The following is a 144,179-nucleotide window of genomic DNA, read 5'->3' as shown; positions in this document are numbered from 1 at the left end:
ACACATGTATCTTAGAGTCTATCTTAGAATACTACCTCACACAATTTTCATCAATTCATTTTGCAAATTGTATACCTCAGTATTGGTAAGAATAATTGTAAATAACTTAGAAGAACAGATATTTTAAGTCCTTTTTGTCGATAATATATAGCAATTACCACGAATGATAAAGTTTGGTCAATCTTTTAAAAAGTTTTATAATATACCTAGATAAAGCCTAAGATTATTACCTAGATAAAGCTTGAGGTTATTATAAATAATCACAGTGATATTTCAATATATTGATGTAGAAATATAATTGACAAATATGTAATGCATGTTCTGGATAAAACCAAATTTATGCAATCTTGAATGCAAGGGATTAGCTACATATTTCCAATATTTCTATGATTTGAGAGATTCTGTGATACTTATGATCACTTTTAAATATAAGATCTTAAACATAAATATCAACTGTATTACTACATATATATAAGCAGTCACTACATGGTATTATTTGGTTGTAAGTATGGGCTTCCCAGGTGGCTCACTGGGTAAAGAATCAGCTTGCAATGCAGGAGACGCAGGAGATGCAGGTACAGCTCCTTGGTTGGGAAGATCCCCTGGAGGAGGGCACGACAACCCACTCCAGTATTCTTGCCTGGAGAATCCCATGGACAGAGGAGCCTGGTGGGCTATGTTCCATACGGTTGCTAGAAGCTGGACACAACTGAAGCCACTGAGCACCCATGAGTTTATCTACAGCAAATGGTCAATATGTACACAGTTTTAAATTCAAAGAGTAAGGACAGAACAAGAAGCTTTACTCAGAGGCTCGAGTCCGGAATCAAAGTGTGGTGCATACTGCATTAACACACACTCTTTTTCATGCGACTGCATGAGCCTTTGTTCTCTTATTTGCAAATGCTTGCAACTGACAAAAGAGCTAAACTGGTAATTTTTAGATCATACCAAGATATGAAAGAAGTGTTTTGCATTTCAGTCTTTTATGTTACTATTCAAATTGCACTTATCAAATTGAGCGATATTTTTAACTAATAAGCCTTATGGAATAAAATGGAATAATGTCCTTCCTACAACTTGCCAGTCTACTTTACTGTGGCAGAGCGATATATGAAATATAGGCTTCGTTATTGCATAGGACTAACCCACTCCAGTATTTTTGCCTGGAAAATCCCACGGACAGAGGAGCCTAGTGGGCTACAGTTCATGGGGTCGCAAAGAGTTGGACATGACTGAGCAACTTCACTTTCACTTTCACTTCTTAGGAAAGGCCAGAAGGAAGAAATGATTATTAACTAAATCTGTTCTTCAGAAAAAGAAAATGTAGCTAGTTTTCTGTTTTCAAATAAGCAAATAGCATTGTTTCAATAGGTTAGTAATGTTCTTGGGAATTCAAGCACATCAGAATAGTCCTGAACTGCCATGTAATTAATTGCTTTCAGAAGTGGGGAATGGTGGGTGTTTCTGTGAATATCTATACTTTATGGAACAATTGAAAACTCTACTCTGGTTTAAGAAGTTTTATGTAAAAGTTTGTTACTGTGGTTGCTGTTAAAATGCTACACAGTTACTCTAAATTAATGATGTTTAAACATTTCCCTGAATGAGTCACAAGCTGGAGTCAAGTTGTCAGGAGAAGCATCAACAATCTCAGGTATTCAGATACCACCCTAATGATGGAAAGTGAAGAGGAACTAAAGAGCCTCTTTATGAACATGAAAGAAGAGAGTGAAAAAGCTGGCTTAAAACTCAACATTCAAAATCTAAGTTATGGCATCTGGTCCCATCACAGAAAGCAGATGGGAAAAAGTGGAAACAGTGACAGATTTTTTTTTTTTTTGGCTCCAAAATCACTGTAGATGGTGATTGGAGCTATGAAATTAAATGACACTTACTCCATGGAAGAAAAGCTATGACAAACCTAGACAGTGTATTAAAAAGCAGAGACATCACTTTGCTGACAACAGTCTGTCAAAGCTATGGTTTTTCCAGTAGCCATGTATGGATGTGAAAATTGGACCATAAAGAAGGCCAAGAATTGAAGAACTGATTTTTTTGAACTGCGGTGCAGAAGACTGTAACAGTCGACTGTAACAGTCCCTTAGGCTGTAAGGAGATCAAACCAGTCATTCCAAAAGGAAGTCAACCCTGAATATTCATTGAAAGGACTGATGCTAAAGCTGAAGCTCCAATACTTTGGCCACCTGAGGCAAAAATCCAAATCATTGGAAAAGACCCTGATGCTGGGAAAGGTTGAGAACAGGAAGAGAAAGAGGAGACAGAGGATGAGGTGGTTGAATGACATCACTGATACAATGGACATGAGTTTGAACAAACTCTAGGAGACAGTGACAGACAGAGAACCCTGGCATGCTGCAGTCCATGAGGCCACAAAAAATCAGACATGACTTAATGACTAAACAACAAAACATTTCCCTCAGTAATTTTATTTCAAAATTGGAAAGAAGATACATTTTGGGGAGTATACTTTTTTACTCCTTTAAACTAAATGCTCCTTATAATACAAAACAGCACTCAGTAATCCATGCAGGCTTCCATTTATAATATTAATAGAAGACATGCTCCATGCTAATTCACCTCATTAATATTAAAGAAAGGACTCCAAGACTGGTGAGTACTTAATCATTTGCAATTAGCACCTAACTGTTAATTCTATGGAGGGCTCTTAGGGAGAGAAGCAGGAGAAGTAGTTCCCGTTTGCTAAATGTTAGTTGATTTAACTTAGAGTATTTAATTCTGGGAAAACTCAGTAATTAGAACAATTCATGTAGCTAGACAAGTTTAATTGATCAGTTAAAAATAAAAGAGTCCCCAACTGAGAACAAGCACAAAATATACATTTTGCAAATGTCCATGACAGAGCTATTTTGCTAATTTATTTTATTAGGTTCTATGTACTTCTAGGCCAACAGATTTGGCATCTGAGCAGAGGTTAATAAACTTCCAGCTCAGGCTACCTCAACACAGGTCCCCAAATCCAATTAGCAAAATGGGCAGGTTGTCTGATTTGGCTCCAGGTAGAGTAGCTTGCTTCCACGATGTCACCTCAACCTCTAAAAAAGTACACCTGTGAGGTTCTTAATTTAAGACTAAAAAGAGAATTGAGATGCTGAATAAGAGCTCCATGCCAATGACTTAGAGCAAAACCAAGCTTCCCACTGTGGTGTGGCCTCTCTGTTTTCCTTCTACATTTATCCTGCCATTTAATGGGCTCTCTCTCCTAGCTCTGAAATCTGCCTCTTTTATAGACACAGATCCTATTATCAATCATTGTTGAAAACTTCTTGGAAGAAGCAAAAGGCTTTGGCAGAATCTATTACAGAGCACCAAAGGAGACTTGACCCCAGGGAAGCCATGCTTTAAGAAAAGGAATGTGTTTGCATCATCTTATTGACCCAATTCTTCCTAAAACTACTTCCATCATCTTTAAAATAAACAAACAAACAAGCAAACAAAACACCCTGTAGTTGGCAGGATCCTTTAAAAGGGATGAGGTCCTTTAAATGGGATTCTATGAAATGAGCAGAGACAGCCTTGCCCATGTCTTTTGTTAGTGTCATTTACTCAATTAATGATGATGGACTGACCCCCAGGGCATACCACACTAAATGTTATCTGTGGCAACCTTTAGCACTAGTTGCACCACCAAGTCTAGCAAACTAACCATATTTAACTAAGCACAACCCGAGCAGTTTGTAAGTACTGTGACAATCGAGACATTTTTAATCTATCTTTTTATGTTTTATTATTGTAAGAATTTTCCAAAATTCTTACCCTGCTATCTTACATCTTCCCTATACGCCTTTCTCACTTTGTAATGTGTCATTGTCTGTCAGTTGCTATTCTTCCTTTCTGTGCATTTTTGTTACCATTGTGGCTGTCCTCTTCCTAGTCTCAAACTTGACTCTGCCTCTATTCAGTTTGATAACAAGGCCATCTGCTACCTTTGCCAAATGTTAGCCTCTTAGTTTACAGCATCCCTCCAGATGTGTGTGGGCACTACAGCTGCATAGCCATTTCAGATGGCATGGAGAAATCTGTCTTCAGCCTTCTACCTTACGATATACTCTAATCTTCACCAGCTGTATCAAAGCGTCTTAGCCTTTAAGGATTCGGATGAAAGAACATGGGTAAAGCAACAAAACTCATCACCATCAGATCCATACCTGCCATAAGGCTCCCTCATGGCACAGGATAAACTGGAAGCAGCACTCCAAATGAGTCCTGTTGAGAATTAAGAGCAGATGCAGAAGAGTAGTGTGTACATTGTAATGAAAAACAGATTCCATATACGGAAAAAGCAGGAACCAGTTGTTGAGGCCCCAGGCTTATCTGTAGATGCCCTGAAAAAGTCCATTTATTCTAAGGGCATACTTGGAGAATCCTTGTGAGATTTCATGATTAAAAACAATATATGCTGGCGGGTGTGAAGCACAGTCTAACAGATCAGAAATTTGATTTTGTCTCTGTTGCTTACTTGCAAGTTTCCTTGTTCAAGAGGCTTAATCTATTTGAGGCTGTTTCCTCATCAGTAAGAGGAGGATAATAATAATGTTTACATCCCAAGGTTCTATGAGGATTCTCTAATGCCCTGCACTTAGTACTGTGCCTGGAATATGATAAATGTTCACAAGTGACAATTATCAAAATTACTATTATGTTGGGCAAACACTTAGATAAGTGGCTTCTGGTATTTCTTCCCTGGAAGTATAGTAAGTCCAGATATCCTTTGGAAAACAGAGACAAGAAATATTTGTATTTCAAAAGGTTCTATTGTTGGTGCATGCAAAATAAAAGGAAAAATGATGTCGACCAAGTAAGGAAGGAAGGAAAGAGGCCATTAAGTTGGAAAGTAAGACTTGCCTTGAATTAGCCAGTATTGTGAGCTCCAGGAAGAAACCTCAGCATGTGTGTAATTGTAGAGGTTTTGATGTTTGCATCTGTCTCAGAAATTTCACTAGTCCTTTATTGAGTCAAGGGGTATAGGTAGTAAAATGAATACAATTAGGATGCCCTTTTTTGTCTCTAATGCTTTATACTCAACAAAGTAAAGCAGTAAGAATAGGCCATAGATGCTGGGGCTTAAATTCCAATTTGTTATTTGTTGTGGGATATGAAGCAAATTATAGAACTTCTTTAGGCCTTAGTTTCTGCATCTGCAAAATGGGGAAAATAACGCTTATTTTGCGATAGCTATTGAAAAGATAAATAATTCTTTTAAAATGCCTAGCTAGTTTTCTGGCACATAATAGCACTTACTAAAGGATAACTATATTACCACAATCAATCTTCGTAATAACTCTATTAGATTTCTATTGCTGTGTAACAAATTACCACAAACTTAGCAGCTTAAAATAACAGCCATTTATTAGCTCACAATTCTGTAGTTGAGAAGTCCAGGCATGGAGTAGCTGGGTTCTCTGTTCAGAGTCTTACAAAAATAAAATAAAGGTGCTAGAAGGACTGTACTCTCATTCAGAGTTGAAAGGTCTCGTTCCCACTCAAGTGACTATAGCAGAATTCCTCGCTACACGACTAAACTCTCTATCATCTTGTTGACCATCAGGCTGCGGCCACTCTTAGCTCATTCCTTGTTTTTCTTGACACCTGCTCCCCTCCATCTTCAAAGCCAGCAATGGGAAGTCTTCTGTACATTGACTCCCTCTCACACTGGAATCTCATTTGCCAAGAAGAGAAGCCCCAAGAAGAGCCCCACTCCATTTAAATGCTCACCTGATTAGATCAGGACCAGGGAACACAATTTCCTTTTATTGGTCAATTGATTTGGGACTTTAATTACATCTGAAAAATCCTTTAACATCAGCATATAGATCAGCTTTTGATTGGCTCTCTGGGAGAAAGTGTGTATATAATAGGTGGCATGAATCTTGAGGGCTTCCCAGGTGGCTCCATGCTAAACAATCTGCCTGCCAATGCAGGAGGGTTGGGTTTGATCCCTTGGTTGGGAAGATCCCCTGGAGACGGAAATGGCAACCCACTCCAGTATTCTTGCATGGGAAATCCCACGGACAGAGGACATTGGTGGGCTAGAATCCATGAGGTTGCAAAAGTATCAGGTACAACTTAGCAACTAAACAACAACAAAAGATCTTGAAGGATAATTTAAAATTCTACCTACCAAGTAATTTAGAGAGACAAATGTTATCCATGTTATTGCTTTCAAGGAAACTCAGATTCTAAAGGTTTAGATGACTTGCCTAAGGATATCCAGCTGAGAAGTATTTCTTAGTAGAATGTCTCTAGGGTATATTTAGCAATGTTTGGAGACATTTTTGATTGTCACAATTGGGAAGAATCTGGAAAATTTTTAGATGGCCTAGGTTAAAATTCTATTAATACACACACAAAAAGAGAACAGACACTGGGGACCTGTGGCAGTCTCTGCCAAAATTATGATCATTTATGCCAGGCAATTTATTGAAATGCAGCTGGAGTGTAATGGAAACAGCCCTCAGCCAGCTTCTACATTTTACAAATATATGTCAATAAGAAGCTTTTGGTTTGATGTTAGATTTATCAAGCTAAGCAATACTGACATGTTAGGCCAGATAATTTGTCATTACGAGGCTGTTCTGTTCATGTTAGGATGTTTAGCACCAGCCCGGGCATCTATCCACTAGATATCAATACTGCCTCCAGGACCTCCCCCTTGTCCACTGCCAAATCATGACAAACAGAAATCACCTTCAGCTGAGAACCACTGCTCTAGTGGGAAGAAGCAAGTCCCCCATCAACCCTTCTTCTCTTCCTTTGACTTGAAAGAAGACATGGTGCTTATAGCCAGAGCAGGATCATGGACCACACTCTAGAAGTCAAGCACTATGGATCCTGGAGCCAAGGCTGAGGGAGCCTGGTCCCTGATACCATAGCCTGGCCTGCCTACATTTAAATTTTTGAAAAAGATAGAGATAAATGTCTATCTTGTTTAAGCCACCATATTCCAGGTTTCTCTGTCACTGCAGCTATATTTTTTATCCTAACACAAACACTTCCTGAGAAAGTCACTTTTGCAGAGCCAGTAAGTGTTTCACATATTGCTTGTTACCTTAAAAATCTTGTAGCTCTGTTTCTTTTTTGTTATCCAGCACATTATCCTTACGATATAGCCTGTCCCCAAAGAGGCAATACTTAAGAGGCTGTACTCGATTCTTCAGTAAATACATACTTTGTTTGACAGCGTTCTAACAATCTGAATGGAGGTTTCCATTGTAAACATTTGTTTCACAAGCAAACACATCCAAATTGAAATGCTTCTTTTCATTGTTGCAGTGGAATATCCATTTGCTTTCAGGCCATTAGGGACTGCTGAGTGCTTTTGTAAATGTTTCCACAGGCTGCTGGCCACTCCAGGCCCATCTCTCTCCCACTGTTCAAGAATTTCCTAATGGTCAGGAACTCCTAAGAGACTCACCCAGGAGTTCAGTCACTGCCTGATGGAAAAGATGACCAATATGATCTTGCATTTGAGAAAGTGAAGACTGGATTTTTTCTTTATAAGGATAACTTGTCCCAACGAATACCTTATTCTCTTTGGGTATATTAAGCGTATGTAAGAAACTGCATTATTGCCTTTAAGCCATTCATCATTTCTGTGTGTGTGCTCATTCATGATCGACTCTTTGCAACCTCATGAACTGCAGCCTGCCAGGCTCCTCTGTCCATGGGATTTCCCAGGCAAGAATACTGAAGTGGGTAGCCATTTCTTTCTGCAGGGTATCTTCCTGACCCAGGGATTGAACCCGTATCTCCTGCATTTGCAGGTGGATTCTTTACCACTGAATCACCTGTCAAGCCTTACTGAGTATTTTTTTATATTTTTTTGTGTGTAACCCTAAGAAATTACCTTTATATTATATGTTGGGAATAGTTTTTCTGCTAAAGCAATCAAAGTTTTTAAATCTGTTTAAAGTAAAGATAAAATATAAGTGACAAAATGATTTTGGATATATTTTAAATCTGCTGAAGCTACATGTTGCCCGGGAATGTGTCCCCAGAACTTACCTGAATACCCTCTCCATACACATCTGTATAATCAAATGCTACCTGTGCTTCAAGATTTCATCTCACTTCCTCCTCTAAAAGCTACAAGCCTCCAAGCTCCTGCCAGTTGAACAGCTCCCTAACAAAGAAAGTGGCCCATGTATGTACCGGGTCATGTTACATTTCTTTTATACATACATATATATATATATATATATATATATATTCAGCAGAACTGAATCCTCTGCTCACTAGTAGATGGTGGAAAACTAGCCAAAGAGCACTACTTTTTGCAAAGAATAAATGCAATAAGGCAAACCTTCAAGCTCAGGTTATCATACTCTGTTAAGCTGGGGAGCAGCCCCTTCCTGATGGTATCGAGGCCCCTCCAAGTGAAGACATAACTGAGGGAACACATCCTCTGTTATCCAATGTCACAGTGCTATCTTAAAATAAAACTGCCCTAAAACTCCAGTTATCAAGGGAACAATTTTATTTTTTGAAAATGTTTGTGGATTAATATTTTGATATGCATTATTACTTTTATCATAATCTGTCTTCCAGCAAATTTAGATAAAATTAAAAGTTTAGAAAATTCAGAAATAACAGATAGGATTTGTTAGGACTGACTATATACCAGGTCTTACCTTAATTTTATCATTTACTCCTCACAGCTCAATGAAAGAAGGAATTATTATACTCATTTAGTTGCTGAAGAAACTTAGAAGTGCAAAGAGTACATCTGTGTTCCTGCATGTGATCTGTGTGATTTTCCAAAGATCACTTGACTAGTAGATGGCAGAGTGAAGTTTCAAACCCACGCTGTCTTAGACAAACAAATAGATCAATAAAATTTAAAATGTACTATGTAATAGAATAGGGTTTCTTGGATGGCATTAGTAGTAAAAAAACTCGCCTGCCAACACAGGAGATACAAGAGACACAGGTTCGATCCCTGGGTCAGGAAGATCCCCTGGAGGAGGCCATGGTGATCCACTCTAATATACTTACCTGGAGAATCCCCTTGGACAGAGGAACCTGGTGGGCTACAGTCCATGGGCTCACAAAGAGTTGGACACGACTGAAGTATCTTGGCACACATGTAATAAAATAATGCTAAACAGAATACAAGATTTATCAAATCCAGTGGATATAAAGGGAAACCATGAAAGCATGTAAACAAGTGAGCTGCAGACATAATCTTCTTGATGCAATGGCTCCTGGGACCTTGGCTTTGATTGTCTACTGGAGAACCTCAAAGGTCAAGACTGAAGGATGAAGAACATGGTCTCAGTTTTTGATGAGTTCAACATTTTCAGGCAGAGTCTCTGCACTGTACAAAGCCAGCATGACCAGCATTGTATGGGCTCAGATATCACGGACCTCTGCTCTTCCCTGGCTCACGCAGTCAGATTGGAGCTCACATACTCAGGTAACATACTCCCATCTCAGGGAGGTCCATTGGCCTGCACGGCATTTATCAACAGGCATACGTATTTCTGGACTTGGACCTTGGTTCTGTAACTTCTTAGCTGTAGAGACAAGGTCAAAGTTTTTAAACTTCATGCACCTTAGTCTAGGCAACATGCTATTGTTTAACTGAATAAAACAAATATTTAAGGCATTGGTCACATGATGGAGTTCACAGTGGTCATCTGTGTGCCCAGTGCTCAAGGTATCAGTCAAGTAATTTTTGCATTTGCACCACCGTGGTTAACTCTTGTAGCCCAGGAGCATTTGGCTAACATTTAAAAGCAGTTTATCACAGAGTTTAAGAAATTCTCCATTATCCTTGCTTTCTGTCATTGAATCTGAAGTTCTGAAATGCTATGCTATTTATGAATTTTTTCTATCTTAGATAAAAGTTCTATGGTAATGATATCCATTCTAGCAGGGTTTGACCTGCATGTTCCTTCCTTTGTCTTAATAAAATGCAGGAGGAAAAATAATTAGAAAAAAATGATGGCTGATAAGCAATGTGATTTGAATTCCTTGGTTGCTCTCATGCTATGATTCCCAACTTTAAATTTCTGAAATTGTTATTTTGTGATACGTTTGAACTGGTTTATTTTTGTTCTTTGGAAAAATGGGTGTGATTTCCATCCACATTTCCACAAAGAAGAATAAATTAATACACTCATACTTAGGGAAGATGTTCAATTATTTTGATTGTGTTTCCTGAATGAACACATTATTTCTTAATGGGGCTGATATTTCAAACAGATCAAAGAAGAAATGTAAATGCAGACAGCCAACACGCAGGTAATTCTACTCTGGCAGCACTGAGTGAAAGGTGATATAGTTTAAAATACTATGACTGTTAAAGCTCAGCTTTAAAAATCTAGGAAGAAGCAAGCTTTCTGTTCTGAAACTCACTCAGGCAATCACTGCTGGTGTCTTTCATACTAGCAGTGGATTTGTGGCAGGACACAGCTGAGGTTGTTCGGTTCAGTTTAGTCATTCAGTCATGTTGGACTCTTTCGCACCCATGGACTGCAGCACGACAGGCTTCCCTGTCTATCACCAATTCCTAGAGCTCATTCAAACTCATGTCCATTGAGTCAGTGATGCCATCCAACCATCTCATGCTTTTTCATCCCCTTCTCCTCCTGCATTCAGTCTTTCCTAGCATCAGAGTCTTTTTGAATGAGTCAGTTCTTTGCATCAGGTGGCCAAACTATTAGAATTTCAGCTTCAGCATCAGTCCTTCCAATGAATATTCAGGACTGATTTCCTTTAAGATGGATGGTTGGATCTCCTCACAGTCCAAGGGACTCTCAAGAGTCTTCTTCTCCAACAACACAGTTCAAAAACATCAATTCTTCAGCACTCAGCTTTCTTTATAGTCCAACCCTCACATCCATACAGGACTACTGGGAAAACCATAGCTTTGACTAGATGGAGTTTTTGGCAAAGTAATGTCTCTGCTTTTTAATATGCTGTCTAGGTTGGTCATAACTTTTCTTCCAAGGAGCAAGCATCTTTTAATTTCATGGCTGCAGTCATCATCTGCAGTGATTTTGGAGCCCCCCAAAATAAAGTCTGACACTGTTTCCATTGTTTCTCCATCTGTTCGCCATGAAGTGATTGGACCAGATGCCATGATCTTAGTTTTCTGAATGTTGAGCTTTAAGCCAACTTTTTCACTCTCCTCTTTCACTTTCATCAAGAGGCTCTTTAGTTCTTCACTTTCTGCCATAAGGGTGGTGTCATCTGCATATCTGAGGTTATTGATATTTCTCCCGGCAATCTTGATTCCAGCTTGTGCTTCATCCAGTCCAGCATTTCTCATGATGTACTCTGCATATAAGTTAAATAATCAGGGTGACAATATACAGCGTTGTTGTGCTCCTTTCCTGATTTGGAGGTTGTTAGGTCTCCTATACAAAGACTATGATATAAACCTAATATCTAATGAAGAAAGGCAAAGAAGAAGTACTGCAATAGACACTGGGCCAATTTAAAGCTATTTCCTTTCCAAACACCCTCTGTCATCTGCAGATTGGCATCATATCAACCTTATACTGATTAGATGTAAGCACCTACATTAACCCAGGGTTTAAGAGTGGATGCTCTGGGATAGAATCTGTGAATTTATATACCAGACTCCCACTTAATTGTTATTTGGCCTTTGAAGAGTTATTTGTATTCCTTATGCCTGACTTTTCTCACTTGTGAAATAGTGACAGTAATATGACCCACTTGTAGAGTTCATAGGAGGATAGAATAATTGTTAGAACATTACCTAGTATGTCATAAGCATTTAAGCCACACATATGTAAGCTAATAAAGATTAGCTGTTGTCACTCTCAATTTGATGATATTATGCAAACATTTTGACATTATTTGCTAGCTTGGAATGCCCACTGCTTTTACAATTCAGACTGTTGATTCTTTGAAGCATCAAAAGGAAGATGTGTAATTGCCAATTTTGAGAATGAGAGAATACAGGAGTAGAAAGAGGTGCAAATATACCTACAGATATATATATATAAATGAAGCAACTAAGTACTATGTTTATATCCAGGATCATCAAGGATGATGGCCCACTTTCTTTTTCCAAAAGTAAAATAATTAGGAATATATTTCTGCCTCTTTTGTATCAGCTCTAATGGTCTCACAATTGGGGAAAAAAAATCTAGTGACTCATTCATGCCTATCAACAAACTCTGTATTTGATGGCTGTTCTCTGTGCCTTCTAAGGCATCTGGGCTTTGCGTAAACTGCTTTTTTCTAGAAATGATATTAGGTTAAAAAAGTGAAATACAAGAGTAGAAAGAGCAGAAAGTAATTCACGTACAAATACTGAAATAGCATGAAATTAAAGCTAACCACTGCTTCTTTTAATTGGAGCTAAACAGTGAATCACTATGAGTTTTCATTCATAATGCAGGTTTTATTTCTACTGTATTTTTAGGTGCTTTGTGGAAGAATTTAAATAAGGTAGAATTTCCTTATAAAAAAGCATATGTAACTTTGGAGCATAGAAATACAAACATGTTTATTCATATATCACATACATGCACACACACACACATACATCTGAAAATGATACAGTAGTGAGTGCTGCTATATTCATTGTGTTACTGACATGTCTGATTGATGAATTAGTCATAGAATTTTTCTCACTAAAAGTAGATCAAGCTTTCTTACTTTGAGAAAAGACATATAACCAAACTTAAAGAATTTGCCTTTTCTTCACCTACTTTACTTTATAGGTTGTTTGAATTTACTCTTCCCCTGAAATGATCCATCACTTAATTCCTGGTTACTGCACATTAACCAGCCTGTCTTCTGCTCTTATTTTCCAGTACTTGATAATGGACCAGATTGTCTCATGATAATCTGAATGCTTCCTTTTGTTTTCCCTGTGTTTGGTAACATCTAAAATGGTGATAAAGCTTAACCAGGATGACTTGGTCAGTATTCATGCAAAACTCATCATTCTCATTTTCTTCTTTTCCTTGCACTCTGCCAGATACATCCTAAGGTTCAGGATGGAGTCTTATTCATATTTGTATGTTTGGTGCCAAGAAGCTTTGTATATAGCCAGTCCTGGAGATATTTTTGCTAGATTACTAAATTGAAATGAACCATTTCCTTAGTTTTCACACATGCATCTACTCTACCTTAGATATACTTGCATTCTGAGCTAAGTAGCCAGTTTACTTAAATAGCATTTATCTACTTTTAAGCTTGCATGAAGTGTGTTGGGGAAAAGCAGAGAATTATTTTGAAAACTTTCATGAAAAGGTATAGAAAGACAATGATTCCTTCTAAAGATTTTGAAAATCAAATTTCTTTATGAAAGTAAGACGGTTTTGTTTCCTTGATTATATTCATTAACAAAATAAAATTTCATGAGAAGATTTAGTGTGAAATGTCCATGCTATATGGAAAAGAAGAGTAACATTAGCCTGGTACCCTGCCCTCTTCCAAGACAGAGATAGAACCTGCACAATTTCAAAGTTATCTCTGTTAGTCCAAACCTAAAAGCTTTAGCTGAGTCTTCTGTAGTTTAAGTATTCTTAACAGGTACATAGCTTAACAGTGTCGTGTTTCTTATCCCCAGAAGGCTGCCCGGGCACACTTTGAAAGGTGAGGTATATATAAACAAAAGTGTCTGATACTGCTCTGCCTAACAATGTGAAATGGTCTCTCTAGTATTAGAGAGGTGACTTTGCACAGTATAAGAAACTGAGGATAACTTGTATCTTGCCTCCTTAAAGCAACAATGCTAAGACCATTTATATGGCACTCTCTGTATGTGAGATACTAAGTGTATTACACATATTAATTCATTTAATTCTGAAAATGTCCTGTGAGGAAAGTACAGTATTGACATTCTCATTTTGCTTCTTGCATTTTCACAGAGAAGTACTGTCTTCAGTTTAGGAAAACAAAATCAGAAGCTAGAAAGTGCCTAGGAATCAAAAAATGGGGTTAACTTCTTGAGTGTCTTCTTAAATTATGAGAAAGTAAACACTCTTTACAATTTCTTCTTTTCACTATTAATACCTTTAGTTACCTTAAGATAGCCAGATACATAGGCACAGACTTTAGCTGAACTATTACAAAAAGTAAACGAAGATATACCTTGCTTTACATATCTCTAACTCCCACCTTTTCAGGGTAGAAGCGATATTCTACAGGAAGACTGTGTCCCAGATTGCTATTGGAGAACAGCAGAAAACCAAGAGACAAATCTACAGCTAAGCTGAGAGTAGCAGGGGCTAGAGTATGGCTCTGAAAAACTACTTACACTAACTCAGCAAAAAGAAATCTCCTTCCTCACAGGTACATATTATAAATCTGAGGTGGTGATTTTTGCCAGAGGGTGGGTATAAGGGCTGGCACTAGGGTCACATGTTGTCAAGTGATAAAAGCAATTAAGAGAATAGTTTAATACTAAAAGGTAAGTTTATGTGCATATGTTAGCAATAATTGTGGGTAAAGAAACTATGAGGGGCTTTTACTTTTATTACTTTTTTATAATATTGTGCATTTTCTAAAATCATTATGATTTAAATATCATATTTTTATATCAGAAAACTGTTACTAAAAAGGACTTCCCTGGATGTCCAGTGGTTAAGACTTTGCCTTCCATTGCAGGGTTGGGGAGAGGGGGTGGTGCAGGTTTGATCCTCAGTTGGGGAGCTAAGATCCCACATAACTCTCAGCCAAAAGATGAAAATATAAAGCAGAAGCAACATTGTAACAACTTAAATAAAGACTTTAAAAATGGTCCTCATCCTAAAAAAAAAAAAAAAGATATACAATCATGGATGGTCAAGTAAGGCACTAATGCGTTAAAGATTATCTCTTTTAGAAAGCATATGCCATCTCTTAGAGACCAAAAACACTAGTGCCCAAAACCTGCTCTACCACTTAGCAGCTTTTGACTGATGTACAAGCTCTTCTTGCTTTTTTCTCTTTAGCTATAAAATGGGGACAATATCAGTTTCTCAGGTAGAGATTAAAAAATGAATTAAATGGAATAAAATATGTGAAACACTTAGACAAAGACTAAGCATACAATAAAGGTTAGCTAGTTGTTTTTTTTTTTTTAATTCTCGCAATCACCCTAAGGAGGATAATAAGGTAGAGAAGTTTTAGTCACCTATCTAAAGTCAGAAAGGCAGGAAAATGTATAACTGGCACTAAATTCAGAGTTCTGTCTAATGTTTTATTACTGTTATTGGTGAAATACTCAAAGACTCATGGCATGATTGAGTGAGTGATTCTTGGGCCATCTTTTTAACCTATCTGAATAGTCAAAACCATTTTCCCCTTCCTTCCTTTCTCTGTAGTTTTTTTTTTTTTTCTTTCCAATTCTCTATTTCAGAGTGATGGAAATATAAACACAGATGATAATAACATTGATATTGTATCAGATTAAGCTGTTGATTTTTTTTTTTAAAGTGAGAGAAAGTGAAAATGAAGTCACTCAGTTATGTCCGACTCTTTGCAACCTCATGGACTGTAGCCTACCAGGTTCTTCCGTCCATGAGATTTTCCAGGCAGGAATATTGGAGTGGGTTGCCATTTCCTTCTCCAGTTTTTTTTTTTAATCCCTCAAAGACAGTGCTAGGTGAAAAAAATTCTATTTCTCTTTCACATAATAAGCATGGCATGCCAGAGGTAAGCCATACAAGGTTGCTGGGCATTGCTACCATCTTTGATAGGTGGCTTCCAAAGTTGATTCTGGCATCATGATTTTGCAGCAAGTGGAGGGGCAGAAAAGGAAATCTCATGGAAAATATATTTAAAGAGATAATAAGAAGTTGTGCATATTACTTCTGCACACAGAAAGGCCAAAACCTTGATGAGAAAGGCAAACCTCAGTGTAAGAAAGAATGTTAAATGCCGTCTTCGGGTTCTGTTGCTAAATAATGAAGGGGAGCACTGATGTAGAGGGGGAAGTTTCTAGCTCACTCGCAGGAGTGAGCAAAACTACACAATTATTGATGTCTCAGAATTTCTTTTACAAAGTATACTTGAATCTAACGACTGATAGTAAAAAGTTTGATAGTCATTGAGGAAAGAATCCATCACGGATTTTACTATTGCTCAGTGCCATATTGATGAAACCAGCACTTTCTTCTCTTGTAGCGATTGGTGCTTTTGCTGTATACTTCAGTACTATCTGTGGGAACAGTGCCCTCGGAACTGTGCAGTGCAGTGACACTGGTAGAGTTGTTTGGACTGAATTGCCCTTTAGTGCTCACAAGCACACTGAGGGTGATTTACAAGAAACAGCTCTATGAAAATGTCAATATCTTTGTTTTTGCAGGGGAAGTTTATTGAGATGTAATTGACTCAATTATTCAGCATTCTATGAAGACCCCCAGGAGAAATTTCTCCTAAGCCTCATTGGTGTTGCTTTGTTGATAATTTTTTCCTCTACAGAAGAAAAAAAAAAAAAGTGTCATTTAATTATTGTTTTGTTTGCTAGGAAACAGTGTAACCCACAGTCTCCTTTCATAAATTTGTAGGCAGTCTCCTTTCATAAATTTGTAGGGCTGTTGTGTAAATTTTTTTTTTTTTTTACTTTTTATATGCTTTCATAATTCACCTATAGGAATGATGTACGTATACAAACAAGAAAAAAGCTGGAAATCCCATCATTCAGTGACATCCTGGAATTCTATTTTTTTGCTATATGATTTCTTATATAATTAGATGTGTCTGAAGATAGTAATTTTTACTTTAACTTAAAGCATTTTCAACTGTGAAATAGTAGGAAATTCATTAATAAGTTTGGTTACTCATAAGAAAACATAACTATAAACCTGAGTTGGTAAATTGAGAATTTACTTTTAGTTTGGAATAAGTACTATCAATTTAATTTGAGCTTAATTAGAAAAAGATATTGCTTACATATGATGCTATATCTTTCAGTAGATTTGCAAGCTAAAAAGGATTTTTGCTTATGATAGAAACCTAAAATGCCCACAGAGACTCTAACTTTTGTGTGTGTGAGGGTAAAAAGATGGATCACTTTGGGAGAAAAACTTGTGGTTAACAATGTAAGTTTTAACACCTTTTCTGTGATTACCTACACCTCTGGCAGAAAAATCCTTTCTGACCCAATGGGTCTTTGCCATGGTTTAAGCCAGCCGGGACTTTTCAGAATGGTAGATAATCAATTTAGCCTGATTAAATGCAGTTCCCATCTTAAATTATGCAAAATGTAAGGACCCATGGGTTGAAACTGAGGTAGAACTGAGACCCTTAGGCATTCTAGCAGCTAAGCCATGGAGGGCTGTGGAGACGGTGCTATGGGGGATGTGATTCTTAGTTGAATTGCTTTGAATAATTCTCCTTGCTTAGAAGCAAATGATGATGCATGCTGCTCAAGTCCAAAGAAGAAAAATAGTTTAATGATTTAGATTACGAACATCAGTATGAAAAAACCTGAAATGTAAAGCCCCTTCAGTCGATAACAGGACAGTTTTGTAAACCACTTAAGGCTGTGATAAAATCCTACTTGACTGGCCCACGAGCAGATGTGACAAGTTGAATTTATTTCCTCTCTTACCAGGAAGCTTTGCAGGAAACTCTTAACATATGGTGCTTTTCGCTTCCATCTAGAGCTATAAATGTTATTGGAAAAGGATGTTCCCAAGAGCAGTGAGTTTCTGACGTCTCTGCCAAATGGAGTCCAAATGATCCTTCTGTGGTTCTGAATTCCCCGAGTTCTTAGGAATTGGCAACCAAGGGTCTCTGATCTAAGCACAGCTCACTAATTTAATTATTTTATTATAGATTTGTGGAAGCTCTTTCAAACCAGTGACTTAGCATCTGTATTGTATCTAGCTATACAGGAAGCACAAGTTAGAAGGGTGTAAATATTTTGTTTCTTAGCTGCTTTCGTTTGAAAACTTGGAAATCATTTCACACAGAAACCAGGCACCAAAAACCAAATACAAAAGAAAGTGAAATTGAGATAAGTCAAATTTACAGAAACTTTTGTCATGTTTGGAGCTTTTCACGTCATATGTAGATGTGACTACTAGCTACATGGCGATGCAGTGGTAAATAATTGCAGTGATTAGCAATCGCACAAAAATGAGAGATTGCAAAGTAAAAATCACTGACTATCCTATGTATAGTTTATAAGACTCCACAGAATGTCGAATACACACCAGAGGGAACATCCTTATTTAATGCCTTTTGGAGCCTTTTGTTTGAATAAATAAGAAGGACGGCCCTGTTGCTTTGACCATTAAAAGTTTGCTGCCTGCTGAAGAAACACTAATGATTGCTAAATTAAAGCTAATGACACTGATTAGTTTATATTATCAATGCAAGGAGCTACATTGAGATGTCATTCAGTTTGAGACAGCAAATGCATTAAAGTAAAATATAGGAGAATTAACATTTTAAAAGTTGAGTTTTAAGTGAATATTACATAATTCTGAACTGATAAGTCGTATATGGAGAGAAGATGTACCTGAATATTTAACATTTTATTGTACTTTAATAATATTTAGTACTTACTAAAGTTAATTATTTTATGATCATGAATATTGGGTAATTTTAAGCATATTATAGTTTCACAGCACATAAAATATATGTGTGTATTTACATGTGTGTATATTCAGATGTATTTATATTTATTTATTTATTTATACATGATTGGCTATGTACAAATAAATGCCTCTCACATATGTGTATAATAAGTTTGAATACAATTTGTCAGAAAAAGTACATATATGCAAACTGGAACTCTTATGGTGTAAGAAAAATATTTGGAAAATTTAATCGTATTTATAATTTAACATCTGTCTGAAAATTTAAATCATCTTAATATATTAAAATACTTATGCTAAAAGGGGAAGAAAAATGATAATATACCAATTGTTATGCATTTAAAAGCTCTCAATTACATAATTAAACAAGTTATTAAATATAAACTAATAAGCAATGTAAATGTTTTAAAATTTAGTTTTAAAATCCTTAGTTTTGCTACCTGCTTAATATTTAAGAAACAATAAACATCCTAAAAATATTGATAATGTACTTCAGAGTACCCTTATTTAAACAAAAATTTTAATTCCATCTTTCCTTCAATATGATATACTCAAGCTCATTTTGTCACTCTGTTGTTAAGTGAATTTCTAAATTAAGACAAGGTTTCCCTGAAATTCTGAGAAAATATTATTCTTTTCAATTGACCTTCACTGTTTTCAGTAGACTATATTTAGTTACTGTGAGTGTTCAAATTATTTTGGAAAAATTAAGTTCCCTATAGGAATGCCAAAGAAAGAGAATACAATTCTAGATGCCATTTGATTTTCATCTTGTATATGACATTAAGCAGTTACCTAAATTAAAACTGACATTATTTGCATTTGCAGTATGTTTTATCATTAAGATAAATACACAACTATGCCATAGTTTACTTACTTTCCCAAATGTTTACTTTTCAAAATTGTTTTCTTTTAAATGAAAAAGGACACTTATAAGACACCTACCATAGGAGATATTATAACTTCCCTAAAATTTAATTTTTTTTCTTTGGTTTTGGTAGTTTAGTTGGCTCTAACATTAATTATGGGTTTTCAAATATCCAAGAAAAAATCACACTAAAACAAAAAAAAATTCAGTTGTTTGGTATCCATCATGCCATGATTAAATAATCAAAGACAATTCGATGGAAATCCAGACCTGATGTGAACAGGCTTGACAGCTGGGGATTCACTGAAGTCCTCTGTTGATTTCTGAGAAGAGATGAAAATTCTACAACTTAGCTGGGCTCCAGTCTTCTCCTGAGAGCCTGCTGCTTACAGGAAACTGTTTCCCTCTTCTTCCCGCTCTGCCCTGCAAGAGAGAGGTGAAGGTTGGTGGAAAGGCAAGAGCTTCTGTGACTGAATACAGGCACAAGTCACCCTCAATAAGAAATCAACACAAACCACCCAACCATCATTTCCCTCCAAGGGCAAAAATCAAAAGGAAGAAGTAATACAACCCTAAAGCCTGGGAAGACCTCAAGTCGAGCAAGTTGAAAAAAAGAAAAAATAAATAAATAAATAAAAAGATGAAGAAATACAGCACAAACGAAAGAGCAAGGTAGAAACTCACAAGACCAAAGAAATGAAGAGGAAGTAAGTAATCTCCCTGAAATAAAATTCGGAATAATGATAGTAAAGATGCTCCAAAGACTTGAAAATAGAATGGAGAAAATGCAAGAAGCATTTAACACAGTTAATACAATCACCAAGGACATAGAAGAAATAAAGAATAAACAAGCAGAGATTAATAACACAACTACTGAAGTTAAAAATACTCTAGAATGAACCAATAGCAGAATAACTGAGGGAGAGAAATGGATAAGTGAACTGGAGCACAGAATGTTGGAAATAACTGCTGAAGAGCAGAATAAAAGGAAAGGAATGAAAATAATTGAGGAAGGCCTCAGAGATCTTTGGGACAATATTAAACATGCCAACATCTTTAATTCTTACATGCATTCCCAAACATAAATTTTAAAGATTTTAAAATTTAAAAAATAAAAAACTAAAAAAAAAAAATAAATAAAAATAAATAAATAAACATGCCAACATTTGAGTTATAAGGGTTCCAGAGGAAAAAGGAAAAAAGAAAGGCACTGAGAAAATTTTTGAAGAAATTATAGTTGAAAACTTCTCCAACATGGGAAAGGAAATAGTCAATCAAATCTAAGAAGTGCAGAGAGTCCCCTACAGGTTAAACCCACGAAGAAACACATCGAGAGACATATTAATCAAGCTAACAAAGATTAAGCACAAAGAAAGAATATTAAAAGCAGCAAGGGAAAAGCAACAAGTAACATACAAGGGAAAACCCATAAGTTTAACAATGGATCTTTCCACAGAAACTCTACAGACCAGAAGGGAAAGGCAGAATATATTTAAAGTACTGAAAGAGAAAAACCTACAACCACAATTACTATACCCAGCAAAGATCTTCATTCAAAGTTGATGGAGAAATCAAAAGCTTTACAGACAAGCAGAAGTTAAGAGAATTCAGCATGACCAAACAAGCCATGCAACAAACATTAAAGGGACTCACATATCCAGTAAACACAAGAGAAAGGGAAGACCTAAAAAAACAAACCCCAAACAATCAAGAAAATGCCAATAGGAACATATGTTATCAATAATTACCTTAAATATAAATGGATTAAATGCACCAACCAAAAGATATAGACCAACTGAATGGAAACAAAAATAAGACCCATATATATGTTGCCTATGGAGGCCCACTTCAGACCTAGAGACACAAACAGACTGAAAGTAAAAGGATGGAAAAAGATATTTCATGCAAATGGAAACCAAAAGAAAGCTAGAGTAGCAACACTTATTTCAGACAAAGTAGATTTTAAAATAAACAATATCATAAGAGACAAACAAGGATACTACATAATGATCAAGGGGTCAATCCATGAGGAAGACACAGCAATTTTAAATCTCTATGCACCTCAATACATAAAGCAAACACAACAGGCATAAGAGGAAAAATTGACAGCAACACAATAATACTAAAGGACTTTAACACCCCACTTTCACCAATGGACAGATCATCAACACAGAGAATCACTAAGGAAACACAAACTTTAAATGAAACATTAGACCAAATGGACCTAATTAATATCTTCAGGACTTTTCATATAAGTGCAGAAGAATACGCTTTCTTCTCAAGTGCACATGTGACATTCTCCAGGATAGACTATTTCTTGGGCTACAAATGAACCTCAGTAAATTTAAGAAAATTGAAATTATATCAAACATCTTCTTTGACCAAAACTCTATGAGACTAGATATCAACTAAAGGAAAAAAACAGCAAAAAATGCAAACTCATGGAGGTTAAACAATACATTATTAAACAACAAAGAAGCTACTGAAGAAATAAGAAAAGAAATCAAAAGATTCCTAGAAACAAATGACAATGAAAACACAACAACCCAAAACCTATGGGACTGAGCAAAAGAAGTTCCAAGAGGCAGGTTTATAGCTATACAATTATATCTCAAGAAGCAAGAAAAGCATCAAATAGACAGCCTAACTCTACATCTAAAGCAGCTGTAAAATGAACAAAAAATCCCCAAAGTCAGCAGAAGAAGGCGTTGATAAAAATCAGAGCAGAAATAAGTGAAAAATAAATGAAGGAAACAATAGCAAAGATTAATAAAACTAAATTCTTTGAGAATACAAACAAAATTGACAAACTGCTAGCCAGACTCATCAAGAAAAAAAAAAAGGAGAAAAATAAAATCAACACATTATAAATGAAAAAGGAGTGGTTACAGCAGAACAACACAGAAATACAAAGGATCATAGGAGAATATTGTGAGCAACTATATGCTAATAAAATGGACAACCTGGAGGAAATAGACAGATACTTAGAAAAGGTCAGCCTCCCAAAACTGAACCAGGGAGAAATAGAAATTATAAACAACTCAATTACAAACACTGAAATTGAAACAGTGATCAAAAATCTCCCCCAAAACAAAAGCCCAGGGCCAGATGGCTTCACAGGGGAATTCTATCAAACATTTAGGGAAGAGCTAATGCCTATTTTTCTGAAACTCTTCCAAAAAACTGCAGGGGAAGGAACACTTCCAAACTTGTTCTACAAGGTCAAAATCACCCTGATACCAAAACCAGAAAAAGACAACACAAGAAAAGAAAATTACAGGCCGATATTACTGATCAATATAGATGCAAAAATCCTCAACAAAATTCTAGCAGAATCCAACAACAGAAACCAACAACACATTCAAAAGCTCATACACTGTGATCAAGTTGGGTTTATTCCAGGGATATAAGGATTTTTCAATATGCACAAATCAATCAACATGATACACCATATCAACAAATTGAATGATAAAAACCATATGGATGCAGAAAAAGCTTTCTACAAAATTCAGCATCCATTTACGATAACAATGCTTCAAAAAATGGGCATAGAAGAAATCTACCTCAACATAGTGAAGGTAATATATGAAAAGCCCACAGCAAACATTCTCAAAGGTTAAAAAAAACTAAAAGCTTTTCTTCTAAGATCAGGAACAAGACAAAGGTGTCCACTCTCGCTATTACTATTCAACATAGTTTTGGAAGTCCTAGTTATGGAAATTAGAGAAGAAAAAGAAATAGAAGGAATTCAGATTGGAAAAGAAGAAGTAAAATTCTCACTGTTTGCAGATAACATGATACTATATATAGAAAACCCAAAAGAAACTATCAGAAAATTACTAGAGCTAATCAGCAAATTCAGCAAAGTCAGGCTACAAGGTCAATACACAGAAATCACTTGCAATCCTATATACTAACAATGAAAAATCAGAAAGAGAAAGTAAGGAATCAATTCCATTCACCACTGCAACAACAACAAAAATAAGTATCTAGGAATAAACCCACCTGGCTCAGAGGTTAAAGTGTCTACTTACAATGTGGGAGACCTGGGTTTGATCCCTGGGTTGGGAAGATCCCGTGAAGAAGGAAATAGCAACCCACTCCAGTATACTTGCCTGGAGAATCCCATGGAGAAAGGAGCCTGGTAGGCTACCGTCCATGGGGTCACAAGAGTCAGACATAACTGAGTGACTTCACTTTCACTGCTCAAGGAAACAAAAGACTTGTATATAGAAAACTATAAGACACTGATGAAAGAAATCAAAGATGATATAAACAGATGGAGAGATACTCCATGTTCCTGGGTAAGAAGAATCAATATTGTAAAAATGACTATACTACCAAAGGCAATCTACAGATTCAATGTGATCCCTATAAAATTACCAATTACATTTTTCACAGAACTTGAACAAAAATTTCACCACTCATATGGAAACACAAAAGACCCTGAATAGCCAAGGCAATCTTGAGAAAGAAGAATGGAGCTGGAGGAATCAACCTTCCTGACTTCAGCCTATACTACAAAGCTACAGTCATCAAGACACTATGGTACTGGCACAAAAATAGACATAAAGACTAATAGAATGAGATAGAGAACCCAGAGATAAACCCACGCACCTATGGGTACCTTATTTTTGACAAAGGAGGCAAGAATATACAACGAGGCAAAGGCAGCCTCTTCAATAATTGGTGCTGGGAAGACTGGACAGCTATGTGCAAAAGAATGAAATTAAAACACTACCTAACGCCATATACAAAGATAAACTCAAAATGGATTGAAGGCCTAAATGTAACACCAGAAACTATTAAAGTCTTAGAGGAGAACAAAGGCAGAATACTCGATAACATGAATCAAAGCAAGATCTTCTATGACCTACCTCCTACAGTAACGGAAATAAAACCAAAAATAAACAAGTGGGACCTAATTAAACTTAAAGGCTTTTGCACAGCAAAGGAAACTACAAACAAGGTGAAAAGACAACCTTCAGAATGGGAGAAAATAATAGCAAGGGAAGCAACTGACAAAGAATTAATTTCCAAAATATACAAGCAGCTCATACAACTCAATACCAGGAAAGCAAACAACCCAATCAAACAGTGGGAAAGGGACCTGAAGAGACATTTCTCCAAAGAAGACCTGCAGATGGCCAACAAGCACATGAAAAGATGCTCAGCGTCACTCATTATTATAGAAATGCAAATCAAAACTACAATGAGATACCACCTCATACCAGTCAGAATGGCCATCATCAAAATGCCTACAAACAATAAATGCTGGAGAGGGTGTGGAGAAAAGGGATGCATTTTCTTGCATTGTTAGTGGGAATGTAAACTGATATAGCCACTATGGAAGAAGGCATGGAGACTCCTTAAAAAGCTAGGAATAAAACCACCATATGACCCAGAAATCCCACTCCTATGCATATACCCTGAGAAAATCAAAACTGAAAAAGATACATGTACCCCAGTGTTCACTGCAGCACTGTTTACAATAGCTAGAACATGGAAGCAATCTAGATATCCACTGACAGATGAATGAATAAAGAAGCTGTGGTACATATATACAGTGGAATACTACTCAGCCGTAGAAGGAATGCACCTGAATCTGTTCTAATGAGGTGGATGAAACTAGAGCCCATTATACAAAGTGAAGTAAGTCAGAAAGAGAAATACAAATATCATATACTGACACACATATATATATATATGGAATTTGAAGAGATGACACTGATGTATTTATTTTCAGGGCAGCAATGGAGAAACAGGCATAGAGAACAGACCTATGGTCAAGGTGGGAGGAGAGGAGGGAGAAGGGGAGATTTATGGAAAAAGTAACATAGAAATTTACAATACCATGTGTAAAATAGATAGCCAACAGGAATTTGCTCTATGACTCAGGGAACTCAAACAAGGCCTCTGTGACTGAAGAGTGGGGTGAGGAGGGAGATGTAGGAGGGAGGGGACGTGGGTGTACGTATGGCTGATTCTTGTTGATGTATGACAGAAAACCACAAAATTCTGTAAAACAATTATCCGTCAATTAAAAAATTTAAAACAGCAACAACAACAACAAAAAGTTATGATACTTTGTACCAGATAGATCATTTGATTTTCCAGCCATTTCCACCCTCTGATTACTCAGCAAAATTTCTAGCTCTAATACTTTGGCCACCTGATGTGAAGAACCAACTAATTTGAAAAGACCCTGATGCTGGGAAAGATAGAGGGCAGGAGGAGAAGTGGGCAACAGAGGATGAGATGGTTGGATGGCATCACCAACTCAATGGACGTGAGTTTGAGCAAACTTGGGGAGATGGTGAAAGATCGGGAAGCCTGGCATGCTGCAGTCCGTGGGGTCACAAAGAGCTGGACTTTAGCAACTGAACAACAGCCACAGCAGTTTGGCAGAGAAACTTGTCTTTGGATTTGAGCTTTTTCCAGATTAAAGCCTGACACACTAATCCACAGTTTTGTCAGGAGTTTGTCTGGCTTCCCCTCATCTAAACCAAGATTTTCATTTTACCAAAAATGTGTCTCTCCTGTCCTCTCCTTCTAACCCACCGTCAGCCATGGGTCTCGAGGATGGAAGTTTCCTCCATCTGTTCCCTTGTAAATACAGAAATGTCTCATTCCTGTGAGTTCAGTGTTTTTAGGTCCTACATTTCTTTGTGTTCACATCTCTTTAAAGAAGATATGCATATTTGGAGTAAAATGTTTACCTTTCATTAAAGTATATAATAAAAGTAAATGATTTCTACTTAAAAAACAATTTGATGTTTGACTGAAATTATTAAATTGCAAAAACCTAAATGTTAACCGATAAAAGTCTCTTATTTAAAGGGAAAATAATCTATAAAAATGAGTGTGGTTTAAACCAATTTTTAAAAAACAAAAAGCTGGTTTCTAGACCCATCAACATTTTAGAACTAGAAGAAGATTTAGATGTCATTTAACAAGAACCCTCAATTTTGTATATAAGGCAAACTAACCAGCAATTATAAGACATAGATTTGTGAGAGCTGCATTAAGATATAATGAAATGAATTTGAGTCATGGCACATCTGGTTGTTTCATCCATACAAATGCCTTGAATGGACCAAATTGTTAATGTCCAGAGGCCCTTGCATCTTGACTCCTAGCAAGTTGTTCCATTCACATTTTCACATAGGTTGAGTAAGGACAATTCAAATAAAATGTAATTGAGTTTTTATGTTGGAAGGGCAAAGATTAACAAGGGCAATGCTCTGTATCAATAATTGAGGCCCAGAGAAGTAACACCAATTCCCAATTAGATTTGATGTATTTTTAAATTATGTGTTCCAATTCAATGGGGTAATTTGCCCACTCCAGATTTTGTCACCCAGGCAAACATAGAAAGTCCAATGGAATATAAAAGTTAATTCAAGGAGGAAATTGGAACTTTACTGAAAAATAAATTTGCCACTCTTTACTTCCATAAGGATGAGTAAATAATAATTATATTTCTTTTAGTATATAAGGTTTCCCAAATTACTGATGCATAAGTGATATTTGATTTTCCATAAAATGTATCATAAAATAGTATCTGACTAATTAGAACTTTGGCTTTGTAGATTACATGCCAGTCACTTTTCACATATTATTTACCTCTGCTCAGTCTCATGCCTCACATTACTATTTTTTGCTTTCATGTTTTCTCTGGTTTTCCATAATGGTTCATTTATTTTAAACTCTCTAAGACATTTCCCTTTATTCTAATAAACGTTCTAGATAACAAAAGGGGTCAACAGTGAGAGTACAGTGCTAGGAACTTAAAGATCTTCCCTGGTGGCTCAGAAGGCAAAGTATCTGCCTACTATGCGGTAGACCTGGGTTCTATCCCTGGGTCGGGAAGATCTCCTAGAGAAGGGAATAGCTACCTACTGCCTGGGGAATTCCATGGACAGAGGAGCCTGGCAGGCTGCAGTCCAGTCTATGGAGTCTAAAAGAGTCAGATACAGCTCAGTGACTAACATTTTTTTCACTGAAAGTAAATAGTTATTTGACTTGTTCTCAATCTGCAATACTGACATATACGCAATAAAAAAAACAGACAGTAAAAAATGAGGTTCAGAGAAGAATTTTGTTTTCTACTTTCTAGCAGAGAGAAAGAAATATTAATTAGGAAGAGAAGAATAGGTAGAGCTAAGAGCTAAAATGAATATTCTGGTTATTACAGATAACTTGTCAGATCTCACATGACCCAGAGAAGTCTACTCATTTTCTACTTTTTACTCTGAATTTTTCTGTTTACCTAGATTGTAATGATAGAAAAGTTGCTTGCCGTAAGTAACTTTATTTTCAAATAGTGACTTGTTTGTGTCACATATCATAGCTCTGGCATCTGGCAATCACTGCCCAAAGACAGAAACCTTCTCCAGCTTCATAGTACTGACATATAAACCCAGTTTAGTGCAGTGTAAATGGAATACCCCTTTAAAACAGTCTTAAAAATCTGAGGATCTGAACCTCAGAACACAAAGGAAATATGTTTCTTAGCATGAGCCTATGGTGTCCATGGCTATTTCTGAATATACCCTTCATTTTTGAGACAGGGAACCCTGTTAGACAGGCCAAAAGAAAGCTCATATAGATACACAGACCTACTTCTGGCCATGCACCCTTCCCTTACTCTAAAATTAGAAAAGCAAGCAAGAGAGGTGTCTGTATCACGTCTGCTATACTAACTTAAGGGAAGTCCGCAACATCATACACAAATACTTTCTTATAACTTTTAATTTTTCTCCTTTCAGGTAGTTAAGATAAAGTTTATATATTCAAATAATCATATCTGAAAATTGATACTGCTTCTTCTTATCAAGTACAAATTGACAATTATATTTATAAAATATGAGAGTATGATTGACTACATATTCATTTTTTAACTAGGAATAAGTCAGCTATATCAATTAGCACATGTCCACAAGTTTGAAGCATTAAAGAAATACTGAAGCTTTGAAAATGCAAGGCAGTAACAAAATGCTAACTCTGACTCAGGACACCTAACTTAAAGAAACCATGGCCTTGGAATCAGATAGTTCCCTCTTCTGCCTTTTTTTCTCTTTGTGATGTCAAATAAATCACTAAACTGTCTGGCCTATAGTTTCATTATTGGAGAAGGAAATAGCAACCCACTCCAGTATTTTTGCCAGGATAATCCCATGGATAGAGGAGCCTGGCAGGCTACAATCTATGGGGTCACAAAGAGTTGGATATGACTAAGCACGCATGCATAGATTCATTATCATCAACAGGAAAGTATTGTATTAATTTCAAGTGTATGGCAAAGTGTTTCAGTTATACACACACACAAATATAAATATAATTATATATATATATATATATATATTCTTTTTAAAATTCTTTTCCATTATAGGCTATTACAAGATATTGAATATGGCTGTCTGTACGATGCAGAAAATCTTTGTTTACAAAGTTGGCTTTAAAACAGACAAACAAAAATACAACTACAACAATAACAAACTTTGGTTAAGACCAACCCACCCCAAGTCTTCAGGGTATTATCATACTCGTCCTTTAGTTCTTCTACTATCACCTGAATAGAAGCTATAATAAACTCCAGTCACAAACTCCTATCATGAGAAGTCTCTCACCTCCTCACTTCTAATGAAGCCTGTTCTTCAGTCTCATTATTACCCCTCCTCTCCCATCCCTTGATAGCTCACTATTGTCTCAGCTCATCAGTCCCTTTCCTGGCCTCATTTGCTTGCCTAACCAGCCTTGACACTAGGGTCAGCCACTTTATTAGATTTTCACACTCTCTTGCTCCAGAGCTGCCGTTCCAATCCCCAGGAATGGGTAAATGCCATCATTTGCCTTCTCAGCTCCCAGTCCCAGGCTGCCAAATATTGCCTAAGAAAATCACAAAGCCAGGTTGACTGGTTCCACTACAGTTCCGAGCTCTCAAAGTAAGTTGGGCCTGCACTGCTGCTTAACGGTACTGGTTCTCGTCAATGATTTACAGTCCTCTGTATTCCCTGTAGGGTCAATTCCAAGATTTCTTATGTAATTTCTTCTAGTTCTCTTGGTTTCTATAGAAATTCAAGGTCAAAGCTTGATTCCTCCTCTTTCCTTCTCTCCATCAAAAATCTGAACTTTTCATGCTGATCTCATAAGGAAGTACTCCCATCTCCCATGTTAACTTTTTCTCTAAGACTTTATCATATCATTCACCTACATATCCCCATAACAAGGGGCTTCCCTGGTGGCTCAGTGGTAAAGAATCCACCTGCAATGCAGGAGACATGGATTTGGTCCCTGGATCAGGAAGATCTCCTGGAGAAGGGAATGGCAACCCATGCCAGTATTCTTGCCTGGAGAATCCCATGGACAGAGGAGCCTGGTTGGCTACAGTCCGCAGGGTTTCTAAGTCAAACACAATTGAAGCAACTTTGTGTGCACACAGGCCCCGGAACAAGTTTTTTGCTGGCCTAGACATTTCCTTGATTTGTTATTTTCTTTCTTTTCTTGAAAGTTTTCTTGAAAGGAGAGGGTAGTTTACACTTCTTTGTTTCCACTTTTTTGCTACCTACTCACTCCTTGTGATCTGCTTTCTGTCCCAATAAGCAAATCCAATGATAACTTTTCCACTGTCACTCTTCTTGTTCTTGGTAAAGTAATTTACATTATTGGCACTGTACTATCTTGAAATTCTCCACTATGTTCTCTCCAAAACCATTCTCTTTCAGTTTCCATTTCATTCCAGTGCTTCCCTGTTGTCTTCTCAGATACCCAGAATTCAGACAGCAGAGCCAGGCTTGCCTCCTCACTCTTCTCTGCAGTTATGGCCAGTAGTTGACATATTCTACTGTTCCACACTTGCAATATTTCTCACAATTATACTCTATCCAAAATTACTTTTTCTAGAACCACTGAAATAGATGAATACCATTTTCTCCTAACCCCTTTTCTTTCAAGTTTTTTCCCTAACAACATGTTTGCATCCTGAGATTTTCAAATTATTCTTCAATCTGTCCCAAAATTTAGTTTTAGCTCTTCTTATTTTTAACTTATTAAAAGGAACTCCTTGATTGTCTCCTTATAAAACCTGGGAACGCATGTAAGAATTAAAGATATTAAAATTTAAAAAATAAAAACTAAAAAAAAATAAAATAAAATAAGAAAAAAAAAAAAAAAAAACCTGAGATGACTAGCCATTTGCCTCTATCCATGGTTGGGAAGTAGGGAGGAGGGAAGAGGGCCAGAATACATCATGCTAATATGGCTTTTGCCCCTCCAAACAAATAATGCTGATTCATAGGACATCAAGTTAAAAAGAATACAAAATGTCTGAGTGCATGGATGTTTTCAGATTCTAAAACTTCATCAAGCTGTACAGGTATAATATATACACTTTTTTATATATACTGCATTTTCTATATATATAATATACTATGATTTTTTTAAAGTATGTATAATATACTTTTATGAATTTAGAACATACTCCAATAAAAGTTTCTAAAAAAAAAAAAGCTGCAAGAACAGACTTAAATGAGCAAAGATGGAAACATATAGCCTGAGTAACCGTTTTCATAGGATTAAAAAACAAACAAGAAAAATTTGTGATTGAGATTCACTAATTTATTGCTTTAATGCTCTGACTTTCTGACTCGTTTCAAACATCATGTGCCCAAAGAGGCAATAGAATCTCTACAATATCGAGATTACCCAGGTTCATGGAGAAAATTTGCATGTGGCCCTTACTTTTGACTGCACTTTAGATAGGATGGTTAGGAGGGACATTTGCAATTACAAATATATCTGAATTGATAGCATCATATGTTTCCAGAAGCTCCAATATTTTAACCACATAATGAGAACAGCCAACTCATTGGCAAAGACCCTGATGCTGGGAAAAAAATGAAGGCAAAGGGCAAAGGGGTGGCAGTGGATTAAGTGGTTAGAGAGCATCACTGACTCAATGGACATAAATTTAAGCAGACTCTGGGAGAAAGTGAGGGACAGAGACACCTGGTGTGCTGCATTTCATGGGAGTGCAGAGTCATACACAACTTAGCAAGTGAACAATGTGCTTCTATAAACCTGAAAATGATTCAAGAAAGCCACCCATTGAATGGCAAAAGTTATATTGCTGATACATTCATTTTCTTCACTTAGGGAAGAGATATCAGTGCTGTTTTTAAATTTTTTAAAAAAGTCTCTTATCTAAGTAGCATACTTCAGTACTTAAGTGTGGGTTTGAAGGTCAAATCAAACAGAACTGAGTATTAATTCCAACTCAGCTACTTACTGGATATGTGACCTGGGAATACAGCCTGAACTCTACAAGTTTCAGTTACTTCATTTGTAAAATGAACACCAAAACTGCTTTGCAGAAATTAGTGAAGATAAAAAAGGGCACTTGTAATTTGAATAACACAACTTTGGAAGCAATGCAAACATTTAATGATCAGCTGTTGTCACCTCATATATGTAAAATATGGAACCTGAACTAGATAAACTTTAAAGTTTCCTCCCGTTCTTCCTAAACTTTCTATATTGGCATTATCAAGGTTTCCTTTTCCATAACAGCAGGCCTTCTTTACAAGTCCTGAGAAAGTAGTAAAATGTAAGACAATTGATCTGATTGATGGAATCTTAATAATGTCATAGTATCAGTGAATGTTTGGGGGAGCTAAAGTTTGAGATTAGCTCTTCTCAAAGAATAAACTACTCCCCATTTTAGTGTCCTCATAACAGATGTGAAATTATTTTTTGCTTCAATTTCAGAGATGTTTTCCAGAGGACATTTTTCCTAATTTCTGTTTTGTTTTCACTACATTTTATGATATCCTTACTGATAGATTAGATAATGAAAACATTCTTGAGGAATTGAAATTCAGGTTTTTCATATTGGCCCATTAATTTACAAGGAAATGAAAGTAAGAATATACAGAATGTTGATTATAATGGATGCTGTGATGTGTCACCCAAATCCTTTAGGAATGAGGCATTCATTCTCACAGATATCAGGAATGTCAACTGCTGACCCATCGTGGCTAAGTCCCTTTCTGGTTTCACAAAAGTTTACAGTTCCCTCCCCAGAGTCAACATATTAAAATGCTTAAGATTCAGTGGCCTGGCCCCCTTTCCTGAGTTCAAGACAACCCTAAAGGGCCATCCCAGCTGAAGAAACTCCCATGGAATTGCCTAAGATCACTTTCTCATAATATTCCCCACTTCCCAATCTAGCCTCCTTTGCCTTAAAAGGTTTTGCTCCCTAAAAGTGAAACATCTACGTGAAACTCTATCTCAGAGCCTACTTCCTGGGAAACCTGTTCTACCATATCTATTGCCATTATTTTCAAATATTGGAAAATAATCTGGAAAATACTTTCAACAGATAGCTTTAAAATCAGACACTCTGCCTAAATTTGAAGTCCAAAGTCAGTCTCCCAAACATTCTCATCCATATGATCAGATTTATGTTAACTCAGTCAACAGCTGCAGATAGAGGAAAAGAAGGAATGCGGAATCCAGGGCATCTGTGAAACAAGGATCTTATGTGGCTTATACACAGCACTTAATACAATCTAGAAGACCTAGACTGTATTAGGGAATTTGATCCTCTCCATTTGTAAAGTGGTTGACTGTTAAATGCTTATGGATGAAGTGTGGATCATATTGAGAATGCTACCTAACCTCACAAACTCCATGATGTCCTCACAGGAAAGTGATGTGTTCCTGGGAATCCCATAGAGGCCAAAAGAAAGTATAATGACCAAGTAGGTATCACTAGTAATTGAAGGATTTGATGAATGAGTTAGTGTTTATTCTCCCTTTTGGCCATTAGGAACCTAAACACACCTGATGAGATGACTTTGTTGTTGTTTAGTCGCTCAGTTGTGTCCGACTCTTCTGAGACCCCATAGACTGTAGCCCACCAAGCTCCTCTGTCTCTGGGATTTCCCGGGTAAGAGTACTGGAATGGATTGCCATTTCCTTTTCCAGGGGATCTTCCCAACCGAGGGATCGAACCCATGTCTCCTGCATTGGCAAATGGATGCTTTATCACTGAGCCACCTGGGAAGCCTGATGAGTTGACTACTTTTCTATTATCACATACCTACTCAGCCAGGCCCAGGGTGTAAACAGTTGCTGCTTATATCAGAAAGAGGCAAGTGTCAGCTAAAGAATGATCCAACCAGCTAACATACTCTTCGTACACCTATACATAATCACACGGGTGAGAACCTAGCTCAACAAGAACTACTTGAGAATAACTGTCTAATAATATAATACAGAGAAGCATGAGACATAAAGTAAATCTTTAGCTGTTAGCAAACTTTTGGGACTCTGGTACCTTTTATACTAACACATCACTGAGAAATCTAAAGAACTTTATATTATGTGATTTATCAATATTTATCATAAAAGGGATTAAACCTGAGAAATGTTTAAAATATTTACTTATTTTTTAACATAATAATGAACCCAAGACATAATATATATCACACTTTTGTTTGAACATTTTTTCTAAAACAAAAAAAAATAGTGAAAGAGGGCGATATCTACTTTTGTATTCAGTGTTTTGAAAAATGTTATTTAGAAGCACATGAAGACAATCTGGCCTCATGTAGATACAGAGTTGTAAAAAAAGGGAAGGGCTATTTTAATAGATAACTGTGGATATTCCTTGATATTATACCATAACTTGATATGATAGTTTGTTAAGGCAAGTTGCAATATGAAATCTGAAACTATCACAAACTCTTCATACTTGACTATATTAAAATTATTTGACTAACTTGCATTTTGGATGGATCTCTTATCCATACATGATTTTAGAATATCATACACTGGATGTTTGTAAAATATTAACTTATAGAGTAATACAAATTTTCTAAGTGTTGACACATTTCCTCATACAATTAAAAAAAAAAAATCACTCCTACTCATCTCATGAGAAAAATACTTAAGTATTGGGAAGCTATCCAAATTAAATGTTTTACCAAATTCTAACTCTTAAAATTAGAATTTTAAATTTTTTTTGACTCGAAAGCTCAGATCTTATCATTGACAACAAATGCTGCATTTTTTCCTTGAAGTGACAAGTTTACCTGGTTCATTTTCAGTGAGATGTCTGCCAGATACTTGGAGCGTGAATAACCAAGTTTGTCTGCCAATCGTTCTTTTAAGTAAAAATGATGTTCCATGGAACATGCAGGTAGTTCAACTCACAATGCAAACAGCCACGCAAGCACTTTTCTCTGAGACGAGAAACAAGCTTCAGTCTGTAGCAGAATTTCCTTTCACATCCTTCCCATTTTTTTCACACTAAATATTAAAAGGAGACAAAATAAAGAGCAAGATTTCATGAAATTAATAATTTTTACTGTAACATCAACAACACTTTTGAGGGGAAATTGGCATTGCTTTTTTGAGTACCTCTCAGTGAAGAAGACGATGATTCCTATCGTAGTTTGGTGTTCTGCTTTAGTTCCTGCTAGGGCACAAGCACTTTTATCTACCATTGCTTTTACATCATCAGTATAAAAGTTATTACAGTGGAAACAGCAAATAACACCTTAGTATTTATATAAAAACAGTTTTGACCTTGCAGAGTCCTGAGAATGTCTCAGCTACACCCAGCGGATCCTTGGATCACATTTTGAGAACTATTGCTTTAGATCAGACCTAGTTCAAGGGCAACCCCCACCACGCCCTGTGTGTTGGGTGAACATTTGGCATTTATTCACGTTTCATATCCTACCTGGGCAAATGGGAGAGTAGAAATTCAAATCCCAAATATCCTTTTCTGTTTTCTTTCCATCCAATCACAAATAGAAAAATAAGGTTGAAAGTAGAAATGTGTTTAATGGATGTCAACATTTTTTTTCCCCTTGTGGCAGCGGCCTTACAAAATACACCCATTCAGCCCCTTTCATTTATCCCTTCTGAAGATAAAAGTGACCTACCTACATGGCTGGCTCAGTCTTTTCAGCTGTAATGCCACGTAAATGTCCATTGCCTTGAAGAAACACTATTGCAACAAATCCTTTCACAGAGTGTTTCTGTATAAAACAACTTTTTTTTTCTTCCACAAACCGTTTTTTTCTAAGCCAATCTAAGGCTACAGTGTAAATGTCCCTCTTTCAACTTCTCATTAGGTCCATGTGAAGCAGCTAGTCAACACGTTCATTATAATAGCCAGACATATGTTTAAACTAATATTAAGTCACCCTGCAGTTTCCCTGCTCCTGCAGCCTAAACAATCCTAGTTATGAACCTTTCTTCTCAGGTTTTATTTTCCTATCCCTGTATTATTTGTGTCATTCTTCGCTGGACTCTCTCCAGTTTTGCTGCATTCTTCTTAAAGTGTTGAGAACAAACTTGGACACGATCCTTTAATCAGGTCTTCACCAGTGCCAATACAGAGGAAATATCACTTCCCAGACCTGGCTTGTCATACTCTTGCTAATGTATCACTGAGTTAGTCTTTTAAATAACAGCACTGTCTTGCAGACTTGTATTCACTCAGGTTTGCAATCACTCCAGACTTTCTGTTGTAGCTGCACTTAGGCAGACAGCCCCTATCTTTAATCTCTGCATTTTGTTTCTGGCTTCTGATTTTCACATCTTACCCTTACCCTATTTTACTTCCCTGAGTTTTTCCTGCCAATTTCTCTAATTTATCAAGCTCACACTGAACTATTCCTGGCTTCCAAGATGTAAGCAATACCAACCACTTAATGTCATTCACACATGCTCTCGATTCCATCATTTTAGACATTCATTTGAAAATGTCGAATTGAGTTTGGGCACATTAGTTTCAGTTATACAGGAGAGAAGTGCAGTAGCTAAAATGCACTCTCCAAAGTCACCTCCTTCCTATTTTTTAACTACTCAGAAAGTGCAAAGTTGCCTATATGACCAAAAATAGAAATAAGCAAATCTTAGTCTTATTATGCATTTGAAATCCTACCACTGGAAGGAATATTAAGGTAGGCTAAGCTGTTTTAAAAAGGGGCCAAAAAATATAATTGCTTATAAAAAATAGAAATTAATCTCATCATACACCTTGGGTAATGGGCAGGTTAGAAGTAAGAGTCTAAATGCTTTTCCATTCAGATATGTGGGTTTTTTTCATGCTGTTGCTCTGTCATCCCCTAGAATATTGTTCTCATCCACATAGTTCAAACTAAGTCATGTTCAGCTTGTCAGAAGAAGAAAATAGCACGAAGGGGAGCACGCAAGTGTCCCAAGACCCAAATCTAGTTCTGCCCAAGTTTCATGTGCCGGGACCTAGTTACCACCAAGGGAGAATGGGAAGCGAATTAGCATTGCTGGAAGATGAAAGAATGGATTGGTTTTTGGTGGAGAGTTGTAGCCTCTGACCCCAGAACTGTCTGGATTAATTTAAAAGGTATTGTCTATTTTGCTCAGTGTGGATCCTGCTGGAGGGTCATGAAAAATAACCCTTCTCTCTGGAATTGATTACAGCCTTGTTCTTAAGGCTGAACTTAAGGGTTCATTTAAAACAACTCCACTGTAAATGCTAAATCTTTTAACATGCTATTTCCACAGCATCTTAACCAACCTTGCACTCTCTTATCCAAATGAGTGTACCATAGTTGTACTTGCTTTAAAGTCCCTACAGATGAGTTAAGGCTCTGATTTGGACTCACTGCACTATGTCTACCACTGAAGAGCAAAGCCTAAAGAAATTGGCTTGTATTTATGTTCCATTCTTCTGGGTCTGAAGAGTACAACTTAATTTTTGCTGTTTCAGTTTCATCACCTGCAAAATAAGAATCACTTCACATTTTCTATGCCTTTGAGATGACTAAATATAGACAAAGCATTGAAAGTCATGGCAATGTGCTTGTATTACTTAAAAATGATCCCTTCCGATTAAGTAAAGATATCAAGACAATTTTAGATCAGTTATTCCCATTCTGTTTGCAATGTCCAGAGTCCTCCCCTGGAATTAACAAGAGGAATGATGTGGTTCTGGATGGGGTGCCAATAAAATGATGACTGGCTTTGATTACAAAAATGAGCATAGTCACCAGAAACAGAAGGACCACATAATAACATGAGAAACAGCCCCACAAGAGACCAGGTTGCTGACCACATACAGGAGCACTGTGGATCACATTCTGTGAACTACTACTCTAGAATTGCTAAAAATGAATTTTTTTTTTTAAATAAAGTTTGATACATTAAAAATGAATTTTAAAAAATCCCTTAGAAATGCATTTGGCCTATTGCTTGAGCCCTTTCCAAACAAAAGCTGTGCATGGTTCTTTTTGGCAGGCTAATTCAGCTGTTTTATTTTTTACCCCTGCTTTGGCCTTGCTTCTTAAAAGTATTACACACAATGCCCTAGTTACATTGGAAAATGGTGGTTTGGGCATACTCTGGTTCTTTCTCTTTCTATCTTCTTCCTGTCTGACTAGCTCATCTAATTACACACTAAGTCAGTGATTCTATGACACAGGGAGAAAAGTCTTCCCGAGTTAGTCAATTGATGCTTTTATTTTGCTCAGGGAAAATTTATCAAAGGAGACAAGGAACCCTAAATGCAGCAGATATTTGATGCTAGTGGTAAGCTTATATTGTTGCCGTAGCAACCTTGTCATTAAAGATGTTTCAGCATTTCCTATTAACCTCTATTTTCAGAGGTTTATAACTTCTTGGTAAAAATTCCCTCCAGGCTAAGATTTGGTATACACGATCTCAGACATGCCAGGTGTCAGCGAATATATACATATATAGTATCCATTTTCTCAAAGAGAGCTTAGTGAATTTCCAAATGAATTATATCATTTTTCATAGCATACAAATTCATTAAATTTAGTGTTAACTTGATTATTTTTAAAAGATTCTTATGGCAGCACAACTAAGAACTTATAAGATGTAACGTTTCCTAGAGCTTTTTTTCCTTTTGCCTCACTGGTTGGCACGGTTCCAATGATTTATCTCAAGTGTCACTAGAGAGACTGGCTCCAGATCAGTTTCAAATTTTCCCAAATGAACACAATTAGTGGTGGACATTCTGGAAATCTGGAGTTCATATTTTACATTTAGCAGAATATAGGGAATAAAAAAGAAATCCAGCTGGTTATGCAGGAGGAGTCACAGTGATGGGGAAGGCAAGGGCTAAAATATGAACCCATCTTCTCCTGCATAATGGGGACACATTTGCTTGTGATCCCAAGGAAGAACCTTGTAGTTTCCTAACAACTGGAAGCCTATTTCTCCTACCCCAGTTTGAGAATTGGGATAACACCCTAGTCTGGGCTTCCCTGGTGGCTCAATGGTAAAGAATTTGCCTGCCAGTGGAGGAGATGCAGGTTTGATTCCTGGGTCAGGAAGATCTCCTGGAGAAGGGAAATGCCAACCCACCCCAGAATTTTTGCTTGGGAAATCCCCTGGTGGGCTACAACCTATGGGGTCGCAAGAGAGTCATACACAACTTAGCTACTGAAAAATAGCAACAATACTCTAATCCAGGATTTGTTGTGTTCAAGAGATTTTGTTCTGTTTAGGTAATTTATTAATAAATTTTTCAATTTTAACTTTTTATTTTGAAGAATTTTAAACTCATAAAGAAGTTGTGAGAATAGTAAAATGAATATTTGCTTACCTCTTAACATTAACCGATTGTTAACATTTAAATAAACCTTTTGTGTGTTGTAAACATTATTATACTCCAAGCCGAAACAGTTCAGCATGCCCTAGGAATAAGGACAGCCTTCTATGTAGCCACAAAACCATGATCAAACTCAAGATACTTAGCATTAATGGGCTTCCTGGGTAGCTCAAACAGTAAAGAATCTGCGTGCAATGTGGGAGGCCTGGGTTTGATCTCTGGGTCAGAAGATCCCCTGGAGAAGGGCATGGCAACCCACTCCAGTATTCTTGCCTGGAAAATCCTATGGACAGAGCACCCTGGCAGGCTATAGTCCATGGGGTCACAAAGAATCAATACAACTTAGCAACTAAAAAAAACAACAACAAATGCTTATATTATGTGGAGTTGAATACACCTTCTCCCTCTTTAAAGTATCTATTCTGACTTGCTGGAGTTCAGCTGGTATTCGTTCTTAATTATTTTCTTTGTTTGGGGTACATGGGTAATATTTTTTTAAATTATTGCACATGCACAAACACAGTTTTTACTCTAATAGGTGAATACTCTGTCTGTTCATAGGACTATTGGATTAGATTCCTGGCCCTTAAAAATCTGTAAAATAGGTGTAAATAATGTTCTTTTTTGACTTGCAATGTTGCAGCTAAAAAGTCTCAGGGCAATTTGATTCTTTTGCCTTTGTCAAGGCTTCCTAGGTAGTGCTAGTAGCAAAGAACCTGCCTGCCAATGCAGAAGACGTAAAAGACGTGGGTTCCAACCCTGAGTCAGGAAGATCCCCTGCAGAGAGAAATGACAACCCATGCTGGTATTCTTGCCTGGACAGTCCTGTAGACAGCGGAGACTGGTGGGCTGTGGCCCACAGTGTCACAAAGAGTGGGACATGACTGAAGCAACTTAACACGCATTCACCTTTGTCAGAAATTTATCCTTTCTATCCAGAAATACGTAATTGTTTCCCATTATTTTTAGAATTAAAAAAAAAAATACCAGTGCATGTCTATCCATATGTATTTTTTAATCATTCCTTCTTGGAACACAATGAACCCCTTCAATATGGAAAAGGGTTTTTTCATCTTAGGGGATTTCTTTAATGACTTTTTAGTTATTGCCATTACCCATCTATAATCTTTTTTTGAATTTGGATTAATCTTAATTAATTAATCTCCAGGTCTCAAACCCCACCCCACCTCAATGCTTTTATTTTTCTCTCTCGCTTTTAATCCTCCTTTTATTGTTCTGACTGTTAAAATTAAAATATATTTTAATATTTTATTTATTTTTTCAAGTCACCAATTTACATCTCAGCCATGACCATACACTTCTTGCACAAATCATTCAAACTGGAAATTATGATTTTATGTCCAGCAACCCCATCCATATTGTGTGTGTGTATGCACATGTACATAGTCATGTTACATCTGCATCTTCTAACGTGTTCTTACTGTTCTTCTTTGCCGGTTCATGCCTGTCTCCACAGCAGTTCTGAACCAAAGGATTTAACTGAATCAGTGTAGCCTATATTATCTCAGATTGTTGAACACTGAGAGATAATATGATTGATTTTCTTTCTAGACTGGTAATTGGTCTGATTTTTATAATCCTAATTTGCAGCACATGCCAAACTGAAAGAAAAGAAGTGTAGTATGTATGTAAGCCAGTCATGTGACACCAAGCTTCATGCATAAGAATATACGTGTGTATGTATGCATTGGTGTACAAGGTCCACTCGTTCAGCTGCTTCTTGGCCTCTTGTAGGCAGGTACCTTGCACACTAACGTGAGACCAAGCTTGAAATTCTCCTAAGAGAGCTACAGTTCTCTGTGGCTAAGTCATTCTAACTATGCAATGCTGTGTAACTTTTTCTGTGGGATTGCCTGATTTGGGTCTCCAGGTTCGTACCAAACCCAAATGAATAAAAATCCATATAAACAGTCTCTGTTGTTATTACAGTGGATTCCAAGAAAAGCGAATAGATTAAAATCAATTTAGAAGGTGAAGTAAGGTTCACCTTCTATATAGGTTGCAAAATGCTGAATCCCTCTTATCTGATTTCTTCCAATATTTGTTTTAATTCTGCTAATGTTTACCTTAAATTTTTCAAGAACATGCTTAAATTTATATTTATCACTGGAGTGGGTTTTAAAAATTTTCACTTTCTTTCATAAATGTGAAGACTTTTAGATATCTCTAACTCTTCAAAACACTTTCTCAACAACACACATTTCTCATTTGAAATCCTAAACTCTATGACTTCTGTGTTTTTTTATTGTCAAATTTTAAAGAAAAATTAGTATCAATTTTTAATCAGATTCAAAATACTATTAAATTTTATCTGAATAGAGTTAACAGAATTTATTGCTCAATCTGTCAATTATTTTCAATCACAATGTTCTCATTATAATTTGATTCAAATTTTCCAGTTTGGAATAGATTTTCTGGCAGTGTAATAGTTTATCTTGAGAAGAACACAGTAAGTTTGACATAGAATTAAACCGCTGCACACCAAGAAGTTGCTTTTTCCTGTCTACATGGATGAATGACTAATTGACTGGATATATAATTCTTGGATATATAAAACATTTTCCTTCAGAACACTAGAATCATCGCCCCATTTCCTTCTGTCTTTCAGGGTTGCAAAAATGCAGAGGCATGCCTGGCTTTTCTTTTCTTACACAGAAGAAAAGGGCTTTTTTGCCCCCTTCATGCTTGCAGAATTTTATATCTTTGAAGTTTCTAATTTCACTAGGCCATTTTAAAGTGTGATTTTATTTTTTATATTTGTCTAGAACATGGTATGTACTCTTGGTTTTTAGAACAATCTCTAAATATGATTAAGAATATGTTTTTCCTCTTTTATTTGCATATGTTTCTTCTATTATGTTTTTTTTTCTTTCTAAAATATTTTATTACTTATAGTTTGGACTTTTTGAGTCTGACCTTTATGAAGTAATTCTTTTCCTCTTTTTTTTTTTTTTCTTACCTATTTATTTCCATTGTGTACTGATATTTCCTAAATTCTGCTTACTGCTTTTATTTTCTAGCATAGGCAATGTGCCAAAAAAAGTTTTGTTTGTCATCACAATATAGGTCTTCCTGATGGCTTTTCTTATCTCTTGGTCTTTAATTTCTTTATTGCACAGTTTCAGGCTACTGAAAAAAAGTTGGCCTTCAGATATATCTGAGAGTATGATGATGCATTGAATCTGAAGCCTGAGAATACCTACTTTTCCATTGTGCTGCTTGAAATCTTGACTGATGGCTGAAGCACCATGCTGGATCATGAAGTAATTTGGGAACTGGGTTTTAGGCAAGGTGAAGCAATCAGCTCTGAGGAATATAAGCCTCTGAGAATTTGGTAGAGTTACTTTGCTAGCTGTTAAGGGCGTATTTCTGATTGTTATGTAATTAGAAGAATTTTTTTTTTTTTTTGGTCTGTTTAGGCCACTGATCTTTTAGACTCTTTAAAAATGTTTCTATCTGTATTACAGAGGCAGGCTGCTCAAGTTTAACTTACAGCCTTATTTCTTAAATACATTGTGGACTTTAGGCAAGTTACTTAGGATCGCTTTGCCTCAGTTTACTCATCCATAGAAAGGGGATGCTAATAGTACCTATTTCTGGGATTGTTAGGATTAAATAAATGACTAAGTCAAATTCCTGGCAGGCAGTGATCACTGTATAAGTGTCTCTATTATTATCTTTAGCTTTAGCATAGAACTTACCTCTGTCTTACAGGTTGTGGATTATTAGAGAAAGCTGCTAGGATGGCTGTTACTTTGTTGTGCATGTTTGCAAAAGGCTCTTCTTATCACTGTGCACACTGACTTTCTGGAGTAGCCTGCCAGTTGAGGTCAGTCGCTCAGTCGTGTCCGACTCTTTGCGACCCTATGAATCACAGCACGCCAGGCCTCCCTGTCCATCACCATCTCCCAGAGTTCACTCAAACTCATGTCCATCGAGTCGGTGATGCCATCAAGCCATCTCATCCTCTGTCGTCCCCTTCTCCTCCTGCCCCCAATCCCACCCAGCATCAGAGTCTTTTCCAATGAATCAACTTTTCACATGAGGAGGCCAAAGTACTGGAGTTTCAGCTTTAGCATCAGTCCTTCCAAAGAACATGCAGGACTGATCTTCCTTAGAATGGACTGGTTGGATCTCCTTGCAGTCCAAGGGACACTCAAGAGTCTTCTCCAACACCACAGTTCGAAAGCATCAATTCTTTGGCACTCACCTCTCTTCACAGTCCAACTCTCGCATCCATACAAGACCACTGGAAAAACCAAAACCTTGACTAGGCGGACCTTTGTTGGCAAAGTAATGTCTCTGCTTTTGAATATGCTATCTAGGCTGGTCATAACTTTTCTTCCAAGGAGTAAACATCTTTTAATTTCATGGCTGCAGTCACCATCTGCAGTGATTTTGGAGCCCCCCAAAAAGTAAAGTCTGATACTGTTTCCACTGTTTCCCATCTATTTCCCATGAAGTGATGGGACCGGAATCATGATTTTCATTTTCTGAATGTTGAGCTCTAAGCTAACTTTTTCACTCTCCTCTTTCACTTTCATCAAGAGGCTTTTGAGTTCCTCTTCACTTTCTGCCATAAGGGTGGTATCATCTGCATATCTGAGGCTATTGATATCTCTCCCGGCAATCTTGATTCCAGCTTGTGCTTCATCCAGCCCAGCATTTCTCATGATGCACTCTGCATATAAGTTACATAAGCAGGGTGACAATATACAGCCTTGATGTACTCCTTTTCCTATTTGGAACCAGTCTGTTCTTCTATGTCAGGTGCTAACTGTTGCTTCCTGACCTGCATATAGTCTACATTGACCAAAAGTGTGGGTCATGTCTCTATTAAGGTCCAAAAGCTCAAAAGAGAATTTAACTGGTATGCTTCTGGCAAGCCTTTTATTTCCATCTCCTCTGTTTATGATATCAATATAACAAAGGATCTCTAGGGTCTTCTACTTATTGTCTGGTCTCCCTATGTCTTACTATCTCCCTTTGAAATGAAAGGAAAACCTCTTTCTACTTATACCATCAGTTCAGTTCAGTTGCTCAGCCGTGTCTGACTTTTTGCGACCCCATGAACTGCAGTAGGCCAGGCCTCCCTTGTCCATCACCAACTCCCGGAGTTCACTCAAACTTATGTCCATCGAGTCCGTGATGTCATCCAGCCATCTCATCCTCTGTCATCCCTTTCTCCTCCTGCCCCCAATCCCTCCCAGCATCAGAGTCTTTTCCAATGAGTCAACTTTTCGCATGAGGTGGCTAAAATATTGGAGTTTCAGCTTTAGCATTAGTCCTTCCAAAGAACACCCAGGACTGATCTTCTTTAGAATGGACTGATTGGATCTCCTTGCAGTTCAAGGGACTCTCAAGAATCTTCTCCAATACCACAGTTCAAAAGTATCAATTCTTCAGCTCTCAGCTTTCTTCACAGTCCAACTCTCACATCCATACATGACCACTGGAAAAACCATAGCCTTGACTAGACAGACCTTTGTTTGCAAAATAATGTCTCTGCTTTTGAATATGCCATCTAGGTTGGTCATATCTGACACCAAATACATGGATTTTCTATACTAAGCAATCTCTGCTAGGTTCCTACTGCTGCTGCTGCTAAGTCGCTTCAGTCTTGTCCAACTCTGTACGACCCCATAGACAGCAGCCCTCCAAGCTCCCCCATCCCTGGGATTCTCCAGGCAAGAACACTGGAGTGGGGTGCCATTGCCTTCTCCAGTTTCATTCAATTCTGATTCTAACTATCCCAAGCTAGAACAGACCCCAGAGTTTAAGGATTCAGTTCCATGAGACTTTTTTTATGTTTCAGATGCCAATCACAATTTGTGGGTTCCCTGTTCATCTACAGTTTTGTCCAACTTTGCTACAAATCAGGAATTCTCACAATGTTCTCACTAAGACATTGTATTATTGTAAGCGCTTATTATCTGTCTTCATGGAGAAGGAAATGGCAACCCACTCCAGTGTTCTTGCCTGGAGAATCCAGGGATGGTGGAGCCTGGTGGGCTGCCGTCTATGGGGTCACACAGAGTTGGACACGACTGAAGTGACTTAGCAGCAGCAGGAGCATTATCTGTCTTATATTTTTGTGTCAAACTGAGGTTTCCTAATCATGACTCAAAGTTACTTTCTCTGACTGTGTGTGTGTGCTTAGTTTATCAGTTGTGTCCAACTCTTTGCTACCCCATGGACTGTAGCTCGCCAGGCTCCTCTGTCCATGGGAATTCTCCAGGCAAGAATATAGGAGTGGATTGCCATCCCCTTCTCCAGGAGATCTTCCCAACCCAGGGATTGAACCCGCATCTCCCACATTGCAGGCAGATTCTATACCATCTATGCCACTGGGGGATTACTGGCACACAACTTACTTTAGGTTTTTCCCCAAATTTCTGGTAAATAGTTGATTGTATCTAAGATCAACATTACTTAATATTTAGTCTTATAACCTTAACCATGTGTCTCTGGAAACTGGCAATAGCTTTTAACTATTGAAACTAGATTAACTATCAAGCAACATTGTTATAAAATACCTATAGGCTTTCTAAAAATAAATCTTTAGAAATTGGATGTCCATTAATATTGAGATGATGGATAATTCAGTTTGCAACTCAAGGGTGAGGTGGACATTGAAAGATAGCCTTAAGTTAATCAAATCATATTACCAGATGAATTTAATTCTCTGGTTGATACATCTAGCCTAGAAAAACTTTCTCTCCTAATTACGAAAACCTGATCTCAGAATTTGGGAAATCAATGCCTTTCTGTTTCCTGGCTTTATTCTAATAATCATTGTCTGTTAGGCTGGCCCATCCTTACTTTTGTGGACCATTAATCTAAGAGTTGGGCAGCGATGATAAAGATAATTCTTGTCTTAGATATGGAGTAATAAGTTTAATCTGCGATACAGCTGAACACTGAATTCTAAGTCAAAGCCTCATACTACAACAAATGTACTAAAGGACTGACTTAAACATGTGTTAATCCTAGAGTGATGTCACATTTAAAGACTCATCGTCAAGCTATAAACATGGGTTTGATTCTTAAATCCTTTATGTCTAAGAACACTCTACTCATCCAGACCTCCTGCAACACTTTTTGTTTTTCTCCAACTCTCTTATATAGAATGTCTTATTTTGCCAAAATCCCCTATTAATCTCTGTGTTATGAATAGCAACCTCACCAGCTTTGCTAAAATCCATTCTTTTCTCTTACTCCCAAGCTCCCTCTTCCTGAGCCACTTCTCTAATTTTGCATTCCAAAGTCTAGGAGAATCTAAAATCTGGTCAGATATCTACCCTTCTCTCATTTTATGCAGATTCCGCATTGGATGAGAGGAGAGTAGAGACTGGGCTAATGAACACGAAGATTCTCTTTTTAAGCAACATATCCCAAGATCACTCTGTTAGAGCTGTGCATGTTTTGTGCTACATGACTCATCTGTGAGTTTTGTTTACAGGCTACATTCTGAACTTAATAAAGTTTGTTCCTACATAATAATAATAATAAGAAGAATTCCTGCATGCATGTTAGAATGTCACTGTTCCTCTATCCATGGGATTCTCCAGGCAAGAATACTGGAGTGGGTTATCATGTCCTCCTGCAGGGGATCTTCCTAACCCAGGGACTGAACCTGCAAATCCTGCATCTCCTGCATTGATGAGCAGATTCTTTATCACTAGCACCACCTGGGAAACACCACAACCATCCCCCTCCAAACAAACAAAAAGTAGTCATGAGGTTAGAAATGTGTCATTTATTGAATTCTATTCTGACTTCGAAATATATGCTTTTTATATCATGCTATTGGCTTTCCTAGTGGCTCAGATGGTAAATAATCCTCCTGCAATGCAGGAGACCCAGGTTTGCTCCTGAGTCAGGACGATCCCTGAAGAAAGAAATGACAATCCACTCCTTTTCTTAACTGGAGAATTCCAAGACAGAGAAGCCTGGCATGTTGCAGTCCATGGGGTCACAAATAGTCAGACACGACTGAGCAACTAACTCAGCACAAGACTGAGCCACTATGTATAGTTATGTTGCCTAGATCTTAATTTCCTCATTTAGGCATAAGTATGGGCTCAGGTGTTAAATAATCTACCTACAGTTTGGGAAACCTGTGTTTGGTCCCTGTGTTGGGAAGATCACCTGGAGAAGTGAACGGCTATTCTTGCCTGGAGAATTACATGAACAGAGGAGCCTGGCAGGCTATAGTCCATGGGGTCACAGTGTCAGACATGACTGAGTGACTTTCACACACTATACAGTATCTAATACTTAGTATGTATTCTAAAAAGAACAGTTTTTAGCTATATGGCTAGATTAAATACTAGGTGTGATCTATAATAAGACATTCAAATTCAGGAGACAGATAACTGATATTTGTCGAATAAGGATATTTTCCAAGAACTATACTAGATACGTTAAATAGTATTTTATTTAATTACTGCAATTAGCCTAAAGAGAAACACTGTTTTGCAATTTCAGCCAATGAGTTGAAGAATCAAAGCAGTGGTCAGCAAATAAATGGTTGTATCAGGATTAAACTCTAGGCCGGAACCCAAAGTTTGGGTAGTTTTCCCATAAACTAAAAGGAAATATAACCAAGCTCACCTCTTGTGATGGCTAATTTTATATACCAAGTTGACTGGCCACAGAGTGTCCGGATTAAAAAGTGTTTCTAAATGTGTCTATAAAGGTAACTCTGGATGAAATTAACATCTTAATCAGTGAACCTAGTAAAGAAATCTGCTCTCCCCAATATGGGAGTGTATCATGCAATTTGTTGAGAGTCTGAAAAGAAAAAGACGGAAGAAGAAACATTCACCCCTCCCTGCATGATTGCTTGAGTTGGAACATTGATCTCCTGTCCTTCGCACTCTTGGTTCTCAGGCCTTTGCTTTTCAGCCAATCTATACCACCAGCTCTCTTGGCTCTCTAGCTTGCAGATGGCAGATCATGGCGTTTCTCAGACTCCATAATTCCTTATAATAGATCTATCTATCGGTTTTGTTTCTGCAGAGAACCCTGACTAATAAACCACCCTTAAACATTTTACTAACAAAGGAATGCTTTAATAGTGAAAGTGATTTTGTACACATGTTGGTTTCCAAAATATCCTAGCTATAGTTGCTGGTGTTATGCTTTGGCATATAAGGTAATAGATATGAAACTCCTGGACTGTAAGTGCCACCTCAGATTTTTAAATCTGCCCTGTCTTTAGCCCTCAGTAAGAACAAATTACAGGTCATAGCTGGAAACTATGCAGGAATGCTAGGAATCTTGAAGGTTAGATATTCTAAAGACATGACCTGAGTTAGCAACCGTTATCTACTAATTAATAGACAATTATGTTAATAATTTAGTAATAATGTTTTCCATTTCTCTTGAGTATGATAGGCAATAAACATTCTTAAATAAGCCCAATGAAGTACTGATTTCCTGGATTCAAGACTTAGTTCTATCCAATTTAATTGCCAACTAATCTTGAGCAAGTTGTTTAATTTCTGACTCTCAGCTTTCTTATTTGTAAAATGAAGATAACATTTGCCTGAATGCAGTACACTAATTTACAGCATACAGTTCAGTTTAGTTCAGTCTTCCTGTCCATCACCAACTCCCGGAGCTCACTCAGACTCACGTCCATCGAGTCAGTAATGCCATCCAGCCATCTCATCCTCTGTGATCCCCTTCTCCTCCTGCCACCAATCCCTCCCAACATCAGAGTATTTTCCAATGTGTCAACTCTTCACATGAGGTGGCCAAAGTACTGGAGTTTCAGCTTTAGCATCAGTCCTTCCAATGAACACTCAGGACTGTTCTCCTTTAAAATGGACTGGTTGGATCTCCTTGGAGTTCAAGAGACTCTCAAGAGTCTTCTCCAACACGACAGTCCAAAAGCATCAATTCTTCAGTGCTCAGCTTTCTTCACAGTCCAACTCTCACATCCATACATGACTACTGGAAAAACAATAGCTTTAGATGGATCTTTGTTGGCAAAGTAATGTCTCTGCTTTTTAATGTGCTGTCTAGGTTGGTCATAACTTTTTTCCCAAGGAATAAGGGTGTTTTTATTTCATGATTGCAGTCACCATCTGCAGTTATTTTGGAGCCCCCAAGATATAAAGTCTGACACTGTTTCCACTGTTTCCCCATCTATTTCCCATGAAGTGAAGGGACCAGATGCCATGATCTTCATTTTCTGAATGTCGAGCTTTAAGTCAACTTTTTCACTCTCCTCTTTTACTTTCATCAAGAGGCTTTTGAGTTCCTCTTTACACTCTGCCATAAGGGTGGTGTCATCTGCATATCTGAGGTTATTGATATTTCTCCTGGCAATCTTGATTCCAGCTTGTGCTTCTTCCAGCCCAGCATTTCTCATCATGTACTCTGCATATAAATTAAGTAAGCAGGGGGACAATATACAGCCTTGACATACTCCTTTTCCTATTTGGAACCAGTCTGTTGTTCCATACCCAGTTCTAACTGTTGCTTCCTGCCCTGCATATAGGTTTCTCAAAAGGCAGGTCAGGTGGTCTGGTATTCCCATCTCTTTCAGAATTTTCCACAGTTTATTGTGATCCACACAGTCAAAGCCTTTGGCATAGTCAATAAAGCAGAAATAGATGTTTCTTTGGAACTCTCTTCCTTTTTCAATGATCCAGGGGATGTTGGCAATTTGATCTCTGGTTCCTCTGCCTTTTCTAAAACCAGCTTGAACATCAAGAAGTTAACGGTTCACCTACTGCTGAAGCCTGGCTTGGAGAATTTTGAGCATTACTTTACTAGCGTGTGAGATGAGTGCAATTGTGCTGTAGTTTGAGCATTCTTTGGCATTGCCTTTCTTTGGGATTGGAATGAAATTTACAGCATTACTGTGGAAGTAATCTTAATTTCTTTGAATCTATTCCTGATTCCTCTGTTGTTTCTACATCCATCCTCCCTTCTACAAAGAGTAATTTGTTTCCCTCCAAAAGATAGCAACTTCCTCCCTAGAAGTTATATAATCAACAACCTTAAGGTTTCCTTATTCAGCAGAAGAGAATGGGGAAGAGACTTTTGAAATGGTATAGCTTATGTTTTTCTTTAGTTTAAAATTACTAAATATGAAAATAGTCCTTTAATTTGCTTTATTATTTAGTGATTTATTTTAAATATCATTATGTGAACTTGTCTCTATTCTCAGCCTCATGGCAAGAATGTGTTGATTGAACTATGAGAAATAACTTATTGTATTATAATTGTGTCTTTTGTATATATACTTGTGGTATTATATCAGAATATTTTTCTATTTTCTAAGTATTCTTTTTCCCATCTATATTATTTTAAATATTTTTATAAAATTTTAAGACTGATTTTTTATTATACTTTCAAATCAGTTCTTGTTGCCACACACCTCAGACTGCATCCCCAAATATCTCATGAAAGATAAACTTGAAAAAAGAGTCCATATGTAGAAACTGTAAATAATAAACTTCTTTTAAGGAATATTTTTCATCTGTCCCAAACATATGTGAACCTAAGGTAAGGTTTGGACTAACAGGGATGAGGGATTCTTCTTGCTCTTTTTCTCCATAAATCATCTAAACCTGTTGGTAGTACTTCTTAAATATGTATGCAAACCCATCCCACTGAAACAATTTCAATTCTGCACACTATTGCCATTTATTTTATTAAAACGTTAAATTCTGAATTGGTTTTGACTTCAGTCACATCTCTCTTCAATCAGGACAATCTTTTTAAAACACAAAGAAAATTTTATTACCCTCTTTCAAAGGCTTCTCTTTAAACTCAGTTTTAAATATACCTTAGGCTGTGATCTAAATCTCTCTATAGACCTTGATTTGCTTTCCGTTTCCTTATGACCTCTTCCTCTCTTCCTCCTTTCAAAATCTATGCCCTGGCCAGAAATACTAAATACTTTCAGTTCTTATACCATAGTGTGATCTTTACTCCTATGGAAAATACCTCATGCTTATGTCTCTCATTGAGTGGTGTAATGCCTACTCCTTAAGATTTTACTTATTTTGGGTACATTTCTTGAGTGGCCTAGCTGATTAGTTTTCCATTCTCATGTACCATGAGCATACTCACTCTGCCATGTATGTTTATCCCTCTGTCCACCTGCAAACAATAAGCCCTCTGTCATACTCCTCATTGTGTCTCCAGGCTTGAGAATGATGCCTGGAGTGAAGTGAAAGTTACTTAGTCATGTCCAACATTTTGCGACCAAATGGAATATAGTCCATGGAATTCCCCTGGCCAGAATACTGGAGTGGGTAGCCATTCTCTTCTCTAGGGGAATCTCCCCAACCCAGGGATCAAACCAAGGTCTCTCACATTACTGGGGGATTCTTTACCAGATGAGCTACCAGGGATGCCATCAATAATGCTAGATATCCACTATTTGTCCTCCTGATCTCAACACTCTTAAAACCTTGCTGTATATTCTGTAGATTGATTGATATGGACTGTATCAGTGGCTCTCATACCATAGGTTTCAGGTGGCTTCTGCTAAAGAGAGACTGTGACATGAGATGAGAAAAGGTAAGGATGAAGTTTGGAGGTTCTTCCTACCTGGGCACATTGGCATCACTGATCTTTCCACTTAAGACCATAGCTCACCTCAGCTCTCTTTCCAGGATCTGGCAACCATTCCTTCTCATTTCTCCTTCACATCTAGAGATGGTAAACAATAAATATTACTTAATTAGTTGAAATAAAATAATTTCTTTTAATTTTTTTCATACCGGTGTATATGTTTCCTAAATAAAGAAAATGAATATTCTCAGGTCTGACTGTCTGTTAATTGACCACTAAATAGAACAATCCCAGAAAACTAACCAATCTAATCACATGAAACACAGCCTTGTCTAACTCAATGAAATTTTGAGCCACGCCATGTAGGGCTAACCAAGAAGGACGGGTCATGGTGGAGGGTTCTGAACAAACTGTGGCCCACTGGAGAAGGGAATGGCAAACCACTCCAGTATTCCTGCCTTGAGAACCCCATGAACAGTATGAAAAGGCAAAAAGATAGGACACTGAAAGATGAACTCCCCATGTCGGTAGGTGCTCAATATGCTACTGGAGATCAGTGGGAAAATAACTCCAGAAAGAATGAAGAGACAGGGCCAAAACAAAATCAACACCCAGTTGTGATTGTTACTGATAATGGGAACCAGGTCTGATGCTGTAAAGAGCAATATTGCATAGAAACCTGGAATGTTAGGTCCATGAATCATGGCAAATTGGAAGTGATCAAACAGGAGATGGCAAGAGTGAACATCAGCATTTTAGGAATCAGTGAACTAAAATGGACTGGGTGGATTTAACTTAGATGACCACTATATCTACTATGGTGGGCAAGAATCCCTTAGAAAAAATGGAGCAGCCATCATGGTCAACAAAAGAGTCCAAAATGCAGTACTTGGATGCAATCTAATAATCTCTTTTCATTTCCAAGGCAAACCATTCAATGTCATGATAATCCAAGTCTGTGCCCCGACCAGTAATACTGAAGAAGTTGAAGGTGAATGGTTCCATGAACACCTACAAGACCTTCTAGAATTAACATCCAAAAAAGATGTCCTTTTCATTATAGGGGACTAGAATGAAAAAGTAGGAAGTCAAGAAACACCTGGACTAACAGGCAAATTTGGCCTTGGAGTATAGAATGAAGCAGAGCAAAGGTTAATAGAGTTCTGCCAAGAGAATGCACTGGTCATAGCAAAAACCTTCTTCAAACAACACAACAGAAGACTCTACACATGGACATCACCAGATGGTCAACAGCAAAATCAGATTGGTTATATTCTTTGAAGCCAAAGATGGAAAAGTTCTCTACAGTCAGCAAAAACAAGACTAGGAGGTGACTATGGCTCAGATCATGAACTCCTTACTGCCAAATTCAGACTTAAATTTTAGAAAGTAGGGAAAACCATTAGACCATCCAGGTATGAGCTAAATCAAATCCCTTATGATCATACAGTGGAAGTGAGAAATAGATTTAAGGGAATAGATCTGATAGACACAATGCCTGATGAACTATGGACAGAGGTTAGTGACATTGTACAGGAGACAGGGAGCAAGACCATCCCCAAGAAAAAGAAGTGCAAAAAGGCTATCTGAGGAAGCCTTACAAATAGCTGTGAAAAGAAGAGAAGCCAAAAGCAAAGGAGAAAAGGAAAATATACCCATTTGAATGCAGATTTGGAAGGAATAGCAAGGAAAGATAAGAAAGTCTTCAGTGATCAGTGCAAAGAATAGAATGGGAAAGACTAGAGATCTCTTCAAGAAAATTAGAGATACCAAGGGAACATTTCATGCAAAGATGAGCTCAATAAAGGACAGAAATGGTATGGGCCTAACAGAAGCAGAAGATGCTAAGAAGAGGTGACAAAAATATACAGAAAAACTTTACAAAAAAGATCTTCATGACCCAGATAATCACGATGGTGTGATCACTCACCTAGAGGCAAACATCCTGGAATGTGAAGTAAAGTGGGCCTTAGGAAGCATCACTACGAACAAAGGTAGTGTAAGTGATGGAATTCCAGTTGAGCTATTTCAAATCCTAAAGGGTGATGCTGTGAAAGTGCTGCACTCAATATATCAGCAGAATTGGAAAACTCAGCAGTGGCCACAGAATTGGAAAAGGTCAGTTTTCATTCCAATTCCAAAGAAAGGCAATGCCAAAGAATGCTCAAACTACCCTACAATTGCACTCATCTCACACACTAGTAAAGTAATGCTCAAAATTCTCCAAGCCAGGCTTCAATAATACATGAACCGTGAACTTCCAGATGTTCAAGCTGGTTTTAGAAAAGGCAGAGGAACCAGAGTTCAAACTGCCAACATCCCCTGGATTATCAAAAAAGCAAGAGAGTTCCAGGAAAACATCTATTTCTGCTTTATTGACTATGCCAAAGGCTTTGACTGTGTGGATCATAATAAACTGTGGAAAATTCTGAAAGAGATGGGAATACCAGACCACCTGACCTGCCTTTTGAGAAACCTGTATGCAGGGCAGGAAGTAACAGTTAGAACTGGGTATGGAACAACAGACTGGTTCCAAATAGGAAAAAGAGTACGTCAAGGCTGTATATTGTCACCCTGTTTACTTAACTTATATGCAGAGTACATCGTGAGAAATACTGGGCTGGATGAAGCATAAGCTGGAATCAAGATTACCAGGAGAAATATCAATAACCTCAGATATGCAGATGATACCACCCTTATGGCAAGGGTGAAGAGGAACTCAAAAGCCTCTTGATGAAAGTGAAAAAGTTGGCTTAAAGCTCAACATTCAGAAAACGAAGATCATGGCATCTGGTCCCATCACTTCATGGGAAATAGATGGGGAAACAGTGGAAACAGTGTCAGACTTTATTTTTGGGGGGCTCCAAAATAACTGCAGATGGTGACTGCAGCCATGAAATAAAAACACCCTTACTCCTTGGGAAAAAAGTTATGACCAACCTAGACAGTACATTAAAAAGCAGAGACATTACTTTGCCAACAAAGATCCATCTAAAGCTATTGTTTTTCCAGTAGTCATGTATGGATGTGAGAGTTGGACTATAAAGAAAACTGAGTGCTGAATAATTGATGCTTTTGAACTGTGGTGTTGGAGAAGACTCTTGAGAGTCCCTTGAACTGCAACGAGATCCAGCCAGTCCATCCTAAAAGAAATCAGTCCTGAATATTCATTGTAACAACTGATATTGGAGCTGAAACTCCAATACTTTGCCCACCTGATGTGAAGAGCTGACTCATTGGAAAAGAGCCTGATGCTGAGAAAGATTGAAGATAGGAGGAGAAGCAGATGACAGAGGGTGAGATGGTTGGATGTCGTTTCTGACTCAATGGACATGAATTTGAGTAAACTCCAGGAGTTGGTAATGTACAGGGAGGCCTTGTATGCTGCAGTCCATGGTGTCACAATGAGTTGGACATGACTTAGCAACTGCTGACTGAAATAGGACAATATTATGTACTTAGTATACAAATTAATATTTCATATTTTAATAATTGCTTACTTCAATACATAGTAGGAAAAAAAACTTTAGCATATCAAACACATGGTTTTGTGGACATTATAGAACAATATACAGTTCTCTTATAGAATAAATTTAAGTGAAAACATTGTATATTGAAAAAAAAAAACTTATGTAAAATACATTTACTTGCTCCCACAACTCAGTCTTGTAGCCATGATAGTGTTGCGGAAGTGTGTCATTTCTTTGGTTCTGTCTCACTGCAGCAATAATTTTAAGCGACGGACAAACTAGTGTTACAGCCCTGTGTAATTTCCTCTATTGCACCAGTGTTACAGCTTCCTGTTACAGCTCAATTTTATTTAGAAAGCAAAGGAAAATATGTCCTTGGTGCATAAGGGCAGGCCAACCTAAAAGACAGGAAAACAAGAGCAGCCCCAGTCCAATTTTGGCTCCTCTTTTTGTATGTTTTTTCTCTTCCACCTGAGCCTGCCCTATGTAAATTTGGCTAGTCAAGAGGTCTGTTTGTTTTACCTGTGGTTCTCACTCTGTTCCTTGGACCTTCCTTTTTCTATTTTTGCAGGTTTTTCCCTTTGTCTTTTAGCCACAGTCATTCTGGATTCCTTTTTCCTATTCTGACTGCCTAACAATAGCAACAACAAAGTACAGGTGTGTTTTGTTACTGTTTGGAATTTGGAAAATACCAGCATAAAGGATTTAAGACTGCATGTTATTCATGCAGGAAAGGTGTGATGGATTGACAATGTCTCCTACAAACGCTAGAATGAGAAAACATTCACGTGCCAGGTGTGCGTCATGCCTAGAGTCTCACCCTTCTTTTACCTTGGTCACCTGGGAAGAGAATTTCTAGTTTTAATAGCTGATTTCAGCTCTTCTACTGGAGCTGGATCCTAAAATAATGCTGCCAGGTACAAGGGTGGTAGAAGATATTGTACCTTTCCGCCATTGACAGAAATCCATCTGTTTCTATTCAGCTTAGCTGAATAGGAAACTCATTCAACTGCCCCAGATGAAACAAGTGTTCTCCTGAAGTATTCAATCCTAGCAGAATAACAACGATCTTGAAAGAAGCATTAATGTTTTTATTATAATTGTGCAAGCAGAAAAAATGATGGCTTCTCTTGTGGCTCAGCTGGTAAGGAATCTGCCTGAAATGTGGGAGACCTGAGTTTGATCCCTGTGTCGGCAAGATCCCCTGGAGAAGGGAATACCCACTCCAGTATTCTGTCCTGCATAGTCCATGGGGTCGCAATGAGTCGGACACAAATGAGAGACTTTCACTGTCTTTGGCGTCAATGACAATTGAAGATATTGTATGGTCATAATTTTGACTGTGGTTAAAAATCTATAGATTGTTAGAGTAAATATTATAGGATTATGAAATGGGTGAAACTTGTGGGCCACTAAATTTAAAAACTGGATACTTAAAACCTATTTCTGCAGCTAAGCTCCTGGGTTTATGACTATAAGCATACCATACTAGGAGTGTAACATTCTGTAAATCTAATTCTGCAGAAATAAGTATTTTATTTACTTGTTTATGTATAATTTATACCCCACCTGCCTCCAAAACATATGTTATATCAAAAAAAGTAACAATATTTTTCTTTGATTATTTTTGGAAGCAGAGTATGAAGCTGTATTAGTTATTTATATTTACCATTGCCATCCCATTTAGTTTGGCTGTGATCACTCAAAGACTACCACAGTGTAATGGATCCTAGGATACTTCCAGACAGATAAAATGATAGAATAAAATGCTTAGAGTTCAAAAGCAATAACAACAACAACAAAACAACTTTGGAAACTGATTGGCCCAATTAGCATAGCTATATTGTTTAAATTCACTCAGTAATTCCAAATAACCTGATTGTACACAGCAGCAAGCATTTGTAGACAAACATCTTAAAAACTCAAAAGGTTAAAATAGAGTTTTCGAAGGGGGAGCGGTGAGTATCTATCCAACATATCAGAAATATCCCCCATTAAGAGACTGGTTTCTTACTGTAGTCTAACCTGTTTAAGAGAATAAAATCAGCCACAGCTATTCTCATTGTAAAAGACATGAGCTTAGTTGCTTAATGCTCATTACTCTATATAGAAATCCATTTCTCTCTTTGCTGTCTCTTTAGGAAACCTTTTTTTAATAATGCTCAGTAAATTAGGCCTCCATAGACTTGGCTTTATCCCACCCTGCCAGTTTCTTTTCCTTTTTGTATCTCTGTAAAATATCTGCTTAGAGTCTCTGATTTGAAATGTTAATTAAGGTGGGCCTGGCCTCAGGTTACAGTGTACATCCCTTTTTACATGCAAAGGAGATATGCTAAGTAGGTTACTAAGAATCTGGGGGCCAAGAGGGAGTCTTCCAGAAGACAACAAAAGTCCATGAAGAATGGGGCACTTCCCAGCAACTCTCAGGAAGCAAGCGGTAAGAGAGTGTTGGCTGAAATCAGTTATCTGGCACACAGAAGGGTCTGATGTTGATTTGGCCATTCTTTTTTCTTTTGCAATCTCTTAATGTTGAGTTTATATCCAGTTAATACAGATATAGTATGATTATATATGTGAGTTATCCTGTCTACTGATTTTAAACAGATAAATAACATTAAATCTACTTGAATTCAAGACAATGATCCCAAGATTTTAAGGTTTCTGAGTGGGATATTCATTTCAGATTTTCTGGCCACCCTGAAAACCTAAACATGATGCCTACATTGCCCTGAAAAGAGAATATCTGTTTGCCTGTGTGTGTTGTGAGAGTGAGTGTGTGGGCATGAATGAGTATGTGAGAAAATAGTGTGTATGGGAGTGTGAATGCCTTTCATATACAGCTCTTCCAGCGAGTGAGAGTTAGAAAGGCAAAATCTACATTTGAAAGCAAGGACACTGTAGATGTTAACTTTAAATCATCTAAGATGTAGCACAAAGAAATAAATTAATATTGTTGTGTAAAAAGTACCCTAAATTAGCCTCCAGAGACATGAATTGCAAAATAAATGCAAAAGTTACACCTTTAATTACTGTGGTGGAACCTTTGAGATTTTGAGACATTTATTTGTATAAATCACTTTCATAGTTATTATGGAAAGTTTTTCAAACTCTTTTGATTATAATGTTGCAGATGAGAAATGTTAGTTTCATTATTCTCACACTTGAGATACATAAAGTTCTCTTGTCTATTAGCATGAGCATATTTCTTCTGTGGAGCTGCAGAGGACAGTCACTCCATCACACACACAAAAAGAAAGTATTTAGCCAGAAACATTTTCTTGTGCAGGTCAGTCTTAACTCTCTTTTTCTTTTCTTCCCCAAACAACAGTCTTTCTTCCTTGCTTTATAGCAGGAGTTCATTGTGTGTGAACTATACGCCCTTCAATAGCCACAGATGCCCTGGAATCGTTCAGTTTTTGAATATAGCGGTCAATCATGTATTTTAGACTTTCCCCTTAATTCTTGAAGGTTGACTAGCTCTCCCCTTCATGTGAAAGTCATTAAGGATAAAACATTTGAGTGAGCTGAACGATTAGTATTTTGGGCATATGTCTGAAGAAAAAGACAATGTAAAACACCCAGTGACAGGAGAGCTTGTGTTTTTCACTCCTCTTCCCACCCCTTATTAAGAATAACCTTGTCAAAATAAATAAATGAATAAGGTGTGTGGTGGGGCGGGGAAGAAAAGAAGATAAAGGAGAGTTAGGATGCCTATAACACTGGCAGTTGACACACTATACTGATCTCCTCAAAATGCTGTTTTAAAACATCCATTTAGCTTAAATATGAAATTTCAGCCCACAAGCAAGAAAAATAGCCCCTTTTTGGAAGTTATTAAATGTTTCTTTTTAAAGAAAGACAAATTAATGCAATTTGGAGAAGAGTAAGTGATATTTTTTGACATCTGCAGAAAATGCAAACTAGTTTCTGATTGAGATTCAGAATTATTGTTTTTGAAAGTCTATTAAAAATCTCCTTTCTTATTGCCTTATTTAATTAATAACATGTTTTATGCAACTAGCATGATTCTTTACTTCCTGGATACTGCTGATGATGCAACATATTTTCAACCAAGTTAGGGGAAGTGAAATTCAGTAGAGTCTAAATAGCTTGTGACAACTGGTGCTTTCTCCTTCTCTTCTCCAAAACCAAAGTACAGTAAATTTAAACAAATAGGTAAAATATTCAGAAATTATCCTCCATTTCATTCACTTAAAAATATATGAACACTACTTTGTAAAATGCCATTAGCCATAGTCAATAATTCTTTAACATTTATTTATTTATTTATAGGAGTATAAATGATTTACAATGTTGTATTGGTTTCTGGTATATAGCAAATGATTCAGTTACACACTTTGTTTTTCATTATAGGTTATTACAGCTTATTACATATAATTCCTTGTGCTATACAGTATGACCTTATTGTTTATTTGTTTTATATACAGTAGTTTGTACCTGCTAATCTCAAACTCTTAATTTATTCCTCCACCACTTTCCCCTTTGGTAATTATAGTTTGTTTTCTATATCTGTGAGTCTATATCTGCTTTGTAAATAAGTTGTTTTGTATCATATTTTAGAGTCTTCATATTGTGGCACAATAATTCTTTGATATATCATAAAATAAAGTCATGACAATTGTTACTGCCTCCGTACATCAGTACTACTGCCACTTTTGTTTTTGGAAGTTATAGAAAAATCTCATTCTAAAGTAGGCCACATTTCCAGAATGTATAAGCTTACTTTCCCCTCCATGGCTGACTTGTTAGGCTATTACTTTTCCAGTCGCTGATAATAATGATACAGCCGGACTATTCCACTTCACAAAAAAATAATTAAATAAAGTTTCTTCAAGCACAAATGAGATGCAGCATATTTACATTTTTATTTGATGAAGCCTACTCCTGCTATCTTTGTTCTTAATTTGGTCTCAAAAGAATTAGCAGTAAGAGGAAAAATAGTCTGTAAATATGTATGAAATCAAATATAGAGGGTAAGCTAAAAGGTATTGACTGCCAACAGAGCTTAGCTGCAGGAGGCAAAATTTTCTCCATAGTTTTCTTCTTGGCTGGAAACACATTGCCTTCTATCTAGATTATTTAATCCTCAAAATGCACATCAAAGCTTCTCATCAGGTGGCGCATGTCTTTATAGGCAGTTGAATGTCAAAGATCTAGCTTAAAGATTTTTGAAAAATGTAAAAACATAATGGATCCCAGATAATAACACAGCGGTGGAGCTTCTGTCCTATTCCTTCCAGCAAAGTACCAGCATCACAGGCTGTGGCTAATCTCTATGGCAAGGGGAAGAGCACATGCTGCCGCCTGAGAATGTGTGACATCTCTCCAACCGCTAGAAATGAAATGCTGAAACTGGGTTCCAGACCCAAATTAGCTTGTTAACAATCCCAATCTCACTCTACACCTGTGGCTGAGGAGAACTCTGAGTCATAAATTCTGTCCTGCTTTCATGGCCAATTAGGCAGTGGAACAACTTATGCAAAAATATGTAAGAGGCATTTTCTGTCCTATGCGAAGCTAGATGCAGGCTTCAGCACAAGCTCTCCCCTTATAGGTCTCATTTTTCAATCTTTGGCAAGGACAAATTGCTTGTAATGATTACATCAACTCCTTTAAATGATTATATCATTGTGAGTTCAGTTTAAAAGCCCTTTAACACATTTATTTTGCACTTCAAAACTTGGCTTTTGGCTTAGAGAGACAGTGAAGCCTATGGAAAGAGACAAAAGCCCCTATAATAGTTGGAAGATACCATACACAAGGGTCTGGGGGCTTTTAGAAGGTCACATGCTAGGTGTAATAGAAACTGCCTGAAATAGTTCCATATTGCTCTCCGATGTGTATCCATTTACACTGAAAATGGTCAGGCAAATAAGAGCTAAGCCTTTGTCTTTTTTAAGGAACGATGTTACAAGAGGCTTACTCACAACCAACATTTTTCACCCACCTTATCATCATCATCATCCAGGATCTCTCCACCTCTTAAAGGAAAATGTCTGGATGTTTGCTCACATTTCAGGATTTTCTCTGGTTTGTAGTTTTCCCAAAGAAGAGTTTCTTACAGATTTTTAAAATAGAGAAAAGAGAATTAGAATCTATGAGGAATGCCAGCTATCTGCACCTCCCTTTAATTATGCTGTCCCAATCCCCTTATCATAATCTGCCCGGCAACTAGACATTTCCAGCTACCTCTGGGGAAAGATCATTATAGTGCATTAATTCAAGACTCCTAGTGATCTGGGACACCATAACACCACATGGCAGTTGTGTTAAATGTATTATTTAAGTCTGTAAAGTATTTGGGGACGCATTTTGGCATAGAAACACTACATAAACAATCCTATGAAAGAAATGGGCCATGAGGTTTCAGGTGCAATTTTAAGTAATGGTTCTGCATTTTGGCTAACCACTACCGTTTTTCCTTTCCCCATTTTCCTCACTTGGCTGCGTAATTCTATCCTAACTCTTACCAGGAAAGGGCCATTTTGAGGGCCCTTCATTTTTTGGATGCTGTGGTGATTTATAGCAAAAATGCTATAGTCTTTCTCCCTCCAGACATTATTGTACAAAAGACAGAGGGAAGAATGCTTCGGAGGTCCTGTGCATGACAGACACCAACATTCTCACACTGGTGGCTATTTGCATCTCCGCCCAGCTTGAAAATGTTGTCTGTTGTGCCAACACAGCTTCCTTACTTGTAAAAAATGCTTCTCTCTGTTGGAGGGCTCAGAAAGATATTCTTCACACAAAATCCCCTTACAGAACCTCCAATCCCTTTTGGGCATATTCTGCAGGTTTATGGTAGTGATGGACTGTCATCGGGTCCTCCTTGGCCTGTGAGATTGGGACCCATAGAAATGGCTGTGACCGCTACTTTTCTCTACAGGGATTTGCCCTATTTTCATTTGGTCGGAGATTGAGACTGAGCTTTGTTACAGAGAATTATCCTGTGGCAGTGGGTTGGGGAGATAAGTCTTTGTTGGGACATAAAACACATACAGACAAAAGTGTGAAAAATCAAAATGACAAGGCTGCAGGGGTGTTGTTTCTTAAGTTCGGTCAAATGTTCAGACACAGGAAGTAAGTGCTCTGGCTTGTTGCTCGGTACTCAAGTGAATTTCTGTTCTATGTTCCTAGACCATAATGGAAGTACTATGATAATGGAACCATAGGTCCATATCCACACCCTCACACAGTACCCAGTCGTTAAATTATCTTAGTGTCTATGAAGTACTGTCTGCTTTGATTTTGGTTCGATAAGAAATGACAGATGCTATCTTATAAGAAGCTGGGCAGAGGAATAAAAAGAAAGCCAACTTCGTGTTACCTATTGTTGTAATAGGCATAAATAAATTGTGATTTCAGAATCCTGGTAATTTTAAGAGCCAATAATACTAAATGATATATATGTAATTTTTTTTATGACATCAGGTATTTTAAAAAGTAAAGTTAATATATAGCCACTACTCCCCTAGAAATTTAGAATTTCATTTTAATACAAAAATTCCAGTGAAAAACTGATGAGTGTTAAATGAAAAACTAAATAGGCAACCATAAACTGAAATATCACACTGGATATTTTTTTTGTTGGCAACAGTGTAAATAATCAAATTACATCAAAATAGTAATAAACACATGAACTCTCTAGCAGAAATGTCACACTCACTAAATGTAACACTCGCTATAACTATTAAAATAAAGGACATTATAAGGGATTTTATTACACTTTAATTTTCTGATTAATTTTAGAATTTTCTATAACTACTCTTAAATTTGTTCGAATCTCAGTATTTTGTAGTTGATAGAAATTACATTTTAAACAAAACTTCCCCCCTGGAACTAATATTGCAATCTGAGATCTAGCATTTTATCCTGTCTTTGTTTTTAAGGTTAATTATGAACCTCTCCAAACTGAGATTTTCTCTTCTTTAACGCTAGAAGTTTAAATTAGATTTTCAAAGCTCTTCTTCATTCCCATAGTCTATGACTATTCTCTAACGTCTTTTGTCAGTTTCAGAATTTTTCTTTTCTTTAGTAAGGGTATTGTCACCTTAAAACCTAGTGTAAGAGATTCTGTGATCTAGCAGCAGCACTCCGTCTCTTATTTACTCACTTAGTAAAATAACATTATAGTGTCATCAAATCATCTCAAATTGGTATAGAGGAGAAAAGCTCTATACTGATTACAGTGTCTGAAAAGTGAGACATTTATTTCTTTCATATGTGTTTTAAAGATTGCCATTAATTTTATATCATGATATCTACTTCAAAATATGCTAAATAATCAACAAAGTACCTTTTGTGATATTTAAGTCAAATATTTTAATTAAAAGTTATAGTAAATCCTCATTCAAGACTCAAATTTCTCTAGAAAGACTTTTCTGTTGTATACTTAAAATTATTATTATATATGGCTAATTGAACATGAAAATAAGTGAAATAAATAAGCAATACAAACTGGAGAAATGAAAACTATTCACCCTTGATTGAACAATATTTATTATTGAAGACTACTATTAGGCTTTCTGATAAAAACTATTAATAAAAACGGTTCACAATATCTTGAACCTTTTACAGGCACTATTTTATTTAATTCACAAAGTTACCTTGTGAGGTATTACTAATATTCCATTATGTAGATGAGTTAGTTAAAACACTAAGAGGTTAAATTACCTATCCAGGTTCACGCAGCTAAGGGCTGTGCCCAAAACACATACATTGCCAGTGCTCTGAATCACGTTCCTATGTTACAATGTCATATAATTTTACAGGGTCTGCATTAATTGAAGTAGATAGGACATTTCCAACTATCTAAAACAAAAAAGTTCTCTAACAGAGGCTTGGATAAATTTGGGGAAGTTAAAAGAAGGAAACATCTTTGTGGATTTGAGTTCGGGATTTTTTTTTTTTTTTTTGGTGGGACTGGGAGGCATTTTTAAGGAAAATAAACAACTCATTTCTTTAAGAAAATCCTCTTGTGAGTTGATATTTATCCCTACAACATAACTTGCTCTACTTCCAAGAGTGCTGACAAGACAAAGCAATGCGGATAATTGCAGACTAGAGTGGACTCTGGTGAACTTGCCTGTTGCCCGATTATGCTAGCAACAGGAATTCTAGCTGTTTCTTTCATACCAACTGGCAGTACTTACTAGTTCCTGGCTAAGATGGTACACTTAAGTTTTGCCCAGAATTTGTGTCATGAGAAGTAATCTGGGGATGTCCCATAACCTGGTTACTGACAAAATTAAAATGTTCCTGCTTTCTTCATTTTCCTCAGTTGCTTCTTCATGAATCTGTTGAAAGACTACACAGCTTTGTTTCACAAACCAAAGGTCCTTTTAAACTGTGTTTTTTCTTTAATGTTTCCTGTTGGCACAATTCCTGTGGAACTTCCTTGTTCTTTTTGAACAATTACCCAAAATTAAATTTGAAACCATAATTGCTTATGGGAACCTTCTTTTCAGTTATTTTGAGGCATCATATGATTCTTCTATTTTGTTGCTTTATGATATTCAGATTGAGCAAAGAAAATAAACCTCTAATTGGATCTAGTTTCATTTGGTTATATTCTACTTTTAGTACTATATATAAACAGATTTTTAGACTATTGATTTATTTTCTTAGTCCTTTGAAAGTTAATTTTCTATTTTTCTTCCATTCAGTTATTTTTTTTTAAAGTCATATAGAAACCTGTGCATGCGTGAGTGCATGCTCAGTCACGTCAGATTCTTTGCAACCCCATGGGCTGTAGCCCACCAACCTCTTCTGTCCATGGAAATTTTCCAGGCAATAATACTGGAGTGGGTTGTCATTTCCTATTCCAGATATAGAAGTCTAGGTCCTGGTCATAATTTCTGCAGAGGGCAAGTTCTAGCCCTATGTTTTGTCAGAATGAAGTTGGTGGGAATGTGAGGACAGACAGATTGCACGTAGAGACAGCACCTAACTTCAGGCTTTTCACTGGAGATTTATACTGATCTGTAGCTGAGAAACCTAATTTGCCTTGAATGCAGGGCAGTGGAGTATAGTCCTACAGTGTTAGATTTAACTACTAGGACAGCATCACTTCCTTTTTCTCATACTTCAAGCATGATGAAACAAAATACGTTCAAATAAAAATGTGTGATATAAATATTAGGTCTCATGCAAAATAGTCACATTTGAAATATGGTCAAATCAAATCTCTTTTGTAGTACTATATGTTTCTTGCTTCAAATAATATCTTGTGTCAAACAAAGAATTAAATGGATATAACCTCTCTAATCTAAAAATGAAAATGCCTTGTTTTCTCTCTGACATATTTATTTTAAATTAGAAGAAATTGACCTACCTATGCAAATTCTTTCTGGCCTCTACCCCTATATTCAAATTTACCAGAAATACAAATAAGCCAATATTGAGGATAGGATAGGAGGATTTGTAGGAAAGATGATTTTATTATAGTGAAAAGAAAAGCTGGTAAGAAACAATATAGCTTGTCTCTTGAACAAGATGAAATGGTTAAAAAAAAAAGAAGAAGTTGCTAACTAATCAGCTTGGATGCTTAAAAAAAAAAAAAAGAAAGAAATTGTAACTAGAAAGTGTATAGAACCTCTGTGATACTTCAAAAGGTACAGCTGGCTGGAGAATGTACAGTCCCCTGAGACTGAGGATAAAAACTTATAAATGCACCCTCTAAAGTCTTTTCTCCTGACCTCATACCAAGGTTAAGATAGAAGAATTTTCTTTATGACTTTGAAGCAGAGTTAAGGGGAAAGAATCTGATGAAAACAGATGAGAAGCGGGGACCCTTTCCAGTACTCAAGGGAAGGATCCAAGAGGCCAACTGCTGCCACCCCAGTGTTCTCCCATCTGCATCTCGAGTTTGTGTCACGATTATTGTACTTGCACCTTTCATTCCTGCAATTATTTATGCAAATTGGCAGAGTCTCACTGAGGAGGTAAAGGGTAAAATGCCAGAGCAGGCATCTGTGGATCTTCTCATGTTTAGTATACAGAGGTTTCTTTTTCAAAAGGAACTTCTCCTCTGCCCTAGTGTAAAATAAGCATCAGAAAAAAAAAAAAAAAATGATGGAGATGTGTGGGAAAAAATACTGCTGCTAATTTCCGGTAGAGGTTACAGACAGTTTGGTAATGTTTGCTGTTTTTGTGCTTTGTGTCACATGCTCTGACGCTCTTCATTCAGAATGCTGCGTTCAACAGCAAAGTGCTAGCCAGAGAAGGAACCGTTTTTAATCGTCATTTGAACTGTATTTGGCTCCCTTATTTTTCCTTCTCAGCTGTTTTAATTCTGTTCTTCTGAAACAGTGCAGATATTACAGTAACCAGATTTTTTTTTTTTTTTTTGGTTCACTTAAAGGAAGCTTTAGTGATCTAAATCATTGAGAGAATGGGCATATTCTTTCAGATCCTAAATGTTTCTTTTAAAAAGAGCAAAAACATTGTCCCAAACTTTAGCTTCTAAAAAATTGGCTCTATAAATTACGTGAGGTTTCTCAGTCCCTCTTATGGACTTGCCAGAAGGTCACTACTGTGCATTCCTACAGGAATTCTGCCAGCCTGCATTCACTTCCTCCCCCCGACACACATCTCTTGACTAAATCAAATTTTATGTTAACAACATGTTATTATTCCCAAAACAAATGTTATGCTTTTTAAAATCTAATTTTAAAAATATACACTGAACCACCACAATGTGGGTTTGAAATAGAAAACAAGCAGATGTCTAACATGGAGATGAAAAAATAGGCGATCTTATTGGAAGCAGGAAAGTAAGGCAAATCTTTGGTCCTGGTCAGCCTCTTCCACATGGAGATAAGCCAGTGAGAAAATGCAGGGAAGAGCCCAGGGTGTTTGCACATAGGTGTGTGAAAGAAAGAGGAAGAAAGAAATGGCAATCCACTCCGGTATTCTTGCCTGGAAAATCCCATGGACAGAGGAACTTGTTGGGCTACCAAGGGATCACAAAGAATCAGACACGACCGAGTGACTAATACTTTCTGCTTTCTTTTTTCTATGTGTTGTTACTCCAGCTGAAATTCAGCTGAACTGATATCCCATTACTCCTGCTACTCCAGGAGATCTCTTTAAACCTGCCAAAGGTGTGTTTTGTTTTTAAGATTTTGAAGCTTAATCAGTAAACAAGCCACATGTTGTCTGAGGATTTGATTTTTACTGTGTGACTCATGCCGAGGAAACATCTCTCTGATTTCCTAAGAGTGGGGACTACGTGTAACAAGAAGAAAAGGGGGCACTAGGAAAGCAAGATGGCTAAACAAGTGAAGGAAAGAAAGATGGACCTTAAAACAAGAGAAAAGAAAAGGAAAGAGAAGAAAAGAAAAAAAAGAAACGAAAATGGATTTAAACCAGTCTCTTTCAAATGAGGTTGGTGACCTGATTGTAGCAGTCGAGTGAGCGTCAAGCCCCATGAGAGGAACAGACTGCCTGCCTTTAATTGTTAACCTTACATTACAGGAATCTTTTCCATAAAACTAAAAGCTGTTTGACTCAAAGCGCAATCTTTGCACATGAGATTGCACAGGTTGTGATGAGCCTGGAGACTTAATTACTTTCTTGCATCAGTTGAAGGGGATCCTCCAGGTCAGGCTTATGGCATATTGATGGGAAGTAAAAGAAACCTTACACAAAATTTGCCTCCAGTGTGCTGGTTTCCCAGACACCCAGGAAAGCTTGATCTCTGTCTCTGCCTTTCATAATTTCTTACTGTTCAGGAGCAATATATTTACCATGCATGTCAATGCTGAGTTAAGTAGGAGGGAAGGAAAAAAAAAAGTCAGTAATGCCAAAGAGTGTCTCACAATTACTATTAAGATAATATTCTGCCTTCCTCCCAAAGCAACAACAAAAACAACAAAAAGATCTAAATCAGTAGTCACACTTTTTGAATTTAGAAGTTTTGTTGTGAAGTGCTGGATTTGCAACTGGTTATCTGCAGTTTCAAATATAAAGCTTGCCTCTTCTGTTTAGCTTTTGTGTTCCTTGGGGTGGATGTGAGCTACTATTTAGTTATAAAAATGAATTGTTTAGATAAGACTCATTTTGTACTGTTTGTGTGGTTTATCTCACTAAATATATAATAAATTTGTAGCCTAAGAAATGGTTTTTGTAAAAGAATAATTACAAAGTTCTAAGTGCAAGATCTTAAGACAAACTATATTGCTGGAAAAGATTTCTGGAGAGACAGCGAATGGACATTGATTTCACAAAAGGAAAGCAGTCAGAGTCGGGGTCCCTGACACTGTTCTCTCATTACTCTCCCTTTCTTGATGGTCACGTGCAGTCTGATGAGCTTTTGTAGCAAGTTCTATGTATTCCAAAGGCAGAGGCGGCACGTTAAGGCCTTGTCATCTCTGGTCAGCAGAGTAGTTTGTCAGGAGAGTTTTCAACTATAAAAGCATCAGTAACTCATCAGAATATTTGTTGTTTCTTTTTGACAAAAGAAGCAACAGTCTGTCAAGAAGAATCTGGGGTTTTCCTTTCCCTCCCTGAGGAACTTGGAGTCTGCCTTGAATAGCCGTAGATTCCAGAAACCTTGTGTGCAAAACAGATGTATTGATTCCTGTAGAATCTTGTTATTTGTGACATACAACAGTGTAAGTCAACATGACTTTGCCTGTTGTTGCCATGTGTGAAACAGAATGTGGAGCTTTCATTAGTGAGGAGCATATTATGTACTGAGGCTTAAAGGAGGTCTCATTGGAAACCCATGGAAGCACAATCCACACATCATAATTCGGCAAGAGACATAGTGTGTGTAACGGGTAGCTCTCCACACGGTTAAATATCGAGGTATTGGTTGACCGTTTGAAAAATTTTTCCAGAGCTGAAAATGCATACTCAGGCTTATAAACAAACAAATCAGTTGCTTAAGGGTTATAAGAAATTTAAATGCAAATAGCACTTTGTAATGATGCCCCAGAGACTGACATTGTAGTCAATTTCTTGAGACTGCATCATTGTAAACTTAGGTTTTGCTACTGGTTTCCTTAGTAACTGGAACAACATATTTTTCAGGACATAAAATAATATCCTGTTTCAGGCACTGAGAATCTTGAACTAAAATGTAATTGATTTCACACGAGGTACAGGATTATCATGTCTGCCCCATTTCAGTGAGGTATTACAGCACAGAATGTACGGACTCAGAGACTTTTTTTTCAGACCAGCCATTTTGTTTCTAATCATCTTATTTTGAGAATACTAAAATGGCTAAAACTGTGTGGAATGTTATTTATACTTTTAAAAGGAACAGATTCTTAAATAGAATTCTATAGTTGATATATTATTTTCCAAGCATACTGGGATAATGTTTATTTCTCTTACCTCATATGCAAAAAGCCTAATATGGAAGCATCTACATTACTTTCAAATAATGGCAATGCTTATTTTGTAAGACATATATATATATATATATATATATATAAAACTGATACCTACCTATGTAGATATTGTACAGTATATATACAGAGAGAACCCTGAGATCCAGTGCAGTTTTACAGTCTGAAATCAGGACAAAGAGAGAGTCCGAAATTTTATTTTAATTCCATTTCTGCAACTGGTCTACTATACTGCCTTAGGCAAATTATTAGCTCTCTAGTGTCTTAATATCTTTATCTATATAACGGAAATAACACCTGCATCACTGGGTGTTATGTAAATGATTACTTGACATGTGCAAAGAGTTTTGAAGATATAATATGCTAAATCTTATAATTACTTTAAAACATATATAGCAGTGTGTTATAGGAATAAAATTAGAGAGTAGTTTAGTGAGCTTAGAAAATCAGAGGCCCCTGATATAGGATAAATATCTAGAGATTTAGCAAAGCTCTATTTTACTGTTTCTGCAAATAGCATTTCTTAGAATGATATGGCAATAGCAGAACTGTTGAATGATTGATTTTTGATGATATCCTTCTTAGAAATACTGAATTCTAGAGGAGGTGATAATATTATGTCCTGGGCACCTCTGCTCTAATGAATTTTGTTTGTAGATCGGTTTCCCCTATCCACTGGGAAACTGATCTCTTCACTGGCTGCTCTGTGGGAGGTTTGGGGTCCTAATGGAGTTTCCAGATGGAACTGCTGTCTACTACAGTACCTTGTTAACTTCTTTGCCAGCAGAGTATCACTTTCCCATCACATCAGATATTGACTGTTTTTCTATAAATTGGCAGCTTGTTCTGGTTTTCTAGTCTATGCCCAAGGAAAGAGCCTGGATATGAGGGTCATTTCATTAATTCATTCACTCATTCAACAGATATTAAAAGTCTACTATGGACTAGCTAATATTTTAGATATGTAGGAATTACAAGAAGCATTAAATCATGGTACCCATCTCTCAGCTCTTTCCCAAAATAGCAGAGGCAGTTACTATGTGTACACACAATTTGAGTATGATGTAGCATCATAAACACTGAGACTGACAAGGAAAATCAAAGATGGATTCTAAGTAGGAGTAATGGCATTTAGGCTGGACCTCATGGAATAGGAAGAATTTCCAAAGATAGAGAAGAAAAAGAAAGGTCATCTAAGATACCACATATTGCTATATTTTGAGAGGGAAAGGGAACAAAGTTCTGATAGATCTATAACAGTATAACTTGGTAAGAACTCAGGTATGTGAGAGCATGCTCAGTTACCTCAGTCGTATATGATCCTGTATGATATGGACTGTAGCCTTCCAGGCTCCTCTGTCCATGGAATTCTCCAGGCAAGAATACTAGAGTGGGCTGCCATACCCTCCTCCAGGGGATCTTCCCGACCCAGAAATTGAACCAGTGTCTCCTGCATTGCAGGCAGATTCTTTACCCACTGAGCCATCTGGAAAGCTCAACATCTGGTATATATAATCACAACAGCCAGAGATAAGGATAAAAACATAACTCTTTTATAATATTCTTCCTCATGTATACTAAAATCATTTAGTATTTAATGATTTGTACTAATGTATCAGTTTATTGATCCATTGATTTCACTTTACCCTCCTCCTTACATGCATTGTCCACTCCAAAAAGTCTCCATTTACCATGTTATTTCCAGCTCATTAAACATTTGTTGAATGAGGGGCATCAAAGACCAGGTTGTGAAGGGACTTGATGCAGACTAAGGGGCTTGGATTGGTTCAGGGAGCAGCACTTTGCTCCTGACAGTCCCTCCTCTTGACAGGAAAGAACAGAAATAGATGCAAGAAGAAGTGGAGCCTAAAAGCTGGAAAATTTGTCAGGAAGCTTTTGTATTTGTCAAAAGCTGGGTGCTAAGGTGCTAAACCACAATTCAAAAAAAGAGGCATTACAGAGGACGAGGTGGTTAGATGGCATCACAGACTCAATGGACATAAGTTTAAGGAGGCTCTGGGAGTTGGTGATGGACAGGTAGGAAAACATGAAAAGTCTCTGAATTTGATGAAAGTTCATTGTTGATATGTAAGAATTTCTTTTGAGCCGTTGGTACTGATGTCTTATATTAAGTGATTAAGGAATAAAAGAATGAGTATTAAAGTGAATGCAATAATTGTAAACCACTCCTTTCAAGGGTTAGCAGTGACAAGTGTAGCAAAATAGGAAAATCATGTGAGAAAGCTGTTGGCAGAGACTACCACACATACATCATTGTTAAAATTTCTGCCTGAAATGTTCCACAACTCTGAATCTACTTCCAATACAGAAATATATGACTGCTCTTTCTGAATGTGTAGAATCCAGTGGTAATAACCTCACATTTGTGATTTCTGTGTTTTTGATAGATAAAAGCTCTTTCATAAACTCTAGTGTCTTTGTTCAGAATAAAATAGTGTTCAAACAGAAACACAATTCTAATTCTATAGTCAGTGTTTAAAGCCATTTGTTTATCTCACAAAGTGGTAAAATTTAACAAAATAGATTAATCTAGATACTAAGGCATTTGACAAATTAAATCTACTATTAAACTTTATGAGAAAAATGATATACAATTTTCTAGACAGTTGTTTCAGGTTCCAATAGTATTTCAATGCATGGTATTTTTATACTTTTTGCTGGCAGGTCTTCATGAGTCTTCCATGTTTCTATACGTGTTACAAGTAAGGCACTGGATTCTTGCAGACCACACTTGGAAAACAGATGGTATTTCTCTTGGAAGGAAAGGGCAAGTTTGCTTTCAGCTTTGGACGATACAGTATCTCCCACCAGAGTAAAAGGTAATTATATTTCTTAACCATTCTCCTATAACATCACCCATTGGCCCTCTTCATGTTGCCCTGAGGGAATTGGGGCTTAGGTGACCAGTGAAAAAATAGTGATACTCTGACCGCACTTTGCTTCTGACCCGTGAGTCTCATGTTTTCTACTCAAGCCCATGAGACAGGGCAGAAATTAGCTCCCAGGGCTTCTCAGGTGACTCCATGGTAAAAATCCACCTGCCAGTGCGAGAGACATTGGTTTGAACCTTGAGTTGGAAAGATCACCTGGAGAAGGAAATGGCAACACATTCCAGAATTCTTGACTGGGAAATCCCAAGGACCCAGGAACCTTGTGGGTTACAGTCTATTGGTCGCAAAAGAGTCAAACAGGACTTAGTGACTAAACAAGAATAAATCTCATACTCTCATACTCTTCCAAGTTTTTGTATATATATTATTGATGCTAATAACATTAATAATAAAGTTTTTTAAATTGATAGCATCATTGATTACCTAAAATGCCAGCTACTCTTTTGGAGCTCTGCATATTCTTATTCATTCAGTAAACATTTATTTAGTGTCTATAATAAGCCAAGAACTATGCTAGGCTGGATGTTAGGCAATAGTGAACAAAACAAATACTGATCTTTCCTTCATAGAGTATTTAATCCTCACAATAGCCCCACAAGGTGAGAATATTACTCTGAGAAAATTGTAGGTTAGCAAAATGTAATGACTTACCCAAGGTCATGACAGACTTTGGCTGGTCTAGAATATGAAACGATAACCAAACTCATTAGGTCAGTGCTCTTTTTACTTTATCACATAGTACAGCATTAAACATTTTATTTCCTTATGTACATTTAAAAATATATGTTAGTTTAAACATATGTTTTGTAGATGCTACTTATATATATCTTGCACTTGGATAATATCTTACAAAACTGCTTTTAAATTGAATCTTTAGCAGTGAAGTAAATTGTTTGAAATAGCCCTGTCAAAATATTCTCTTATACCACCTCTTTCCAAAGGAGAAAGGATTTGGCCATGTTGCAATAAATTAAAAGTTAAAATCAGATTTTAAAAAAGCCTTTTTCTCTTTCTTTCATCCTATCAGCATTGGAAACTAGATTTTAAAATTTATTTAACTGGTGTTGTTATGCGATTATACTATATTCACACTTAAAAGTAGGGAATGTTTTTAAGTAGTTTGATGAGTGGATCCACAGTTAGGTTAACAGATCACTTGTACTAAACACATTTTTGTGATTAATTTTTTGACACTGGGATGCAAAAAGAGAAGCAATATTGCTTAGTAGTGAAGCTCACAGGTTCAGAAGTCATCTGTTATGCATTAAATGCCCCTGTCCTAAAACTTCCTCAACCTGTGATTTGGGCTAATTACTTTTCTCTTCTTCAGCTTTCTTTTTTGGAAATTTGGTTAGTAGCAGTAACTGTGGATAATATTTGGCTTAATTGATTTAATAAATTCAGTGTAGTTAGCACAGTGCCTGTCACTTAGGGCACAGTAAATGTTAGCAGGATTTGTAACATCATACTGGGGGTGGGGACTCACTGAATAAATGTTTTTGTTAACTGTGTAACTTTTAAACTTAAAATTGTTCAGAGTAACTATGCCCTGAACTCTGAGCTCCAAAGCAGTGGCCCTTGATTTTTTAAACATACGGTAGGCATGTCAGTTCAATAATGATGATGCCTGACTTATAAATGCAAATGTCACCGGCTTCCACTGTGAGCATTTAAGCAAGGTGAGTGGTCTGAAAGAGAATAAGGAATCAGAAATTTTGTCTCCTATTCCCAGATCCATTACTGACTTGCTAGGACAGAGTAAATAAATCACAAATAAATAAATAAACAAATCACTTAACCTTTCTGTATTCCAGTTTCAGCAAAATGAGAGTGATAAGCTTGAGCTTTTTAAGGCACTGAAATCATTGGTTGAAAGGTGCTCCAAGAGTGACAAGTGTTATTAACTTTCCAGTGTTTCAGTCTTACTTATGCATACTCTGAATGTTTGCTTTTCATCTTGGGAATTAAATACTTCTTTAATACTGATATGTGGTAACTGCAGGAATTAGTGAAATTTGCCAGCTCCTCAGATAAAATCAGAGGACAAATAAGTCAGGCAGTTAATTATGTGAAAGAATAGATTAGGGGAAGGAAGAACAGCTTCAACAGAAATCTCCCGATTGTTGTCCCAAGTTCGGGGTTAAACTTTCAAAGGTGAAAGAGGAAGGATGGAGGTTAAAAAGATAAAAGAACCGTTTCTGCATGTTTCTCAGTCATGAGAAACATGACTTTCCTGGTGTTTGCCTAGACTCTTCCTGATTTAGCATCCTTTGCCCGCACAGTATGTAACCACTTCAATCAGGTTCAAGCTGCTCTGTTTTGTATTTTTTAAGTAATTGCTGTTGCTCGATATGTCTCAAAAACCTATTTTATTTCAAAAGCCGTATTCTTTACCTATTAATTTCCTTCTTTATTTATGATTTGTAAACTCATTTTTGAAAGCACAAACACTCATCCTTTTATATATATACATATATATACATTTATATATATATATCGGTTGTAATTGTGTTAGAGAGTTAAATAAATCCTTATTATTTTGTTATTAATCACCCATTATTATTTTTATTCTCTTAATTATTTTTTAAAATGACAAACATTTGTAATTTTTTGGTAAATTATTGAACTGTGTGAAACATTACCATTTTTGCTCCTGTTCATAAACCAGACACAAAAGAGTTACGGTTTGTTGGCCAAATGAGATTTGCTATACTTGTCATAAATCTTTTATTTAATGTGTTTCTGTAGGAAATCAATATTACATTGGTGTAAAATACAATATAAAATATAGTTCACAATGCATTTTATAAAATAGGCTTTACTAGAAGTACTTTTAGTATACATTTTAATGTCACATTTTTATTTGAATATAGGGTTATATTTTCATCTAAATGTGAATGTGCCTTTTCCTTGGGATGTGCAAACTCCATCAAATTTGTTTGTTTTATATGGAGATATATGTGTGTATATATAGATATAAACAAAAATATATTCTCTTTTTTCAACCTTTGCTGCACCTGAATTTTTGTTACATAGTAATTCTCCAAGGAAACACTATATCAATAGGCCACAGCATGACAATATATATTCAGGTGTTGTACATGTATTAATATTCTTTGAAAGAAATCTTATAGTACTCATGTATTTAAATATTTTTTATATAAACCATGTAAATATAATGATTAACAATCTGTTGTATTCACTATTCAGGAGATGAGATGTAGTATTTTCCTAATTACATAGATCAGTGTGGGAGGATATGACTGCAAAAGAAGATTAAGCCGTTTGTATTTTTTCACTGCTGCTTTATATCATTAACTGGAAAACTCAGGCCAGCTATACTGAATGCTGAGGAATTTGATTAGGAGAGTAGTAGGCTCTGCCAATCTTGGCTTGAGACAGCAGACTCAACTAATTGTCTATCAGCAGTGATTTAGCTCTATCATTCGTCTACAATCTTGCTATTGATGGGAGCATTTAAAATCTGATGAAAATTACAGTTTAATAATCAGGACTTGGAAAACCCACCTGGCAGATACTTACTTTCTATTTTTTTCCCCACTATTTTTAAGGAAAAGGAAAAGAGTTTTCCCAAACTTAAAATATAGACTTTCTTTAAAAAGAATACTTTGACATCAGACTTTATAAATATATTATCAAAGATAGGCTTATATTTTGTTTCTGTTCTTTTGCTTTGTTTTATCTTATCTTTCCATGAACACCATTGATCCTACATTTTGTATCCTGCTGTTAGTATTGAAGACAGCGGTTCAGTAGTTTGGGTTGTGTTTCTGAAGCCACCTGTTTTCCCATTGAAGCATAGTTGATTTAGAATTCTGTATTCATTTCAGGTGTACAGCAAAATTATTGTTATGTATACATATATATCAGAGAAGGCAATGACACCCCACTCCAGTACTCCTGCCTGGAAAATCCCATGGACGGAGGAGCTTGGTAGGCTGCAGTCCATGGGGTCGCTAAGAGTTGGAAACGACTTAGCGACTTCACTTTCTTTTTCATGCATTGGAGAAGGAAATGGCAACCCACTCCAGTGTTCTTGCCTGGAGAATCTCAGGGATGGGGGAGCCGGATGGGCTGCCGTCTATGGGGTCGCACAGAGTCAGACATGACTGAAGTGACTTAGCAGCAGTAGCATACATATATATCATTTTTTTTTCAGATCCCTTTCCCTTATTCAGTTCAGTTCAGTTCAGTTCAGTTCAGTCGCTCAGTCGTGTCGGACTCTGCGACCCCATGAATCGCAGCACGCCAGGCCTCCCTGTCCATCACCAACTCCAAGAGTTCACTCAGACTCACGTCCATTGAGTCAGTGATGCCATCCAGCCATCTCATCCTCTGTTGTCCCCTTCTCCTCCTGCCCTCAATCCCTCCCAGCATCAGAGTCTTTTCCAATGAGTCAACTCTTCGCATGAGGTGGCCAAGGTACTGGAGTTTCAGCTTTAGCATCATTCCTTCCAAAAGAAATCCCAGGGCTGATCTCCTTCAGAATGGACTGGTTGGATCTCCTTGCAGTCCAAGGGACTCTCAAGAGTCTTAAAAAATATTAAATATAGTTCTCTGGGTTATAAAGTAGGTCCTTGTTGGTGATCTGTTTTAAAAATTGTAGTGTGGATATGTTAATTCCAAATAAATCCCCAAAACTATCTTCTGATTGCTGCTTCACTTCCTTCTCTGTCTAGGTTTTGCTGTATAACATTTGTTGGATACAGTGCTTTAAAATATTAGATAAATGTAAATATGTCTATATATTACACAAGTTTAAATATGACCATTCAGATATGTTTTCAAAAGGATGATTTGTGCAACAGAAATTCTACTAATGACACATCTGTGTCCAAAAATAGTATGTTTCATTATCTGTTCCAGCAGAAGAAAAATATTTCATACTTGGAGGAAAGGATTAAGACCTTACAAATCAGTATATAATAAATAAGGATCAGTGAAAGAGCTGAGTGCAAAATCAATCAGCTCCTGGTTGCCAGGTTTGATGAAGTAGATATTTAATAATTTGGGACATTTACATTCACTCACCACTCAAATGAGCATTGCAGACAGTTTTCTAAGATTAGTATGGCATTTCTGTAAGTTGACAGTTCAATGCACAGAGGAGTCACTTAAATGGTCCTGCATTTTTCCCTGAAGCAAAATTTGCAGTGAGCATATGTAACAGTCTGCACTCCTGCGTGAATACCAATTGGTATCATTAGGTGCCTGGAGTCTCAACTTAAATTTTCGAGGCTTGATTTTCAGCTGGAGCAGACTCATATGTATCAATGTCAGATGTTCACTGTGGTTTTCATAGTTTGATATGTCTAAGTGATTGGTTCTGTTTTGATAATATTCCCAAAGTATTCCCTGGTATTTTTATCTATTTGGAAAAAGACTAAAGCTTTTATTTTTCTGTTTTTGTTTGTTTCATCCTGGATTGAATTTTTGAGAATCTCTTAGAGTTGTGAATGAAGAATCAAAAGAAACAGCAATCCAAAAAGAAGTGTGGAACAAAAGAGTGTAAAGTAGATTTTAAGGCTTAATTCAGATATTTAGAGTATTAATCAGAATAAATGATTCCCCATAGCTGAGAACGATAAGCTACTGCACTCCAGAAAACACCAACCTGTTTCCACACTCCGTGTCATTGGGCAATAGGTTTATATATTCTATATCCTTTAAAGAACAATGTTGACATTAAGTTTAGAATGAGAGCTATATTTGGGTTCCTCACTTAATATTTGTGGTTATGAAGACCTAGATAATTTTCCTTATTTTTACTGCATTTTTCTTTTTGCTATGTGATATTAATAGTATATCCACAAATATCTAAATGGCAAGATATCACATAAAGTTATCAAAATCAATATATTATTGTCTGGCTCCTAGAGTTTTATTTTTTTACTTTCTGACACATTTTAATTGCTTCTATAATATCTTACATTCATTTATAGGAAATAGAAACCATAAAATGTACAAAAATTAATCTTAGATCAGACAACTTTATGGTATGCAAAAAATGTAATTGACAGATTTTAGAATTGTGAAATTAAGTAAATTATTCTGCTAATGAAAATATGTAGTCTAATTATCTATCTTAAAATTGATAAGAGAAGAAATCATCCTAAGTCTTTCATAGAGAATAGCCAGTTTATCTTGTGTGTAACTTCAACGGACGTTTAAAAAATATGCTTAGAATCTACAGGATACTGTTTTCTCAAATTAAAACTTTCTTTTTAAAGGTGAAATTTCAGTTTTCAATTATTTGTAGATCCAACAGTGTTTTTAGTATGCAGTGGAAAACACTTTCAAGTTGTCATCTCATATTCGGTTGTCAAATTATTCCTAATCAGAAGGATCCTATCCTTGTCAATATCTTATTTTAAGATTTTACTATTTTTCTTAGGAGATCGACTGAGAGAAAATGAAGTGACTAATATTAACCTTGTTATAACGTATGTGTGTTACATGTGTTTAACATATAACATATGCTATTACATATAACATACATAATAACATATGTGTGTATATATATGTATATCCTATTCCTTTTCCAAAGGTAAGGGAGTCTGAAACAAATTCCAAATTTCTCAAATTTTATGTCCAATCATTTATTTCCATACTATCATTGTACTAAGTGTGTGTTTTTAAAATCCTATCAAGTCATATTGCTATTTGGTTTTCATGTCGTTGTTATAATTTACATATTGATGAGACATCTAAAATTCTTCAAAATTGAAGGTGAAAATTAAGAGACTATAATACAGGATTTATAATTTTCTATCAGAAAATATGGGCTAGTAATAGGATTATTGCTGAATTATTTGACTTTTAAATATAAGGCAACTTAGGCTATTTTGAGGAAAACTACTTTTCACTATTATTTCCTTCATTATAAAAACTGAATAATCTGAACAAAGAATTAAAGTACATAGCCATTGAATTTTAAACTGGATTAAATCTTACTATTGGTTATAAAATAGTAAAGCTTTTGAAATATAGCAAGCTTGCTATCTATAATATGCCCATGATTTTTTAAAAATTGACAAATAAAATGTTAATTATAAAATTTGGTTGTAGTAGATACAAGTTAATTATTATGGCATGAATTGGATACCAGCAGGAGCTGCGATAATTGATGTCAGATGAATGTGGAAACTCCCTAGAATGAGCTCAGTCCCAGAAGAAGTGACGATTGGAAAAATAGAAAAGCTGTTGTGATGCATGAACTTGTCCCCTGATGAAAGCCAATTAATTCCAAAAGTTGACATTAAGTCAGTGGGGGTAAAAGCCTATAAAGATCCTTTTACCAAACTTTGACCGGAAGCAGGCTACTTTCTGTACTTAAGGGATGAAGAATGTTTGGGTGGGTATTTAGCTACTATTCATTAAAGGGTCCATTGAGCCTTACATTCTCTATGGAGCCTTACTTTCCAATTCTTGTAATTGTTTCATATCCCATGATACAAAGTGTATTTTGTTCTTTTGTTTTTTGTATTGTCTTCTCTTTCTAGGAAAGTAGAAAGCATATGCATTTTCAATTCTTTTGTTTTATTACCCACCAAATTAACAACTCTTCCACTAGCCTGGTTTTGATATTTCATTAACAGCAGTGGATCACAAATGGGGCGCCAAAATGCAGAAAGTAAATCAAATCTGTCTCTTACTTTTTTTGTTCTCAACTTTGGAGCCATCAGCCGTGGAAGGAAAAATCTCCACTGACTTGAAACAGGAGATTTTTAGCTCTCTATTTATCCAATTCCATTTACAAAGTCTTTATTGATTCACTGTCAGATTTATTCCTATGCTTATAGTTCCAATAGACTAATGGGCAGAGGTTATATATATCACAAACTCTCCAACAGTTATTTTTATACTCAGAATTAAGGGATCCAACTGGATCAAAGAATTGATGTTCTGCCTTTCTGATCTTCTGATTTAACATGGATACCACCCTAACTTTGTGTTATTTCATATAAGCATGTTAGCTTCTTCAGCATGACTAGTTTGACAGAGGTTCATGAGAAATGTCAAAGGTAGCTCAGATAGTGATTAGAACTGAAGAAAATATATATCCATTAGACCATCTTTCTCACAGAAGAATGAAAATCAACAACCAAAAGATGTTTATCATTATTTCAGCTCATTCAAAATCTCTCCTCTGACTATCCTCAAAGCCATTTTGTCTCTCAGTTTTTAATAAGCAGATAAACTTCTGAGCTTGTCTTTGATTTCCACACTATTGCACCTTTGAAGGGAACTTGGTGTCACTCTCCGAACAGTGTCTGAGTCTGCTATTGTCTGGAAACTCAGCTTACTAAATCTTGTTGACTGTTCATTGTTTTTCACAATTCTCTTTTTGGCCCAAGTCTCAAACCCTATTACAACTTCCAGAGACAGTCCAGTATTATTTTTGGTTACTTTTGTTTTAATGGTATTTCATTTTACTAGATAATAATAAAAAGCTTTTCATTTCTAGCACTTGGTAAAATTTTGTTATATAGAGCTATTACTGCAGTGGTTTGCTATAAAAGGAATTAGTCTTGAATTTCTGCAAATTATTTCATCATGAACCTAGTCTGTCCTAAATAAAACATATATGTTTACTCACACATCTCTACATAATTGAATCATCTCATAGTTTTGCTCATGTCCCTACACTGCCAAAAGGATTCCATGATATTCTTTTATCCTTAACACATGACCATGTACTTTATGACCTTCCTTGCTTCATATATTCATCTCCTACTTAGGAAGAAAAAGAGATCCTTTGTTGAAAGCTGCTGCTGTTCTAAGAGTTGGCTCCCTCCACCTGGGAACTCCCCATTAAAAAAGCCTTTACATTGCCTACAGGCTGCCAATTAGTCATCTACCATAACTGTGGCTGCTTTTTTAGTGAAATATTTTTGTGTTACCTATTGTGTTAACTTACATGTTAAAGGGTTTCAACCTGCAAATTTCTAAAACTTTGCTACGGAAAAAGAAATATATCATAATATTATGAAATAAATCTACTTAAATGGAATGTGATTTATTTCAACATATAGTAACATCTCAGTTATCTAATTTATTTTGTGGAATGAAATGTCTCCTATAAATAAATTTTCCAGATGCTATCACATATATGGCATGTTTTCTTATCCTAGCAAAGTATGAGCAACATGATTTAAGATTTCCTTAATGACTTGAAGGTCTTCTTTATATAAATCAATTGTCTGGGACTTTCCTGGTGGCCCAATGGTTAAGACTTCGCCTTGCAATGCAGGGGGTGCAGGTTCAGTCCCTGGTCAGGGAACTAAGATCCCACATGACTCACAGTCAAAAAAATCAAAACATTACAAGCAAAATTAATATTGTAACAAATTCAATAAAGACTTTTAAAAAATCAGTTGATTTGTTCTATATTATCTTTGAAATTTCTGCTTATGAGCCCTTATACTAAATGCCTACCGACTATTGAGGTTTTACTGTTTGTTTTGGTTTTGTATGGTTCTTCCCTGGAGCAGGAAATGGCAATCCATTCTGGTACTCTTGCCTGGAAAATCCCATGAACGGAGAAGCCTGGTAGGTTACAGTCCATGGGGTGGCAAAGGGTCCGACATGACTGAGCGATTTCACTTTCACTTGCTATATTAGCTATCTGTTCTCACTTTGCTAACATCATGCCAATTAAGAAAAGGCTAACAATATCTGCAGATAATCACCGGAGCTCCATGTTGGGAATTACAATTTGAGAAAACTTGGAGAGCACCATTATCTTTATCACATTTTTCTGTTGGTTTTACTCAGATTCTTCTTTGTTCCATTCAGAGGGATACAATAAGGGGAAAGGAACAAGGAAAGTTGTGATTGCATAAGAATCATGCTAAACAAGGACAGAAAAACAGCTTCCCTGGCTGAGGACTAAGAATGGATAGCTAAGAATGGATGTGGTTCCTTACTTGTTTGGCGCCACTAGAAAATATATGTGCACAGATGTATTTTCTTAAAACTTAGAAAACTACCCCCATTGCAAGGAGTCTCCCCATAGAATATAAAGCCCTTGAGGATAGACGCTCTATATTTTCACCAGCTATTAGATATTTGCGGGCTGGTTTGCTGACTGGATGACTGACTGACAAGATGGCAGAAGTACGGGAGTGAAGAATAAGGAAAAAGGAAGACTGGCAGACATCCCTTTGGCAAAAATGAGACCTTAGTTCCTCATTCTCTACACAAGCTACTAAAGAGTCCTGAAAATGGTTGACGGTAAACCTGATCTCTATTTCAGTTGAGAAGGAAGAATATCAAGGTCACTTCCTCCATTTGAGGAGGAGAAAAAAAATAATCCTTAAAATATGGATGAAATGTCAATCAAAGAAGTTTTTTTCTGTATATGCTGTGGTAACATGAGCCTTATTGCTCTATTGCTTTTTCATTTTTAAACACAACTAGATTTAGTAGTTTGGCAGTATTTTTTTTTTTTCTTTTTTTTTTTTCCTTTAACAAAGACAGAGCCTCTAAACTCTCTTCTTAGTAAGGCTGGAAATCCTGCCAGGTTAAAAAAAAAAAAAAAAACAATAGTGTTATTGAAAACCCCTCTACCCTTATAGGCTTGTTTTGACAGGAAATCTTTGAGTGGCAGCGGCAATGAAGTGCCCAGAGATTTCATCTGTCTTCTTTTGCTTCAGGAAATGCTGAGCACAGGGCTCTCTATTAGGCAAATAGAAGGAGGACCAAATCCCCTTAACAATCATCTTCTGCCTGCTCCTGGGTTGACAACTTTCTGCATCCTAGACTGGCAGACAGGCACAGGAGCATATTACTGGGACCGCTATAAAAGTTTCTGACAGTATTTTACAAAAGAACATTATATTGTCTCTGTTGGTTATCCAGCACTATAAATCTTGCATGGGCTAATCAGAATAAAATCTACTGTACCAGGAGGGCATTAATTTGCAGTTTTTCTTTTCTTTCTTTTTTTTTCTTTTTTTTTTTGCCTCAATGGTTTTGACATAAAATTTCTGTCTGGATGTTTAAGCCTGTCACGCTGTGTGATTGGTTAACTTTTAGCAGCTATTAGTGGCTGTATTATAATATCCAATAGGATGACTGTGTTTTGCTTTGCTTTGTTTTGACAGATGCCAAATTTAAATTTTAAATAATCCTTGCAGATATCAGAATGCCAGCTTATAGCAATACTACAGAAGTCTAAGCAAATGTACTTTAAAATAATTATTAAGATTAGTTAAAATGGGTAAAGGTCATGGTGGAAGTTTAAAAAAAGGAAAATTTTATTCCATAATTTTAGGCAGATATTTCTTGTAGTTTACATTTGTTTCTGAAATTTCTGTTAGTTCAGAACTATATTTAGTTAACACATTGCTCAGAAACTTTGCACAGATAACAAAAATAAACTTGAATTTAGTGGTGTAAATCAATTTGTGAATAATTTCAACAAAAATTTATTACAAAGTTCTGTGTATATGTATTATATACTGTGTATGAATTAACCATCTTGTAGATTCACACATCAATTAATTAATAGCCTATGTCCAAGGAAATAGAAGCAAGGGGAAAGAGAGATAATTTCTAAAGAATTTTTTAGAGTAGGTTAGATGGCAATGTTGTGATTTTTGGTGCATTTATGATGAGAAAAAAAGCTATAAAAAGGATAATTACAGTTGTTTAACCATAGGTTCATGTAATTCATATCATCTAGGCTTATATGTTGGCAATTAATACTAAAAAACAATAATCAGAACAATAGACACAAAAATAATAGAACTCTGAAGGCAAGCAATGAAAAACGTATCCTAAACGTCCCCTAGTCCTGTACTCCACAAGTCCAGCCATCAAACAGCAGTCCCTGTATGATAGCCTTAGAAGGCGAGATGTATTGTCACTCCTCTATCTGAAGCACTTCAGATAGAGAATTTCTGATCCATAAAACTAATATCCACACTTCTCATAGTGACTTGTAAGACTCTCCTTTATCTGGCTCATGCCTTTCTGCGCTCATCATCTCAACATAATTGTCTCTATTATTGCGGTTTATTCATTAAAGTTTATCAGATCCCTCCTGGGTACAATGACTTGAATACACTGTTATTAACTGAATGGGTGATATAAGTAGACTGGAAGTATAATGAATATTTTGGTTGCCATTTTAGTATTCATGTTTCTTTTTCTTTAAAGACTTTCAAATTTGTACACAGACCTTGTACAAATTTGCACTGGAAGTTTTTCCCTGGTTACAGAGGCAATTTTCACTCATCTATGTAAATTAGAGCAGTGGCATCCCTCTCAGAATAGGAGTGGGCCTGTGATCCACCAAGAGGTTTGTTGGGCCAATGAAATAGGAGAAGAGGTTTATTAGGGAGATATCTCTTTTGTACACCTTAAAGTGCTCCCAAGAGTGCCTGACTATCTGCTCTTCCTACTGCTCCTGACTCTGATTACTATATTTATCTGCAAAATGATTCAAGTGTCAGATAGAGTGGAAGGAACATTCTACAAATCAGAATGATAAATATTTGATGCTGCTTTTATACTTGTGTGAGCTTTTATAGTTAAGTCCATGCTTAAAAGTCATGATTTTTCTATGGCTTCTAAATATGTGAAAATAACTAAAGAATCTTCAAAATCACGTATTAGAAAGTCTGAAATATAAACTATTATTAGTGTTTATAAATGTCCTTCTACCTATAAAACTGAACAAAATTATACTTTTTTGGCATAACTAAGAAGCACCAGCAGTTAACTTGCAGTTTAGGAAGGTGATTGTGGCGTGAGCAGAGTTTGTATTCGTTCACCCGTGTCTCTGCCATGATGCTAGTGGAGGAATTATAAGAGGTACTTACCACCATAACAAAAAGAATACAAAGGCAGGCGGCCCCAAATTGAATTTTTAATGTATTTTTGGAAGGTGGGAGGCTGCTGGAAGCTGTGACTGATGAAGCAGAGAGGGGATGCCTGAAGCCTAAAGTACACTCAGAGGAACTGCCTTGAGGTGCAGACCTGGTGCCTCTTGAGCCCCAGAAACCAAGCCAAGCTTCAGGCACAAGACGGTTGCTGTAAGAAGAGTGTACAGTAGCTGGCGTTGGGGCTGAGATGGGATTTAATTAAAGATCTGTTTATAGAACAAATGAGTCCTTTCCTTCTTTCTCCCACAGGGCTGTCTCTTTCTCTCTCACAGAGACACATACAGTTACCTAATCTGATGGGAAAAATGAACCACTGACCATAGCTGATCAGTCTGAGATTCAAACACTGTAAGCACCACAATGCCACGGTCACTGTCCACCCACAGACCCAGCAATGCACCATGGCAGTGGACAAGCCGCCCACTGTGCAAAGCATTTCCAAAAAGGCGCTTGGTTGCTTGTTTCTTATTTTCAGAAAATTTGTAGCATCAAGAGAGAGACCAAGATAGAAATAGGAAGATGTACTTCAAAAGAAAAAGAATTTTCTTCTGTTAAAATTCTCCCTCAGATAGTACACATAAGAAAAGTAAATGTCTAGCACATTATGAGAAAGTCAACAGCCATAATAGAAAAATGAACTACTATGAAAAAAGATGCACGGGCAAAACTAAAATTGTGATTAATTCGCCAAAGAAATCCACAAAGTGGCAAAAATACAAAAATATGAAGCAAGAAAATCAACTAAAATTTAAAATTAAAAGTAAAGACATGAGAAATATAGAGATATGGAGGTTCTACCCAATAGTAGGCCTAGTATACAAGTATTAGGAATTCTAGAACTTGAAAAAAGTAAATAGGAGGAAATAAATTATCAAACAAGTATTAAATGAAGCTAACCTACCCTTATGGCAGAAAGTGAAGAGGAACTAAAAAGTCTCTTGATGAAAGTGAAAGAGGAGAGTGAAAAAGTTGGCTTAAAGCTCAACATTCAGAAAATGAAGACCATGGCATCTGGTCCCATCACTTCATGGGAAATAGATGGGGAAACAGTAGAAACAGTGTCAGACTTTATTTTTTGGGGCTCCAAAATCACTGCAGATGGTGATTGCAGCCATGAAATTAAAAGAAGCTCACTCCTTGGAAGAAAAGTTATGATCAACCTAGATAGCATATTCAAAAGCAGAGACATTACTTTGCAGACTAAGGTCCGTCTAGTCAAGGCTATGGTTTTTCCAGTAGTCATGTATGGATGTGAGATTTGGACTGTGAAGAAGGCTGAGCGCCGAAGAATTGATGCTTTTGAACTGTGGCGTTGGAGAAGACTCTTGAGAGTCCCTTGGACTGCAAGGAGATCCAACCAGGCCATCCTAAAGGAGATCAGCCCTGGGGTTTCTTTGGAAGGAATGATGCTAAAGCTGAAACTCCAGTACTTTGGCCACTTGATGTGAAGAGTTGGCTCATTGGAAAAGACTCTGATGCTGGGAGGGATTGGGGGCAGGAGGAGAAGAGGACGACAGAGGATGAGATGGCTGGATGGCATCACTGACTCGATGGACGTGAGTCTGAGTGAACTCCAGGAGTTGGTGATGGACAGGGAGGCCTGGCGTGCTGCAATTCATGGGGTCGCAAAGAGTGGACACGACTGAGCGACTAAACTGAACTGAACTGAACTGAACCCAAAACAGAAACAGAAGTAATGCAAGGCCCAGAGAATGTTGATCATGGGAAAATTACATATAGAAATAAATAACCTTAAGCAAATTAAAAATAAACTAAATGTATCATTGTGAAAATTCAGAATACCAAAAATAAAAAGAGACCTCTGAAAATTTCCGGAAAGAAAAGGAGGAGAGAAGGAAGTAAAAGAAAGAGAATAAAAGATTTCCTTTAAAAAAAAAAAAAGGCAAAAATCAAGTCAGTATCAGATACTACAAGCAACATGTGATGCTAAAATATATTGGGGAAATTCTTTTATAAGTTACGAAAAATAACCAATTTTAAGCCTATAGATTCAATATGGAACCAAATTGTCAAATCACATATAAGGACAAAAGAAACACTTTTAGTTACTTTTGTGTCCTGTGCATAATTTCTTAGAAAGTTAAAGCTAGATGCTACAGCATAGGAAGGAATTAAGTGAAGATTAAGTCATGGGTCTAACAAAAGGCAGACCTAAATGAACAGCAACTATGAGGGGGTATCTCAGGGTGATGGATAGCTAATAGTCCTAGATTAATTAGTACAAGAAGGTGAGGGGCTTCAAGGGAAATATTGTCATGGAGAAACAAATCAGAAGGGAGGAGAGGAGAGGTTATTAAAACTTATAGTGTGCATATTTAGGGACATGAAGAATAGAGAATTAAAAAAGCACACACACAAAATTTTTGTGTTGGTATGGGTGGATTAAAGGATCAGAAATTTTTAAATATTTAACAAGAAAGGTAATACACATTACCTATCAATGCAAAGAACAATTACCCCTGTACCCCAACACCTAGAACAGTGTTTAGTACAAAGGAAACATGATGTTTAAGAACTTGAGGAAGAAAAAGAGGGAATGGGGGAGAAGAGAAGAATGGAGGAAAAGAAGGACCATGATAATGAAAACACTTCCCAAGTGGGAAGCTCAGCCCTGAAGAATCCTCCTGCAATGCAGGAGACAAGGGTTTGATCCCTGGTTGGGGAAGATCACCTAGAGGAGGGGATGGCAACCCACTCCCGTATTCTTGCATGGAGAATCCCATGGACAGGGGAGCCTCGCGGGCTACAGTCCACAGAGTAACGAAGAGTTGGACATGAATGAATCGACTTAGCACGTATTGATTTTCAACTCAATTTATGAGCAAAATTCAATAGCCATAAAATTACTAAATTAAAAGTAAAATTTACCAACTTAAACATAAACAAATAAATACTAAGAGTTGAAGGGAAATTTAAGAACAGTGAGATCCTCATTTTGCATTGTCAGATATCAAGATATTCTCTCTTTAGTTGACAAACCAAGTAAAGATAAATATATAATTTTAAAATAGAGTAAAGGCTAAAAATGCTGATGTAAATAATCTGAATTATTGTATGTCACAGTAGAAATGTGATAAATAATACATACATTTAAAAAATCTGGGACAATACAATTAGCAAATTCTCTAACAGAAAGAAAACAAACAGAAGTCTAAAAAACAAAATAATTTAAAGAAGCCACTTCTAGGGAGTGGACCTGGGGGTTAAGGGAGGTAGAAAAAGCACTGTTTGTTCTCATTAAATCTTCTCAATTATTATATGTGTTTTACCCATATGCAAATTAATTTTTATTTTTTAAGTTAGATGAAAGCTCCATTTTAGATTTCCAAATGGATTTCAGTAATGAGGAATTCTAAATTCCTCTAGTTTTCTATTTTGTCTTTTTAAATTAACAATTGCTATGCTACACTTCAAATTAAAAGTAGCTAAGCATTAGGAAATTACTATGTGGGTTAGTAGCTTTGGTTGTAAGCAACAGAAATTGAGTTCAGATAAATAAGTATAGAAGAAATTTATTGGAAGAACATTGCACCAAAAACCTAGTGTATTCAAAGAAAAAATGTGATACACCTGGCCTGAAAAAGGGCAGAAGTTACAATATCTCTGAGGGTGGGAGTAGTTCACTGAGTCTGTTTGAATACTTCTATTAGAGAAGCTTAGGTCCACCTCCCCGCTTTCATTCTAGATGCACAACGTTGGGAGAGAGAAGTGTGAATGGACTATATTGAATCATATGTGTCCAGGGAGAGGGTGAGATGGGGTGAGAAAGACAAAATAATGGTTGTACCAGGGCTGTGTGCTACAGGGAAATAAAAGCAAAGTAACATAGCAAAAGTAAAATAAATTTGGATTTTATTGCCAAAAGATGGTGAAAGAGTCTATGTAGACAATAACAACTGTTCATCACATTAACCTTAAAATATAATTGCTCTACTCAGGGGTATTGTCAATGGTGAAACATAAGAAATGTTTTCTTAGCTATCAAAACAACCAACTGACTGAAAAATATCATGTATATAATACAAAAATAGAAAAGCATCCTGCCAGTTCCATCTCTAAAAACATATCTTCTCTTCCCTATATCTCTGGAGTCCACCAGCATTTTTTTTTTTAATTTCATCTTATAAAATCATCCATTAGTTTCTCCTGCTTACTTATTCTCTTGGCCTAACCCCCTTGTATTCTCTTGACTACAAAGTTGCCAGAATTATAATGGTCAAACAAAGATCACATCTCTCTTCTCAATTATATTTTATTACCCTTAGAGAAATAGCCAAACTCAAACCCTACACTTTCTTCCCTCCCACCTCTGCTCCCTTTCCATTTCTTCACTTTCGTTTTTGCAGCTCCATCTGCCCAGAAGGCAATTCCTCCAAAGCTTCCTGTCTGTGGCTCATTCTCACCCTGCTGCATAAAGAATTCCCCATTTCCAGGTACCCTCTGGAACATGACCCCCTGTAATTTGTTCATAGTATCTGTCCAGATCTGATGTTTTCTTTCTTAATAACTCTCTTCATGCCTCCTAAGGCCACATAAGAGCTATATGCTGGAAGAGGCCCTAAACCTCTTATTTGTTAATCACCGAGTCTCCACCACCTGTAATTGAGCCAGCCCTTACTAGGTGCACAAAACAGAAAACTAATCCAAAGAAACTTACTGAACAATAAATGAATGTACAAATTCAGTCAAAAAGTGAAGACTTTTACCTTCAAACTGCAAACCTGTGTTTACTAATAAATAAGAAAAAGCAGTCACCCGTCTATTAACTGAATTGACCTGTAATACTTTGTACACCAGACTGCTGATATTATCCACTTTCTATGCATACCAAGGCTTGAAGTTTGGCAACTACATTTCCCCAGAACTCTTGCCAGAAGTATTCCAAGTTAATTGCTCTAAAGAGGAACACTCACAAGAGACCAGGAAGGAAAAGCACAGAGGGAGCCATATTAAAGCTTCTCTGGCAGTGGTTGACAGATGTGTAAATTTTCACACTTGGGATTTTGAAACAGCTTGTGAATATTTAGATTTGATTCTGCCTCAGTTCAGGAAGCAACTGCGATCATCACCAGAAATTTCATGAAACGCCTGCAGTTTTCCAACTCTTTGAATGTTTAACTGCAAATTGAGAATTATCATTGTCTTCACTTGACTCATGCTCCTCAGTCATTCTAGTACTTTTGGTTTTAAATTTCTATTTTAAAAGTTTTGAACTTTCAGAAAGTTGTAAAAATAGTATGTGTATATGCTCAGTCACTTCAGTCTTTGCGACCCCATGGACTATAGCCCAGCAAGCTCCTCTGTCCATTGGATTTCTCAAGCAAGAGTACTGGAGTAGGTGTCCATTTTCTTTTACAGGAGATCTTCCTAAGCCAGAGACTGAACCCATCTCTCCTGCATTGGCAGGCAAGTTCTTTACTGCTGAGCCACCGGGGAAGCAAAAATAGTATAGTAAACTCCTATATACATTTTCCCCAGTATTCTCATTCAAGCTTCACTAATACCTTCAATAATGCCTTTTAATAGTAAATATACATATATATACACTTTGCATCTGATTGTATTTCTAGTCTCCTTCAATATGGAATAGGGCCTCAGTCTTTCATTTCCATGACCTTGATGATTTTGAAGATTATAAAGCAGCAATTTTGTAGAATGCCCCTCAATTAGATTTGTCTGATGTCTGTTCATGATTAGACCCAGGTTATACATTTTTGGCACGAATAGCACAGAAGTGATGCAGTGTTCTTCTCATTACATCCTATCTGATAGCATTCAATGTTTATTTGCCCCATTACAGGTGGTTTAAACTTTGATCACTAGACTAAGACTGTGAACACCAGGATTCTTCTCTGTGTATTTTTTACTTTGCTAAATAAGTGTTTTTTGTAGAAATATTTGAATGTAGATTAACATCCCTTTTCCCATTTTATTTTCACCCAGTTGTTTTAGTATTCATTGCTATTTCTTGTCTAAATAAGTACTATGATGATTGCAAAATGGTGATTTTTCTGATTCAAGCATTCCTTTTACAATTATTAGTAGACATTACTACAAGAAACAGCTTTTATTTTCTCCTCATTTGTTTACCCATATGGACTCAAGGATTTCTATTTTATTCAATGGATTAAAATTCATTACAGTGGTCCCTTGGTATCCAAGGCTGATAGGTTCCAGAGCCCTCTGCAGAAACCAGAATTCATGGATGCTCAAGTTCCTTATATAAAATGATGCAGTATTTTCATATAATCTATTCACATCCCCTGTACACTTTTAATCATCTCTAGATTACTTATAATACCTAATAAAATGTAAATACTATATAAACAGTTATTTTGTTTTAGGGGGATCCCACACAGCTTGTGGGATCTTAGCTCCCCAACCAGTGATAGAATCCAGGTCCTTGGCAGTGAAGGCCCAGACTCAACCCCTGGGCCCCAGAGAATTACCATAAATAGTTTTACATTCAATATAAATGCTATGTAGATGGCTGATAGTGCATAGCAAATCCCTGTTTTGACTTTTGAAATTTCCTGGAAATTTTCTCAATATTTTCAGTCCACAGGTGGTTGAATTCATGGATGCAGAGCCTGTGGATATAGAGGGCTAACAGTATTACTATTATTTTCTTTAATGCTTATTCTTCTTAGATCTGGCCAGGGGAATCCCTTCAGTTTGGTTTCTTTGTCCTTTGATTTGCCTTCAAAACTCGATCATGCTTTGATTATTTAATTACTTTTTATATACTTAATTAATTACAAGCACATATTGTAGTTTTTCAAATCCAGCCCTTGAACCTACCATTTGTCTAGGAGACCAAGTTTATTTTAGTGAAGAGTTGTATTTAGAAACCAAGTTTTGGGTGCTGGAAGTGGTAATTGCTAATGGGGTGTTGCTGCATCCAGAACCTCTTAGTGGACTGAGCATTGAAATATATATATATGTATATGTAAAATTTATATATATTTTTAAATCACATACCCACACACACCCCAGTTGGCGCTAGTGATAAGGAACCCATCTGCCAATGCAGGAGACTTAAGAAATAAATGCAGGCTCGATACCTGGATAGGGACGATCCCCTGGAGGAGTACGTGGAAATCCAATCCAATCCAATATTCTTGCCTGGAGAATCCCATGCACAGAGGAGTTTGGAGGGCTACAGTACATAGGGTCACATAGAGTTGGACACAATTGAAGTGACTTAGCACACATCTCTCCATTATTCATTTACTTATCATCTATCTACCATCTACCTTCTTATATATCTTTCTTTACCTTTGTCTGAAAACCCATGAGTTTATATCAATATCTTCAATTTCAATCTAAGACCATAAGTTATCTTTCATAATTCTTCATTTCAGTATTTGGACCTTCCTTCTCTTCCAGGGAGAAATCTGCTCCTACTATTCACACTACATTTACTTTGTTGCTCAGTTTCCTCACTGTAACTAATTATTGGGATTGCCAGGCTCTACTTACTGCTTTGCTCCAACACGTCAACTTTGTGTGCTGCTGCTGCTAAGTCACTTCAGTCGTGTCCGACTCTGTGCGACCCCATAGACGGCAGCCCACCAGGCTCCCCTGTCCCTGGGATTCTCTAGGTAAGAACACTGGAGTAGGCTGCCATTATTGACTGTTCCTGGGACATTCCTGTCCTTCTTCTCCAACATGCTGTCTTTGTGTGAACTTGGTGCAAACTCTTGTTACTGACTGCCATCAGACTGCTCTAACTTCCTCTTCCATGATACCATCCTCCAACATGTAAACATCACTGTTCTTGCCTAATACCTTTTAGAGGAAGAAGGAAGGAGGCAGACAGGCTCTAGTAAATACTTGCAACTCTGATCTTTTCTATTAAATCCCTTTGTGTAGGACACATCAAGAATGGTTTTGTTCCTTAGCCAAATGCTAACCATTATATTTTGCTATATAAATGTCTGTGCAAAATAATTCTAGTGCATTGTGATTTTATTTACCAAATAAGTAAATTTGTACATGAACAGGGCTTACCTGGTAGCTTAGATAAAGAATCTGCCTGCAATGCAGGAAACCCCAATTTGATTCCTGTGTTGGGAAGATCCGCTGAAGAAGGGATATGCTACTCATTCCAGCGAACATCAAAACAAGAAGAAAAAATGTATACCTCAATAAAAGGAGAAAAGCATGACTAATTTTTAATTTGAAAATTGAAAATTTGTGAAATTTTGAACTGAAAATATTTGAATAACTCTTATTATAAGTATTGTTATTGCTAACCTAACATATTCAAAACACTTTGGTATGCATTTTTCACTTACAGTATTTAGTTAAAGCTTAGAATTTTGACCTGCTACAGATTCAAGGTCATTTTCTACATAAGAAAATATCAGACAATTTTAACTGTTAAAAATATACCAGCAATATCAAGTGCTAGCAAATATCAGATGGTAAATTTTAGATTACTATTTTACTGAATAACTTTTTTTTTATCTTTGAATGAATGATGAGTTTAATTTTTGTTTCCAGGGAATGATGTCTAGAATAAAAGTTTCCTCAAAAGCAGAATGTGACTGCATTAAAGAACATGTTCATTATCTGCATGTCAGAATAGATTTAACTAGCTTGAGGCACAAGCTATACTATGTGTGAAATAAAGCCTTTTCCCAATCCTGCACTTATAACCTTCTATCTGTTCATCTTGTGCCACATGGCAGGTGAAAAATGTAACCTGAGAAAAAACAAACTTCTGCTTTGAAATATTTCTGCTAAGTTAAGTTTGTTCATCTGAAATATTTACTCCCAAGGAAAATGGCCCCCAGCAATGTCTCCATATCTCTGTCTCATGGTTTTAAAATCCTTGGGATTTTAAAATTATAAAATTAGAAAAAATATCTAGGTACTCCACTGATGTAGTGATTTAAAAAACACATGTCTTATTCTTTGTAAAATAAAATATAGAAATGAATAAAATCTTCAGAAAAAGTACTTTTAGCTTTTTCAGTCCTACTACATATAAGAATCAAAAAAAATTATTTAAGAATTATAAAAATGCTTGACTTGTGTACCATCTATTTCATTTGTATACTTGAATTTATTGTAAACTTACCTTTTGCTAAATTCCATCATAAAGAAAAAAAAAATAAAACCTCAGTGCCAATTTTTGGTTAGTATAATTCCAAGTGATTGGAAGCTTACAAAATGAAAATAAATAGTATGATCAAATCTGAGATCTTTAATTCAATAAATAGCAATTGGCAGATTCCTTGGTTCTATGCAGATTGATAGGTATTAAAATAGCTATGAAATGAATCTGGAAATGGGGTGATCTGGAGCCTCAAAAGTTTTCAGTCAATAATTGGAAATAAGGGAGTAGGGAATTTACAGAGATCAGTGTAACACAAACTAGCAGCTTTTGTAAGTGTTGTGACATTTCCTCTCAGTGACAGAAGAATTTTTATCTTCTCGCATTGCATCTCTATTTTTGAATTTAGATTGTTACCTTAGTATAGAATATATATGGCCACTGTGAAATTTCAGGGCACAGAAAGCACTTAAAAAATATTTGAGATATAAGGATGATATTCTAAAATGCTGTGAAATAGTATGGTAGAGCAATTCCTCCAGCCAGTGTTGAAAAGGGAATGTGGTTGATAATGGGAGGGAGGAAAAAAGAAAAGTATTTCATGGTTAGTGAGTTTGGGAAATGCTGGGTTAATTAAAGTTGAACCAGTTTCTTTTCTGTAGAACTTCTCTACCTAAGACATTGCCAAGAGGGGACTGTAATATGCTTGGATACATTTTGGGGAATTCTATACTACTGAAAATAGGCAGAAATAGCAGGCAAAAGAACAACCTAAAATAAAAATTCATTTAACTGCTTTGATCTTGTGTTCTTTTTAAACATCTGACTCAAACATTGCTTGTAGCTTAGCCAGGATCAATCCTCGTTTTCTGTTGCCACATTTACACACTGGAAACAAATGCATCAAAATGTTTGGTATCTTTTTATCCTTTACAGATGTCCTTGCTCTCTGGTAAAGAAACCATTGGAATGTTGCCATTTTAATTAGGCTTAGCTACCAAAAAACCTTAATCTGTTATTGAGATGCATATTTGCCTGTTTTATTAAAGCATGGGGGAGGTGGAAAGGAGCTTTTAAGTTTATAGAAATTATGTAATAATACAGACAAACTTATTAAAAGATAGTTTCATAGCTTCCAGTGAATTTGAAATCTAATTGCTGACTTTTAGATGGTTGCCAAAATAAAGAACAGTTTTATTTTTGCTATTTTTAATAACCAGGATTTTATCTATCATTATTAAAGTGATTATTTCTTGGAACAGTGTCAGCTCATATAATTTTTTATGTTAAACAGAATTGCACAGTATATATTAGAAACTTTCATTGGCATAAATATCAACAGCCCTTAATAAAGAAGAAAGCAAATTGAGAAAAACAGCTTTTATAAGAGTGCCTTTAGAATGCTATAATATGTCTCTGATTTTCAGTAAATGATTTTAAGAACTTTTAATGTTATTTAAATATAGCTTTTCTTGTATGATTAGTTAAGAATCAATTTTGAATATATTGTCAGAATTACTCTGTGTTTACAACTCTTTTGGTGCTACATTTGTTTAATATAATAAATATTTATTTAAAAGTTAAAGAACATGAACAGTGAAATGTGTCATATAGACACGTCAAACACATAGACTGATCACGTGGGCCACAGCCTTGCTTAACTCAGTGAAACTATGAGCCATGCAATGTAGGGCCACCGAAGATGGACAGGTCATAGTGGAGAGGTGACAAAACGTGGCCCACTGGAGAAGGGAAAGGCAAACCACTTCAGTACTCTTGCCTTGAGAACCCCATGAACAGCATGGAAAGGCAAAAATATAGGACACTGAAAGATTAACTCCCCCTGTCGGTAGGTGCCCAATATGCTACTTGAGATCAGTGAAGAAATAACACCAGAAAGAATGAACAGATGGAGCCAAAGTAAAAACAATACCCAGTTGTGGGTACGACTGATGATAGAAGTAAAGTCCAATGCTGTAAACAGCAATATTGCATAGGAACCTGGAATGTTAGGTCCATGAATCAAGGCAAATTGGAAGTGGTCAAACAGGAGATGGCAAGAGTGAACACTGTCATTTTAGGAATCAGTGAATTAAAATGGACTGGGATGGGTGAATTTAACTCGGATGACCATTATATCTGCTACTATGGGCAAGAATCCCTTAGAAAAAATGGAGTAGCCCTCATAGTCAGCAGAAGAGTCCAAATGCAGTACTCGATGAAGTCTCAAAAATGACAGAATGATCTCTGTTCGTTTCCAAGGCAAACCATTCCATATCACAGTATTCCAAGTATACACCCTGACCAGTAATGCTGAAGAAGCTGAAGTTGAATGGTTCTATGAAGACATACAAGGCATTCTAGAACTAGCACCTAAAAAAGGTGTCCTTTACATTACAGGGGACTGGAATGCAAAAGTATGAAGTCAAGAGAGTAACAGGAAAATTTGGCCTTGGAGTACAAAACAAAGCAGGTCAAAGGCTAACAGACTTTTGCCAAGAGAATGTGCTGGTTATAGCAAATGCCTTCTTCCAACAACACGAGAGAAGACTCTACACATGGACATCACCAGATGATCAACACCGAAATGAGATTGATTATATTCTTTGGAGCCAAAGATGGAGAAGCCCTATACAGTCAACAAAAACAAGACCAGGAGCTAACTGTAGCACAGATCATGAACTTCTATTGTGAAATTCAGACATAATTGCAGAAAGTAGGGAAAACCACAAGACCATTCAGGTATGACCTAAACCAAATCCCTTATGATTGTACAGTGGAAGTGAGAAATAGATTCAAGGGATTAGATCTGATAGACATAGTGCCTGTAGAACTATGGATGGAGGTTCGTGACATTGTACAGAAGGCAGTGATCAAGACCATCCTCAAGAAAAAGAAATGCAAAAAGGCAAAATGGTTGTTTGAGGAGGCCTTACAAATAGCTTAAAAAAAAAGAGAGAGAGAGAGAGAAGTGAAAGGCAAAGGGAAAAAGGAAAGATATATCCATCTGAATGCACAGTCCCAAAGAATAGCAAGGAGAGATAAAAATAAGTCATCCTCAGTGATCAATGCAAAGAAATAGAGGAAAACATTAGAATGGGAAAGACTAGAGATTTCTTCAAGAAAATTAGAGATACCAAGGGAACATTTCATGCAAAGATGGGCACAAAAAAGGACAGAAATGGGATGGACCTACCAGAAACAGAAGCTATGAAAAAGTGACAAAAATACACAGAAAAACTATACCAAAAAGATCTTCATGACCCAGATAACCACGATGGTGTGAACACTCACCTAGAGCCAGACATCCTGGAATGTGCAGTCAAGTGGTCCTTAGGAAGCATCACTACGACCAAAGCTAGTGGAGATGATAGAATTCCAGCTGAGCTATTTCAAATCCTAAAAGATGATGCTATGAAAGTGCTGCACTCCATATGCCAGCAAATGTGGAAAACTCAACAGTGGCCACAGGACTGGAAAAGGTAGGTTTTCATTCCAATCCCAAAGAAAGACAATGCCAAAGAATGTTCAAACTACCTCACAATTGCATTCATCTCACACACTAGCAAAGTAATGCTCAAAATTCTCCAAAGAGGCTTCAACAGTACATGAACTGGGAAATTCCAGATGTTCAAGCTGGGTTTAGAAAAGGCAGAGGAACCAAAGATCAAATTGCCAACATCTGCTGGATCATTAAAAAAGCAAGAGAGTTCCCGAAAAACATCTACTTCTGCTTTATTGACTACATTAAAGCCTTTGACTGTGTCGATCACAACAAACTGTGGAAAATTCTTCAAGTGATGGGAATACCAGACTTGCCTCCTGCAAAATCTGTATGCAGGTCAAAAAAGCAACAGTTAGAACTGGACATGGAACAACAGACTGTTTCCAAATAGGAAAAAGAGTACGTCAAGGCTGCATTTTGTCACCCTACTTTTTTAACTTATATGCAGAGTACATCACGCAAAATGCCAGGCTGGAAGAAGCACAAGCTGGAATCAAGACTGCTGAGAGAAATATCAATAACTTCAGATATACAGGTAACACCACCCTTATGACAGAATGTGAAGAACTAAAGAGCCTGTTGATGAAAGTGAAAGACGAGAGTGAAAAAGTTGGGTTAAAACTCAACATTCAGAAAACTAAGATCATGGCATCTGGTCCAATCATTTCATGGCAAACAATGGAAACAGTGAGTTACTTTATTCTCTTGGGCTCCAAAATCACTGCACATGGTGACTGCAGCCATGAAATTAAAAGATGCTTGCTCCTTGGATGGAGAAGGGAATGGCAATCCACTCCAGTATTCTTGCCTGGAAAATTCCATGGACAGAGGAGCCTGGTGGGCTACAGTCCATGGGGTCACAAAGAGTCAGACAGAAGGAAAGCTATGATCAACCTAGACAGCATATTAAAAAGCAGAGACATTACTTTGGCAACAATGGTCCATGTGTCAAAATTATGATTTTTCCAGGAGTTATATATCAATGTGAGAGTTGGACTATAAAAGAGCTGAGAGCAGAAGAATTGATGCTTTTGAACTATGGTCTTGGAAAAGACTCTTGAGAGTCCCTTGGACTGCAAGGAGATCCAACCAGTCTATTCTAAAGGAAATCAGTCCTGAATATTCACTGGGAGGACTGATGCCAATATTTTGGCCACCTAATATGAAGAACTGACTCACTAGAAAAGACCCTAATGGTGGGAAAGATTGAAGCAGGGAGGAGAAGGGGCTGACAGAGGATGAGATGGTTGGATGGCATCACTGACTCGATGGACATGAGTTTGAGTAGGCTCTGGGAGTTGGTGATGGACAGGGAAGTCTGTTGTGCTCAGTTCATGGGGTTGCAAAGGATCGGACATGACTGAGAGACTGAACTGCACTGAACTGAGGCACATAAAATAAATAAGCCTAATGTTTATTTTGAAATATGATCATCCATATTAATGTTTTTTATTTTATTATCATTTTTTGGCTGTCCTGAATCTTTGTTGTGCTGCACAGGCTTAGTTGGCCTGTGGCATGTGTGATCTTAATTTCCCAACTAGGGATCAAATCTATGTCCCCTGCCATGAAAGGTAGATTTTTAACCCCTGTACCACCAGAGAAGTCCCTGCATCCACTCTTTTTAGAAAGATATTGTGCTTATGATTTAATCATTGTGCTGATGCCTTGGTTATGAGATAGCCTGCAGTGGTATAATGAGCAAGTATCACAGAGTTTGACTGCTTGAAAGGAAACTCCAGCTCACAAACTTCAGGATGTGTGTCTTTGGAAAACTTCCTAGCTTCTCAGTTCCTCGGAGTCCTTATCTGAAAGATTAGAGTAATAATAGCATCTTCCTCACAGTGTTGTTCTGAGGTTTAAATGAGTTACTACTCAAGGTACTATTTAAGTATTCTGGGCATGAAGAACCTAGAACAGTGTCTGGCACATGGTTATCATTCACTACATTTGGTTTACCTCCACAGGCTTAAAATATATTTCAAGAGTAGTTAACCTCATCATGAAAAATTCAATTCAATTTCTTTCTTTAACTGCTATGGTTGCCTTTGGGTATTATTAATGAAATCTCCTATAAGAATTAGTAAAATAATGCAGAGAGCAGACTCTTTAAGACCTTAAATTGTAACTTCACCTGAGAGCTGGATCTAAAAGTACCAAAAATGTCACCAAATTTTAATGAAATAAAAATATTGTATCCTACTTCTAAACAAGTTAAGGAGATAATAGCTAGTTTTTCTTCTAAAAGTGCTAAAGGAAACTGTCATCATACATACATCATACATCATTGTATTGAACAAACAATACATTTCTAACTATTACTGTCATTAACAAATACCTAAATATAAAAATACAAAATCTATATCCTACCTCCTGTTCCTTTCTAAAACAACTTCTGAGCACTTAGCATACTGTCTTCCCACAGTAATTATGCACTACATATTTGGTGATATGTTTGTGTATCGTACTCAAAATTGTAAAGCAAATCATTTTAAGTTGAAGTTTCAGTGTGACATTAAAATGAGACACTGGAAAAAGAAATATTTAGAACATCACCTTTGCATATCATTGAAATGTACAGTATCTCTGATTTCTGATATAAGGCCAAATTTTCTGGTTGCTTGCTGTACCCTTATTCCCAAAGGCTCCATAAGCTCCATCAACCTACCCAAGCCTAATCTTATGCTATGCCACAGAATTTCTCTTGAATCCCACTATACTTGTAAACGTCTCTTCTTTAGTACTCAGAATGGATACTTACTGGGTATCTTTCCAGCCTACATACTAATGGCTGGTCTTCTCTATGGGGGCTACTCTCCATCAAGAGTGAGTCACCATCAAGCATGTACTAGATGACACCATCCTTGACCTTAGCTTATTAGTGCAGAGGTGCTCATCTGTTTCTTGTTGGAACAGTGATATCTTTTATTCCTAAGAAATAGGAACTGAAATGGAGGGTTTGACAATAGATGCACCTGTACATTTAAAGTCATAATTTTGGGGTGTCACAGTTTTATCATGAGGTATGAAAATCTGAGGGGCTTCCTAGGTGGCACTAGTGGAAAAGTACCCTCCTGCCATTAAAGAAGACTAAGGGGATGCAGTGTCAGTCCCTGGCTTGGGAAGCTCCCCTGCAGAAGGAAACGGCAATCCACTCCAGTATTCTTGTCTGGAGAATCCAGACAGAGGAGCCTGGTGGGCTACAGTCCACAGAGTCCCCAAGAGTTGGATATGACTGAAGTGCTTTAACATGCACCCATGAAGAACCGAGAGGAGTCTGTAAGGAGAAGATGGAAGTCAACACTCTGGGAAGAGTAAAGATGAAAACCACAGAGTGTAGGAATAGGCTTCTAATTCCCAGTTTCAGCCTTCTTCTGAGATTCATCTATTCAGGATTTGGGGATCTGGGATACACACCTTTCTTGCCAATAATATTCCCATTTTCTTAGTGATGGAAGAGTGGAAGGACCAAGGAGGAATATTTGAGAAAACAATACTCTGTAGTTCTAGCATTTTCTGTGACTATAACCATGTCTGACCTGACACTATCAAAATACAAATCTGAGGTTTACCATAACAGCCAACAGACATGCATACAGGATCAAAATAACAATCCTTAATACCAAACTATATAAGATTTACAAAAGAAACATCCACACATGGGTAGTCATCAAGATATGTAATAATAGTTAAAGAAATAATTTTTTTAATCAAAGTCTCAAAAAGAATTTATTCAAATTATAGATAAAAACTCCACAAAATCTTTGCACAGTCAAAAATACTGCTCACTTTTCAGGTCATTTTAACCCTTTTATTTCATCTTTGAGTACAGTGAGGACTGTCTGATTTAAGAAATAAAAATATTGGACCCTCAATTAAAGTTGAATTTCCGATTAGAAACACTGATTTTTTAGTGTAAATCTGTTCCATGCAGTATTATAGACATAAACACACGAAACAATTCTTTGTTTTTTATCTAAAATTCAAATTTAACTGGGAATCCTGTATTTAATCTGGCAACCTAAGTACAGTAAGTCATGTGCTTAGGAGGAAAAACTTTATTTTCCCAGTATACAATTTAAGTGGGTAGACTAGTCACTAGGCAGTTAAGTCGGCCAAAATGCAAAGTGGAAACTTCTATCAAAATATTTTGGAAATCAGTTGCACAGATGTGTAACACATCGATATGTGATTTTTTTTTTTTTTAAGGCTCATTTCATTTTTGTAGAGAGAGTAGGGGAAATGGGAAGACATTATGCATGTTAATTTTTTACTAAAATCTGCTTTTTATTTGTTGCATTAATAGTAATCAAAAGTCATTATTTTAAAATTAGATTCATTTTCTTGAGAAGGGCAGCAGCTTAGTTAAAAGAGAAGAACAGAGATAAGAAGAAAAGAAAAAAGAAAGACAAGATAAGGGTTTTTTTTTTTTTTTTTTTTTCCTAGCTGTCTGTTTGTTTGATAAATCCACAGTGGATTAACTCCAAAGCAAATTTAATCATTTGGGCAGAAATTGGTAATAGTGGCTGAAAAAAAAAAAAAAAAGAATTTAAACAGTAAGTAGTCACAAAAATGGGTACTGCTTCTGATTAGGAAAAAAAAAACAAAACATGGTTATACTGAGATTTGCATCATATTTCAATAGAATTGATCTTGTTTTTCACCCTTTCAAACTGTCTTCTCTTCCCATTCTCCTTCTTACCTTCCACAAAATAAAATCACATATAAACATAAAGTGTGAAAAGTGATGTATTCAGGAAGCTTAAAATCAACAGTCAGAAAAGGAAGAAAGTCTATTCTGCTGGCTGAGATGTTGGCCTCTTGCTGAAACAGGTAGTGTGGAATGATGATGGGTGAGAATGTCATTTGCAAAAGCTTCCCTTAAAAAGAACCACTGCTATAGCAGTTCACCAAGTATAATTTAGTATGCTGTGTTTCAGAAAATGCTATTTAACTGTCTGAATCCATGTAATAATAATGAAAGTCCATAGTACTGAGGAATATTAATTAAATCAAGATAAATAAGATCACTGCACTTTGAACCCAAGAATGATGTATATACAATAGCATCATACACATTTGAGCATAACATACATCATTACAAGCATTCCACTAGTAAAATAAGACATTATATTCTCAGGAACAAGGGAAGGCCTAAATTGAGGCTGAAGCTCCGTAAAGGAAAATTCCAGCATCATAATTTGCTCTCACTCAGTATGTATTGAAATTCTCCTTGTGGTAGCTCTTGGAAAGATCATCTTTTTATGATTAAAACAGGGAATACAGGTATCTTGCTGACTAAACTGTTCTTTCTGATGTCTGATATATCCACCCACTATGTCAGACTCTCCAGTACTAAAATGTAGGTCCCTTTAAACCAGTAGGTTACACATCAAACTTCAGGTTTGAAGCTCTGGAAGATTCTCTAGGATCACAGGTTAAAATCTCACCAGGTCGAATGCAACCTTTCATTCTTCCAGAAGGGATAAATCACCCAGCACGTACTTCGCTGTGTTAGGGTGTTTCAGATGAGAACTTATAAACTTAGACTCCTTTGCTTTGTAATGACATTAAAGATCTCATAGGGTGTTTGTTCTAAGGTTTGTTCTAAGGTAATTTTTGCTCATACTTGAAGTCTGCACTACGAGAGGTTTGAATATTCTCACATGTTATTAAGGTTTTGTGTACCTTATTAGGGTATGAAAATTAAGTTCACCTGTAGAAAGTACTTGCAGAATTAACATTATCTGGATCTAGAGATTATGGCATACATGGTATGATTTGAACATCACTATAGTCCTCTGCTTGTCCATTGTGTGTCACAGAAGAGTTTTATACACCCTTCAGCAAAATAGCATGACAACTGGGCCAATGTCTGTATGTTAATAAACCAGAGCCTATTGGCGTGAGACTCAATTCTGAAGCCACAGCATATCACACATTTAAGGTCTCTAGTGACTTCTTTGTGTCCAAGTACCCAAAGACTTTTCAAAGACTTTAATAAAGTTGCTCTCATCGTCCTGTGTCTGATCAAGTCTGCCTGGATTACCCCCTGTCCTGCACTATATTATAAACATTCATCTTTTGATTTCAGTTCTTCTAATGCTTTTTTTTTTTTTAACTTTATTGCTTTCAAACTGCCATTTCCCTCATTGTTTATGATTAGCTGATCTATCTTTCTGGCAAACAAATAAACAAGAAGAAAAGTGAAGGAGCAGTTGGTGAAGGTGCGAATATGCGTAAAGAAAACAAAATCCCACAATCAGCATTCAGATGTTGCCCTTGATGATTTGAGTTTAGAGTTCTTTCTGGAAATCTCGAGTGCTATTTGTAATACTTTCTGTCACACTTTTTTTTTTTTTTTGCTTCATTTTTTCCTCCTGTTTGATTGAGAGCCACTTAGAGGGTTCATTTTCACTTCATTGTGAAGCCTGATCCTCTGGGATCATTCCATCAGAAAAATGTCCACACCTGCTCACAAATTCCCGTAGGACGTACTGGTAAAAACACCCAAAGAATTGTGGGGAGGCATAGAAAAGACTCTCTCTTAATTTACAATCCACACGGAATTATCTTGCAAAATTTATTTTGTATATGAAAACCAAACTTACTCCATCTCTAAAATATCTGAATAATTCCTTCTAGAAAGCCTTTGACAAGCCCCAAATGGAGCTGTGTCTTCTATTCTTCTCGTGCATTAGCAGTCCTATAGAAACACCTCTTTTCCCTTCATATATCATCATAATTAATTCCATAAGCTTCTTCCAGCCTAAGAATTTAATTTTTATTTTAATAGAATTTAAAAGCTTTGTAATAGAGCAAATGCAGTGCAGTTTCTATGAATGGAGATGCCACATTTTTTGTACCAAATGAGTCTCTTCTTTCTGTGTTTACTATGACCTATATTCTCTGTCAGAAATTTTAATATCATCTCATTCATCACTCAGCTTGCTTAGTCTTCTTTGCCTGTCTTCTTCATTTTCCCCCAAATCACTTGCTGATAGAGCTTAATTATTACTGTAGTGTTGCCTTGCTTCCTTGAAAAATTGTATGATCTAGATGGCTAAATAATATATTGTGATTTCTTTTAAATGTTGGGTTCTAAGTAAATATAGTGCAGTGTAAAATTTAAGTGGATAAATATCAGACAGACACACACATGCACACTCAAATATATATGCACATTTTGTGAGACAAAGTTATTTGTGTCTTATTTGCTGCTTTATTTCTTAGGCCTAAATCAAATGCCAAGGACATAGCACATAGCCAAAAAATATTTGTTGAATAGATGAAATTATGTATTGATCAGTTGAAAGGCATTTCTACACATGTACTGAGATATTTGATTTTTTAATTTAAGAAGTGTTTGTCATCAGTTTGATGTGTTAAAACAATATATGGTATATGGTCATAATATATGGTCACCTAATTTTCAGTGACAGAATGTGGCCCACTGGAGAAGGGAATGGCAAACCACTTCAGTATTCTTGCCTTGAGAACCCCATGAACAGTATGAAAAGGCAAAATGATACGATACTAAAAGGAACTCCCAAGGTCAGTAGGTGCCCGATATGCTACTGGAGATCAGTGAAGAAATAACTCCAGAAAGAAGGAAAGGATGGAGCCAAAGCAAAAACAGTACTCGATTGTGGATGTCACTGGTCATACAAGCAAGGTCCGATGCTGTAAAGAGCAATATTGCATAGGAACCTGGAATGTCAGGTCCATGAATCAAGGCAAATTGGAAGTGGTCAAACAGGAGATGGCAAGAGTGAACGTTGACATTCTAGGAATCAGTGAACTAAAATGGACTGGAATGGGTGAATTTAACTCAGATGACCATATATCTACTACTGTGGGCAAGAATCCCTTAGAAGAAATGGAGTAGCCATCATGGTGAACAAAAGAGTAGAAATTCAGTACTTGGATGCAATCTCAAAAATGACAGAATGATCTCTGTTCATTTCCAAGGCACACCATTCAATATCATAGTAATCCAAGTCTATGTCCCAGCCAGTAACGCTGAAGAAGCTGAAGTTGAACAGTTCTATGAAGACCTACAACACCTTTTAAAACCAACACACAAAAAAGATGTCCTTTTCATTATAGGGGACTGGAATGCAAAAGTAAGAAGTCAAGAAACACCTGGAGTAACAGGCAAATTTGGCATTGGAATATGGAATGAAGGAGGGCAAAGGCTAATAGAGTTTTGCCAAGAGAACGCATTGGTCATAGCAAACACCCTCTTCCAACAACACGAGAGAAGACTCTACACATGGACATAACCAGATGGTCAACACAGAAATCAGATTGATTATATTCTTTGCAGCCAAAGATGGAGAAGCTCTATACAGTCAATAAAAACAAGACCAGGAGCTGATTGTGGCTCAGATCATGAACTCCTTATTGCCAAATTGAGATTAAATTGAAGAAATTAGGGAAAATCACTAGACCATTCAGGTATGACCTAAATCAAATCCCTTATGGTTATACAGTAGATGTGAGAAATAGATTTAAGGGACTAGATCTGATAGACAGAGTACCTGATGAACAATGGATGGAGGTTCGTGACATTGTACAGGAGACAGGAATCAAGACCATCCCCAAGGAAAAGAAATGCAAAAAAGCAAAATGGCTGTCAGAGGAGGAATTACAAATATCTGTGAAAAGAAGAGAAGCAAAAAGCAAAGGAGAAAAGGGAAGATATAAACATCTGAATGCAGAGTTCCAAAGAATAGCAAGGAGAGATAAGAAAGCCTTCCTCAGTGATCAATGCAAAGAAATAGAAGAAAACAACAGAATTGGAAAGGCTAGAGATCTCCTCAAGAAAATTAGAGATACCAAGGGAATATTTCATGCAAAGATGGGCTCGATAAAGGACAGAAATAGTATGGACCTAACAGAAGCAGAAGATATTAAGAAGAGGTGGCAAGAATATACAGGAGAACTGTACAAAAAAGATCTTCATGACCCAGATAATCATGATGGTGTGATCACTCACCTAGAGCCAGACATCCTGGAATGTGAAATCTAGTGGGCCTTGGAAAGCATCACTATGAACAAAGCTAGTGGAGGTGATGCCATTCCAGTTGAGCTATTTCAAATCCTGAAAGATGATGCTGTGAAAGTGCTGCACTCAATATGCCAGCACATTTGGAAAACTCAGCAGTGACCACAGAACTGGAAAGGGTCAGTTTTCATTCCAATCCCAAAGAAAGGCAATGCCAAAGAATGCTTAAACTACCACACAATTGCACTCATCTCACATACTAGTAATCCTCAAAATTCTCCAAGCCAGGCTTCAGCAATACATGAATAGTGAACTTCCAGATGTTCAAGCTGGTTTGAGAAAAGGCAGAGGAACCAGAGATCAAATTGCCAACATCCACTGGATCATCAAAAAAGCAAGAGAGTTCTAGAAAAACATCCATTTCTGCTTTATTGACTATGCCAAAGCCTTTGACTGTGCGGATCACAATAAACTGGAAAATTCTGAAAGAGATGGGAATACCGACCTACCTGACCTGCCTCTTGAGAAACCTATATATAGGTCAGGAAGCAATAGTTAGAACTGGACATGGAAGAACAGACTGGTTACTAATAGGAAAAAGAGTATGTCAAGGCTGTATATTGTCACCCTGCTTATATAACTTATATTCAGAGTGCATCATGAGAAACGCAGGGCTTAAGAAGCAGAAGCTGGAATCAAGATTGCCGGGAGAAATATCAATAACCTCAGATATTCAGATGACACCACCCTTATGGCAGAAAGTGAAGAGGAACTCAAAAGCCTCTTGTTAAAAGTGAAAGAGGAGAGTGAAAAAGTTGGCTTAAAGCTCCACATTCAGAAAACTAATATCATGGCATCTGATCCTATCACTTCATGGGAAATAGATGGGGAAACAGAGAAAAGAGTATCAGACTTTATTTTTGGGGAGCTCCAAAATCACTACAGATGGTGACTGCAGCCATGAAATTAAAAGATGCTTACCCATTGGAAGGAAAGTTATGACCAATCTAGACAGCATATTAAAAAGTAGTGACATTACTTTGTCAACAAAGGTCCGTCTAGTCAAGGCTATGGTTTTTCTTATGGTCATGTATGGATGTGAGAGTTGGACTGTGAAGAAAGCTGAGCACCGAAGAATTGATGCTTTTAAACTGTGGTGTTGGAGAAGACTCTGGAGACTCCCTTGGGCTGCAAGGAGATCCAACCAGTCCATTCTGAAGGAGATCAGTCCTGCGTGTTCTTTGGAAGGATTGGTGCTAAAGTTGAAACTCCAATACTTTGGCCACCGCATGCAAAGAGTTGGCTCATTGGAAAAGACTCTGATGCTGGGAGGGATTGGGGCCAGTGGGAGAAGGGGATGACAAAGGATGAGGTGGCTGGATGGCATCACCGACTCGATGGACATGAGTTTGAGTGAATTCCCGGAGTTGGTGATGGACCGGGAGGTCTGGCATGCTGTGATTCATGGGATCACAAAGAGTCAGACAGTACTGAGTGACTGAACTGAACTGAATATTCAATGACTAGAGAATTGTTTGTCTCTTGAAGTTCACAGTAGCTTCAAGATAAACACTCGCCAATTAGAAAATACCACTTATATGTTCATTTCCCAGATAGCTCAGTTGGTATAAGAATCCGCCTGCAATGCAGGAGATCCTGGTTTGATTCCTGGGTCGGGAAGATCCCCTGGAAAAGGGATAGGCTACCCGCTCCAGTATTCTTGGGTTTCTCTTGTGGCTCAGCTGGTAAAGAATCCACCTGCAATACAGGAGACCTGGGTTCAATTCCTTGGTTGGGAAGTTCCTCTGGAGAAGGGAAAGTCTACCTACTCTGGTATTCTGGCCTAGAGAATTCCATGGACTGTATAGTCCATGGGGTCGCAAAGAGTCAGACACAACTGATTGACTTTCACTTTAACAAATAGATGTTGAGTCACATGATATAAAATCTTTCAATGCATACAAAATTTATGCATATGTTTTCATATTAATACTATTATTAAGAGTGGAGAGATGAGATTTGAAAGACTTTGCATGAATATAATTTCTTAAGACTTTGCTTCAGTAAAAGAAAACTAAAGCAGATAATTTCACTGTACTGTCCATATACTCCTGTAATCTATTTATGTGTCTCTGGGCTTCATTTTCAACTGCAAAACGTCATTACTCTTTGCCTGAGGGCTTTCTTGGGCCTCCTGTGTGTGGTGGTGGGGTTGGGAGGGGGCATGGTGGGTAAGAAAGGTACAGGACAGAAATGCCAGGGAATTAATGAACAATGAACCATTCTGAAAGCCCACGCTATACTCATCAATGTCTGCTAGGCATTGATGGAAAGTTGAGGGAGTCGATGACTACCCCTGCTCGCTCATGCTCCACACTGCCTCATAGTTACCCAGTGGGACTGTGCTCACCAGGGATACCACTTTGATTGGCTTCTCTTTCTTCTCTGTGTCACATTTTATCCTCTTCTATAGTGTTTCTAGATTCAGGGTCTGCTTGTAAAGGATAAAATGAAGATAGTTGATACTAAAAGTAGTCCTAGGAAGCCACTTAGAATGTGATTCTGGAATTGGATCTGTCACTGGCTGTGTGCAATTGCTCTTAATGAGTGGAGTGATGATTACTCCTGGCTTGTTATAGCCCAGGAATACTAGACTGCCACCTGTGGTGGGATGAAACACAGATGGAAGGGATGTACTCTGTTTCATGCATTTTACAGACATGGTGGAAATGACAATTATAATCTTTCTGGAGGGGTTGGTTTTTGTTACCAGCTATCAGAGTTTGGAAGGAGGAAAATAAGTTCAGATAAGCCAGCTATCAGTCTAAAACATGGTGTGAAATCCAAAAATATATGGCTACATTTAAAGACACCCAAATTCTTGCTGTTGGAGGACGGGCTGTTCAGAAAAATCATGATCATGATTTGATTAGCAGTGTGGTAGAATTAAAGAAAAGAAAAACCAAAACAACAACAACAACAACAACAACAACAAAAAACCCCAACCAAACAACCAACCAGACAGCAAACAAAGCCCCAGCAAACTTTCTATTCTTGATTAGGGTGCTGGAAGGGACACTTAAGCCTCAGTGGAGATATCTGGGTCAACACAGAAGGAAATCTTGAACATCTAGCTTTTTATGACCATGCTGAATTGACATGCATGCCCTAGTTGCTAGCAGAAAACAGCTTCCTCTAACTTGGAGGCCATTTAGAGGCTATATTTGAGGCCATTGCCTCACAGGGTCATGCTTGACTTCTAAGGTCTGTGCCCCACTGCCTTCATTGAATTTAGACCAATAACTAGTGAACAGTTTTAGCATGGGCCCACTGGGAAAGTGCTACCTGTGTTATGGGAAGAAGAGTGTTATTTAATAAAATATCTAAATGATCTGGCCGGTATGTTGCAAACAACACTGAAATATGCCTAAAAATGGACTCCGAGAGTTCTAGACTAGAAATGGGGCATGGCATATAAAGCTAGATGGGAGATATTTATTGATATAAGGACACTGTCCTGTGACATAGATTTAGTACAATGTAGCAAGAAGAGTTATGAGTATAGCAAGTTATCTCATAACAAGAATAACTATGACAAACTTAGACAGCATATTAAACAACAGAGACATAACTTTGCCAACAAAGGTCTGTATAGTCAAAGATACAGTTTTTCTAGTAGTTATGTATGGATGTGAGAGTTGGACCATAAAGAAGGCTGAGCATCAAATAATTGATGCTTTTGAACTGCAGTGCTGAAGAAGACTCTAGAGGATCCCTTGGACTGCAAGGAGATCAGACCAGTCAATCCTAAAGAAAATAAGTCCTGGATATACATTGGAAGGACTGATGCTAAAGCTCTAATACTTTGGCCACCTAATGCGAAGAAATGACTCATTGGAAAAAACCCTGAGACTGGGAAAGATTGAGGGCAGGGGAAGAGAGAAACATTGGATGGCATCATTGACTCAGTGGACACGAGTTTGAGCAAACTCTAGGAGACAGTGAAGGATAGGGAAGCCTGGTGTGCTGCAGTCCATGGGGTTGCAAAGAGTCAGACGTGACTTAGCAACTGAACAGAAACAGCAGCAAGAATAGATAAAATATGTTAACTGCCATAGTGAAAAAAGCAATTCTTCACTCAACTTCCAGACTTGAGCCAGTTCTCAGGCCAAAAACACACAGTTCCATGTCTTCTAGAGACAAGACTTTGCATAATCTATGTGGATACTGACTAATAACTCATGTTTGAGTCTGGAACCTTAGAAGGGGGTGAGGATGACAAAATACCAGGACAAAGGTTGTGTGGAAGGAGAAGATAAGATAATCCATGATGGTCTAAGGAGTCTGCTGTCTGTAATTGTGGGCGGTGGCTTCTGACACATCTCAAGATTAATTTACGCTCCATTATAAATAGACCAGGAAAGCAACTTTTGAATCGTCGCTATTTTGTACTCTGCAATTGATGCCCATATTGCTTGAATATTAAGTGAAGAATGTATGACACGTCCTTCTGATTTCTTATATAGTTTCACAAGCTGATGGAAAGAAATGAGGTCCACCCTCTCTCTCCCCTATCTTAATGAGTCCCAGGACAAATGACTGAGTTCTTCTTCTTCTGGCTTCTGCCTCCCTTTCCAATCTTCTTTGCATGCTCTCTTTACCCTCCACTCACACTCAGTTCACCAGCAATACTGAATGTCTTCCCTCCTTGTGTTTCTGTTTTTCTCTTCTCCTGATCTTCAGGTGTGCTGTGTCCTCCTTTTGGAATAATTCTTCTCTCTGTCCACTCGACTCCCTGCTTAGCCACCTACTGCTCTCACTGTTAGTTCTGAAATTAAAAGGTCATATCTATAAGCTAGATCAGATTAGTTTAGGTCTTATCACAGGCATCTCAAGCTCATATGTTTGGCTCTTTTATTTTTGGATAAAAGATAATAAACATATTTTATATTTTGATTTTTTCTTCTACTTGAACAGATTTAATTCCAAATTTCATTTTAAACGTATTTTATTTCTTCCTTTATAAGAGTTATTTTGAGAAGTTATTTGGGGAAGTTAAAGGGATCTTAGTACCAACTTTGGCTTACTGAAGATCTTTACCTTTCAACTATTATAATTCCTTATCCATTCTTTCTGACTATGTTAAAAATAGACCTCAAATGTAGAAAAGGCAAAGCATCAAAGGAAAAGTTAATGTCCTCTTTCTTCTTAAAAGCTTTTATTGTAATATTTATAATTCTTATGAAATTATTATTTATTTACCACCTCTAACTCCACGAGCCCATCTGATTTGTCCCAAAGAAAGAAGGGACTGGGGAAAAATCTGAAAGATGAATTTTCTTTACAGCATATTTATTGAAAATATATATCACTGGGGTTGGAAACTGAAATCTCTAGTTTTGTGTTCCTGAGTTGCCTGGAAAATTCCATGAACAGAGGAATTTAGCCTATTAACTCAGTTTAATTAGTCAAGACAGCAGGGACATAGAATGAAAAACAGTTTTTGTATATTTCTGTGTATATGTGTGCACATGTATGTACACGTGTGTGTGAGTGTCGGTGATTTTCAAATGTGGGTGTGTGTTTTCTAAGTGCACTTTTTTTTGTGATAGTGGGTTTGGCACATATATGCATTTGTGGCAATGCAGAGAGGTAAAAAAGATTTCTACTGAGAGGGTGTCTTTGCATTTTTTTCTGCATTACTAGTGCCTTCCAGCAGTAATTTCTAAATTGTGCCTTCTTCTGAATGTGGTGGCTGGGAATGTCTTTTCTAGATGTCATTATAATAGCTTCTGTAAGACTCTCACTTGTCCAGAAAAACGGAGAAAAATTGGATAACAAATGTGACCAAAAAAAAAAAAAATCACTCAAAGGAAAAATTAAAATTAAAGTGGCCAGCCATTCCCAAGGTTCACTGTGGACAGGAATCATAGCCAAAGAGAGTTCACCCTTCTGCTCTGGTTACTTGCTTAAGTGAATTTGGGCAATTCACTTAACCTCTCTATGCCCCCATTTCCTTCTTCTGGCATCTGATGACACTGGTTGTGAATTTCCTTGCAACTACCCAATTAATGACTACTAAACTCTGTGAAAATAGAATGCAAGGAAATGCTTAATAAAATGGTAAAAAAGGGAAAAAATGGACAGTAGAGGACCTGCAGCCACAACTGGAAAAGCATTATTAAAGATTACTTTGAAAGGAACAATAAGAGACGTGTACTAACACCATCTAACTGGGGACTGCCTGATCTTATAACTTGGAGCTTGGCCTAAGCTTTTGTGGTGCAAAACAACTGGGTCTTCCACACCTGCTTCCTGGAGAGGCTGCCACTATCGCCAAGTTCCCAATCACACCAGCATCTAAACCACCCCACCTCCCCACGCCAAGTCACTTTCAGTTCATAGCTACCTCTTGTTAAAAAACTAGACTTTTTTTTGCAAAGATAGATAGAGCACTAAGTCATTTCTCTCCCCTCCACAGCACACTTCCCCTCCTTTGTCTCTAGAATGGCTTTACTTCTGTAGTTTCATGTAGCTCAAAGGCAGAAACAGAAAATAATGAAATTTGGCTGAAGGGTTATAACCCTAAGAATTCCAAAACTTTTCATTGAAGGACCATTTCTAACGAGAGCTTTTATCCATTGGCAATTCCCACTGAGAGCTGTTCAGCCTGACTCAGGAGGCACCACATAAAGGTTTTAACATACCCTGGCCTGCCACTGTCCATTTGCAAGAACAGAGACAGAGCCTCTGTGTGGTGTTTCTCAGTCCATTTGTGAGGGCATTCATTTGACAGAGGAAGGGCCAGGATCTAAACTGGGAGTATTCAAAAGCTGTTTACTCAGCCAAGTCTACTGTCAGAGGAGGGACTTCCCTGATTCTATCCGCTGAAGGAGGCCTTAACATTTGTTACTAGTCAGGCTCAGCTAGGGAAATATATGATACTGAAGAAGGCTTATTTTCATTTAGGATGGCCTCATGATAATGGGGAAAAGGACATGGTGCTTTGGGACCTAAATATCAGAAGGGACGTAATCACACAACACACACACAACACACACACACACGCGCGCGCACACACACACACACACACACACACACACTCATGCTTCACCACCTCATCTTTTCCAGTTTCAAGGAAATAATGAGATGTCTCTTCTATGGAAAAAAGTGAATGTGTTCTCAGAGGTCAAACATGTGCTCTTGGCCATAGTCCATACCTCTGCCTTTCTGGATATAACCTGGCATCTCTGCCAGCCATTATTCACAATAAATAGGGAGACTTCTGAGCAATTTTTCCTTTTAGAGTAGCAAAATGTTAATATAGCACAGTAATTTTCAGAAATACCCCTGTAGTATCTAGTGAATTATACACATTTCCATTGCCTTAGGAGAGGGTAAGAATAATTTATTTCCATGTATTCCCAAGCTCTTAGGATTGAGCAATGAAGCCTCCCCAAGCACTCAGAGAACAGGGAAATAAGATTGTCCTGTGAGAATTAAATGACTTGAAAACAACACTTAGCAAAATGTTTTCTAGTTCCATGGGAACATACTAGAAGATCACTTAATTAGTGAAATTGTCACATGTGCAGTCAGCATATATCATGAAAAAGGAGCAGCCATGTAGCAAGTTGGCTTTGGAGGATCTAACTGTCTATACAAACCAAGGGGCAAAAACAGAGACCAGGAGACCATGATCTCCCTGGTCACAAGGTCTTATAATATCTGGATGAACCTCAAGACCTTTGGCCACTCTCTGTCCTGACAGTGCAGTTTCTGAGGAGCCTATTGATTTATATTTCATCTTACTCCTGAGTAGGAAACATAAAGAACCTTAGTCACCAGAGAGTAATATTCCCTGATTACAAATTAATGACTTGGCTTTCTAGTTCACTTATTAGTTTCAAGTGAATCTAATTCTGATGTTTGTCTCAGAGAGTTTAATTGTTTGTTTTACTTATCAAATCCTGCATTCATATCTGTAAGACCAAGGACCATGGTGAATTCACTAAGATAATGCTGCCCAGAGAGGAATCTGGAGGGTCAGTGACCGCATCCTGGGTAATTGTTCCTCCATGAATGTTTGGTTCCATTTAAACTTCAATAATTCCTAATTTCCACAGGTAGGGTAAAGAATCTTTAGAAATTGCGATAATCATCATGTTTTCCTAACATATGAAGCTGATACTGTCGTTAATAAAGTTGAGTCTTTTCCTCTGGAATGTGCGCTTTTTCCATTTAGGATTCTGGTTCTCAGTGACGTGCAGAATGATGGCATTTTGTCATTCTCACAGCTAAGGGGCATGAAGGGAAAACAACTCTAACCAAAGGCCTTAAGGTGAGTGACTAGGACATAAAACAGGAAGTGATTTATTTTAAATTATTTCCTATCAAAACACACTCCTTTCAAGTATCCATTTAATATTATTTTACAATTCTCACTATGTTCCAGCTATTTGCTGGACTTCGGAGATATATTGGTGAACAAGGCAAACCCTCACAGAATTTGTAGAAAAGATAAGCATGAAGACAAACATTCCCAAGACAATCTATTCATAGGAACTGCAGGAGTGTTAGGTTCCAGAAAGAGTACAAACAAGATATTGTATTGAATGTTGTGGTACTTTATCAAGAAATGATTCTCTGACAAAGTAGCATTTAGGTTTGGCCTTAAAGGATAAGTGAGGACTCATCAGGGAATGGCATTGAAGAATAGCAGTCAGGCATAGAAAAAAGAACAGTAATTTTGAGGCCAAAAGGAAAATAATGTGTTAAAAAACTTGAAGGAGGTCAGAGTAGCTAAAACTGAGGACTGTGAGGTAAGGATGGAGGTTTAACACAATCTGTGCCTGCACAGCATCTCAGTTTCTATGGTGGATTTCTTTTAAACAAATACCTGTTGAGGGCCTCATATGAACGAAGAATGAACTCTCCCAGGTTTTGCTCAAATAACTGGGGACCACCTCCTTGTTAGGGAAGCGGACAATACATTAGCACATTTCTAGTATATCAAAGGTGGCTTATATTATGGAAATGGGAGGGAAATGGGAGCATGAGGGTTGAAGTTTGGGGACTGTTTGGTGTTGAGGGATGGCCTTACAGATAATGTGGTGTTTGAGCAGAGCCCCAAAATGAGTTTGAGAGAGCAAGCCAAGGAAGAGCAGGAAAGAGGGCAAAGTTAGTGCAAAGGCCCTAAGGTGAGACTTAATTCAAATGCTCGAAGAACAGTATGAGCCAAGGAATTAAGGCGAGAGTAGTAGGAGATGAGATCAGAGAAATTGTGCATAAGTGGGGTCCAATCATATAGAAACTCCTTGGTCTCTGTAAGATTCAGACTAGGAGTAGGATAAGAATCTGTTATTAGGGTTTGAATATTCATTGGAAGTACTGATGCTGAAGCTCCAATACTTTGGCCACCTGACGCAAAGAGCTAGCTCATTGGAAAAGACCCTGATGCTGGAAAAGATTGAAGGCAAACGGAGAAAGGGGTGGCAGAGGAGGACATGGGTAGAAAGCATCCCCAACTCAATGTACATGAATTTGAGTAAATTCTGGGAGCTAGTGAAGGACAGAGGAGCCTGGCATGCTGTAGTCCATGGGGTTACAAACAGTCAGATATGACTTAGTGCCTGAACAACAACAACAATCAGATTTTGAGCAGAGGAGTGCCATGATTTAATTTCCATTTAAACAGCTCACTCTGTTTTTTGTGCTCAGCAAGATGATGAGGTGCAGGGTGGGACAGGAAAGGAACATGGCAGGAAGGCCACTTAAGAAGCTATTATCTTTATCTTAAAAGTAATGGGAAATAAGTAAAGAAGTTTAAGTAAGGGAATTATACTCCATTAAAATATCATCATGACATATATTCTAATTAAGAACCTCAGTTGAGCAATTAATTAAAAATACAAATGCCTTAGTAAATTTAAGTACTTTTCTGTCTTTACTATATTAATTGATTATTGCTAAATTTCACTTTGATTTTTCCTTTTTTTGGCTTCCTCTAACTTGCAGTCATTTGACTTGGATGCATCTTCTAACTCTCTTCTGATGTTGAAATAAAATGGATTAATTTTAGCTCTAACAGTCCTACTAAGACAGCATTGAGTCTGTGTTTTTCCAATCCCAAGAAAAGCCTTAGATCTCTAAGACTTCCTTGTGTAACAGGTATCTACTGCATTGGAGTACAAGAAAAAGCCAACTCATCAATATTGTCAAGAATTCTAATATCACTCATTCTGGGATTTCTTGCAGCCTCCACTGGATTGTATAAAATTCCCAGAGCCATGATGCTGCCAGAGAATGGAGAAATTTCCCTTCTATTCTTGTTGCATGTTGTGTGGCTCCCTTCTGAGTTTCCAAGGTCATTTTGAATGGAGATGACACCATCCATCAGTGGTATTCATTTGCTCAGTGCTAAATTCAATCATGAGAACACTTCAGCTCAGCAACCAAAGTTTTGGCCCTTATTGTTGGCTGCCACCACCCTTACATCTAATACCCACCTAGGTCACTGCTGTTGTATGCCCAGGAATGTATAACCATGGACACTCCTGGCAACTAGCACACTGTGGTCTTCATTTCCAGAGAACTGATAGTTTTCTGGATGTCAGATTCAGATTCTCAAAAACTTAACATCTGGAAAGTTAGTGTGGTCCATGATATGTGAGGATTCAGCTAGATTCAAAGACTCAGGACTTTGACTAACTGCCTTTCTTCCAACAAAAGCAGGTAGAGAAGCCTTATTAAGACCTAAACATGAAACTAGATCACTTTCTAACACCGCACACAAAAATAAACTCAAAATGGGTTAAAGATCTAAATGTAAGACCAGAAACTATAAAACTCCTAGAGAAGAATATAGGCAAAACACTCTCTGACATAAATCACAGCAGGATCCTCTATGATCCACCTCCCAGAATTCTGGAAATAAAAGCAAAAATAAACAAATGGGATCTAATTAAAATTAAAAGCTTCTGCACAACAAAGGAAAATATAAGCAAGGTGAAAAGACAGCCTTCTGAATGGGAGAAAATAGCAAATGAAGCAACTGACAAACAACTAATCTCAAAAATATACAAGCAACTGATGCAGTTCAATTCCAGAAAAATAAACGACCCAATCAAAAAAAATGGGCCAAAGAATTAAATAGACATTTCTCCAAAGAAGACATACAGATGGCTAACAAACACATGAAAAGATGCTCAACATCACTCATTATTAGAGAAATGCAAATCAAAACCACAATGAGGTACCACTTCACACCAGTCAGAATGGCTGCGATCCAAAAATCTGCAAGCAATAAATGCTGGAGAGGGTGTGGAGAAAAGGGAACCCTCCTACACTGTTGGTGGGAATGCAAACTAGTATAGCCACTTTGGAGAACAGTGTGGAGATTCCTTAAAAAATTGCAAAGAACTGCCTTATGACCCAGCAATCCCACTGCTGGGCATACACACCGAGGAAACCAGAATTGAAAGAGACACATGTACCCCAATGTTCATCGCAGCACTGTTTATAATAGCCAGGACATGGAAACAACCTAGATGTCCATCAGCAGATGAATGGATAAGAAAGCTGTGGTACATATACACAATGGAGTATTACTCAGCTGTTAAAAAGAATACATTTGAATCAGTTCTGATGAGATGGATGCAACTGGAGCCGATTATACAGAGTGAAGTAAGCCAGAAAGAAAAACACCAATACAGTATACTAACACATATGTATGGAATTTAGAAAGATGGCAATGATGACCCTGTATGCAAGACAGCAAAAAAGACACAGATGTGTATAGTGGACTTTTGGACTCAGAGGGAGAGGGAGAGGGTGGGATGATTTGGGAGAATGGCATTGAAACATGTATACTATCATGTAAGAATTGAATCACCAGTCTATGTCCAATGCAGGATACAGGATGCTTGGGGCTGGTGCACGGGGATGACCCAGAGGGATGTTATGGGGAGGGAGGTGGGAGGGGGGTTCATGTTTGGGAATGCATGTACACCCGTGGTGGATTCATGTCAATGTATGGCAAAACCAATACAGTATTGTAAAGTAAAATAAAGTAAAAATAAAAATTAAAAAAATATATTAAAAAAAAAAAAGACCTAAACATCTCCACGGTGCCATAATCAGGAAATTCTTGTTCTGTATTTACTTCTGTGTTCTCTTTCTTAAAGAGCAATCACATTTACACAATAGTCCTGGCCCTACCTCCCACCTCCATCAACACCATTTCCTCCTCCATCTGCTAAGAAAGAAGGAAGAATATTCTAAAACAGGAGGGAAAAAACACACAAACACAAATTAATATCTCCATATTTCAACATGCGCCATTAATATAAGGGTAAAATGATTCCTGGTTTGTGACATCTCTTTCCTTTCTTCTTCCCTTCTATTTAATTTGAAAGAATAGCGACCTTTTTACCTATCATAGATTCCTGAAGATTTTAAGTCTTCTGGCACCCTAGGTCTGTGAAATACCCTCTAAATTCTCATTTTCAGTTGAAAGAAAGTTTTTGTTGGCAACTCTTTATATTCATTCCAACATCAACTCCTCTGATTAACAGCTAATCCCAAAACTTTATTTTTATACTTAATTTTGCTGATGCCAACCATTTTAGAACTGGGTCAGCATAAAAGACTGATGGAAGTTTAAGCCTTTTAATTTTTAGTAGATGAATTGTTAAGCATTTCAACTGACATATTTTAGAAAATAATGCGCAAAAACTTTTTCTCAGAAATCAACAAAGTCCCTAAAGTCCACTCAGGAAAAGGAACTGTAGGCTACACTAGTGGTAGATGGTTAAAAAACATCATTTGAGAGGGTGTAAGGAGGGTTTTTCATTCATGTGATGATTACATTTTCAAATATCTATTACATTTCAAATTAAAACTAACACTAGTTATAACTGTAGCTCCAACTCCAGTTCAGCCTGTGTCTTGGTTGGGCTTCTTAGTTTTCACAAGCAAACATCAAGTTCATCTCAGTTTGACTAACTTATAGATAGGGCTCTGTTATCAATTAGCTTAAAAGTATCTACACTCCAAGTATTGGTTTTATTTGATGTTCTATGCTTTTCCTCAGTTGTAAAAACTATTTGTGATGGATTAGCTGAATGATCAGAGAAGGCGATGGCATCCCACTCCAGTACTCTTGCCTGGAAAATCCCATGGACAGAGGAGCCTGGTAGGCTGCAGTCCATGGGGTCGTGAAGAGTCAGACATGACTGAGCGACTTCCATTTCACTGTTCACTTTGATGCATTGGAGAAGGAAATGGCAACCCACTCCTGTGTTCTTGCCTGGAGAATCCCGGGGATGGGGGAGCCTGGTGGGCTGCAGTCTATGGGAATGCACAGAGTTGGATATGACTGAAGTGACTTAGCAGCAGCAGCAGCAGCTGAATGATATGAAATCTTTCTTTCAGTTCAGTTCAGTTCAGTTCAGATCAGTCTCTCAGTCATATCCAACTCTTTGCGACCTCATGAATCGCAGCACGCCAGGCCTGCCTGTCCATCACCAACTCCCGGAGTTCACTCAGACTCACGTCCATCGAGTCAGTGATGCCATCCAGCCATCTCATCCTCTGTCGTCCCCTTCTCATCCTGTCCCCAATCCCTCCCAGCATGAGTCTTTTCCAACGAGTCAACTCTTTGCATGAGATGGCCAAAGTACTAGAGTTTCAGCTTTAGCATCATTCCTTCCAAAGAAATCCCAGGGCTGATCTCCTTCAGAATGGACTGGTTGGATCTCCTTGAAGTCCAAGAGACTCTCAAGAGTCTTCTCGAACACCACAGTTCAAAAGCATCAGTTCTTCCGCGATCAACTTTCTTTACAGTCCAACTCTCACATCCATATATGACCACTGGAAAAACCATAGCCTTGACTAGATGGACCTTTGTTGGCAAAGTAATGTCTCTGCTTTTGAATATGCTATCTAGGTTGGTCATAACTTTTCTTCCAAGGAGTAAGCGTCTTTTAATTTCATGGCTGCAGTCACCATCTGCAGTGATTTTGGAGCCCCAAAATATCTTTCTTTACTCTGCTTTAATTTCATCCATGGGTCATTTGGGATGCTACTGAATTGCTACCATGGATTTATACCTTAGTATCACAGCAGCTTGAAGGACTGGAATTGAAGAAAGTTTATACATAAATATCCTCACCTTCAGATCAGGTCAGTTCAGTTGCTCAGTTGTGTCTGACTCTTTGGAACACCATGGTCTGCAGCAGGCCAGGCCTCCCTGTCCATGACCAACTCCTGGAGTTTACTCAAATTCTGGTCCATTGAGTTCATGATGCCATCCAACCATCTCATCCTCTGTAATCCCCTTCTCCTCCTGCCCTCACTTTCCCAGCATCAGAGTTTTTTCCAATGAGTCAGCTCTTCACATCAGGTGGCCAAGTATTGGAGTTTCAGCTTCAACATCAGTCCTTCCAATGAACATTCAGAACTGATTTCCATCAGGATGGACTGGTTGGTTCTCCTTGCAGTCCAAGGGACTCTCAAGAGTCTTCTCCAATACCATAGTTCAAAAGCATCAATTCTTCAGTGCTCAGCTTTCTTTATAGTCCAACTCTCACATCTGTACATGACTACTGAGAAAACAATAGCCTTGACTAGACAGACCTTTGTTGACAAAGTAATGTCTCTGCTTTTTAATATGCTGTCTAGGTTGGTCATAACTTTCCTTCCAAGGAGTAAGCATCTTTTAATTTCATGGCTGTAATCACCATCTGCAGTGGTTTTGGAGCCTCAAAAGTCTGCCACGGTTTCCTCTGTTTCTGCATCTGCTTGCCATGAAGTGATGGGACTGGATGCCATGATCTTTGTTTTATGAATGTTGACCTTTAAGCCAGCTTTTTCACTCTCCTATTTCATTTTCATCAAGAGGATCTTCAGTTCTTCTTCACTTTCTGCCATAAAGGTGACGTTATCTGCATATCTGAGGCGAGGTGAGGTGAGGTGAGGTGAGGTGAAGTAGCTCAGTCGTGTCTGACTCTTTGTGACTGCATGGACTGTAACCTACTAGGCTTCTCCGTCCATGGGATTCTCCAGGCAAGAATACTGGAGTGGATTGCCATTTCCTTCTCCAGGGGATCTTCCTGACCCAGGGATCGAACCCAGGTCTCCCACATTAGAGGCAGATGCTTTAACCTCTGAGCCACCAGGGAAGCCCCAAAGAGTTATCGATATTTCTCCTGGCAATCTTGATTCCAGCTTGTGCTTCTTCCAGCTCAGCATTTCTCATGATGTACTCTGAATATAGGTTAAATAAGAACAGTGACGATATCCAACCTTGACGTACCCTTTTTTCTATTTGCAACCAGTCTGTTATTCCATGTCCAGTTCTAACAGTTGCTTCCTGACTTGCATATAGGTTTCTCAAGAAATGGGTAGGTGGTCTGGTATTCCCATCTCTTTCAGAATTTTCCACAGTTTATTGTGATCCACACAGTTAAAGGCTTTGGCAAAGTCAACAAAGCAGAAGTAGATGTTTTTCTGGAACTCTTTTGCTTTTTCAATGATCCAGTGGATGTTGGCAATTTGATCTCTGGTTCCTCTGCCTTTTCTAAAACCATCTTGAACATATGGAAGTTCACAGTTCACTTATTGTTGAAGTCTGGCTTGAAGAATTTTGAGCATTCCTTTACCACCGTGTGAAATGAGTGCAATTGTGCAGTAGTTTGAGCATTCTTTGATATTGCCTTCCTTTGGGATGGGAATGAAAACTTATCTTTTCCATTCCTGTGGCCAAGACCACTGCTCAGTTTTCCAAATTTGCTGGCATATTGAGTGCAGCACTTTCACAGCATCATTTTTTAGGATTTGAAATGGCTCAACCGGAATTCCATCACCTCCACTAGCTTTGTTCATAGTGATGCTTCCTAAAGCCCACTTGACATCACATCCCAGGATTCCTGGCTCTAGGGGAGTGATCACACCATTGTGATTATCTGGGTCATGAAGATCTTTTTGTACAGTTCTTCTGTGTATTCTTGCCAGCTCTTCTTAATAACTTCTACTTCTGTTTGGTACATACCATTTCTGTCCTTTATTATGCCCATCTTTGCTTCAGGTGTTCCCTTGGTATCTTTAATTTTCTTGAAGTGAACTCTAGTCTTTCCCATTCTATTGTTTTTCTCTATTTGTTTGCACTAATCACTGAGGAAGGCTTTCTTATCTTTCCTTGCTATTTTTTGGAACACTGAATGCAAATGGGTATATCTTTCCTTTTCTCCTTTGCTTTTTGTTTTTCACAGCTGTTTGTAAGGCCTCTTCAGACAACCATTTTGCTTTTTATGCATTTCTTTTTTGGGGGGATGGTCTTGATCCCTGTCTCTTGTGCAATATCATAAATCTCTATCCATAGTTCATCAGGCAGTCTGTCTATCAGATCTACTCCCTTACATCTATTTCTCATTTCCACTGTATAATCGTTAGGGATTTGATTTAGGTCATACCTGAATGGTGTAGTGGTTTTCCTGACTTTCTTCGATTTCAGTCTGAATTTGGCAATAAGGAGTTCATGATCTGAGCCACAGTCAGCTCCCGGTCTTGTTTTTGTTGACTGTGTAGACCTCCTCCATCTTTGGCTGCAAAGAATATCATCAATCTGATTTTGGTGTTGACCATCGTCAACTAGTGCAATTGTGCAGTAGTTTGAGCATTCTTTGATATTGCCTTCCTTTGGAATGGGAATGAAAACTTATCTTTTCCATTCCTGTGGCCAAGACCACTGCTGAGTCTTCTCTTGTGTTTTTGGAAGAGGGTGTTTTCTGTGACCTTGCTATGCAGTGCCTTCTCGTGGCAGAACTCTATTAGCCTTTGCCCTGCTTCTGTACTCCGAGGCCAAATTTGCCTGTTACTCTAGGTGTTTCTTGACTTCCTACTTTTGCATTCCAGGCCCCTATAATGAAAAGGACATCTTTTTGGGGTGTTAATTCTAGATCTTGTAGATATTCATAGAACCACTCATCTTCAGCTTCTTTAGCATTACTGGTCAGGGAGGCAAACAATTCTCACCCTTCTTTAGCTGTAAAGAGTATGTTGAAGATAAAGTTTCCCATAACACACCATTTCCTTTTATGAGAACCTATTAGGGACATTTTTATTATCTGGTTACAATAAGAAACAAAGCTTCCCTCTATGTTTTTCTTAAAAAATAAACTCTGAATTTTTACGACATGTTGAAAACTGTGACAGGTATAAAGCATACACTGATGGACACAGAGACATGGTCCCTAACCTCAAAGAACTCAGTGTTTAACAAGTGAGAGAGGCATGAAATATACTAACTTATTTAAAAAAAATTGAAATTAAGCTGTAATAGTCTGTGAACTCCACTTTGCCATTAGGGCATAGAATAAGACTTCACCCATTTGTGAGGTCACAGAAGTGAAAGTGGAGATAGGATGTCATTGAAGATTTCCAGCATATTGGGAAAATTTGATATGATTAAATTTGTGTGCTGAGAACACACAGCTGCAGTGTATTTCTCTTTTTGAACAGGCTCCTAGGAAGCACAAACTAAATTTCCAATCCACTTTTATACAAGTCTGTAACACTTGATGAGATTGATTTCAGTCACTAACTTTATCCGTGACTCAATATTACTTTTCTTTCTCTTGATTTCCCTTTATCCTATTTTCTTGCTTAGTGAAAATTTTATTTTTCTGTGCATATTTGTAACACATATAGATTTTTGTTGGGAGGATATTGAGGTAAGGTACTAATAATAAATAAACGAAAGAGAATATGTCCATGTTCTGAAAATGTTGACAACCTATATGAAGAATTAGACAAAGAATATGGAAGAAATGGCTCTGAACATACAAAAGACCGATAACAAAACAGGTCTTTATAGATTATTTCACAGATAAGAGAATGTCATTTTTAAGCAAAGTTGATGTGAACCAGTCAGCAGCTTGGGATCTCAGCCAAATCTCATGTCTTTTTAAATAGAAACACCCTTTTATCTCTCAAAGCTTTCTCTTTTGTTTCTCTTAATATTCAACCTGTTGTTCTTTTACTTTCTTAATTGCTTGCCGTTAGGCAATAAGCTCATTGAAGAAAGAGATCTTGACTTTATTTATTTTTATTTAACTCTGCACCCCCTAGAACCCTCATAGCAATCAAAAGCATTCACTCTTTCTCGTAGTTTATATTTGTTATTGGTCAGGCTGGTCTCTGGACTTCTAAGCATTGGCATATAATTTGACAAGTGCAATTAGTATTTCTGCTTCCCCTCTATCTCCCCCCTCCCATTCAATAGTTAAGAGAAGAAGGACAACTTTTGGCAGTGAAAGAGGTAGTGCTTCTATATAAATTGCTGATGAAACCTACCACTAGCTTAACATAAATGCTCAAAATTGAGCAAAAAAGAGAGGATCCATATTACAAGGTCGTTTTCTTAAATTTTATAGTTATATTTTTATTTCATCTCAGTGTTTTGTGGATAAAACCTTAACATATAAACATATAGGCAAATTTTCCTTCTAGTAGTTGGATGGTTATAACTATCAAGTCCAATGAAGTCATCTTTGAAAAACCAAATTGAAAGGAGCACTGTGGAGGCTAAGGGTGAGGTAAAATGATGCTGGCTCTCAGGAGCTAGAGGTTGACCTGTAGGCCAGTGAAAAACACTGGATACCAGGGGAAAGTGGATGGAGAGAATTTAGGTCTTTATGGAGGTTTTCTTTTCTCCTCTGTGAAAGCAACTTTAACCTTGTAAAAGATCTACTTTTGTCTTGTTAACCTGGCTTGGAAAAGAAATGACCCTGAGAGGGAAACAATAGTTGCAGCCAAGTATAAAGGGTAATAAACTCCTAGGAGCCTTTTCACCATCTTTGGAGTGTAGTTTGAGACAGTATCTGCTAAGGAAAAGGCATTAAGAGCCATAAAACATGCTCCTGCTCTCTTCTGTTTTCAAGATTGTGTTTTGTGTTCACTTACTCTTTGTGAGGGAGAAGGCAATGGCACCCCACTCCAGTACTCTTGCCTGGAAAATTCCATGGACGGAGGAGCCTGGTAGGCTGCAGTCCATGGGGTCGCTAAGAGTCGGACACGACTGAAGCGACTTAGCAGCAGCAGCAGCACTCTTTATGAGAGGACTTTCTGTCACCCTGCTTCAGCAGGAAGGCATTTTTCTTTTTCTTTTCTCTTGGAATATTTCTTTTTTCTTGCTTCCTTCTTCTCTTTCCTCATTTGCTCTTTCCATTTTAAAGCTGCTGCAACAGTCCAACGTGGGAAGTCACCTAGTGAGTTACTAAAGGGCCCTACAGGGTAGAGACGTGCCTCATCTGTGGAGACACTTTGGACAAGTTTAGCCTGAGCAGATCTGGAACAGATCAGGGATTCCTGCTGCTCTCAAAACAGCCTCATTAATACTTAGAAATACTTGACTGAAGTTTAAAAATATGAAATTTAATCACATGAATACATACTCTGGACTAGAATTTATCATGATTATTTGACTTAATTTGGGAGATAGATGTGTAGTATTTGGACATTTTATATTACAGTTATAATTTGTATTGAACTATAGACATATAGGGGGCTTCCCTAGTAGCTCAGTGGTAAAGAATTTGCCTGTCAATGCAAGAGGCACAGGTTCAGTCCCTGGGTCAGGAAGATCCCTGGAGAAGGAAATGGCAACCTATTCCAGTATTCTTGCCTGGGAAATGTCATGGACAGAGAAGTCTGGTGGGCTACAGTAGTCCATGGGGTCGCAAAGAGTGGGACACTACTTAAGTGACTAAACAACAACATATATAAAACTGTGGATATATATATACACATATAGCGTGTGTGTGTGTAGATCTATTTATCTGTCTAGCTTTCTACCTATCCGGCATCTACAGCAAGATGAATATTAGAGGCGATGCCCCTGAAGGACTCACCCAGCTTCCTTTCTATCATTCCTCCTCCTCCAAGCGTAGCCACTGTCTCGGCGTGTAACGTTACGTCTGTTTGCATGGTTTTTGCCCTTTCATCAGTGCTTGCCCCTTGTGCTCAGCATCAGTTTTGTGAGATTTGTCCATACTGTTGCAGAAGCTATAGATTGTCTGTTCTCACTGTGTGTCTCAGTGACTATCAAAATGTGACCATCAGTATCAGCTTCATAGAAACTTGTTGGAAGTGAAAACTTCTGAGGAAATTCTTGAACCCTTACTTTGACCTGTTGAATCATAAACTTTGGAGATGGGGCACTGCCATTTGTGATTTAGCAAACCCACCAGATGATTCTGACATTCACTAATTTTCAGAAACATGGCTATATAATATTCCACGCTCTGAATTTATTGTGATATATTCATCATTCTACTGCTGATGGACATTTAAGTTATTTCTAGTATAAAGTTATTATGAAGACATATGAATTTTCTAGTACATGCCTCTTGGTGATCATGTAAATTAATTTGTTGCATGTGTATATCCAGGAGTTTAATTTCTGTGTGATAGGATATGGTTTTGTTCAGTTTTAGAACATATTACCATACAGCTATCTAAGTGGTTACACTAATTTACATTCCCCAGCTGTACACAAGAGTTTCAGTTTCTTGATATAGTCACCAAAAACATAAATGCAATTCACTTTTTTAAGCTATCATTCTGATGGCAGATAGTGTATCTCAAGCATTTCTCCAAAGATTAGTGAGATTGAGTACTATGTCATATACTCATCAACCATTTGTACATCTTCTTTATTGAAGTATACATTCAAATCTTTTCCCATTTTTCTATGAAGTTGTCATTTTTATCTCATTTATATATATAAGTCTTTGTTGGATAAATGCATTGCAAATCTTTTTCCACTTTATGAGATGCAAGGCAATTGTAGTTTTAATAATAAACATTCCAAAAGTATAAGTATAGATAAAAAGACTACATTATAAATTATAGGAATTTTTCAACATACTTTCTATTTCCTGATTATCCACTAACCTTCTTTTTTAAGGAAATATTACTGAATGGAATTGAAATATGTACACAGCTGAGGCAATGCTGATAAAACCAGACAAAAGGCCATAAGGAAATGTGGAGCAGGTCAGTCTTCCCCAGAAAACTCTAAACACTATAAGACTCAGGCACATGCATACACATTTTTTTCTGTATCTTGCAATCACTCATCCATCTTCTTTTAAATATGGTTCCTAGATGACTGGCAAGTAGCCCAGTTATAGACCATGGATGATAAAGAGGCATGACAAATCTATCCAGAGAGGAAAAGCTTATTCAATAAACAGAGCTGGAGCAATCAGTTGGTTACTTGGATAAAAATCCATTCAGATTTTGATCTCAAGCCATTTATGAAACTATGTCCAAGTGGAACAAAACATCAAATGTAAAAACGTCAACCATGAACAACTAGAAGATAATTTTCGTGGATATTTTTCTGATTTCTCAACATGAAAGGAAATAGTAAAGGGAAAGATATATAGATACAACTTTATCACAGTTTGAAACTTTTGAACTTCCAAATCCAAACTGAATTAACAGGAAAAGCAAACTGAACAAATTATTTTCAAGAACTATGACACACAGAGGTTCATATTCTTATGTGTAAATTCTTTATATATACATAGATATATATATTAAGAATATATACAAAGATCCTGAACAACTAGGGAAAACATTATGGACTCAGGAAAAAGTATACAAAAACTGTACAAAAATTTTAAAAAACATGAAATTCAACTGGCTTATAAATTAATAGCTGTTAAAAAATAAAACTTTTTAAATAATGAAGAGAACAAAAAGTTCAAATATAAATAGTCAAAGGAGCAAAACTTAACCTTTTTAAAAATTACATTTCTAGTGTAGCAGAGAGTTTAGCTTCATATGTACTTTGAATTGAGAAAGAAAATATCCCATGGAGAAGCAAAAATACTTTCTATTATAACAAAGAGAAGAGGAAAGAGAGATTATTCCTTATCCTTATTTGCTAACGAGTAATGAAGAGAAAGGAATCTTTGACAGGTTGTTGGCAGTAGATTGGTTGTTTAGGTTATCAAAATAAAACAACAATAATTAAATGAAACAAAAGAGGAAATAAAATAGCAAATGATTTGAAGATCAGAGATCATGGGTGTCTTTAATTAGAATTGAAGAATGTAGAGCAACCCACATTTTTACAGAGAGAAAAATATTAATTATTAAGTTCAAAATTACCCAGGCACTGTAGTTAGACCTAGACTGACAAAGATGAATGTAGCTCATCCCTGCCTTCAAGGAGCTTAGACACGTTAGATGATAATCTGAATAAAATATTATGGAAGCAGTTACAATATTGGGATCTCGAATAGGAATTTATTAAATTTGCCAGGAGCACTTAAATCTAGTGTCCTTCAAAACACAAGGTGTTTCTGATGAGTGTGTGTGTGTGTTTGTGTAGTTCATTCTAACAACTGATATTTGTAATGCTGATGCTGATTCATAAGAAGTGGTGGTACTGGGTTAGTATATCTGTTAAAGAAGATGGGGAAGTATGGGGTATATTTTGTACAATTATTTGCAGCAAAACTAATTTTTAAAACCAATTCTGACTCTTACAGAGTTAGTCTCCAACTGTCTCTATTCCAGTCAACTGAGAGCTCTGCAGAGCTGATCACTGCATGTGCTACTTCAGCACATAGGACTGAGAAACAAATGAGCTGCTTATTCCACTTCCTTGGGGAGTACAGACAAAAATAAAGATGGGTGGATGAGAAGACAGACCCATGTTTAATTCTTACAGCACGCAAATATCCCACATGCCAATCACTTTAGGGAAAGCCATACAGATGGGAGATTTTAACACCTGATGTTAAAGATACCACAAAAATCTGTTGTTTCAGTGAATGATTATCACAATTTAGAGTTTTTTTTCTTCTTGATTCATTTTAGTAATTAATTACCTCAAACCTCTGCTATATATTTTAATCTCAGGCTATAGTTTGCCATTGTTACTACTTGGAGAAATAAGTAAAACATTGTAATGTTCCTTTGCTTTTTGTAAACTGAGATATTTAGTAATATCATCAAAAGGAGTATTTTTTTTCTTCCCTAGAATTAGAAACAGTATGAATGGAAGAAATCTGAAAACATACTGGTTCAAAAAAAAGTTTTCTGCTTCATGTAACTAATTCTCTGGGAAATTTTCTGACAAATACTCATCCATTGCTTTTGTAGTAATCATTGCATCGTGAAATTAAAACTGACTCAATACTAAGTATTTTTTAAACAATTATCCAGCAGTGAAATTACTGTATATTTTCTTCTAAAAACAGGTTATATCATATGTACGTTGATGTGAAAAATGGCTGACCTTTTTCATTCAGTTCACAGCAACATTCCTTAGACCTGCTTTTTAATTTCTTCGGTTGGCCCACTTAAAACACAAGGCTGGGCTCGGGGGTTAGCATGTGAACATGTGTACATGATTCCTTTTGATCAAGAGCAGGGTTGACCCTCCTCCCCACCCAGCTTTCCCTTTGTGCTTGTGTGTTCTGAACAGCCTTTCAGAACAGAGTCCCAAATTGCAATGATGTCCCAAATCGCAGGATTAATGTGTCTACGAACAGACCTCTTATGCCTCCAAAATGAAGTACTCCTTGCTAATTTCTCTTCAAGACACCAGCTTAATTGCATTTTAAACAAATGGGCTGCTTTGCTGGCCAACTTTTAAATGAGATAACAGCAATGTTCACTCTCCAGCAGTGATGAGTGCCTTGCAGTAGATTCAAAACTCTGTTCAATAACAGGTTTAATCTCACACCAGCAGATTTACTGCAGAATAAACTGCCACTGAGCTCATAATTAGTAAAACAACAACAAAAAAAATCCAACCTACTAAATATTATTTTCCAAAGCAGCAGGCAATGTTTCAGTGGAAAATTTCAGTCCTGTTCTTTGTGAGTTTTATTGATTTTATGTATGATATTGGGAATTCATGCTATGATTTAAGATAATGTTCTATCGATCACGTAAGCAGTTGTTTAGCTAACTAGTAACAAAATGATACCCCCATTCACAGAATATGTGACATACACAGCTGGGGAGACTACAGTGCTTCTCCCTTTAATGTTTATTTCTTTATTTTCTTTTTCCTAAAAGCATATTCGCTGCTGGAAAACAACAGCCAAAAAGCATTTGTGCCTTCGAAACAATCTTCTCATAATTTTCTTTGTTGCAGCTATTAGTGGGCAATTGTGATTCAGTGAAAACCCTGTTCAACAAACAGCTGTTACAAAGTATATTCTCTGCTCGCTGCATCTAAACAAATATTAATGAGTTAATTGGAACTATTAAGAAAAAATGATTGTACTCAGTATGTATTTATAGTCTTATGTATGAGGCTATACCTTTCTAAAATTTCTCATTTATATTGCATGATAGTAAGATATAGTTATAACAATATGCCAAGGGACACATTTTTCATAATTGTCTTAAATATCTGGGCAAAAATCTGTATTACACAATTTAAAAAACTCATCTGCCATAATAATGAACAAAAGCTTTTGTGCAAAAGTAGAGGGAAGCAACTATAGTATTTTTAAAATTAGTTTCTTTATATTCACCATACACAGATTTTTAAAAAATCTTACTTTTTTTTGCATAAATATATAGTAAACGTGCGATAGCAAAAAAAAAAAAAAAAGATTATCATATATCTTCTAAATATTTGGTCAGTGTGTTTCTCCTGACACTTTTCAAATAGAAATAATTTGTCTTTAGTACAAGCACTAGCTCACCTTCCATCACTCAAACATGTAGTAATGGCATGTGAGACTAGCTTTATTTCTGGCATTAACCTTTTGATAATGAGTGCTACATAGAATGGAATTTGAGGAATCTAATGGTACTGCTGTGCAGTTTATTTTTTTTAAGACCTCCAAAGCAAATTAAACCTCAGTGAATCAGACATCATATGCACAGACAATAGCCATTTTAAGAAATAACTAAAAAATACCAGTTTACAAATAAAGCTTTTAACTCTCTAGACTCACCAAGTGATGATTCAGAGAATTACTCATTCTTGTTTTCATTTAAACTGCCTCTAGTTTGTACTGATCCTGAAGATTAAAAGTTAAAAAAAGGAAGGGAAGAAAGGTATTTCCAATTCTATCTCTAGCTAATTTAAACACGGTATTTCTAAACCATAGACCCAAAGAATTTTAGAAGCAAAAGCCTTGGGAATGACCAAGTTCCCATAACTCATAAAGGAGGAGACTGATGCTCAGAAGAGTGATGTGATAAGCCCAAGGGTACATTTTTCATTTGTCTCATCCATTATGTAGGAGCAATATATATATTCATTTATCACATACCCAGTAAGGGTCCTAGTCTATACTCTGCTCCATCAGATTTCAAAATTGTTGCGCCTAACCACACACAGTGGATGACCTCACGAAAATATGGCCACCACACAGATGTCAAACACGATCTCATTCTTCTTGTTCTGATCATTTCAATTTTAGCCTGTGTGTTGTGGAGCAAGTATTTTTTATTATAAGTGTTTCACCAATTTTATTGAGGTATAATATATGTGTAATAAAATGGACTCATGTCTAAGTGTACAGTTTGATGAATTTTGACAAATAACTGTGTAACCACTATCTCTACCAAGATAGAGAACATTGCTTTCATTTCGGAAATTTCCTTCCAGTCCTATTGCAATAAATTCACTTTTATCACCTACCGCAGGAAACCACTAATCTGATTTCTTTCACTGTAGATGTTTTGCTGATTCTAGAACTTTATGTAAATCAAAGCAAAATTATATTCATTAATCTGGTTTGGCAAGTACTTATATTGAGCTTTAATGTACAAAACACTAGTGCTACACAAATATAATATTTGATTCTAATAGCTATCATAAGGTAGTTATTACTGCCTCCATTTCATAGGCACTAAAACAGAACAGCCCAGAGAGGATAAGTAATAGGCCAACGTAACACGACTGGTGGATTTGTAATTTTAGCTCAGCCCGTGTGGTTCTAGACCTTGTACCTGATGACGATAATAGTAGCTAAATGATTTTCTCTGCCAGCCACTCTTTCAAGGACTTACAGATATCAACTCATTAGAACAATCCATTTATGTAGGTAATACTGTTCTCTTCACAGATGAGGAAATGGAGGCAGAGGAAGGCACAGGATGGTTATAAAGCTAAGAACTTGACATATGTTATGTCTGACTCCCCAAGGCCTAGAAGAGTGGCCTGATGTATGGTAGGTGTTCAATAACACATATACACACACATGTTATGTATTACGTGTAATATACTGGATGACATTCACTATGTAATATATATCATACATATTATATATTTTGCATATGTAACCACACATACATTGATTAAATGAATAAATCTGTAATATATCATTACTATGTTAATGAATTCACTTGATAAATGAATCTATTTGTGCTGATTTTACTAGTATCCCCACTCTTCAAATGAGAAAATTGAACAGTGGTTCAGAAAGAGAAAGTTAATAACATCCAAATTTACAAACCTAATTAATAAATTGTTTGCTCTTTGAGGCAAGAGTGTTGGTTGCCAAATAGCACACATTTTTCACTCTATTTTCCCACTAGTTTTCAACTACTTAGTAGGTATATTTACCATATAACTCATCTTATATAATCATTACCATGAGCCTACTGAGAAGGTTTCTCATTAATGTGCACGTAACTTAACCCATGTGAGGGATATAAGCACATTCCTCCAGCCACTTAGCCGGAAACCTTGTATTCTTTGCTCAAATTCAGGTTAAGAGTTGAGTCTGATGTTGACAAATTTGAAAATTTTCACTGTGTAGGTGACAGTGAAAGTGCTTGAGACTGCAGAAATAGAGGATGAAAAGGACTAACACAAAGCTAAAGTACCTTATAGTGAGTACTTCTAAGGGCCAGGAATTTTATATGCTGCCTTTGCTGAATTTTAGTTATCATCAAGTGTAAGACACATTCTAATCTCTAGTTGAAATACGAAAGCAATCATGATTTGGAATCAATGAGATACAGTATCTCTAACTCCTAAAATGACCCCTTATGATAATTATCTCATTTTCAGATGAGGAAAACAAGCCTCAAAGAGAAAAAGTGACACACCTATGGGCCCAGATTTGGATTGAGAGCTTTGAAGATGGTCTTTTCATAACAGTCTGTCTCATCTGTCATAGTTTTCTGTACTGCCTGATTGTTTTGCATGTTTGAACACTGATCCTGCAAACTGGGGAGAGTCAAGGTTTTTAGAATGCATTCGTTCTAAGGGAAGGGTGCCACATTGCTAATCCAAATTATCATCTGTTAGAACTTTTGAACAGTTTTAAAACTAGCATTGTGGCACCCAATCTACAATTAATTTGTTTATAGTTTCAAAAGAGCTAATGCTTCTAGCTCCTGTGGTTTGCTCAAACATACCTTTTCTTTACATGCAAATAGGTTAAATCCAGTTCTTCTCAGAAGATATACATGTCTTTCATGATCAAATGTCTGCTAACACACTATGCCAATGAGAGAAGTATTACGTTTTGGCAACATGTTCCATTCAACATATTTCATTTTTACAGTGAAGTATTACAGATTTTGGTAAAAACACTTAGTCAAAAATAATTTTGTTAAATAATATGTTCACATATTCTGATGCCTTTATGTAATTTTGATTTTAAAGCAGTGTAAATCTTTAGCTTCCCAAATATAACCCATCAGAAGAATAATGTCAGCTACACCCCTCAAAATTACCATTTTGATCTTTCATCTCTGACTTCTTGTCTGCTTATTACTTTTATCTATAGCAGGAAATGTTCATCTGATTTTTCCTCTCTGGACAGGATGATTTTTTTTTTCTGAAATCACAGCAATGACTTTTGTTCCATTTGTAAAGACCCTCTATAATGTAAATGACTAGGTATTCTAAAAGCAACTTTCTTCATATCAAATTAAACATTTCTTGTGAAAAGACTTGTGCCATTTTGTAGAAATAAACTCCTGATGAATAACTGATCATTTATCTAGAGGATATGACTTAGTTAGCATCCATAGAAAAAAATGCTTCTTAGGTTTTACTTTGCACAAATAATGAATAAAAATTTCTACTTTTCTTCTCAGAAAACTTCCAGTTACCCATAAATTTTTAAATGTGTGGTAATATCACCTTCTATGTTTATTTTTTCTCATTTTATTTCCTCTCTCTCTCTCCCATTCTCCAGCTGCAGTTTCTGAATCCAAATGAAAGAAGAATCATTCTAGAAATACAGCAAATTTAGATTGCATATTTCAGGTAGGATTTTTGAATTCTTTAGGAATATAAAGCTCCTTTATGTCTAGGCAACCCTTGAAAGTTGAAGTAACCCTTAAAAGTTTGGTGCACTTGAACATTCCCTGCTTCATTCAGTCCCAATTATCTCAAGACACAGGATAAGCAGCATTAGTTATGAGGCTGGCTTCATGGGTGTGGACTTGTGCCGTTGAACAGTTCCCTGTGCTGGGAAAGGCTCAACACTCTGTTTAATGTTCTACTTAATAACGTTTAAAATGAGCCCTGCATTTTTACTTTGCACCATGAGGCCTCACAAATTATGTAGCTAGTACTATGAGTTATTCTCATATAATAAACAGGATGATTTCTTCTTCTGTTGTACACGAGAAGAATTGCTACCAAAGAGGAACTAAGGAAAGGGCAGTTAGAGAAGTTAATTAGGGTAAATGGTTGTTATGCTTTGGTTTCATTTTTTAACTTAAAATGTAAATGTGCAAAACATTAGACACATTCATACTCAATTATTATCTACCACTAAACATAAACCATTATTTTCCCTCACTGAAAAATCCATACCCTAAAAAGGATGACTTGTCATATATTTGAATTCTCACAAATTCTCTGATGTTAACGGGTGATTCTTTCCATTATTTTATTTTCAACATTAGCCTAGATAACTTCAAATCACTAGTTTATGATATTTATATATCTCACAAAATAGAATTCATTAAAAAAAGAAAGCAAATAAATGTCTAGCTATTTTTGGACAAATTATTTCACAACTATAAACTATGTAATTCACTGTTTTTAAAAGAAGCCTTCTAGAAACCATTTTTAAAAGATAATGGTAAAATTTTACCTCATAGAAATAATAAAAACATGCCTTCAGGATAATTGAAAAGAAAAAAGTAGAATGGTATGGGAATGGGTTCTTGTAACTGCAAATAAAATTTCTAGTGACAGCATCATATATGAATTCAAAATGAATTCAAACAACTTTGACAGAAGCTGTGCTCTGGAAGATTGAGGAGATGGCTCAAAAGGGGTCTCTGGTGATGCGGACGTTACCAGTGTTGGAGACCATGTGAAGAATTTGATAAAATTATTCCAAAAAAAAATTCAAGTGTGGAAACAATTTATAAATTTATATTGTATTGTAAAATATTTAAATTTAAACATGTATAATTAAATTAATAAATATTGTAAGTTCTGTTGTCATCTATTTAATGTGCCTGCCTCAAGGTTTATATATTCAAATTGCTCCCTTCATCACCCCCAGAATCTTTCAGTTGGAAAGATGAGACATTGCTGTGTATTCAGGTTCACTTTGTCTTTAAATATTTATGGGAATTATAAACCTTTCTAAACTCATGTAATAAAGTAAGGCTATTTTCCTGCTATTTCTTGTTATTTGCTCTTTATACAATGTAGGTGGTTGATTGGTACAGCTAATTGAAAGTTGAATATATTCAGGCATTCTCAGTTGAAATGTTCTTTATAGCTCAATAGTGCCAAATTGAATTATTTTCATCTCTCTAGTCCAAATCCTGGGCTGTGAATCTCTCTGGGACAGCTCTGCTGAGATTTATTACATGCACACATCTGTATTCTCCCCAAATGTATTCTCCTTCATTCCAGCCTAAATGAAAAGGAACTTTGATTGCCTGCCTATCTGCCCCCTGTATCCCCTGGACCCATGGCTGGAGGCAGTTCTGGGGAGGATGAGGTTGCAACTAGAAGCAAGAACCCTGAGAATTTGAATCAATCTTAAATGAACTAAACAAATAAACAAAAATGAAACAAACCCTACTTACTGTGCATAGATATTTCCTTTCTGCTTCTGTTTTAATTAAACAACTCCTCCTCCACCCCGAATGCCTCTATTCTTCTCTCAGTCTTTCTCTTCCTTTCCATTCCTACTGCCAAGATCTTATCACAAGATGTTTTCACTTCCTGTCTACAATCCTTTTCTGCAGTTAATCTTTTGTTATCCTTAATTTCAACCCATCTTTGAGCCTGCTGCCCAGGTGCTCTTTCAAGTGTCCAATTCACATCCTCTCATCTCTTGCTCACACATTTTCTATGGCTCCTGACTACCTATGAATAAAATAAAATATTCTAATTCCAGCATTTCAAAACCACAAAACTGATTCCAATTCACTTTTCTAACTTTGCTTCTTACTATGTTAACAACCTAAACTCAACCAAGAACTACCTGAAGTTGCTCTTTAACAGAATGGTTAAATCACTTGGCCTGGTTGTAATTTATGTATCCTAGTGGGATACTCTAAGTCTTGTCTAGAACAAGGTAGAATAAAAGGGTAAAAATATCTTCACCTTGAAATAACACATTTTCAGCTCTCTGGTTTTGTTCATGCTGCTCTCTTTGGAATACTCTTTCATCCTGATATTTGCTATTGAAATTTTATCTACACTTCATGGGGGCCCAGCCCTTATGTCATTTCTTGTGGAATGAATTTCTTAATCAATCAAGTCAGACTCGTTTCCTCCCTCCTAGCCTTGAATTCTGTAGACTCCTCATATGATGGCTCACATAGTGTGCTATTACAGATAACCTTGAATTTTACCTACTAAATAATATGCTGACTACACATAAGATTTATAGTTTGTAAAGCTTAGCACAGTATCTTGCACAAAGGAGACACTCAGTATAAACACACATTGACAGAATGAATGAAGTTAAGTTGAATTTTATGTCTCTAAGTTTCAGTAGAAATTGTGGATTTATACAGAGGATATTTCTTTTTGTAGTTAGTCTCCTGCTTAAAAAAAGTAATGTCATAAAGTGGACCACTTTATGATATTTGTGTCATAGAAAGAATTCTACTTAGCATGACATTCATTCTCTTGTTACTTCCTAGTTCTGAAATGGTGGGCAAATCACTTAAAGCTTGGGATCTTCCTTTCATATTCAAGCACAATGATATTAGCTGACATTTAAATAAATAGTCTGCTGTGTACCAGGGACTCTTCTAATACTTAATGTATATTACTTCATTTAATCCTCACCAACACTTAAAGAGGTGGATACTGTCAATTGTTGTTTAGTTGCTAAGTTGTGTCTGACTTTTGCAATCCCAGGGACCACAGCCCACCAAGCAAGAATACTGGAGTGGGTTGCCATTTCCTACTCCAAGGGATCTTCTGACTCAGGAATCGAACCAGGGTCTCCTGCATTTTACGCAGATTCTTCACCAACTGAGGTAGAAGGGAAGCCCATAATGGTTAAAAATCAAAGACTGTCACAGCATAAACTTCCCAACCATATAATCTGTGTGATTGCACAGGCTATGTGCTTAGGTCCCATGCCTGGTGTAATATATTTTAAACTCTTAATAATTTTTGAACAAATGATCCAGATTTTAATCTTTCACTGGAGCTCATGAATTATGTAGCTGGTTTTGATTCACTGTTTTGGGGACAAATATAAATATTTTCTCAGTCATTAAACTAAAGTCTTATCCTTCCAGTCTCACTTCCCTTTCCTTCAAACACTCCTCAAAAGATATGGAATTAAGATCTTAAAATAGCTAAAAGTCTTTTTTATAAAAAAGCAATAGAATTTTCTGAATAAGAGATTAACATGTCCATCTGACAGACAGATGAAATGTTTGTCTCACTTTCCTCATTCTGGTTTACTTACGAATTGCCTCTTATTCCCCACGAACTGAAGTATATGAATAAGCATTTTTCCTTCTAATCCTATGTAATTTTTGAAGCTATTCTACCCTCATCTTTTAAATTCTTTGTCCTCTTTCCTAGATAACCTTGGTTACCCTGCCCTCTTCAATCTCTGGGCTATCTATGGGACTCATGTCCTTTCTTGCCTTTTGACAATGAAGTTTATTGAGTCTCTAGTAGAGAAAGAGACACATTGAGATTATGCAGTCCCTGACTCTGTATTTTGGCTCCCCATGATGAGAAAATGTATAAAATTCATTCAAAAGATGGCCCCAAAATGAATACTTTTATAAAATATGACATGCTATAAATACAAAATATACAGATTTCATCACTTTTTACAAAAACACATCTTCCTACAAAGAACATAATTTAAGATCCCATCCTATGGGCTGGAGAGGTGAAGACGAGCGTAGATAGTTTCTGTCCTCCTTCAGCTCCTCATAACAAGTGAAGTGAAGTCGCTTAGTCATGTCTGACTCTTTGTGACCCCGTGGACTGTAACCTACCAGGCTCCTCCATCCATGGGATTCTCCAGCGTAGTGGGTTGCCATTTCCTTCTCAAAGGGATCTTCCCAACCCAGGGATCAAATCTGAGTCTCCTGCATTGCAGGCAGAGGCTTTAACCTCTGAGCCAGCAGGGAAGCTTCAGACAAGAGAGGAGCACATCAAACACTTACTGATCACACTCTGATGTGCACATTGCGGCATCAATGTAAGTAAATACATTATGGATCCACTGGGAAATAAAATAGGACACAGAAAAAATATTAGCAGGAGAGATAAGACTTCCTAAAATGGGCTTCCTCTGAGGATGGAGAAGGGCAGCCTTTGCAACAAACTCAAAAGATGGCAAAGCCATGAAACTGCAGCATCTGTTTGTAAAACTGGAGTGATTTGTTGTAATTGGACCTGGGCTTCATGAGACTGAGAATATAGATAAGGACAGATGCACCATGTAAGATGCGGATAATATTCAGTTAAAAGGGATAAGTCAATAAAAGATTTAAGGAATAAAGAAACAAAAGAAATATGTGTTTAACACAGATAATACCTGTGATAGGATAATAATGACTCCTTCTCTCCCTTAAAAAGATATCTGTCTTAATACAGATTTTAATAGTCAATTATTAAGATTATGTATACATATTCTTAATACAGAATATGTGTATGTGTGAATGTGAATGAATGTCGCTCAGTCATGTCCAACTCTTTGCAACCCCATGGACTGTAGCCCACCAGACTTCTCTGTCCATAGAATTCTCCAAGGAAGGATACTGGAGTGGGTTGCCATTCCCCTCTCCACAGTATTCTCCAGACCCAGGGATCAAACCTGGGTCTCCTGCATTGCGTGCTGATTTTTTACTGTCTGAGCCACTGGGAAGCCCATGTATCAAGTTAGGTGAACGGGAACTGAGATTGCTGACAGAATTACAGTTTCTAATCATCTGACCTTAGATTATCCAAATTGGCCCAATAAAATCACAGGAGTGTATACAAGAAGAAGAAAGCAGAAGAGAAAGAACTAGAGAAATTAAAACATGAAAAGAACTCTGCCAGAAGTTCCTACCTTTGAAGATGGAAGAACATAGCCATTAAGCAAAGAGTATAGGTGACTTCCAGAAGCTGCAGAAAGGCAAAGAAATGAATTCTTCCCCTAGAGGATCCAGAAAGAATGTAGCCCTGTGGACACTTTGATTTCTTTAGGAAAGTGAGACTGGTATCCGACTGATGGTCACCCAAACAGTAGATAATAAATTTGTGTTGCGTTAAGATAGTTATTTAAGTTATATAAGATAATACATTTGTGCTATGCTATTTCGGCAGCAATAGGAAAATAGTACGATATGTTGAATTATAATAGTATAATGAAATCCTGAAAAGTCAATTTAAAATATGATTTAATAATCAATAAGCATACTCTCTATCTACTCTCTTCTAATTTTCATAAGTCTTAGTATACATTTCTCCATGTTCCCTACTTATGCCTGCTGCCTCCTACGGATGCCAGATTACTTAGATTTGTAATCACAATCTTCTGCTTCCAGCTACATTCAAGACAGAAGCATAAATACCAATGCCCATTACAGTCTAGGCGTAAGCTAATAAAAAATAAGCAGTTACTGGGGTTTTTTGGCACTTCACTGTCTTTCTCTTGGGCAGAGGACTCTATCTTTGCTTATATTGTTCTATGCCTGGATTAGTATCTTTTCTTGTATCACAACAAAATAATTTGGGTATGGCAAAAAAAAAAAAAAAAAAAAAATCAAAGGTCAAAAAGGCCTTGCATTTGAGATACTTGACACACTGCCAAATGACCCTTGCAGCTTTTGTTTATGCCATTCTTTTTGACACAAAGTAACACAGCTGTATAAAAACTCATTTACTTTACAGTGACAATTCTGTTTAAATTAACTGACTAGGGAGATTAATATTTAATCTACATCTCTGTCATTGTTGAAATGTTAACTATATTGTATAAAATCCATTAAATGCTAAACCATACTTCGCAAACTACAATACATTGAAATACATTGATTTACTTCTAAAATGCAGCTCATATGATCACAAAATCCTTGTGTATTTTAAAGGCAAATGGTTTTATTTGAGCGTCAAGAACATGATTAGTGGCATTCAAGTTTGGTATCACTTATCCTTGTAGTGGAATGACCAAAGTTCTTCCACTCAAGAAAGCAGACTGCCTACAAGGAATTTCCAGAACCACCTTCTGGGTGGTACCTCATCCTGAAAAGGTAGTCAGTAGCTGTTCACCCAGCAGGGTAAATAAGAAGATAAATGTGTTTCCAAGTGCTGATAACACTAATTCCTTTTTGTGAGCCAGGTGGGTGTAGTTTTAAGAACTATGTGGCCTAGGAGCTGCCTCCTGTCTAGGAAAAAGCATCATAACAAAACTAAGGTTGATATTTCTACTGGACATTCTCCAATAGTTATGTGGTTAGCATCTAATAAGCCAGAGATTTGTGGAATGGATCAATTTAAAGGTAAATTTTGCCACTATATCTTTTCTGACTGTTGTGAGACCAGTTCTTTGCACTTGTTCCTTAGGATAAAGGCTGGATCTTTCTCTACCCTTAAAGGAAGATTGGCATTAATATGTGGGAAGACTCATAGCCCATATCCTCTCTGAGTTGCTATGTTATGAAAATTGAAACTCTTACACAGGGTTTAATCAAGAGTTATGTTCAAAGAGCTTTTCAATGTAAAACAAAGCAAAGGTAGCTTTTTGTTTGTTTATCTTTCCTGTAGGTATATCTCTGAAGAGATGGCAGGTTTTCATTCTACTGAGAATAACGTGGAGAATCCTTAATTCTCTTAATAAAAGTCATGGCATTCACATGGCTTTTCAAAGCTTAGGAATTTATCCTTAAAACTGTTACGTACTGAACAATTTCAGTCCTTTTTTCCTACAAGGAAATCTTGAACTAATTGTTATTTGGCTGTTAGCAGCTCTCCCTCAAAGGCAAGCTCAAGGGAAATCTCCAAGGTGCCTGCCACCCGTCTGCTTCTATGGAAAATCAAATGTTCTACTTTGATTAAGTTAGACATCAGTACCCAGTCACCTCATCTGAATTTCACTCCATTGTTACACCTTTCACTTTTATCAGATTCATCTACAACAACTGGCTACATACATTCAATTTCTGCTCTTTCCACACACATTTTGCATGATACTGTTAACAATGTTGCAGAATGCCCTGTATAAGTCATTCTTTGTGAGAAATACTCAAACAACTAAATACCAGGGAAGTTGCTTGAGAATCTTACTTCATTCTTTACAATATAGTGGATGAAATATTTTCTGTATTACCTTCTGCATGCCTTGTCCCACTACTGTCACTCATCACCTGAGCACCCAGGACACTGAGAATCAGGGAAGACATTCATTCAAACAAATCAACATTTGGAAGTGGGGTTGGAGATTTGGATTCATCGTTTAATTTCTTGTCTTTGTCTCTATGTTTAGCAAAAGGAAAATAGTCCATACATTAATACAGTTAACTATTGTTATTTGAGAAGTTGAGGAAAGAGATGCACTTAAGACTAACAAGGAACAGAAGTCGAAATTCTTTACAGTAATGTCTTAAGATAAAGAAGCTCATAAAAGCAATATGATAGCACAATGTAAATCATTAATTTATCCAAAAATATTTATCAAGAACCCATAAAGTGTATGACACAGTTCTGCCAAGAGAACACACTGGTCATAACAAATACCCTCTTCCAACAACACAAGAGAAATCTCTCCATGTGGACATTACCAGATGGTCAATACCAAAATCAAATTGATTCTATTCTTTGTAGCCAAAGACAGAGAAATTCTATACAGTCAGCAAAAACAAGACCAGGAGCAGACTGTGGCTCAGATCATGAACTCCTTATTGCCAAATTCAGACTGAAATTGAAGAAAGTCAGGAAAACCACTACACCATTCAGGTATGACCTAAATCAAATCCCTAACGATTATACAGTGGAAATGAGAAATAGATGTAAGGGAGCAGATCTGATAGACAGACTGCCTGATGAACTATGGATAGAGATTCATGACATTGTACAGGAGACAGGGATCAAGACCATCCCAAGAAAAAGAAATGCAAAAAAAGCAAAATGGCTGTCTGAAAAGGCCTTACAAACAGCTGTGAAAAACAAAAAGCAAAGAAGAAAAGGAAAGATATACACATTTGGATTCAGAGTTCCAAAAATAGCAAGGAAAGATAAGAAAGCTTTCCTAAGTGCTCTATGCAAAGTATAGAGGAAGACAACAGAATAGGAAAGACTAGAGATCTCCTCAAGAAAATCAGAGATACCAAGGGAACATTTCAGGCAAAGATGGGCACAATAAAAGACAGAAATAGCATGGACCTAACAGAAACAGAAGATATAAAGAAGTGTCAAGAATACATAGAAGAACTATACAAAGCAGATCTTCATGACCACGATGATGTGATCACACACCTATAGGCAGACATCCTGGAGTCTGAAGTCAAGTCAAGTGGGCCTTCGGAAGCATCACTACGAACAAAGCTAGTGGAGGTGATGGAATTCCAGTTGAGCTATTTCAATTCTTAAAAGTCGATGTTGTGAAAGTGCTGCACTCAATATGCCAGCAAATTTAGAAAACCCAGCAGTGGCCACAAAACTGGAAAAGGTCAGTTTTCATTCCAATCCCTAAGAAAGGCAATGCCAAAGAATGCTCAAACTACCTCACAATTGCACTCGTCTCACAGGCTAGTAAAGTAATGCTCAAAATTCTCCAAGCCAGGCTTCAACAGTAAGTGAACTATTGAAGTTGAACTTC

The sequence above is a fragment of the Ovis aries genome, chromosome 1 (genome assembly GCF_016772045.2).
Source record: "Ovis aries strain OAR_USU_Benz2616 breed Rambouillet chromosome 1, ARS-UI_Ramb_v3.0, whole genome shotgun sequence".
Classification (NCBI taxonomy): Eukaryota; Metazoa; Chordata; class Mammalia; order Artiodactyla; family Bovidae; genus Ovis; species Ovis aries.
This window is presented reverse-complemented; position numbering follows the sequence as displayed.